The sequence below is a fragment of the Zosterops lateralis genome (genome assembly GCF_965231275.1).
Source record: "Zosterops lateralis genome assembly, chromosome: 5".
Classification (NCBI taxonomy): domain Eukaryota; kingdom Metazoa; phylum Chordata; class Aves; order Passeriformes; family Zosteropidae; genus Zosterops; species Zosterops lateralis.
The window spans coordinates 6,245,022-6,353,772 of NC_139766.1; the positions used below are offsets into that span (position 1 = coordinate 6,245,022).

A 108,751-nucleotide genomic window follows, 5' to 3' on the forward strand; every position below is an offset into this window, starting at 1 on the left:
TAATTACTGATAGAAATCTAGTTCTGTCAAGTTTATTCTCAAGAGCAAATTTTTCTTCTACTATTTAGAAGTCATGAGAAGGGATATAAAGATTTGTTCTTCAAATGGGTGGATCAAAAATAATTTAAGGTACTAATTATATAACTTTATAAGGTGGAAAAACTTTGTCATTCGCCTCTTAGACAGAGGTTGAGATGTAGATATTGGTTGAGAAGTTTTTGTTGTTGTTGTTGTTGTTTGTTTGGTTTTTTTCTTTTTCTATGGGCAGTTCTTTGTGTGTCTTTGTTAAGAAACTTTTGAAGGTGTTTTGGTTTTTTTTATATAAGAAGATGTCAGATTTTCTTGTGGAATATAAGGAGAGATAGTATGAATGACAAGATACTTGCTGCTTGGAAATATTATTGTGGTATATGCAAAATTTTTCTAGTAGTTTCATTTATTTCCCTGCTTGATAAGTTACTATGAATTTTGCAGAAACTGTTTTGGAAGGTTTTTTTCTTAGTTTTCCAGCTGGCTGCAGATAAGACCTGGCTCACAAAACTGGTGGTGTTGATTGTCAAAGGGGGTTCTTATCGAAGTTTCTAAGGAGTATCTAATCTTTCAAACCAATGCATGTCAAATTGAGTGAATGTGTTTGCCTTAGATAGAAATAAATCCTATAGTGTATGTACCTTTCTAAGTTCTCCTAAATAGTGAAGGAAAATCTTCTAGAATAGCAAGAATTCATTGTCTTCCTGCCCTAAGAATAGGCTGAGCAGAGGATTGGCCCAACAGAAACCTTCAATATGATAAAACTCTAACATCAGAAGGGGTAAAAGAAGTTTCTGTTGTTTTTTTGTTGGTTTTTTTTTTTCTCTTCTTTTCACTCTGTATTTTAAGTTATTTTTTTTGCTGAGTAAATTTTTTTCTCTCTTTAAATTTCTTTTTAACCTGTCCCTCAATCCTAGTTACAGTTAAAAGGTGGAAGCTTTCAAAAATTAAATGGTAGCAGAAGTGATTCCTCAGAGAGGAAGATGACACCCTAATTTCAGTAAAATGATCATGCGGAAAAATCACAGTACATGGAATAGCTGAACTAAAGATGCAGTTTTACTCGAAGTGCAGCTATGGCCAGCATAATTAATTGTCAGTTCTAAAAAGGCTTTGCAGCTGGCCTTTGGATTAAAAGACTTTACTGCCTTTTGGTGATGCATGTGTACATATATCTTGGTAAATGGGGATTACCAGTGCCTGTTGAGTGGGAAATACCTGAGGAACAGTGGAGAGAATTACGGTTAAAAAAAAAAAAAAAAAAAGGTCAAAGGCAATTTGTCTGAAAACTAACAAACAAAAAGAATTAACAAGGAAATAGAGGGCAAGACTGGGTTGGCCGCTGTACTTGCCACCAAGAAGATCATATACTCCTGCTGTGGGTAGCAACCCCATAGGCATGGAGGGTGGAGGTATAAGCCATACCAGACCTCTGTTATTCCTTTTTCTGTCACTTCACTCATTCTTTGTCTTTTGCCTTATAGGATATTGGCAAAATCATGCTACAGATACTATTGAAAGTTCTATATGAAAAGACACTGAGGTTCCTTTCTTATTGCACATACCCGTATCGACAGTCACTGTTATAACCCATCCAAATTGGATAATTGGGAAAATATTAAATTGTGGAAAACTTAAGGACCAGTGGTGACTGGTTGGAAAGTAAGTGTCTATAAGAGGAAATAATGGAAGCTAGAAAACAAGGAATATGGCTCAAAGCCAAATGAATTATAAAAAAGAAGAGGTGGGGTTTGTTATATGTGTGTATTATAAAATTGGCTTTTCGCAAGATGTGTGCTATATGATTAATAACATAGTAAGGATATTAAGGATATAAGTTTATTTCTGCTATTGGTAAGACTAGATATAAAGGGAGTAGTTGATGTAGCAGCTGCTTAAACTGTCTGTTTGGTTGGGATAACATCCAGTGAACATGTAAAGAAGACTCTGCTACTGATAACACCAACTATCAGCATCTACCACCCGCAGAAGGCACGGACCAAGGCCCAAGCTGGACACGATAGAAAGGACACAGCCACGAAACACGCATGCTCTAAAAAGGCGGACCCAAGGAGGAACCATGCAGGGCAGTTCCTGGAATATGGATGGAATTTCATATATCGATATAACGAGAAGGGTATTTAACGAGTGTCTCTGAGAAAGCAAGGTGTGGACTTGGCTGAATGCCGAGTCACCCGGCCGGCCGTTTTTGGTTTTTTCTTATCTCCTAATTGTCTTAATTATTTTATTAAACATATTCCTTAAAATTTACTAAAAAGTGAACCTCGTTTTTCACAACATTATTGATGTATTCTGATTTTTTTTTTCCTCTTCAGAAATCTGGCCGGACTGGTTGAAGGATAAGATAAAAATGGCTTCTTAGAGCTCTGAGCGAGAGAAGGTTTATGAGAGAGCTGTGAAAGATTACAGCTGTAAATTGTTAAAAATAAATAAATTGCTAAAAATAGATAACACAGCTATAAAATGTATACTGTGTTACATTCAGACTGAGGGGATTGGAGCATCTCTCTCCTGAGGAAAGGCTGGGAGAGCTGGGGCTGTTCAGCCTCAGGAAAGACACCTGAGGGGGGGATCTCATCAGTGTCGGTCAGTGTCTGAATTTATTTATATACTGTCAGTGCTCGGAGCAGGGACCAGGCTCTGCTCGGAGGTGCCGGGCAGTGGGATAAGAGGGAATGGGCAGAAGCTGCTGCCCAGGAAATTTCCCCTGGAAGTGAGGAATAACTTTAGAGCGCAGTGACGGAGCGCTGGGGCTCATTGCCCGGGGAGGCCGCGGCCTCGCCCTCACCGGAGATTCCAGAGCGGTCTGGTTGCAATCCCGTGCCGCGTGCTCTGGAATGACCCTGCTTAACCAGCGAGGCTGGACCAGACGACCAACTCTTGGTTCCTTCCAACCTGACCCATTCTGTGATTTTTATTTTTGCTTTATCTTATTATTTATTTTACTCTATTCTGTCGCGCCCGGACGGTCCCGGGAGCGCGCGAGCCCTTCCCCGCGCGCCGCCACCGCCTCGCCCCGCCCCGCCCCGCCGGCGTCGCGCGGCCCGTCCCCGCCCTCCCATTGGCCACGCGAGACCCGTCACGCGCGGCCGCCCCCTGGCGGGGCGGGAGCATCCGCGCAGGCGCGGTGCGCGGTGAGGGGGGGCGGAGGCGGCGCCGGCAGGACCCGCGCAAGGCGCCTTCCCGCGGGCCGCGCCGGCCGCCGCTCCGAGCCATGCTGCGGGCGTGCCGCCGAGCGGGGCTCGCCGCGGCCAAGCAGGTGAGCGTTCCCCGGGGGAGCCCCGCGACCCACGCCCGCTGTGACCAGCCCTGTGACCGGCGCGCCCGGGCCAGGCCTGCGGGGAGGGGGGAGCTCCTGTGACCGCGGCTCGGCGCGCGCTGAATGACTCCGCAGGCGCGGGCCGCGATTGGCTGCGCAGCCTTTGACGGGCGGCCGCGGCCGCCAACGGAGGCGGGGGGCGGGCGCTGGTCGGTGGGGTGTACTACCAGTCCCAGCGTGCACCGCGGCAGCACAGCACGGCACGGAATGAGGCACCGCGGCGGGACGCGCTGGGACTCGTAGTCCGTAATGGAGTGCCTCGGCGCCGCGTTGCTCGCTGGGGGCTGTAGTCTCGGCCGCCATGACCATGCCGGGCCCGCAACGCCGCTCTGCCGCGCCCGGCCCAGACCCCGGGACAGCTCCGGGAGCCGCGGGCGTGGCCCGGGGTCGGCGGGCGCTCGGTGGGGACGCGCACGGCCCGCCGGCTCCCCGCGGATGGTGCGTGGATGGGTGGCGGGCGCGCTCCCCGGCGGGGAAGGACGTGACCTTGCCTTCCCCGGCGCGGCCTCCGCGCGGCTCCTCCTGCGGCCGCTGGATCCGGCCGCCCGAAGGGTCGGGGCCGGCGCTCCCCGGGGTGTAGCGTGGGGACACGAGTGGTGACAGTGCTCATGTGTGAGGGGATCCTTCTGCCCGCACGGAGGGACACAGAGTGGACACAACACGCCGTGCCGAGGGCAGAAGTGCCCGTGGGACTCGTGCTGTGTGAATTGGACCTTTACCTCTCCTTATCGGCAGAGATAAGGGCGATGATGTGCTGTGGAGCCTGTTTAAAAGCAGTAAAGCAACTTCAGGAAGCCACAGGGATTTATAGGTGGGGGTGACTCCTTTACCAAGGCCTCAAATTGTATTTCAGCTGCCTGGTAAAAAATTATCTGATTAGACCACTTTTATATCCTGCTTTCTATCCCAGTGTTCATTACCCTCTGTTCACAAGGTTTAGCAAAGGAGAAGCTGTACGTTCTTCCCTCTAAAGCTCCAGCCTTTCCCCTGCAGCAGCTGAGTTTCCTCTGCTGTTCTGTGAGCCTGGAGAGTCCTTGGGTCACCTGATACCCACTGAAAAAAGCCTCTGTGTCTGCCTGGCTGTGGAAAGTTTTCTCTGGAAGTTGAGAAGACAGAAACCAGGCTTTGGCAGATATTTATCACTGGAGGCTATTTGCATGTGCTCAGCCTTTAGCAGAATGTGTCTGGAATGACTGTACAGCTCCAGAACAGCCAGGGTGGTGCCTTGCAGCTGGAAGTTGGTCATCTGGCTATAAATATTTGGTGGAAGAGTCACAGAGTGGTTTGGATTGGAAAGGACCTTAAGGCTTTCTTATTCCAAACCCCCTGCCCTGGGCAGGGACACCTTCCACTATCCCAGGTCGCTCCAAGCCCTGTCCAGCCTGGACTTGGACACTTCCAGGGATGGGGCAGCCACAGTTTCTCTGGGCAACCACCACACCACCCTCACAGGGGAGAATTTATCCCTAAGAGCTGTGCAAACACAGATGCCACAGCAGTTTGTTATCTGTGCTAAAGAGCTCGTGGTGGAGACTGGGAAAACTATTCATTCTTTCCTACTTGTGAGCTCTGTGCCTGGAGCATCACTAAACTTGTAACAAGTAAATTGAAGAGGATCTTCATCACTTTCAGAAATGTTTTCTCCTACATGTGCAGTGCTGCAGAGAGACTTTGCTCTTAGTTGAAGTATTTTTGAAGTTTTCTGTGAAAAGACACAGGGCTTTTAGTAAAAGTGTGTGATATTTGGCAGAAGTCTTGAATGATGAGGAATCTGAGTTCTGTGGTCAGATGTCCTTGTTGTACCTGACCTCTTCCTTAAAGAAGAAGAACTTCTCTGAAATTTCTGGTTTGCTTTTACTGTTTAAGTGCATGAATCCCAGAATTACAGAAATTCTGGATCAGGATGCTCGAGCCTGATGCCAAAGAGAGGCTGAGCTGGAACTGAATGAGCAGAGGATGGTGTGTCCTGCCCATGGTTATTTGAACTTACACATAAAGCATAAACCTGCAAGGCAAATTTAATTTGTTTAATGGTGTTCTGCCATTCCAATTCCTGCCCTGAGCACTGAGCCAGGGTGAGCTCACATGGAAGTCCTTAAATGTCCTTAAATCACTGGGGCTCATAATATTAACCAGAGTGAAGGTGTGATGTGCCCTGCCAAGTGATTCTTGTGGTGATTAAATAGTAGATAATGAATGTAAAATAATAAGTGTTTAGGAAGTTGAGTGAAACAAATGTAGAATTGCTGGAGGAGGAGGAAGAAATAGAAACAGCTGCCCTGCAGTGCCTTTGCTGTGGGCATCCTTGCTGTGTCTGTGCTGCCTCATCCAAAGAATTTTCTGTCTTCTGCAGGACAGAAAGTGGCTTATTTCTGCCTTTTGAAGGGCACAGCAAAGCACACGTGATGTATTTCTCCAAAATTCTTTGAGGCATTATTGCAAATAAATGACAGGGGTCTAAAAATTTGCAAACTACTGGAAATTTTGCGAAGGGGAGATTAGAAATTACCTGCTGGTTTCCAAATTATGGTGGTATAGCAAATATAAGCAATATTATTATGGTGGCCAGAAGAGAGCAATGCTTCTTTAAAATTTGAATTTAAAAAAAATAGTGGTTTTTGGAGGTATTAGTATATTTGGATGAAAAATTGAACTTGGGCTTCTGTTCCTAAAACATGAGTACCTACAGATTTTCATTTGCTGTTCCACTGGCCAGTTGTGGAAATTTGCTGCAGTGTCTTGAAAGATGAGGTTGGTGAGGGCTTGTTTTGGGTTTAATTACTGCTCCCATTGCTCCATGTGTGAGAGTCCCAATGCCAGAGATGGAGGGGCCTGTGTTTTGGTTCCTCTCATCTCAATGAAAAATAAATAGAAATAAGGATTTGCCTAATTCTAGAACAGACCAGCTTGGAGGGGATCTCAAAATATCATCTGGTCCAAAGGGCCTCTGGACTAAAATCAATAATCCCTCCAAAAAGCCCCTCCTGGTGAATAAAGCATAAATGCTGAGCTAAGAGAGGCAGGTTTTCTCCTCTGCTTTGGTGACTCCTGAGCTCAGCCTGATCCCGAGGACAGGAGCTGATGTTTGCTCAGGGTGTAGAGCCAAATGGATCCAGTGCTGTTTGCCATCAGCAGGTGTAAGTTGGGGTTTTAGCCAGCAGGGACAGGGCTGAGCTGGCCCAGAGGGCTGTTGGAAGGGACTGGAAATTCAGTCTGAACTGATGAATAGAAAATCAGGGGTTTTTCCTTTCTCATTTTATTGGATTGAGCTGTGTGCATAATGCTGGATTATTTTGCTCCTCCTGCACTTCATGGTGTAACAGGGACATACTGAGAGTCAGGAGCACTTTCAGAAGTTGGTAACAAAATAATTTGCAAGGCTTTTGTTAGTGAAATTCCCCTTGAAAGGACCGGTGAAGCCTCAGGAAGTGCTCCTGGGGCAGTCAAGTCAGAAAATCAAAAATGTTACAGAATATATTTATTATTTTGTTGCCCTTTTTATCCATCACAATCCAGAAAACCACCCACAGTGAGGGCTCCTGAAGGTCTCAGGGGTAAAAGGAGCATGCTTCCTCTTGCTGTCCATGTGCTCCTGCTACTAATTAAAAATGTTTTGGCTGCCTTTGTGGAAAGAATAAGAATGCAGTGTTCCTGCCCTTTCCTGTCTGTGCTGTTGGACAGGGATAGGACCTAAACCACAAGAGCTGTGCATGTTATTGCCATGTGCAAAAGGACATAGGGAAAATTGTCTTTTGGGGTTATGTTGTAGTGGAGCATCTCCCAGTTTTTTTCTTTTTTAAAGAAAAGTTCCCTCTTGGGCAAAATACCTGAACTGTGGGAAAAGTTCTTTTTGTGCCTTTTGCTTTTGATTTCTCATGAGTCCTGTATTTCCCTGTTAGTAATTCCCATGTGGGGAGAAAAATTCTGAGGCCAAGTGTGTTTTCTTCTGTAGGCTTAGAGTAGCTTAACCAGTCCTTTAGAGAAGATAAAAATCTTGGTAATGTGGATTTTATTGAGTAGAATACAATAAAATCACTCTTCATATACTAATTTAATATATATTAAAATCCAATGTCTGTCTGGAAAGTGTACATGTTATTAATTCTTTTAAAGAAGAGATCTTGGTTTGGAAGCTCAAGGAGAATTGTTTGTATATCTTAAGAATTAAAAATAGTTTTAAGCATTTAAACAGCTGTTGTTGTGTTTTGCTGTGCTCACACTGAGCCGTTCACTGTGTGAGATTGAAGTGCATCTGAAATTAACCCAGTTGTACTGCCCAGCACATAAATCAGTAAAATAAGTGCAGAAAGAAGCTGGGGTAGAGGTTTTTTCATTTTCCAAAGAATTTTTTGACTGCTTAGAAAGCCCTTACCCTGGAAGCCGCACGTGGGAAAGCTCTTGGTGTGTTAACAGAAGAGTCCAACGTCGCTGTCCTAGGGCAGGTCAGAGCTTCCCTACAGCCACACGAGGTTGTGTGGGGTAAATCAGCCCCGTGCTGTGCTGAGGGGGAGATGCCTCACCGTGCTCCCTGCTGACCCTGCCTCTCCTCCCCCTGCAGAACAGTCGGTGTGTGAGAGCCTCGCTCCGTCCGTCGCGCCCCTGCCGCGGATATGCCACCCACCCCGGGGAGTCCGGGTACGTACGGGCAGGGCAGGGTGGGGCTGCTCCTGCAGAGGGATCCTGCTCCGTGGTTTCACCTAGAGCACACTCCTGGGAGTGGGATTTTAGTGTGCAGTAGCTCCTGTTCTCATGGGTGTGTTCCTTGTGTGGTTCAGTCAGATTTAGATGAAGAAAATGAAGGTGATCGATATTTATCGTGGAAGTCGTGGGCTGCCATCCTACCTTTGGTTTGGGTTAGTCACTAACCAGTGTTGTACTGGGGTGAAGGGGATTTAAAGCAGGTTCTGGGTTTGTTGTCAGGTCCTGGTGGTCCACAGCTCTGAGCTGAAGACTCACAAACTGTTTGATGTTTACCATATAATGTGATTGACATCCCTTTCCCTCTCCTTTCCTCCTCAGCGTTTCTGTGGGCAAAGTCATTGGTGCAGGTCTCCTGTTGGTGGGTGGAGGGATAGGTGGCACTGTCCTCTATGCCAGCTATGACAGACAGTTCCGGGAGAATGTGGAAAAGGCCATTCCCTACTCTGACAAACTCTTTGAGATGGCACTTGGCCCTGCACCTTCCAGCACACCAACGCCAAAGAAACCAGTAAGTGTTTCCCATTCACCCCCACACATTCACTTCTCTGGTTTTTAAAGGGAGTGTCTGCACTTAGGTGTCAAATTCTGATTAATTTTGCTTTGTGCTACTAATTTTAAAAGTTCAAGAATTAAGATTCCTTAAATTAAGGTTTAAGAATTACAAACTCAGTTCCTACTTGGTGCTGTGAAAGTGATGCTTGTATGTTTCCCATTACCATCTCATGATTGTGATGTGTGGGTTGGAAAACTTATTTTTATTTACAGTAAAATCATCTAATAGAATCCCAACTGAATAGCTGCTCTTCTTATACTCAGAAATAAAATGAGAAGAGAGAGAGGCAGATGAAAGGTAGGAATTTAACTGCTTTACTGGAGGCTTAGTGTAGTTAGTGGTGTAGCAGAATTACAAAACTTACTCTAAATTAAGTTGTTTTAAAGCAGACTGAGAACATTCTTGAATGAGTAAAGATTTGAATGGTGCGGAGCCAGGCACGAGCATCATGCTTCAAAATCTTGGTGGCACTACCCTGGAGAAAGAAAAATCTGATACTGCCTTTGGCACAACTCTGGAAATTGAAACCTGGTAGTTTCTCTGCTCCTGCATGTGGAGGAAACACTTCCCATTAATCAAGAATACTGAAAATCTGCTCTGGCTGTGGTTTTTTTGAGCTCTCAGAAGCCATTTGACTTTCAGGAAACTCAAAATATTTTAAATTGAATTTTAAGAAAGCTGTTCTTAATGAGTGGGGGAATATCAGTCAACAAAATTTTCTCTCTTCTTGTTTTAGCTACACTTTCTGTTATCATCCAAGCTCTTGGTGCCTCCCAGGCACCAGGGAATTTGGCAAACCAGATTGATCAGCAGAGTTATCACCTCCCCAGTCATGGCTCTAAATCAGATGGTTTTATTTTTACCTTGTGGCTTTCCACAATGGATATTAAGGGATTAATCTCATAAAATGTCACAATATTCTGTGTTTGAGTGTTTATCTGCCTCAACCACCAGCATCTGAAGCCTTTCAAAAGAAATCAGTGAAGCTAAACTTAGGGTTTCTGCATTAAACACACTCAGAAGTGTTTGGATTATTTGGGCCATGAAACTATTTGATTTTAATGAATAAGTTAATAAACTTTATGGTAAAAACTGCCAGAATTCTACCTGCATTTTCGGAGAGGTGAAAACTGTAAAAATTCCTTCTGAATTAAAAATCAAGTCAAGACATTAGATGACTGTTTTCATTTGCACTGTGAAGCTCAGATTTATGCTACAGACACCTGGATATGGAAAAGTTCTTTTCCGTTTAACTGGAATCAGTGAAATCCAAGCTGTTTGAAAAACTGATGATCTTTCTTATTTCTGACTTTTCAAGATACATCAAGGTCCTCTGAAGATCTCATCTGTAGCAGAAGTAATGAAAGAGTCTAAACAGGCTGCATCCAAATCTCAGATAGGCAAACCAGAACCTGCTGCTCCTACAGAGGAAAAAGGAGGTAAATTTATAGAATGTCATGTATAAAGAAGCAAATTACCTAATTTGTATCATATATGTTAGAGTAGATTAAAATTGTCCTTTGAATGGTTGAAGGTAAAGGTTTTAATTCTTTAGAATTAATGTTTTTTCTTTCCAAGTCATAACATTTGCCTAAAATGGCTTTAGCTTTTTTTTTTTTTTCCCTATTTTTTAAATAAATGTATTTTATTTAGAGGACATTTGGAATCTTAAGATAAATAATGACCAGCCTGTGTAGTTTAGATATGAGACTCAGCAGGAACTTCAGGTGCTGGACTCTGAGGCTCTTGCAAGCACAAGACACTTAATTTTGAATAATTGCTGGGCTACTGTAAAGCCAGATGAAATGGAACATGTTCAGAGAGGAGCAGTTGTGATGTCTTTTTATGTTATCACTAATGGCTCTGTGTATGTGTAACTAATATCTTGTTGCTGTTTATCCAGGAAATCATCTTCTGGAAATAATAGCATCCATATAAAATTAATTTGTTCTACAGAGGAAAAAATTAAATCTTTTATCCCAGTTATTACATTATAGCACTTAGCATGGAATGGTTGGGAAGGAAGCTTTAAAACCGTCTCATTTCAAGCCCCTGCCAAGGGCAAGGACACTTTCCACTAGACCCAAAAGGCCCATCCAGCCTGGCCTTGAGCTCTTCCAGGGATGGGGCAGCCACAGCTTCTATGGGCAACCTGGTCCAGTGCATCAACAGCCTCACAATAAAGAATTTCTTCCTAATACCTGATCTAACCCTGCCAGTATGAAGCCCTTCCCCCTTGTCCTGTCACTCCATGCCCTTGTCCGAAGACCATCTTCAGCTCTCATGTAACCCATTGTAGATACTGGAAGGTATTTGAAGGTCTCCCTGGAGCCTTCTCTTCTCCATGCTGAGCACTCCCAGCTCTCTCAGCCTGTCTCCATAGTAGAGGTGCTCCAGCCCTCTGAGCATCTTTATGGACTCCTTTGGACTTGTTCCAACAGATCTATGTCCTTCTAATGTGGGGGGCCCAGAGGTGGATGCAGCACTGCAGATGGGGCCTCACCAGAGCAGAGTTAGAGGAGTGGAATCAACTCCCTTGACCTGCTGCCCACCCTGCTGGGGATCCAGCCAGGACACAGGTGGTTTCTGTGCCTGTGCACATTACAAAGTCATACTGAGCCTCTCATCCACCAGCACCCCAAAGTCCTTCTCCTGGGGGCTGTGTTCTTGATCCATTCTCCCCCCAGCCTGTGTTTGTGCTTGGGCTTGCCCTGACCCTGACTTGGTCTTGTGGAACTTGATGAGGCTCACACAGTCCCACATTTTGAGCCTCTCCAGGCCCCTGTGGATGAATATCCCTTCCCCCCAGAGTGTGACAGAACAGCTCAGCTGGGTGTCATCAGCAAACCTTTTGAGGGTGCATCAACCCCACTGCCCAGGTCACTAACAAACATGTTAAACTGTCCTGGTCCCAACAGTGACCTTGAGGAACACACTTATCACTGCTGTCCACTTGGACATTGAGCCATTGCCCACAACCCTTTGAGTGCCACCATCCAGCCAATGCCTTACCTATGGAGTGATTCATCCATCAGACCCATGTCTCTCCAGTTAGAGATAAGGATGTCATGCAAGGCAGTGGCAAATGCTTTCAGAACTCCAGGGAGTTCTGCCCTTGCTCTGCCCTTATTCAGCAATGCTGCTCCCTCAGTGAAGGTCCTCATCTACTCTGTCATCCTGCTCAGGCAGCCTGTAGGAGACCCCCAGTGTAATGTCACCTATCCCTGCCCTCCCTTTAACCCTGACCCATAAGCTCTTGGTTGGCTCCTCATCCATCCCGAGGCAGAGTTCATGCACTCCAGCTGGTCATTGACAAAGAGGGTGATTGCACTCCTTGTGTCCCCTGCCAGACCTTCCTAAAGAGCCTTCATCCTTCCATTCCAACACTCCAGTCACAGGAAACATCCCACCAAGGCTCCATGAAGTGAGGTTTCCTTTTCCTGGGTCCCCTCTCGCAGCAGCTTTGGTTTAAGCCCCTCCTGACCAGCTCAGCATGGCTGAAGATGCTCTGGGCCGTGGCAGATGGAGCCCACCCATCTCCCAGCTGTACTAACTGGTGTGTTCTGCAACTGTTTAACAGCAGGCAAGGCTGCAGCACAGATCATCTCTGCAACAGGGGTAGCCATGTCGGTGCCAGCTCCGGGGATACAGACTGAAGAAGGTGAAAACAATCATGTGAATGCAATGAAGAAAACTCAGATCCTCTAGTCTCATGTGCATGCATTCTTGCTTCTGTGTTGGTATTTGTCATTGTTTAAAGGTGTGAGTTTCTGTGCCTCCTGCAGAAAACTTCCATCATCTGTTAACAGATTCTTAGCACAGTGAGAGCTGCAGTTGATGCCTGGGACAGGTGTAGGTGTGACCACAAGAGCAAAGCCTGCCTTTGTGCTGAACTGAACTTGCTCATTCCAGTTTGCCTCTGCTCTTGGTGGCTTTGTGATTGCTGTTCAGTGTGCCCAGGGACAAGTGAAGAAACTTTGTTTATTGTTAAACTCAGCAAGAGAGACCAGCCTCGAGATGATGGTCTCTTCCAGATGAGATTAGATTACATTAATTCTTTTAGTTACGAACACATTTCATAGAAAGCATGCCAGGGGTAAGTACATGCTGCAGAGTAACATCAGCATTATTCAGAGGTGACCTGAAGGATTTTGTTGCAGCTTGAGGCAGAGAGTTCTGGGCTCTCTCCTCAGTTCAGATGCAACTTGCTGTTGATCATTAGTTGCTGTTGAGCATTAGTTAGGTCAATTCTCACTCTTAAAGGCATTTTAGGTGTCTGTAGGCAAGGGAATAGAGGATAATTGTGATCCACCACAGCCTTCTCACTCATCCTTTGCTGTTTTGGTTGGGGTCTGTAAGCATGCCAGAGGAGAACTGAAAAAAAGCAAGAATAGAGATTCACTTTAAATTTCAACTTGGTTCTATAAGTGTTTCTCACTTTTTGCTTTGCCTTTGACTTCAGAGTCTTGTGTAATTTTGTAGCTAGACAATGGAAAATCTCCAAATGCATGTGAGGTGTCCATGCTCTTGTCTTTAAGTTGTGAGACTGGCCTTTATAATTATGGATATAAAGACTTTTCAGGTAGTTCCAGCATTGCTTTGAGCAGAAGGCAGATCTACAAAGTGATGCCAACTATAAAAATCAGTTTTGATAAAGTTACTTCTCTACAAATAACCTCTGTACACTAATTTGGACTCTCCACTTTAGCAGTTTGACTCTTTCTTTACTTCTGAATAGGTAAACAACAAGAAGGTTCCCATGCTATCAAAGAACGGCCGCCAGAAGAAGTTGCAGCCCGACTTGCCCAGCAAGACAAAGAGGAGCAAGAGAAGGTGTCAGGTGAGCCCACACTGTCACTGTCACTGCTCCTGTGTATGTTGCACGGGACACAACTGTGGAATTGCATTGGCTTTATAGTCCTGAGCTCCTTACACACCTCTTGGCTCTTGTCCCTGTGTTGAGTTGGCAGAGGAAGTGCTGGTGAAGTTTCTTCCATCACTGAGAATTGAAGAATAATGGAAAATTTGAGGTTGGAATGGACTTCAGGGAAGATAGGAAAATTTACTTCTTTTCTCTTAAGAACCATTAGAACAAGTGAACATAGGATATACCTGCACCCCCCTGCAGTCCCGTGGGAAAGATCTTTCACTGGGTGGTGGTTTGCTGTAGGTGCAGCCTTGCACCTCAATACCTGCTCTAAATGAGGAGAGCATTTTGGTGACCTTGTTCTGTAGGCAGCTGTTTAGTTCCCAACCTGACCAGCTCTTTTAGGTCATAGAAAATAATATAAGAGATGTAGAAGCTGTAAGTTGTCATTTTACTAATTATAGAGTCTTTTCTTTATTGTTTAGTTGACTTAACTTCTTTTCCAGCCCTTGCAGCAACTCTAGAAGGAGCCTTAAACACAACTGCTCGTGTAACCCTTCAGGCTATCACTGCCCAGGAGTCAGCTGTGCAAGCAGTGAATGCCCATTCCCAAATACTGAAGGAGGCCATGGATGATTCTGAGGTAAATTGGACAACTGGGGCCAGTTTTTTCTTTTTCATTGTGTTCAGCAAAACTTCAGTCTGAATTAAAAATAAATTTGGAATCTTTTCTTGCAATGTCTCTACATTTATCACAGTTTTAACTTACCTTTCCATTTGCGAAATGTGATATAGTCAAATAATACAGTGGGTTTTATTCTGAATTTTGTTGTTTTTTTCCCCTAACTCTTCTATGTTCTTTTTGCAAGAAAAAAATTCAAGTTAAGACATTAATAATTTTCACACTGTATTTTAATTAATTTTACTTTAATTCCCAAGACTTTTTTTACCTAGTTAAGGGCATGGTGTCCACTCTGGTAATTCCATTGAACTTATTTCCCTTGCCAACACCCTCTTCGTGGATTATTTATTCCTTGTCAGGAAGTAGGAAGGGGATGTACAAGTGATAACATTTGTGGTGTGCTCATGCTAGGATTTGTGTGGATTTGTCACTGCCCATTCAGTTCTGGAGCAGAGATAAAATTCAGTTGTTAATCAATTAGCAGGGACATGGGCAACCAACCAAGCTCTCAAAACTTAATCTAGTAGTTAGTGAAATAACTGCCTTAAGAGATTGCTTTTAAACTTAATTACTAAGCTTAATTTCAAATCAACCCACTTTAAAGTATTATGGTACTTTAAATATTAAGCTTAAATGCAGTTTTAAAGTATTAAAGTACTTAAATACATGAGATTTACCCACAATACATTGTGCACCATACAGTGGTTCTCATGTAAGCTCTTCTGTGTGAATAAAGGTCTATGGCTCAGGAAAAAAAAACAACATTAAGAATCGACCAAAACAAAACACTGGAAGAGAAACATCACTTGTAAAGCTTCCAGTTGTGCTGTTGAAAAACACAAGAATGGTGCTCAGTTTGAGGGAAATGTTCAGCGACATGTGAATCTTTGCAGGCTTCCACTCTGTGGTAGCTCTGTAGTTCAGTGATTGCAATGACTCTGATGAGGAATTTGTGCTTCCCAGGACGCCGGGGGGAAGAAATCCTCGCAGTGGCGCACGCTGGATGAGGCGCTGAGGGACCGCAGGAGAGCCGTGGATGAAGCTGCCGACGCCCTTCTGAAAGCCAAGTGAGTTGCTTGATTTAAGTCTTGCAGTAATAAGTTACATTGCTCATGTGAGGGCTGGCAAACACCAGATGAGGTTTTGAAGTATGGAGTCACCTGTGTTCATACTGAATTACCTGTTTGTGCCAGATCAGAAATTGGTTTAATACTCATTAGCATGAGCATTTTAATTTGACATGTGCAAACATTGGGTGCCTGTGCACAAAGTGCTCCCTGTGCCAGAGAGTCTGAAACAATCCTGTTCTTTTTAAGAACTTGGTTATCTCCTTAGTACTAGGATAGAGTGCTGGTAAGTTCAAGTTAGACAGAAAAAAAAATTCCACAATCCTTTCAGTATTATTGTTGAATATTTTTTTTTTGTAATAAACCTATTGTAATATTCTTGTCTTTCTGCCTGGAGAAGAGAAGGTTCTGAGGGACCTTCAAGCACCCCAGCACCTAAAGGGGTTACAAGAGAGCTGAGGAGGGACTTGTTACAGGGGCACAACAAGGGGGAATGGCTTCAACTGACAGAGGGCAGATTTGGGTTGGATATTAGAAGAAATTCTTCCCTGTGAGGGTGGTGAGACCTTGGCACAGTTTGCTCAGAGCAACTGTGGCTGCCCCATCCCTGGAAGTGTTCCAGGCCAGGTTGGATGGGGCTCTGAGTGACTTGTTCCACTGGAAGGTGCCTCTGTCCATGGCAGGGGATTGAGAGAGATCTTTAAAATCCCTTCCAACCAAACTGTTTGAGGATGACTCCATGACTGCACTCTGTGTGTTGAGCCAGTTACATCACCAGCTTCTTTCAGTTGTAATGAAAAAACTAAACCTTGCAGCATCCTTTGGCAGTTCCCTGTGTACACAGAATTGCAATTAGATTTTTACTGAGCACATGCTTAAGAAAAACTTGATTTCTGAATGGCAGCACTGCTCATACCCAGTGGTCTGTATGACCTGTGTTGATTTGCCCTGAGTGTGGTCTGCAGGCACTGAAGGAGCAGAAATAAAATGACAAAAAGTATCTCCGAGATGCCCTTGTAATGAGGTTAGAAATAAATTTGGAAACCCTCTGATGCTTCTAAGGCTGACAGGGTAACATCATCCTTGAAGCTGCATGGTTGCGATCACATTATAAACTTCCCTTATCTTTGATGTTGCTGTGCTGACTAAAATTAGTGGGAGGTGTAATTGAGGTTTCATTGTTAAAATAAAGCTAATACAAACCCCACATGCACCAGCTTTCATTCTCTATTGCTCTACTGGATATCTTTGCTTTTATTTATTTTCTTAATTTACTTATTTTAAAGCTTGTTTCTTATTCTAATGAGGTCATTGGAAACCTCCATTGGTTTGAATGGATTTGGAAAAGGAACATTTTTTCACTTTTTCCTTGATTTCCAATTGTGCTAAAGGAAAGCATTTCTTTCCTAATTACAAAAAACCATAATCTATCTTTACAGAGCCCTATAAATTCTCTCCCATCCTCATTAATCTCCACCAGTCGCCATGTCCAAAACACTTCTGCAAGTGTAAGCCATCTATATTAAACATGTTTCCTTGCTGCTGTTATGTGCTGAAAATGTCTGCTGTCTAATTCTAACCTAGTTTGACTAATACTAACTCCTTTCAGTGAACTTCCATCTTCCCTCCAGCTAAATCCTGAGTACTAATTGCAGTATAAATAATTCTCATTTTACATGGAATAGCCACACTGACATCTGTAGGTTTCAGGCTGTGGGAAAAAAAGTAATCCTTAGTCAAAGCATCTTAGAGTTGGTAGATAGGAAGCCCCAGTAGAGTTACCCAGTAGTTCTTCCTGTGAATACCAACAGCATAAAGTAAATTTTCTTTGGTGATAAGCCCTGTATGTGTTACACTTAGCAGCTGCTTCTCTTTCCAGAGAGGAGTTGGAGAGGATGAAGGGCACCATCGAGAAGGCCAAGAAGTCTCAGCTGGCAGGAGCCAAACCTCACATTGTCGCTGCAGAAGAAAATCTCCATCATATGATTGTGGACTTGGACAATGTGGTGAAAAAGGTAAAGCTTCATCAGACTGTTTAGAATTGCCTCTAGAGTAGGGACTCCTTGGCAGCTTGTACAGACCACCCATTCCCAAATCCTCTGCAGGGGGTGAGATATTTTATAGAATCACAGAATATGCTGAGTTGGAAGGGACACATCAGAATCAATGAGTCCAACTCCCGGTCCTGCACGGGACACCCCAAGAATCCCACCCTGTGCCTGAGAGTGTTATCTAAACACTTCTTGAGCTCAGACAGGCTCAGTGCTGTGACCACTTCCAGTGCATTGTGAATTGTAAATCCATCCTCTTGTAGCTGTACTCAGGCTTTGAGCTCATTATATTGCCAGTAATCAGATATGGCAAGATCTTCATGAGAACTTGAACTCTGTCTTGAAAGAGTCTCCAGGTGGCTTGATGGTGCCAGTCCTTTCTGTTGGCAACTTGTAATTCTTCCCACTTGATTCCAAAGTAATTTACCACAGGGCTGGGGAGGAGTTCAAAGTGTGCTAATGACTTAGTGGTAAATCACTTTTCAGTTCAGAAGACTGGGAAAGAAATGTAAAAGTGAAGTTTATCTCCCTTTGCAGGAGAGCTGGTAATTCATCAGGTGTGTTTGGAATGAATTTGGCCTGATAGTGGGAACATCAGAACTCACTGAGGATGGCAGCAATCACAGGCATCACCTACTAGGCCTGTATCTGAGTAGAGAAAAGGAGCTGGAGATGTTTTAAGATATAAACTGAATTCAAGATACTCTTGGTCCTGTCCAGGCTACAGACTGGCTGTGTAGAGTGGGCCTGTGAGGCAAAAGAGATTAGTGATAGTTCCAGCAAATAAATAATGTATAAGAGAGGTTTAATATCACAGGCTGGGTTTTTGTGCTCTCCCAAGTGAGTTTGCCTTGTTTGGGCTGGGGGTTGATATGTGCCAGTATCCCAGGGCTTGGCTTTAAATTATATGTGCCTTCAATTTCAATCCCTGCCTTGAAAAACAAATTAATCTCATCCTTGTTCATCCCAGGTTCAGGCAGCGCAGTCTGAGGCCAAGATCGTGGCTCAGTACCATGAGCTGGTGGCTAAAGCCAGAGAGGAATTCCAGCGGGAGCTCGACAGCATCACCCCCGATGTGAAGCCTGGCTGGAAGGGGATGAGTAAGTCTCCATTGGAGAGGAGTTCCCTCGTGCTTGTTCCACTGTGGTTTGTAGTGCTTGGCCCACTCAGTGTTCAGCATCCCACTTTTCAAATTTTCACAGTATTTGGTTGGTCTGAAGTGAAAGTGATCTCACAACCAAATGAAATAATCTAAAGCAGATGTTCTGAAGAGAATTAGTTCTATCTGTGCTGTATGGGAAGTATCACACAACAGCTCTTGTGTGATAAATCTCATACTGGTTGTATGAACATCTCTTCCCCTCCCTGGTATTTCAGAAAGGGAGCCAGGTCATTCCAGATTTCAGTCAAATCTGTGTCAGTCAATAATCAAATACTTGGTTGACTCTGTGATTTAGAGATATTATAAAACATAGTTGTTACAGGATGATAAAAAACTCCCTGAATTTTTCTACATCATCACTGCAACTGAGAGGTTTCACTGTTCTGCCCACCCCAGAACATTTAATTTCGGAACTAAACTGACACAGTAACACACCTGTAGCAAGAGCCAGTGCTGCACAAAAGCGGTGAACAGTCAGCTCACCCCAGTAATTCCCCCTGCATACTCCTTGCCACAGGTGCCCTTGCTCACCTTAACTGCTTTCATTTTAAAGACAAGCAGAGTTGCAGGAGGTGAATTGTGTGTTCACCATTGATGTGGATGAGCTTCTGCAGGAACTCATGTGTGGTGTGTCCATGGAACAATTACTGTCTGTGGTAGTTCAAAAGATTAATTCCCTAAAAAAGCCAGCTTTCCAGATATTTCCACTCAGAGTTTAACATAAATGTGCTAAGAGATCTTTTCTAGCTGATGTGTTGAGAGGCAGCTGTTAAGGCTTTATTTCTAAGTTACAGATTTTTTTATAGAAGTAATAACTTACATATTTGAAAAAAAATCGTGTCAGTGTTGCCTTAATATTTTTCTTGAAGTATACAATACAGAACTACAACAGATTTTCTTAATGTTACTTTATGCTTTAGGAATGTGGACCCTAGTCTACAAAATAACTTCCCTGGCTAAATGAATACACCAGACCTTTGGAATGGTCAGTTTTCATTTAAAACACAGCCAACCTCACACCCAGTATATGTGGGGAAAACATTTGAAATTAACAAATTGTTTGTGAAGTTTGCTTTTGGGGTGTTATTAGTTCTGAAGAAAAAAAAACTTATTTAGGCTCCCTGGGGATGGAGCTGCCTTTCCTTGCACAGGATATCTTGGGTTTTGTGATCACTACCCTGCTGTGGGAGGAAAGGGAAGCTCCTTGTAGCTTCCATGTGCCCCATTTCTTACTGGTGTGACCTGCTGAAGCACATGGGACAGACAGACTTGTTGGATCCCTGACTCTCACTGCCACTGGGGAATTTGTTTCTTGACAAACTGCTTCTGTTTTGTAAGAACCTAGAAATGTCAGACTAAAAGTTCCAGTGTCTTGTTGCACTTTCCTACTTCAAACTTCTGTTCCTTGCTTTGGCTGAATTCAGGTGTCCATCTGTGGGTTTCCGAGGGTGATTTTAGTGGTTGGAGTGTCTTGGGCTACATCTTGCCTGTAATACAGAGACTTTTATATTCCACATACTGTCCTTCCTGAATTCCTAAGGACTTGGTCTCATGTTTAAGTCACTGTAGATAAACTTAGTTTTCTATTTTACTTTGCATGACCACCTTGCTGTAGTGAATGTGCACTAACTTTTCCAACTTCTTTCTGTTGCAGAGATAACTGACTTAGGTGAGTTACTGTCACTTGTTCTCATCCCTTGAAAGTTACCTCTTCTCTTTGTCCTTTTTTTTATTTTTCTGTGGGGCATGGCTTTAAGTTACAGGCAGTTACCAACAAAGGGTGAAATGTGGCATTCCTAGAACATTTCAGGCTGAGGTATACCTTGGGATCCTTTCCAGTCATTTTGCACACTTGGCTTAGAACACAAACTGATATTTTTTTTAACACTGTTACATCCAACAGCTGAGCTTGGTGCTGCTGGTCAGCTTTCCCACTGGACAATGAGCACCATTGCTCCAAGTCCTCCTGGGCCAGTCCTTTGTCCAGCACTCAACAGCAAGGTGACTGAAGGACTGTGCAATCTTGCTTGCTTTAGACCCTGCAGGAATGCTTTCCCAAGTAGTCCCAGCTTTCCATACAGATGATTTAGCTGGCAGCCAGTGCAAAATGAGCTGCAGCATTTTATAAAGCCCTTCTCAGGTCACCAGATGCTGCAGGGGAAGCTTGGGTCCTCCTCTCTCAGGTACAATGTGGTTGTGAATTGTGCTGCCTTCTGAATAGCCAAACCTGAATAGTACAATCTGGGCTAAGGAATCTGATTAGGAGCAGTTATGTGGAGGACTGTTGAAGAGAAAATGTAATTCTTTCTGTCCCTCACAGTGACATCCCCTGCTGCTCTATGTGCTGGCAGAGGGGAAAATACATGGTGCTGTAAAAACCAAGAAATGACAGAGCTGTCGACAGTCTCTGAGTGTGACATGGATATTGAAGTGTAAATTACAGCTGGGAATAATTTGGAAGAAGCCAAGATAATTTCTGCCCTGGAATGAAAGTAGAGTTCAGAAAGTGGTGTTGGGTGGGCATTAGCACAGGTCAAGGGCTTGAAGTGCTCAGAGACCTTCCCTAGAACAAAATCACTGGTCAGTAACCCCCTGGAGCCCGAGTGCTTGAGTGGGAGGTGGGGGGAGCCCTGCAGAGGTTTCCCTGTGGTCTCCATTCCCTCCCTCATGCCCTGTGTTTCCTTCAGCTGGGCAGTTGTCCACGGACGACCTGAACTCGCTGATCGCGCACGCGCACCGCCGCATCGACCAGCTGAACAAGGAGCTGGCGGAGCAGCGCGTGCGCGAGCAGCAGCACATCGAGACTGCCCTGGAGAAACAGAAACTTGAAGATAAAAGAGCATTTGAGGCAGCTGTGGCCAAAGCGCTGGAGCGTCACAAAAATGAGATTGAACTAGAACAGGAGAAGAAGGTAAAGTGGCCTAAAGCACCTGGTTAAATCTTTGGCTCAAAAAGAAGGTAGAAGAGTTAATGGAAAAGCCCAGAGAGACAATTGGGATGTTCTGGGTAGTGGGAGAATTCTCATGGGTGACCCCCAGGCTAAACATGAAAAGGAGACATAGAGCAAGGAAACTGCTGCAAAGTTAGAATGGTAAAATCATACAGGGAATGACTGTGAAGTTACTAGTCTCCTGTTGGGGACAGGATTATTGGATCAAATCCTAGAATGATTTGGGTTAGAGGGGACCTGCAATATCACCTTGTTCCAACCTCCTGCTGTGGGCAGGGACACCTTCCACTAGACCAGGTTGTTCCAAGCCCCATCCAGCATGATCTTGGGAAGGGGTTGGGCAGCCACTGCCTCTCTGGGCAGTCTGTGCCAGTGCCTCACCACCCTCACTGAGAATAATTTTCATTGTTAGATCTGACCTTGTGTAGCCATTATAGTGCTGCATAGGGAAAAGGTAAAATCTCTTGGTGTAGAAGCTGATTTATAAAGCAGCTTCCAAAAGTGTTTCAATGTTTGATTTGACGTGTGACTTTATTTTTTATATATACTATTTTGATAGCTGCACTTAAGTGCCTACTGAGTAACCAGCAGTTACTCACATGGTGAACTATGAATCTATTCCTTTTAACATCTTCAGGAAAAGGCTCAGCTGTTAAACTGGACCTCTGCAGGTCTTTTAAGATGAAAGGCAGGCTCTGTCAGTGCCACTGCTCTGACATGTATCCTCAGTACTCACTGGTGTGACACTGTGACTGTGTGAGGAGCAGTAGTGGTGCATTACACCCCGTGTGTGTCCAGGTGGAAGAGGTGCGGGAAGTGATGGAGAGCGAAATGCGGACGCAGCTCCGGCGCCAGGCTGCCGCCCACACCGACCACCTCAGAGACGTCCTCAAGATCCAGGAGCAGGATTTGAAGGTGGAATTTGAGCAGGTAAGGGAGAGGAGTCCCCACGGGAATTAAATTTAAACCCTTGCAAAGCACACGTTTCATATGACAAGAGTCCTGAACTATGTTCCAAGGGACAGAAATGGGGGCTGGGGAGGGAAGCAAGCTTGAGGTGATACAGAGTGCCTCAACATGTAGGTTTTATTCAGACTGGTCTGAAAAGCTTTTGCTATAGGTGATAAATTTTTAATACAAGTGCAGTAACTGTTAAATTCACCCCAATAAGGTTTCTTACTGTATATATTGTATTTACTGTATGCATTGGCCCTAACAAGGATAACAGATTTACAGAAATGTGTCTTAAAAATAAAATTATTATTATTAACCAGCTGTTTCTGTTACTTGTATTGCACTGTGTTTCAGAACCTATCAGAGAAGCTCAGTGAACAGGAGATGCAGTTCAGACGCCTTACTCAGGAACAGCTCGACAACTTCACCTTAGATATAAACACTGCATACGCCAGGCTGAAGGGAATTGAGCAAGCAGTTGAGAGTGAGCACTGAATTATCCTTTCTCTAAGGACTAAAACTGTGTTCCCCAAATGCCCCTTGCCCAAATTTGGGTGTCTAAACTCAGGCTTAGACACATAGCTCACACTGCTGGGCACCTAGCAAATCCCAAATGAGCAAGTATGAGGTGGTTCTTCCAAAAGTTGTCTTGTTCTGGCTCTAAACTGCCTGTGGGACAGACTTGCTTTAGAGCACATGCTGAGGGGGCGGCTGCTTTGTAAAGCAGAGGGTGGAGAGGGATGGCTGTTGCTGTTTGTTCTCAAAGCCACCTGTTCCCAGCTGAGAGCCCCTTCTTGGCTTCCCTTGCAGGTCACGCAGTAGCAGAGGAGGAGGCCAGGAAGGCGCATCAGCTGTGGCTTTCCGTGGAAGCGCTCAAATACTGCCTGCGGTCGGGCTCGGGGGACAGTCCCACGGAGCCCCTGGGCAGCGCGGTGAAGGCCATCAGGGCCAGCTGTGCCGACAACGCCTTCACGGAAGCCTTAACGGCAGCGCTGCCGCAGGACGCGCTGACGCGGGGCGTGTACAGCGAGGAGGCCCTCAGGGCGCGCTTCCACACGGTCCAAAAACTGGCAAAACGAGTGGCCATGATCGATGAGACCAGGAACAGCCTGTACCAATACTTCCTGTCCTACCTGCAGTCGCTGCTGGTGTTCCACCCCCGGCAGCTGAAGCCGCCATCCGAGCTCAGCCCCGACGACCTCGACACGTTTAAGTTACTGTCTTACGCTTCCTACTGCATCGAACACGGAGACCTGGAGCTGGCGGCCAAATTTGTCAACCAGTTACGAGGGGAGCCCAGGAGGGTGGCACACGACTGGCTCACGGAAGCGCGGATGACCCTGGAAACCAAACAGATTGTGGATATCTTGACAGCGTACGCCAGTGCTGTGGGGTTGGGAACAACTCAAGTGCAGTGAGCTAGGATTGGAGCTTTGGAGGCAGTTCAGCTGTTCTGGGCCAGAGAGAAATCCCATGGTCTCCTGAGGGTTCAAACAGAGCTGTTGGCAGGGGCTGGAAGCGGTAAATCAAAGCACGGGTACCGTCTTGTTTCCTTGCACTGTATTTAATTTCACCATCTGTTGTATTTTTATTGGTTTTGAGTTGTCCTGACAACCAACTTCAGGAAGCTTCCCTACAATTTGTGTAAGAATTAATGTTTCCCCATCTTACCAAGTGGGCTTGTGATCCAACCAAAATAATGTTTGTAACCTGCCATTAATCATTTGCCACTTTGTCAGCTGAATAAAAACAAGACTTCAACCACTTTTTCCTGCTGTTTAAGTCTCCTGTTTAAACATCAGCTACAGCTGGGCAGTACAAAGCTCAGTCTTCCTCCATGACCTGAAGAGCTGAAACTCTAATTTACTTCTTTCAAGAAAGCCAGAATTCACTGATGTGATTTATTAATGTACAGCATTCTAAAAAATGAACCCATCTTTGAGTACAGGATATGTTCCAAATTGGTGTCAGAGCACATCCTGTCCTGGATTTCTGCCCTGGTAGGTTTCTTGTCACAGCTGCTCTGCTGTAGTTCTAGACCACCAGGTATTTCTACCAGAAAGACAAACTTTGGTTCAACCAGTTTTTGCTCAAGGATTATTAGAATACAGCCAGCTTAATGTCAGCCATTTATTAGAGACAGTCTCCAGCTGTACAAAGTGTTATTTAACATCTACACTTCAACACCTGTCCCAAACCACCAAAAAGATGAGGAATAACACCACAGGTGCTGAGTATTGCATTACTTCAGTGTTTATATCCAGAGTAAACTTGATATTTAAGTAGTTCAGCAAAGTCAGATGGAAAGGAATTACATTTGGTGCAGGGTCAAGTGGCAGGAGGCCCACAAGAAGTCTTGCTCAAGCTGTGAAGTCTTGTGCCTGCCTGAGCAGCCTCCAGGGTGCACAGCACCCCTCTCCCTGCAGCCCTCCACCCTCAGTGATGATGGTTATCAGGAGCCAGCTCTTGCAGGAGTGCTGGGGAGGAGACCTGGGGTAGCCCACGCTGTGTTCCACGTTACCAAGAAGATTTAACAGCTTCCAGCTGGCACATGGGGACGGTGTCTTGCCAAACAGGTCTCGTATCAGAACACCCCGAGTGTTCATCAGATGCTGCAGCACCTCTCAGAAGCCATTCCTTCAATGATCCCACTCCTTCCAAAGCCTCCTGGTATCATGGCAACCGTTGCTCCCAGTTTTCCCAAGAAGAAGGCAAGAGGGACAGCTACTCACGGTCACTGTCACTACTGTCGCTGTCACTGTCGCTGCTGTCACCATCGCACTTGATACTCTCCAGTGCCTTCCTGTGGTGTCAAACAGATCATCAGTCATCAGTCACCTGTTGTGACTTCTGCTCGAAAAGTGAGATCCCAAAACACAAGGAAAACACAGAGAACATTATGGGCTGCCTAACGCCTACTGTCCTCAAGGACAAGCACGCCCAGCATCTGGTGGAACATCCTCTTGAAAAAGGCAACTCTTTCAGTTCCCCTGAAAGTGCTCAGCTGGCTGTCAGGGGTGCTGGCCTTTTGTATTTATTCCCTTGGAGCACACCTGGCTCCAAACTGGTCCCTCAAGCCCTGATCACCATCTGAAGCATCTGGGATCATCTGGACTTGGTTGGAGCAGTGCAGTGAGAGGTGACCACAAGCCTCAGAAGCTGGCAGCCACATGCAGGGCCATCCTGTACCACCCCCCCTGCTTTTACTGGGCTGCAGTGGTGTCTTCTGGCAGCCAGACCCAGATAGGAAAAGATTCCAGGAAAGAAAGGTGATACCAGGACTGAGCAGTGCATAAGGCTAACCCCACCATGGGAAATTCCCTCCCCTCCTAGGTGGGATGGATACAGCATGGAATGAAAAACCGAGGGGCCATTTCCATCCTGGAGTTAACATACCAGGACATCATTCTGAAGCCAGTTGTCTGCTCCCTTGTCAGAGAAGCCTTCCCAAAGGCACTGCTCCTCCATGACCCTGTCTACTGTCCCCCTTCAGCAATAACATGAATTAATTCCAACTTACTTCTGTGTTTCAGAGAGTTCAAATTCCTTCTCCGTTCTACTTTTCAGCCTTTGAGATGACAGAAGCCCAAGGGATGCTGCCAGCTTTACCAGCTTAATTGCCTCATCTGGGCAATTGGTTTGCTTAGCACAGTTCAAGAACTCATCCATCACCTTCTCTCTGCAAAGGCAAAGGGTGACTGTTCTCAGGGTTACAGGAGAGGTGCCCATTAATTTACAGCCCGTGCTTTAGAGAGGGAGAGAAGGTGACATTTTCAGATCAAACAGTCCATCTCTGCTCCTGCCAGGAACTTCACCTCTGGTACAGAGGGAAGGCTGTGTGCTAAGTTTGGGAACTCCTGTCCCAGCAGAAGAGAGCAGGCACTGAGTACCACTAGCTGTGTAGCTTTTGGTACCACACACCCTTATGGTGTTCACTGGGGCAAGCCTGAACTTTATTTAAAAAAAACTCCACACCCGAACAAAACCCATTACTATTCCTTACAAGTTGTGTTCTACTTCAAACAATTCTCTCCTCTAGAATCCCTTAGGTGTAGCCTAACAGGGAACCACCTAAGATTTAGCATTTGATTTGATAAACTTGTCTTCAGGAATCCAGGCACCTCTGAAACGCCTATGCTTGATTAAGAGCATACTGGAATATTTCTGAACATGCGGGAAATGGGATGTTTGGGAGTCCTGCTCAGACTGATTTGCACTGCTGAGCACTGCTCTCCATGGCCCAGAGCTTCAGAGACCAACCGCTTCACTCCCTCCCACTTGGCACTTCCAACATGTTTTGAGACAGAAAACCCTTGGAATCTTGCCACTGGATAAATGAACAGCCATTCTCACAGGGGCAGACACACATTCATGTTCTGGAAGTAAATGGATCACTATTGTCAGTTACAACTGGAGGTTGGACTACCTGACCTTTTAAAGTCCCTTTCACACCAAACTATTCCTTCATCCCATAACAGAAATTCAGGATCTCAGCCAAAGGGGAGACTCAGTAACTGAAGAACCTAAAAATACTTACGTGGGAATCCTGTTGATTTTCTGGAAACACTCCATCAGTTTCCTATTCAAAAGACAACAAAATAATAATTAAATAACCCCAATAACAGGAACAGACAGATATTCAACCTCTTGAAGGACCCTCCACTGAAACACAGGTAAACTCAAATTCAGGAAAAAATCTTCCCCATGGATCCCCATGCTGTATCCTTGCAAATGCAATCTGTACCAGCTAACTTCACTGATTAGTTTAACACAAAGTATCTTAAACTCTGCTGAAAATGCTAAGTGTAGCTAGTAGCCATTTTCCTTTAAGATACTACATATTTGTAGTATTTTAAAATACTCTCTTGTTGCTACTTCTTTGTTTCAAATGAATCACTGTACATGGAACATCTGTATTTAACAGAAAATATCTCAGACCTTAAATCCAGAAGGTAGATATTTTAACCTGTATTTCAAGTTCAGAGCATGTAGGACAGTAAATTCTGGCTATTAGAGTTCTAAAACCAGCTTATTTAGAGTTTTAATTAGGGCTGCTGCTAATTAAAAAATAAACTAATTATTCTCTTTATCAGTTTGAATTCCAAAGAGTTCTAAAAATCAGAAAATGGTGAGTTGTGGGCACTCAGCAGTGCTCAGGGAGTGGCTGTCAGACCACACCTTGCCATTAACACCTGTACAAAGCTCTACACCAGAAACTACATTAGTTTCTAAACTATTTTTAAGACAAACAACTGTAACTTGGTGTCAAGAAGAAACAATAACAAAGGAAAAAAAAACCTATCACATTCCCTGCAGGCTTTATCTCCTCCCTTTGTCTGCACTGGCATTCCAAGGCATCGACTAAGCCTTGATTTGCAGTGCCAGCAAGGCCAGAGCTCAGAGAGCTCACACGTACCAGGCATCCTGGGTCCTCCCAGCCCTGGAAAACAGCACCACGACATGGCCCAGAGCACTCCCTGTCCACTCCAACGGGACCTGCCCCTGCCCAGCAGGCTCATGGACAGCTTGGATTTCTTCAGCACACTTGGCAAACGCCAGCTGAATCTGTGAAAACATTGTGCTATGAAGAACAAAACCTCTGAAATTAACAGAAGCTTTGCAGTGCAATTTCTCCTGCAGCTCCTATAGGCTTGCTCTGTATATGATTTAAATTTGTGAATTCACAGTTGTCACCTCTGGGGCGCAAATCTGTCACTTCTGTCAGGACAACTGTCCCCACTAGGCAAGCTCCAAGGTGGCCTTGCAGGGACAGCTGTATCTGCCTTCAACACCCTTCAGCTTGAGAAAGCAATTACTGCAACAAAATCCTTGGCAAAATTCCCTGAATTCTGCCATGTGCTTCCCAGAGATGTGGCTGGTTGGGCTGCATTACTTCTCCAAACCCTGGTAAGAAGGGATCCTGCTCTGTTAATTTGAGGTGTCTTTATAGTTGAAGACAATCTAAAGGATTTAGCAGGCCTGGATAAGCTCACATGGATCTGGAAATCTGCAGTGGCAGATGGAACTGGATCTCTAGGACTGACCAGGGATACAGCATTTACCAACAGTGGGGAGACACCTCTACTCTCTACTGAGCTTGTGTGCTGGTTTTGGCTGGGATTAAAATTAAATTTCTTCAGAGTTTCTTCTTTCTTTCTATGGGGCTGTGTTTTATATTTAAGATGGAAAGTGTGCTGATAACACAGGGATATTTTTATTATTGCTGGGCAGTGCCTAAAGAGCATTAAGGCTCCCCCACCAGGGAGTGGGCTGGGGGTGCACAAGGTGTGTGGGACAACAAGGAACTGGGAGGAGACACCTCTAAGACAGCTGACCCTAAATGACCCAAGGAATATTTCAGAGCACAGGATGTCATCTCAGCAGATAAACCTGGAGAAAGGAGGAATGGGGGATCCATTTGCAGTGATGGTGTTTGACTTCCCAAGTAACTGTTACAATATGAGCTTTCCAAGAGCCTGGCTTTCCTAGGGATGGCTGAACACCTGCCTGTGATGGAAATGGTAACTGAGCTTGAGTTTTGTACTTTTACTGTCCCAGTTCCCTCCACCATCTCACAGGGGAGGAGTGAGTAAGCAGCTGTGTGGGGGCTCAGCTGTTCATGGGCATTATCAGCTTTCTTACCTCACTGGGGTGCTGGTCCCTGCTCATCAAAGACAAGATCTCTTCCAACAGGTCGTGTCTCCTGCTAAACCCCATCTGTTTTACATCTGTTTAGAGAGAGGCAGTAGTTGGTAGGTGTGACTAGTACCCCTGTTCTCAAATCCTGGCAATATGGTCAGCACAATTTAACAAGGCAGAGCCATTCTCTGTGACTGAGCAGGTCACATTGAGTTCCCCAAAACATGAATTAATCTGATTTCTTCTTCCCTTCCCTGCTGGTCTCAAGATTTCTGGGTGACAGCCCAACTACTCCCCTTGATAATGGCCTTCAAAATCCCCAGCACTGACCATCCTGGTGGTGGTGATGACCCTGTCACAGCAGGGAGGGAACAACACAACACACAGAGCTGTAACTCTCTGTAACATCAATTACAGACCTCAGGGGGAACACGGACCTGAACTGCTGCTGGGCAGTGAGTGAGGCCCAAGCTCCCACAGCCAGAACCCTCCACCACTGGCTGCTCAAGATTAAGGAGTGACTCATTTTTATTTTTTGGGGGCCAGATTAAATCTTAACCAAGGATCTGCAGAGGGTCCAGGTGATTTGATACCACAGGCAAGACTGCACCTTATCACAGCTACTTCAAGCAATGGGAAGTTTCTAAACTAGCTCCACCTTTGCACTGCTCCTGGCATTTGTCAGACAAACTGCCTATGAAGCCACGTGGCCATCACTGACCTTCCCAGACTGAAGGGATCACTTCCAACTGGTTGGCTGCATCCAGTGCTTGAAGGAGGTCCAATATATTTTTAGGAGTCGGATAGAAGAGCTGATGAAGGAAGAGAGTCATTTCAGTCACCTGTGACTGTTCCATTTCTCCATGCAAAAGCTCTGCAGCTCTTACCCTGGTACACACTTACCGAAGGTGACATTTCTTTGTACCACTTCAACACCACCTCAATTTGCTCCATCATGCACAACAACGAAAAGAATCTTGACCTAGAGAGGAAAAAAGATTCTAATTTAGTGATTAGATCAAGCAAACCATACAGAAGTACCAGCAAATGATGGTGTGCTAATCAGATTTGTATTGCAAATCAAGGAAAATTTACTCATTGTAACACTCCATGCAATCAGAAAAGCAGAATTGTTTCTTACAACAGCTTAATGCTGACACTACACTATTGGCAGAACTCGTTAGACCACTGTGTTTTAAAATATATTAAAAAAAAAGGCAATCTTCCTGCCTAATGCCAGTTTTAAGGTACCTGACTGTCTCAAATACACCTTTTGGATATAAGAACTGAACTAAATTAACTTTGTTACTTGTGCAAGTTCACAAGACAAGCCTGAGTCCTTGACACAATGCACTGACTAGGAAAACATCCCTACACAAGGAGATTATGCTGTTTTGTTGTTACCTCCAAAGCTCCCATCCTGGGTACACAACAGAATGGTAGAAGCCACAACTGGTTGTTCTAGTTGTTGGATGGGTGTTGAGATAAACCAAAGCCCCAAGACACTTGATTTCAGTTCAAAGGCCACAGACTGAAAATAAATCCTAAGCAATCACTGCTCTTATGAAGAATCTAATTCCCAAACTGGACATACAATAACCAGCTGGTGTTCAGTGTCTGAATCCTAATTTGTATTGAACCTGACAACAACATACAAGATGCTGAATATGACCTCCACTTCACTCACCAATAGATGTTTAACCGCTCCACATCCAAGAATTTCCAGTTGTCTCCCTTCTCCAGTGCCCTATTTACCTGATAGGCAAGCTTGATGTCCTTAAGATCACAGCACTGCAACAAACCAGATTTGAAAGCTGTTACCAAATGTAGCTCACAAGATTCACCGAGGCACATGCACATATCACAGGCATGTGAATTACCAGTTAGGGAGGAGTCAAGCAAAGAACTTCAGAATTATGGCAGAAAGTTACAGGTGGTGATAAGCACAGATGAAAATGGGAGATATTGAAATCTAAACCTTGTATGACAGGATGTAAACTCACAGGTAATTCTCCAACAGCTGGAGGGGCTCAAAGGAATTCTGATGGCAAGGAAGAGGCACTTACCACTTGCATGGCGGTGGTAAAAAAGCTGGCTGAAAGGGAGCAAACAAGAGTCTGTTAACTTCAAGCTTCCAAGGACACATAAAACAGCTCATTAACCCACCCTCCCAGGGGATAGATGAGGTATGCTCAATTAGAAACCCAATCTGTAGCTCAGTTTGACAATATAGCAGAGCTCTTCACTTTCTTCAGTCTTTAGTGTGGCCTAAATTGGGTGGGGTATTTTATACACTTTTAGCAACAACTTAGAGCACAGAAAGAAACAGTTTAACACACCTAACAGGACAGAAGCTAAGGAAGGAGGGGTACAACATTCTGTTTCCAGGAATCTTTCCAAAGACGAAAAGAAAGCTGATAAAGAGTGGCTTTCAACACTTCATTAACACCACGTTGACAAGAGGCTTTTCTTTGCCAAACCTATCTTCAGATGGAAGCTGCATCTGCTTCCAAACTTACATATGAACTTCCCAGGGCAAAGCTGTGTACATACAAATGGCAGAGCAAGCCAATGACCCATGGGAGTTGAGGACATACCTCTCCTACAGACTCACACTCCAGTTTCCCAGGAAGTTTCACTTAATGAAGTTTTCTGAACAGGATTAGGAAGAACTGAAATAGGAAAACTCACACTACACCTACAACAAAAACCTGCCATTCACTTGATGTGCATCATTTTATAAACTGCTCCTCCTTAAACTGATCTTGTAAATAACCCCAGGATTTTTCATCACATGGACTTAAAAGGCTCATTCACACAAGCTACACATCTACTTCCACACAGAAGCCAGTGCAGCAATGCACAGCACAATTCCCAGCACTGGAACTTGCCCTTCTTTGTCTCCAGAAATATCAGAAGGGACCGAGAGAAGCAACCTGCATGCATTTATCCTAGCCAAGTAAAACTACCTGACATTCACGGGTACCTTTTCACCCAAGCCTGAATTCCTTACCATCATCAGGGTCCTGGGCGGTGAAACTTCGCTTTTCAACCTCATTTAACACTTCAGAAATTATGTCTGATGATGGAGCATCAACTGTGGGACAAAGAGACAACATTACATTTCAGTTGTACCAAGCATTTCCTTAGTGAAGAGCATCAGTCTGCAAATACAATATGAAATTGGGAACAAGCAACATTATTTTAAACAAATGTAGTTTCCATGGTGCTCCACACCAGCCGCAATTTAATTTGCTCTAAAATTTGCCCTGCTATTGCCAGATTTCCACAGGACAGCAGGGCAGATTGAGAAAGACAGAAGTGCTTTCTAGCAAGGAACCAAACAGGCCTGGAAGTTTGTCTGTTAGAAAGCTGCACTGGAAAAAGCAAAGCATTTCATAAACAAACAAAAATTTAAAAGAGGGAAAACAAAAAACCAAAACAAACTCCCAAACCCCAGAACCAAACCCTGAGAGACTCCAGAGCAATTCCTTTACATTTCTTAAAACACAAGGACTGCAGTTATGGCTACTCTGCCTATTCTCTTCCTATAGCCATAAGTCTGTGGGCATGGGATCTTAAACAGTTGTGTTCCTGCCCTCTAACATAGCTGTTTTTCATGACAGCTCTAATGCACAGAACTGTTGCAGGAAAACAAACTCCCTGTGAGTAGCACAGTATGAAATCACACTGTGGTCAGATCCAGTCTCCACAGGGCCTGAGTAGCATTTGCTCCCTGTATGAGGTTAGCCTCTTGTTTTCCCCCCAGCAGAATCAGGCAGCAGAGGGACCACCAAGATCACACCCATAAAAGGTTGTCTTTCAATCCATAAGTGAACTGCCTTCACCCATCCCATGTGGAAAGCATCAGAGCAGCTGCTGCACGAGGCACATTCCTGGCCAAGCCGACAGCGCACGTACCGCCTTTGTAATAAACGGAGAGGAGATGATCGTAGGATGCCAGGCTGGGCTCTGGAAAGCAAAATCATTCAGTTACTGCTCCATTCCTGGCTGAGCTTTGTGCCACAGCTCTAGTTCACAGTCTGCTCCTCTCCAGTCAGGCAGCATGCACAAATTTACTGTAGTATCTCTCCTTGCCCACCCTAATGCTGGATCAGACCTCACATACACACGCCTGGGAGAGGTGATACCCAACAATGGACCACCAGTTGGAGCATCCTACATCTATGGGGGAGCAGCCAAGCTTCCCTGCTTTAAATTAAAAAATACTTCATAGCTAGTTTCCCTTCTGCTCATTAATGTAATTTTTAGCCTATAAAAAAAGCATATTACTGGGGCAAAGCAAACCCCACAAGACAACAAATCAATTATGCAGATACTCTCTGTTTCTGCTAGACTTATTTGGAAGAAAAATCATCATCTAGATCAAAAGTTTTTTTTTTTTTCTGTAGAGATGTAGATCTATAGATCTGAACTGGTTTGGGTGGCTTGTGAAGTGTATCTCCCCTGGAATCAGGGAATCACCACCATATTGTGTAGTGCTGAACTCCTATGTCAACTGTTCTGTTCTGAATATCATAATCACTGGAATATCATAATCACTGCATATAAAAAATACTCTGGTTTTCTTACCTATATCAAGTGCTTCCATTTCCTTCAATACCAACAAAGACATAGTTCTGCCCACACTACCACATCTTCTCAGACTCTTCAGTACAGAATTAAAAGTTAGGAGAGTTGGTTGCACTTTCTGTTGAGCCATGTGAGTCAGGAAGTCCTTAAAACAAAACACCAAATCCTTAGTGCTTCACATGTTATGGATCACAATTCAGCTTTCAGGTGGGTTAGATTACATTTCCTCAACCTAATCCTCCCCACCCCCTTCAAGTGAACAACTCTGCTTTAACTGATTATTTATTGAGTACTGTCTAATTTTAATGACCAAAACCCAAGGCTACATTACATCAGAATAAATCTTGGACAATTGTCTGTAGAATGTAAGGGAAAAATTTTATAGTTACATAATGCTTTTCCTTACTGATGTGTCATTAAAACTCAAAATTCCATTTCTGTCACAACACTATGAATTAAAATTCAGAATTTTTATCTAAAAATCTTAATTTATTTTATCTCCCAGCAGTACTTTCCCCAGCTTTTCTGTCCAAGCAGTTCCTGGATCAGGTACGTTCTCACAAGGCAAATCACTCTGCAAAGGTAAAGTTGGATTTTTCTCATTTGCCACTTCTCCACAGTTACCTTTTCTATTTAAACTACTGTACTTCCTTTACAGGAAAGATTAGTATCTGGGGACAAAGTTCTTGCTTTTGGTCCTCCAACAACTGCAAAATTTTATTAATAAGGCAGGCTCTTATTAGTAAAAGAGCCCAGACTCTTCCCACTTCCCATCTCTTCTCCTCTCTCCTCCTTACCTTGGCTAATTCCCATCTTTCTACGAACCTGTCCCTTAGATATGGGACAGCTCTGATCAGGGCATTGAAGGTGTGCACATCAGCTGGAAAATGTAAGATAACCCATGTTAAATGACATTTTATAGCCTACAGGAAACAGTTTGTTCTAGCATGGCTCAGTTTCTGGCAAAGTCTCACGCAAACCTGTTCCCAGTGAGCCAGCCACACGCCAGCTGCACTGGAATTCCCGGTCTGCATTCAGCTCCCATGATCCAGCTGAGGTCCGTACCCCTGCGCCAATCATCACTGCCATGAACAAACACTCCTGTGCCCAACAGGAGACCACAAAATGAAACCAGGACACACTCACCCTTGTGCCTTTCATTCAGCAAGTCTATGTACATGTCATAGGCCTTAAAATAAGCCCCATGCTGCAAAAACAAAAATAAACCATCTCTGACTATGTGAGACCTCACAAGCTGAAAAAACCCCCCAGCACTGAAGAATTAACTTTACCTTCACCATCCCACAGATCATGGTGCAATAGGAGTGTGCATTTTTCTCTGGCATGATCTTAAATATCCTCTCAGCATGGTTGTTCTCCCTAGAAGCAATGAGCAAGATAAATGTTAAAGAACCAAATAAAATATACCCTTAGGAGAAGGATTCAATATGCAGAACAAAATAAGGGCTGTACCCCAAAGACTGACATTCACATATCACTCTTGTGATACTTCAAACTGGTCTACAATCACCTACCAGATTTCCATGAACACTTTAAAAGGTCAGCAAACACAGATTTATTTAACAAGTAACACCTGTGAGTGCTGCTAAAAGACTTAGGTCTGTTCTGTAACAACAAGTGCACAATCCATGGAATATGGGAATATAGGCAACATTTTCTGTACCTCCATCTGGGGCCAGATGACTGTGAACCTCTTTGAAACGGTCTCTTTGGAGCTTTCTGTTCTGAAGCATTCACCTGGAGAGATTTTTGCAAAAATAAGTTTCTAAGAGTTAAATTATGATTAACATCAAATTACATGATTTGCTAACAAAACTGAAGTTCAGCAGCATGGACCAAAAGTGTTTTTTAATGGGTTATACTAGGATAATTTCTATCATAATATTCAGGAAGCAATAAATAGATTGAAAATAATGTTTATGTTATTAAACTTATTAACAGCTTTAAAATACTGCTGCTACTAGGTCAGTAATGGATTTTTACAACAGAAGTATCTCCTGGGAATGTTGACTCTGCATCTGATCCACCTCATGGCATCTTCCATGCAGACATACAAAAATCTTGATGTCACCTTGATATACTCCCACTACGTATGAAATAAATAAATAAAGATCAACAAGTTTTCCATACCTCTGGTTCTTCCAGACCCTCTTTTTCTTCCTGCTCTTTTTCAGGACTGGGTTCACTATCTCCATAGAAGCATAACAAATCTAGAAGGCTGTTTGTGGTCTCCAGAGATACAGGGGTACCTTTAGAAAATGAGAATTTATGACAGTCAGGGAAAATAAAGAGCTCACCACTCAACAGAAAGATATCAGAGGTATCAGAAAACCTCTGAACACCACTTTGCTTTCTTCACACAAAGACATCCTCTAGGAAGTCCCAAACCCTGCTGTGATACCAGTAATGCCACAAACCTACTCATCACAGGAGACCACTGAACTAGAGTATGTTTTTCTACTGAAGCCACTGCAAGGGTAGAGTTTTCCTGACCAAGTAGGAGGAGGAAGTGACAGCTGGCAGTCAGAATTGTGCAGCAGCACAAGCAAACACAGCATTTGAAATTTCTAGTGCTCTTTATAACTCTTCCTAGGATACACCCTGCTGTGAAGAACACTTTGCGTGTTTCACTTTCTATGAAACAGATTCAAAACCAACAAAAGTATTTTATCTGCTTCCTGTTCAAGAAATTGTTTGTTTTCCTTATCACTTAAGTGACAGGTGAGACAAGCAGCGGCTAAGATTCTCCAGTAATTCTAGAGAACCACTTCACCAGACCACAGGCAGTTGTGAAAGAAGCAACAAAGTTACGAAACTGTCTGCAGAGCCTGGGTCAGCTACTGAAGTATTTTTGGCACAATTTAAGTAGAGCTCCCTCACAGAAGCTGGCAGGGGACCACATACCTGCCTGTAGAAGCTGATCAAACATGTCCACAGACTGTTTCACCATTCTGAGGTGGATTCGCTCCCTCAGAGCCTCCTCACTCACTCCTTCAGTCCGAGGTGTGAGAGACTCGGGCATCAGGCACTAAAAGCAAACAGTGGAAGTCAGCGATAAGCTCAAACCTCCTCTGGATATCCTCACTTCACCCAACACACTGCCTGCAGCCCAACAACACAGTCCTTTTGGTGATGAAGGACCACACACATCCTCATCCCTCACTTTTGTGCCAGGAAGCAGCATCTGAACAACACTGCTTTTCTTACTTTTATCTTATGTTTATTTTTATCAAGAACCTGCTATGATACTGAACTCTCAAGGAAAAATGTCCACTACAAAAACATAATGGAAATAACAGTACTGTGTGCAAAACAGTTGTTGAAAAGTTATCCTTTTATCTTATTTTTGGACAGTTGATTTCACTGACAAAGCACAACTACAATGAAAAGAAAAAGCAGAAAACTTACTGGTACATTGGGCTCTGCAAAGGTTTTGTCAAAATACTGAGGAAAGTTCTTTATGATGTATTTTGCAGCATTTCTCCCAGACTCCTTTGACAATGAATACAGACGCTGCACAGAAGTGAGACAGAACGAGACGGAAAAATACACAAATTACAAGGCTGAAAATTAGGAGAAACATCTTCTTTAACAATGGACATTCTGATGGGATCAAATTAAACTCATGTGTAATTTTCAACTTACTAGAATCACAGGGACAACATTCCAGATAAAATTCTGGTACTCATGCCAGTATAAAAATGTCTATTCTTTAAATGCCATTGTATTCTACTTTCATGTTACTTAGTTGAGGGACACAGTTCAGACATCTGAAACACTGCACTACTACCTCAAGCTCAAAAACATCTCTCATTTTAGAGAGAAGAAAAAATTGTGAAAGCAATCTGCTACTTCATTTTCTTTTGTAATCAAAACCAGGCTTCAATTAGGTAAGAGTATTCATAGCCTAGAAAAAGGTAGGAGGGAAGCTATCAAGGATGTGAAAGGAAATACCTACAGAATTAACTGAATTTCTTGGCATCAGGAAAGGGTCATCCTGGAACATGTAATGAGCAGCAGTAGGATCCTGTAGAAATAAGAGGCAGCATTGTAAAGTTTATAGTTATGTGCACAGGCACAACACAATGCCTCATGGAATTTAAGGCACAATGAATTCTTCCATCATAACCACTCCAAATGTACATTTTACAAAGTTCCTCTTGTTCAAAAAGGCTTAGCCTGTTTGGAAATAGTTTAAGAAAGTATTTCCATTACACACACAGGCTAACATGGTGACAAAGAAGGATCCTTCCTATAACATATCAAAGAGCAAGTGCCCTGCAAAGCAAGTAGGACCCCAAATGTAACAGTCTTGGGAAGCTGATGGGCCTTGGAAAGTTTTGATGCATTTCCCAGAACTCAAGATAGATGGGATTTTAGAACAGCATCACAGCATCTCCAGGTTTTGCCCAGCAAGAGCAGACACTCATTGCAGTTTTTAAAGCCTTTCTGGACTGAGACTGGGAAGGATATTCTGGACTGGGAAGCTGAACTGTTGAAGGAATTTGCTCCCTGTGTTAGTGAAAGCCTTACCAAAGCACTGCAGCTTTCTCTGGTAACTGCAGCTCTCTCTTAGCACATGAATGAGGCTTTAAGGACACAGCAAAACACCCTGAGGCAAAGGGAAAACCCTAATGCGAAAGTCCCATCTCTCATTTATGACCAAAGTAGAAATTAAAGGCCTCCTGAGCACAAGGGGCTCATCTCCATGACCCACAGGACCACTCACCCTGTTCACAGTGGAAGCCAAGGTCTGGAGCACTGCGAGCTTATCCCTAAGCACAAAGGAGTTTGGTTAATACTCAGCTGCAGACTTTGAATGCTGTGCATAACATTGTTTGGAGAACAAGCACAGGATTATCCCAACACACAAGGATTTTCAGTCCTAGGAAATAATGTTTTTGCTGCACTAAGAAAACAACACTTTTCACAAAGAAAGAGAAAATTTAAAAATGGTCTCGATTCTTAAACAGAAAAAAAAAAAAGATTTTGAGGAAAACCAGAAGAGCACCTGTGTTTTCAGCTATTACTCCTGTCCTTATAATACATTATCAAAGGAAGATGAGAGGGAAAAGACACAGAAATAATTCCTTGGAATGCTGCTTCTAGAGCATCTCTGAGGGATAAATATATTAAGTCGCTCTACATGTCTTTGCAAAACAACAACAACAACAACAAAAAAACATCCAAAAAAACAAAACAAAAAAAAAAAAAACCCACCAAAAACAAAACAAAACAAAACAAAACAAAACAAAAAAAAAAAAAAAAAACCCACAAAAAAACCAACCAAACAACAAAAAAAAAAAACCACCACCAAAAAACCCCACCAAAACCAGCTGTCTCAGGATTCCTGTGCCTTAAGACTTAAGTTGTGTCAAGTGAAAAAGGAAAGGCTAGTGAAGTGTTTAGGTGAAGGTGGCCTTACTCCTTACTTTAGGTTTACATGCTGAGACCATTTAACCATACGCTTATTTTTTGCTGTACAGTCATGCAATTCCAAGTTAAGTGCTCCCAACAAAATAGGTTTTGTTCAACTGTGTGATTTCTAAGCAGGATTTATTTAGTCAGCTATCAATGATCAAGTTCTGTTTTGCTGGAAGAAACACATTCACATGCAAACAGACAAATGAACTTGGTTTTTACAGATCTTTAGCAAATGTCATCTTTTACAAAGAAATAAAACCATGCTTAAAAATGCAGTTGTTGTGTTTTTAAAAGAAATATCAGGAATACAGTGTACATAATCTGCAAAGAGTAAGAATCAAGAACATTCACAGAGCTCCAAATCAGCAGGAAAACCAAAAGTGGGACACTGCTTCAAGGATTACAGGAACCTCAACTTTCTTTTTCAGACTTGGTGGACAGACTACATTTTGCTGTCTAACTCCGATTTTTTTTCCAAGTGAAGATTCCAAAAGTAAACACTCACCACGTTTTCCTTCGGGGGAGCACAATTTCTTCTTGAGTTACTGTGAGAAACAATATTAAAACGGTCATTAGAAACAAATAGATGCCCAAAGAAAATTCTGACCCCATAAGTTGTAGGAGCAAGGTGGGGGTCAATCCTTTTCCCAAATAACAAGTGATAGGACAAGTGCAAATGGCCTCAAGTTGCACCAGGTGAAGTTTAGGTCAATTATTAGGAAAAAATTTCTTCACTGAAAGGCTTGTCAAGCACTGAACAGGGGAGTGGTGGAGTCACCATCCCTGGAGGGACTTAAGACATGTTGATGTGGCACTTGGGGACGTGGTTTAGAGGTGTCTTGGCAGTGTTAGGCTAAGAGCTGGACTCCACTAACTCAGAGGTCCTTTCCAAGCCAAGCAATTCTATGACTCTATAAAAATTGATAAGTTAAACTGATCCAGCTGAAAGTATCAAAAGAAAGATTTTAAAACCCCAGTCCAATGTAGGTTCATGGAACTGCACAACTCAGTTCATGCTCTTGGAGCGTGGAGCTGATTGGTGATGAGGGAAGGAATCAAGTTAATCCATGAAATTTATGCACAATGAAGACTGGGAGAAAGAAAATCTGACAGGAGAGTGTTTACACATCATCTTTATCTCCTGACACATTGTGCTGTTTGGAGATTAAAAAACATAAGCAAAGAACCAGTAATGAAGACATCTTACCTTGTGGATTGTCCACAGTCTTCCCAAGAGCAGCACTACTCGAAGAGCTCCTATAAAACAACCAGGGGTTTGAATTTATGGCAGTCACATTAATACAGCAAAAGTAGAATAGTGAAATTCTATACTGCAGGTCAGAATTAACTGAAATATTAGCGGGAACTGGAGTGCTTTAGAGTAACTGGCAACATTGCACTGTTACTAATTCCAAATTATTACCACAAACCTTATATTTGATGCTTCTCTTAAGGCCCTCATTTCAAGAGACAAGAGGTTATATGTGAAAAACTGAACTACAAAAAAAAATTGTGATGACTTAATATTGAGAAATAACATTTTTAAAGTAGCTTTCGTGAACTAATGCATCTTAGAAAGAAAATCATGGACATAAACCAGAAAAGACACTTTATGCTTTGCAGACAGGATCACGCTGAAAACAGCACTTTACAAAAAATACTTTAGAGAGGAGTAGTGTTCACAGGAGGAGATAAATCCCAAGTAATGAGGCAGGTGAATCAGCCCTGGTGAGTCCCAGATGCCAAGGTGTCTCTATAGAGGTGGAGAAGCTCCTCACAAAACCACAGCTGCAGCACACAGACACATGGGCTCACTTTGCTGAGTATCACAAAAGACACTGCTTCAAGTCTTTCTCATCACTGCTCACATTTTACTGCTTTTAACACAAACTAAGGCTGACAGTAAAATACTTTTACTCGTTTTGCTCATGAAGCAACCTAACAGTAAAGTCTTACTGCAACTCTGGCCTTCAGTGCCTCCACACTGACCTTGACTCTAAGGGAGAGGCTGTTAAGGAGCAGTCACAGCTCTGTGCTTTACCTTGGCACTGCACAATTCCAGCTGCTCCTGGGAAGTCTCATACACTGATTAAGTATGATTCTGCCATCCCAAAAATGAGCAATGATTACCCAGTGAAGAGGGACTTTTTCATTTGAGACAGTCCCTAAACAAAACCATTGCATAGAATCATGGAACATTAAGGTCTTGGAAAGGCCCTTTAAGATCTTGTTCCACCTCTGCTGCCACGGGCGGGGGCACCTTCCACTAGACCAGGTTGTTCCAAGCCCCATCCAATCTGCCCTCGAACGCTGACTGAGGGTTGAAGCAACCACAACTTTGATGACCAACCTGTGACAGTGTCTCACCAGCCCTACAATAAAAAATTTCCTCCCAATATCTAATCTAACCGTCTCCTTTTTCGATCTGTACTCATTATTCCTTGTTACTCCTATCACCACAATTCCTTAGGAAAGGTCCCTCTCTGGCTCCCCTCGGATATTGGAAGACAATTATGGGGTCTCCATGAAGAATTCCCTTCTCCAGCCTGAACAGCCCCAGCTTCCTCAGCCTTCATAGCGGAAGTGCCTATCTCCTTTTCCGTGAGACTCAGCTCTAGGAATCGCTAAACGCTTAAACTCGCTCCACGGGAGGTTCTGAGCAGCCAAAAACCAGGAAAGATCCCGGGGAAAGGCATCCAAAAGCAGATAAAAGCCTAAGAAAAGGAGCTCCCTCCAGCCACCCCACCTCGACCACGCCGAGCCACCGCACAGCGCACTGCGCCTGCGCGGCCTTTCCCGCCTCACTCCCCACAGACCCAGCACTGCCCGTCCGTGGGTTCCTCCAGTGCCACCGCCACACACGGCCCTTCCCTCCCTCGGCCCCTCACCGGTAGCTCTCCCGCCCGCCCGTGAGGCGGCACGGCCGGCCCAGCCACAGCGCCCGCTGCCAGCAACCGGCCCCGACCCGCCGCGCCGCCGCCATGCTGCTCTCGCACGCCGCCCTCTGGGAAGGCGGACGGCACCACTCCTCCAGCGGGGGGGAGGCCGGCACCGCCCCTCCGCGCCGGTGGTACCGCCCGGCCCCGCCCCCCCGCAGCCCGGACCGCGTGGTGCCGCCCGTGGCGCGGCGCTTCCAGCGGGAGAGCGGGAGCAGCTGTCGGCCGGGAAAGAGGTGCTCGTTCGCCATGAAGCCGCCCAAAGTGGTGCCGTGGCGGCGGCTGGTTGGGGTGTCCTTCGGAATGTACACGGCCGAGGAGATCAGGTGAGGCTCCATGTGTGCGCGTCTAGAGCTGTGCGGGTGCTGCTGGGCACTACGAGTCCCAGCGTGCCCCGCGGTAGGGCGCCGCGGAGCTGCGGAGGACTGTGGCGCGGGGCATGCTGGGACATGTGGTCCGGCTGGGCCGTGGCCCAGCTGCCGGGATGGCGGCAGTCGAGCTTTATACAGTCTCGCACCGCTCGAGGGGACACACTGACAAAATTACGTGATTTCTTAGTAAATTGGGTAGAGATGTAAAATAAATCTTTGCTGCGATATGAATGATTTTGCTCATTGTATCACGAAATCAATGACACACACGTCCCCATTGCATTCACAAAATGCTCTCAGAAAGATGTTTTCATCAATTGAGGAGATCACACAGGTACTAAATGCCCGTGCTAGTTGTACCATTCAAATATCAAGCGTATCAAGTCGCTGTTTACTGCCGTTAATTTTTTACTCTTTCCACTCCAGGAAGCTGAGTGTGAAGCCCATAACAAACCCTCAGTACCTGGACAACGTGGGGAACCCGGCCGTGAACGGGCTCTATGACCTGGCCCTGGGCCCTCCGGACTCCAAAGAAGTGTGTGCCACCTGCATGCAGAACTTCAGCAACTGCCCCGGACACTTTGGCCATATAGAGCTGCCCCTGACCGTCTACAACCCCCTGTTCTTCGATGTATGTACACTTAATTATTGCTGCTGGGAGGGGTGGTGGTGCCTGAGCTCTCATGTAGTTGCAGTCCTTGAAAATAGTAAAGGTGCCAAGATCTGTTTTCTCTTTTACGTGTAATAACAGTAAATGTAATAGAAAAGCTTTGTTGTGCCATCATAATTAAATATAAATAGACCTTTTGAAAAATATGCACTTGGTTGTAACTATTGCTTTACTCAATATTGAGGAGGTGAGGAGGGAATATTCATCCTAAAGTATGTGATTGACTGTAGGATGTTGTGCTTTATTTAAATGAATGGCACAATAAGAATTATAATTTCCTTTAAACAACAACTGCACATGAACAGCTGTCTACTCTTCCAGTTTTTAACAAACCTGAGCTGGGATGAATTTTCCTCCTGAGGTGCTGATCTCACCATTTACAGTAGCTGTCTTTTGCAAAGGCTACTAATTGAGAGTCAAAACCTCACTTTCAAGTGACCAAAGTTAGATGAGGTACCCACTTCTAGCCTTGTTCCAGCTTCAAGTCCAATAACTGTATTAACCAAGGATTAATAAAACCCACTGATAATTTCCCAGACCTTGAGGAGAATGTAATTATGTGAAAGATCTTCATTTCACTAGTGTGGAAGTTTGGGTTCCACCCTCTGTGGGATGAGTGGTCAGCAGCTGTGGTCAGAGTGCTGTGCAAGAGCAGCCTTGGTCCCAGAGCTGCTGTAGATGCCACAGACATTTCATGTATCTGTTATGTAGACAGCCTGCAGAGAGTTCATCTACAGATCATGCTTTGCATATGAGCTTGGTTGAAATAAATTTTTCTTCAAGAAAATTCTTTATCCTTAAAATTAACTGTTAGTCTAATTTCCCAGTTATAGTAACATTTTCTTTAAGTTCAAACAATTGTATTTACTTGCTTACAAATGCAAGCCAGTACATCTGCCAAGATAACCTTTTCTTCCCCCTTTCTTTCCAGAAATTATACCTTCTGATCCGAGGGTCTTGTTTGAATTGCCACATGCTGACGTGTCCTCGAGCTGTGGTTCACTTGCTGCTAAGTCAGCTGAAGGTGCTGGAGAAAGGGTTGCTTCATGCTGTCCATGAGCTTGAAATCATTCTGAACAGGGCAAGTACTGTGTGCAAGGCTCCATCCCTTTTGGAGTGCATGGCCTCATAACTATAAGGCTCTCTGCCAATTTCTTTTATTCTGTCCCTTTTTAGTTTGTGGAGCAATGTGCAGATGCAACAGGCTCAGAAATTGAAGAAGAGTTAAATCGCCACGTTCAGGAAATGTTACAGAGCTCTCAAATAAGAGATCGGTGTTCAAATGTAAGTACAGGCAGTGATCCTCCAGAGATCTTGGGCTTTGTCCTCTTAAAATAGCAATGTGCAGAGCAAAGCCTGTCTTTGACTCTGTAGGTGCTGGATTTTGTCCATTTCTGACTGTTCTTATGTTTAGAGGGCTTTTTGAGAGAAATGTGTGAAATTAAACTTAAAAAGGATTTTATTTCCTGTTAGTACAACTGTTGAGTTTCTGGAAAATAGGGAAGAAATATCTGTGTAGGGAAATGTTTTGATGGTGTAAATACCACATTAAAATCTGACGCTGCTGTCAATACACCACCTGCAGATGTTGATACTTCTCTGTGTGATGCTCTGGCTGTTTTGAGCTACAGAAGACATTTTGAGAGCTCATGCATCCAGCAAACTTGCAGAATTAATTATAGTGGTACTTTTAGGAAGACTCGTGTAATTGAATTCTAATTTCCATTTAAGTGTAGCTTAATGTATATGGTTAGTAAGGGCAAATGAGTGAAGAAGATATTTAAAAATCTAAGATCATTGAGCAGATTTGTTTATAAGCCAAGTTTAGTTTCTTCATCACTTGTTTAAAAACTAAGCTTAAGCACTTGGTAAATCATACATTCATGAGCAGTGAAGAGAAGCGATTTTTGTCACTTTTCTACCTTGTTAAGTCATTGTTAGTGAAAAGCTTTAAATTCCAGTAGTGACTTGAAAAATAAAGACTTTATGGAATAAATTGGAAAAGGAAAGTGGAGAGCACTCAGGGATGTATGTCTCCAGCAGATGGTAAAATGAAGAAAGAGCACTATAGATCAAGGCATGAATTAACAAGTTCATGGATGTGTGTGCATTGATACTAATAATGTTCGTGTTGATAGTTCATGTTAATTGTGTAATCTTTCATGAATTCTTCACATAACATGTTTTAATTTATTTTTATGGTATAGATTATTTTTAAGTTGTTTTTTTTTTGTTGTTGTTTTTTTTTTTAACCAGGTCAAAAATGTGTGTGAGTGTAGAAATAAACTGATATCACAGTTCTGGAAAGCACATATGGGTTCAAAGAAATGCCCAAACTGCAAGTAAGTTTAACTACATGAGGAAGCTGTTTTCTAATTAAATGCTTTATTTATGATAACCTTTATCTGCCTGTCCTGTTTGGTGTTTTTTTTTTTACTTTTAAGATCCAGGAGATCACTGGTGCGAAAGGAGCACAACAGCAAACTGACAGTAACCTATCCTTCTACAGTGTACCATAAGTCAGGAGAGGAAACCATTCTGGATGAAATAGCAGGTGAAATATTTGTCTTCTGCTCATATATTTGGACTTTTCCCCTGCATTTAAGGGGCACAGATTCTTAGCAGTGACTGTGCACTTAAAACTCATTTATAAAAAATACTGATTTTAAGTAAACCAGTAAGCTCAGGAGTCAGAGGGAACCCAAATCCATTAAATTTCTGTTTGGCAGCTTCAAATGCCTGTGTCAGGAAAAGAAGTACAACAGTATAATCTGTGTCAACTTTAGGGTGGTTTTGGGGCACTTCATTTTTGGCAGGTTGTTGATTTTCTGCTGGATTTTTTAAACAGCAACTACAGATAAGAGTAATTAGGAGGAAGATGACCAACTTCAGAAAGAAAATCACAAAATTCTAACTCTTTTAAATAATTTCCTTTTAAAGAATAAAAGACAAAAAAAGAAAGTAGGTGGCACTTTCGAGGATTAATTAACCTATTGTTTGAATCAATTTAAACCTCCTTTTTCTTCTTGTATCCTTGATCCTTTGCACAATGGGAAGAATTGAGGCAGACATTTGTGTGTGTTATTTAGCCTTTAGGAAAGGTTTCCATAGAGAGTTTATTTTGTTTGCTACTCTGTGATTTAAATACTAGATTAAATCTCTGGAGCTGTGGCTGAAGAAGCAAAATGGGAAGTACTCTATATTCTGAACTGGGATGGATCACATAGGTACATTGTGCATAGCCTGTGTATGGTTAAGTCTCAAAAGAGTATTTTTAACCTTGGCATTGATGCATTTCTGGTTGAGGGATGGAAAGGTTTTCTAGGTGAATGGAGAATTGAACTTCGATTGTGCAAAAATCTGCATTTCTGGACCTAAGCAAGAAGAAGAATAGGAAACTGTCTGAGGTCATGGGAGAATTGCTTTTCATCAAGTTGTGGAAATTGAGATCTAAAATCTCTGGCCTTGTTTTGAAAATAATTGATCTTTTTACTTTTCAGTAGCAAAACTATGTGTTTTCCTTCCTCTTCAAAGCAGAGGAAGCCCAGACTCTCACTTATAAAATGGATGAATTGCTGGCTGGTGTTATTGTCTCCTTCAGTTGAGTATTTCATGAGAACCTTGATACCTCAGTGGTAGCACCTGAACCCCACTGAAAGATTCCCCAGCTGCAGGCTGACTCTTGATTTGTGTTTTGGTCAGGGGATGAGATCATTTGAAGAAAGGTTCCAGTTCACTAAAAGTCAAGAAAAGCATAAACTTTAGATGTAGAGTGGAGTCTTGTTTCTGTTAGTTATATCTGTATTCACTAGTCACAGAAATGGTTTCTTTTCTACTTAATTTCATATTTCCAAAGCAAAGATTTAAATAATAATTTTGATGTAGACGTCAGCCAGTATATTTTGTATGTATTTCCATTCCTTCTCTGAGCTGGAAGCACCACTGTAAGCAAAAAAAAAAACAAAAAAAAACCAAACCAAACCAAAAAACCCTTTCAGAGTAATATCTTGAGAATTCTTTTTAAATAAATATTTTATTTTATTTTTTACTTTTCAGGTTTTGATGAAAGCCAGTTAGGGAAGAGAGGATACCTGACACCAATGACTGCCAAGGAGTACATCCTGGCTCTGTGGAAGAATGAAGGTAATGGTTGTGAAGAGCAACATTACTTTGTTTTCTGTACCATTTAGTAGACAAATCTGCAAATCTTCAAATATGAACTCCTTGTCAAATGTTTGCCTTCTGCCTTAAGGGCTCTTGGATGTAAAATGGGTTTTGTGACAGCAGGACTGGCAGCCAGTGAATGCAGAGACCTGGATTCAATTCACACTTTGATCAGTTATTCTCAAATTATGGCTCCCCACAAACCACAACTGTTGTTTGCAGAGCAGAGTGGTTTACCTGTGGTGCTGCACCCCACAGTTACGCTGGTTAAAGACTGAGAATGGATTTATCAGCCTCTTTTTTGAGTTGCCTCTACTGTGAATCTGTCTGCAGTTGCCTGGAGAAACCAAAGCAGTTTCGTGAATCAGTCACAGTCAGTAGCTGGAAACTTTATTCCTCCTGTTTTGCTTTCTCCTTTTGCTATAATCTATATTTCTATATTATATCTATCTATTATATTTATCTACATTATTTTTCGACTCTATATAGAGTTGTTTCTAAAGTACCACATATGTGACAAAAAAAGGGGCAATTCTTTCTAACCTGTGTCTGAATATTTTTATTTTAAACAAGCTCAGTAGTCAGGCTTAACTTAGCAGATTCTTTTGACTTGGTTGAACAAGTGTATCTGGGGGTTTGGATTCCCAAACAAGAGCAATGAGAATGAGTTTATATTACTTTTGTGTCTTTTTTTAGGTTTCTTTCTGCGTTATCTCTTCCCTGGGATGGATCCCCATGAGAGTTCAGGATTCAGCCCAGACTTATTTTTTTTAGATCTCCTTGTGGTTCCACCTTCAAGGTAAAATTTATCCTCCCAAAATTTTGTAGAAATCACAGGGTTTAGTGCATCCTTTGCAAGACTTGGAGATCCAAACTCTTATAATACAGACGCTGGTCTGCTTAAGTGTCAGTGGAGTGTTTAAATAATAGAAATTGCACTAGTGGTTGATAATAAGTTCTATTGTAACTGCAAGTGAATTCCTTAGAAGACTGAAATACTAATTATGGAAAAAATGTATTTTAGTATGAGTATTTAAAATGATTATAGAATATTATAACTGCACAGTACTGACAGAATTTCTTGTACGGAATCATTCCTCTTTTATGACTGTCTCAGTAGAATATATGAATTTTTAAATGCCCACTGTTAGTTTGGATTATTCTCCATGTGCTGAAGATTTAGCTGAGAATGTTTGAGGTTTATCATGCTGCTTTTGAGAGGCTTTGATCTTGTGAAGTAATTTTGATTTTGTGTAGGTATCGCCCTGTAAACCGCGTTGGAGATCGCCTGTTCACGAACGGGCAGACCGTGAACTTGCAGGCTGTGATGAAAGATGCCCAAGTGATACGGAAGCTCTTGGTTTTCATGGCCAAAGAACAGTGTCAGCCAATAAAAATTACAGAAGAAATTCAAACAGTAAGAGTTGCTGGTTATCTTATTCTTTGCTTTCTTGGATGTTTGGGTTGAATTCAGGAAAGCTCCTGTTTAAACTGTTCCCGTAACAGTTTTTGCCTGAGCTGTTGGAATATCTGCTGATGGAGATGTTCTATACCTTGTTTGGTTTTTTCCCTCTGCTCTTTTCTACCTAGTGCAAAGGGAAAAAAACATTTTGCTCAGATTCTCTTAGCCATGGGTTCACAATAAAGCTTTGCCAGCATCTCATCACATGAAAAGAGAGAGGGAAAAGCCACTTCAGCTTCTCAGCCTATTGAGGCAGTTGTTACTGTGTTTATTTTCTGACAGTTGATGTCTAAGGAGGACCCAAAACTTCACAAATCACATAATTAGTAACAATACTTGTCTGCTTCTGACAGTTCACATAGTTGTATGGTGTAAATAATAATGTATGTCAGCTTCCCTCATTCCGTACTTCCTCATCAGTTGTATCATTGAGGGGTCTTTGACATTGGACTTAGTTTCAGGGGAACTTGATTTACATCTGCAGAGTAAAACATTTTGGAAACATTGTTAGTTATTCAGAATGTAGCCACTAGGTGGAGATCTGTTCTTAAAACATTTGACAGGAGGTCAATGTGTTTTGGATGTGACTGGTTTAGTGGCTTTTAGACTGAAAACAAAGTCATGTAAGTGATAAAAACTTGGATTTACATTATTTTTATCTAAGAATAGGATTTTCTAGTTACAGTGATTCCTAACATGGACTGACTACCATGCAAAATAATGGTGAATGTTTCTTTTGTTATATTTAATTCTGTAATTAATTCTATAGCTTCAGCCTATTAATTAGAAGATATTTTTTGTTATGTCCAAGTTTCTAATTTCTGTTTCTGTAGGAGGCAGGAGGGGATAGTGAACCTCTGGACCGTTCTGTACTGACAACGATTCCAGGGCAGAGCATTGCAGATAAGCTGTACAACGCTTGGATACGTCTCCAGAGCCATGTCAACATCGTGTTTGATAGTGACATGGACAAGCTGATAACAGAAAAATACCCTGGCATTCGTCAGGTGGGTAGCAGGTGGAGTCTTAATTAAAAAAGAGAAGCTGATAGACTAAGAAAAGAGTGAACTATTTGTGGTTAGTACATGGGCATTTTCATGACAGTCATCATTGCAAGAATCCATTTTAGGTTTTAATTGTTACCCTCTGTTTTCACAGCTGTTGGAGAAGAAGGAGGGGCTGTTCCGCAAGCACATGATGGGGAAGCGTGTGGATTTTGCCGCTCGATCCGTCATCTGCCCCGACATGTACATTGGGACCAACGAGATTGGCATCCCTATGGTGAGCACAAATAAGGACTGTGTCTTCCTGGTGCAGCTCAGGACTGAACTGCACTGCTGGCACTTTGGTAACAAGTTTAAACAAGTTTAAAATCTAGAGGGTTTCTGACTTATCTGAGCTCTTTCCTGCCCAGTGTTTATAAGGAGGGAGCACTGAAGAGCGGGAAATTCTTCCTGTTACAAAATGAGAACACCACATCTGAGAAAGAGGATTAAAACAAAAAAGAAAAAGTTGTACTTGCTTTGTGGGATTAGGAATTGGTGCAAACTTCAAAAGTAGATCCTGTTCCTCTTGTGGTCTTTGCACAAGGTATTTTTGAGGTATTGCAACCTTAAGGAGAAGGCCATGATACTGTCACCAACTTCATTCATCCTTCTTAAGGATTTTTAATTTCATAGAGATGACACCAAGCCTGAATTTGAGCTTTTCATTATATTATCTTTGCAGAAAATAGTGTACCTGGTGATAATGTGCTTTTTCTCTGTATATGTTGGCTTAAGAATCTAAATCCAAGCTTGCTTTCTTTAGTTGCTAATTGAGTTTCACACTGCAGTAGAAAATTGTAAAAAGGACATTGTTTATATTCACATGATAGAGGATTTTAAAATAGAAGTGTATTTATTTGACATTAAGGTAGAGGAGGAGATGCATTCAAGAGCTTAAATCCATTTATGTTTGCATAGTATGAATTAACTTTTGACACCGTTTTATCAGTACCCTTTACAGCTCAAAGCCAAAATTGAGCAACGTGTTTTTTCCTCTTCTCTTTTCCCCCCTGTCCAGGTATTTGCCACCAAACTGACTTACCCTCAGCCAGTCACCCCCTGGAATGTGAAGGAGCTGAGGCAGGCTGTCATCAATGGCCCCAGGGTGCACCCCGGGGCCTCCATGGTCATTAACGAGGACGGGTCCCGCACGGTGCTGAGCGCCACCAGCCTGACCCAGCGCGAGGCCATCGCCAAGCAGCTCCTCACCCCCTCCTCAGGGGCACCCCAGACAGGCCTGAAGATTGTGAGTATGGGCAGAGCCCTCCTCCAAACAAAAACAAAAACATTTTCAAATTCTAAACCCCATTTTTCCATCCTTTACTTTCTCATAATACAGAGTGTGTGGCATTCATCATGCCATGATGCAGAGTATTCTTAGTGGTGGCCTTGGCATTGCTGGCTTAGCAGTTGGGCTCCATGATCTTTTCCAACTTGATTGATTCTATGTCAGTTGTTTCTCATCTGTGCTACAGCTTAATCAACCTTTGAAACTTCTTAACTGTATCTCCATCCCTTGCAAGAGTTGAAAACGTGCTATTTAGCTACTAGGGCAAACGTATTTGTGCTTTCACATTGTTGTGTATTACCCTGTCTCTCATAAAGGCTTAGCAGAGATAGGAAATTTAAGTCTGAGTATTTCTGTGATGTCAGTTCTTTCAGAACCCAAGTTAAACATATCAGTATTTAGATTGTACAAACAACTTACCATACTCTTGTTGATAAGCACTTAAGGGGATATTTGGATGTTATTAACAGAAAAATTAGAATGAGACTGTTCTGAGAGACTCTGTTGTAGATAAGGATATATTGTGTTGTACTCAAAGATGAAATGAAGATATTCCTGGCCTCTGCTTCAGCTAATGGGTCATATTAATACCTTAGTCTAGGGTGTCCAGGACTGAGTGTATTGTGGGAGGTATCAATTCAGCCCAGTGGGCTTTGGATGAAGAGCTGGTTGATTTGATCACTGTGGTTTGGTGCAGAGCAGAGGGCATTCAGGGCCAAGCAGTCTTGATCCTCTCTGAGTTCTGCACAGAACACCAACACCAGAAAGAAGATGTTTTGGACCTGTGCGTATTTAAAGATAAACTAGTCCTTCCTGAGGACTAATCGCTGCAGCAATTGCAGTTGTTGCAGTTGTAGGCAACAACCACATCTCTGTGGCAGGTGTGTCGGCACATTAAGAACGGGGACGTGCTGCTGCTGAACCGCCAGCCCACCCTGCACAGACCCTCCATCCAGGCCCACCGGGCGCGGATCCTGCCCGGGGAGAAGGTGCTGAGGCTGCACTATGCCAACTGCAAAGCTTACAACGCCGACTTCGACGGCGACGAGATGAATGCCCACTTCCCTCAGAGCGAGCTGGGCAGGGCAGAGGCCTACACCTTAGCCATCACTGATGAGCAGTACCTGGTGCCAAAGGCAAGTAAAACTGGACTTTTTTATTTATTTCTAAAAATAAATTAGTTTCTAGATGCAATCGCATTCATTTATTTTGTCTAATGATAAATGAGATAATTTTTAATAAATCTGTTCACTTGCTTCTGAGGTTTATTTCTGTGTTCTTTCTCCACTTGTGGTTCTGTTCCTCTAAACAAGGCCCAGCACATCCAAACAATCTTGTTCCTTTGATTGTCAGTGTCCAGAAGAGATTCAGTAGAGGGTTGTGTTGTGATGAGTTCTTTACAAATTTCTTAAGTACTTTTATCCAGGGGGAATAATTTTGGGAGCTGAAGGCCCACGACTTACTAACCTCCCTACCACCACTTTTTTGTTACCTCTTTAGGATGGGAAGCCACTTCCTGGCTTGATCCAGGACCACATGATTTCTGGAGTCAGCATGACAATCCGGGGCTGCTTCTTCACCAGAGAGCAGTACATGGAGCTTGTGTACCGAGGGCTGACAGACAAAAAAGGGAGAATTAAAACCTTTCCTCCTGCCATTATGAAGCCACAGCGATTATGGACAGGAAAGCAGGTAGTTTATAATTTACTGGATTAAAGAATGCCAGTGGTTTCTAAGTAAGCAGAATGCTAGTGCTAAAACCAGTGCTGCTAAGGGCATTTGGAAGGCAAGATCCCATCAACACCATGTAGGTTTTGGTGTGTGTTTCTGAGCTGTAAAACCCAACAGACAGCTTTTTTTTTTTTTTTTAATTTTAATATATCTAATTATTTAAAAAACCTTTGCAGTTTTATACTTCTAGATACTTATGTGTCTCAGCTTACTGATCCTTCAGAGGGTAGAGTAACAGGAGGATATTCCTGCCTGTGAGCTTTCCAAGCTTTCAAAACTTTGCTGTCAGTGGAAAGAATACATGCAGCATGTTGCTTTTCTCATCCATGACAGATTTTTTTGTGTTGAAAAGCAATTATACAGAAAAAAATAATTCCTTCCACTCGTCCTGCTTCTTTATAGGTTGTTTCCACATTGTTAATAAACATCATTCCAGACAACTATGCTCCACTGAATTTGACTGGGAAAGCAAAAATTGGTGGGAAAGCCTGGGTAAAGGGACCTGCCAAAGGATGTCTGAATCTTGATTCAATGTGTGAATCTCAGGTATGCAACAACTCTGGGGGTTGGGCTGGGCTGTGTTGTACTAAAATTGTGTGTGCAGTAAAGGAATGGGAAGGGAACAAGGCAGATGACAAAGTTAGAAGCAGATATTTGGCAGCAGTTACTTCCAGAAGTGGGTGATGGAAGTATGGGTCTGGGAGTCAGGAAAAATTCTCTGTGGTCCTTTGTTCGACCTTGTGTCTTCATTGTCGGACTTTAGGGGTGGAAAAATGCAGGTGGTGTTGGAAGTTTCATTTCTGCTATAAATTCTGAAAGTATAGATAATCTGACCACATTTAACCATTCACCAATATGTAAGCCTTTTAAACTTAAACTGATTTTCACACAGATTACACAGAAAAACCCATAGAGGTCATAGTAAAATTAAAATTTCTGCTTTCCTGATTCAAAGCTGTGTTTTATTTTTCAGGTTATTATCAGAGATGGGGAATTACTGTGTGGAGTCTTGGACAAAGCTCACTTTGGCAGCTCTGCCTATGGGCTGGTGCATTGCTGCTATGAGATCTATGGGGGTGGCACCAGTGGGAAGGTGCTGACGTGCCTGGGGCGCCTCTTCACTGCTTACCTGCAGCTCTACAGGGGATTCACCATGGGTGAGTGCCTGCAGCACCTCCTCAGGTGTAAAACCAGATGTGGCTGGGCATAATACATGCAAATTATGTTAATAAAAGTCTGCAAGACTGCCCTTGATCTTGTATTTTTTGTTGGTGCATAGCTGGCCTTCTAAGTATAAACACAAGGTACATGTATGTTGAGTATGTCCAACAATCTCTCTTTTCTGTCCTGCCTAGCCAAAGTGTACACAGTTAATATGTCCTGTGTTGAAATTTTGTTTATATCAAAACCTTGTGTTTTGCTTGTCTGAAAAGTAATTATTTTATAGAAAGCAGAACAGCTGACAAAGCAGGATGAAAGAACTCTAAGGGCTTGGTGATCAAGCCTTGCACTTCACATTTTACTGTAAAACTTTTGGTAAATGTGTTTGAAAAGCTTTCATTACGGGTTTTCAAACTCATACAGGAGTTATGGAGACACAGTCAGCTATTAGCAGTACTGAGGGACCAGCAGACTGCTGTGAGCCAGGGAAAAGGGAGAGATGTCTTTTGGAGTGATTACTGTAAGACACAGGACTCCTGAGAGCCAGGGTGCAAAAACAAGTTAAGAAAAGATAACAAGCCTAGGACCACTAGGCAGTTAAAACATCAGAAGAGAAGTGAGACTGGAGCAGGAGTTTGGGATTTGATGTTTTGACACAGCCATTTTAGTGACCATTTTAGTGTCTGTGGCAGGACTCCTTACAAATAGCTCACAGGAGTTCAGGTTCCAGTGTTTAATCTGTTCCCTGGTCCTGTCATATCAAGGATCTGTATTTTTAATTTATCTTTTTTAAAAAAGCTAAGAAATGCCAGATTATGAAAAGTTCAGCTAATAGGAAGTTTGATGTGAATGGAAGAAAAAAAGCAGTTTGATGTGGCTGGTCCGTAAAGCATTAGTTTGTGCAAGTGCACCAATTAAGATTTTTTAGAGACTTCTTAAATTTGGGAGTTGATTTTGCACTCTTACTGCTTAGTTGATGTTGTGGGTGGTGGTTTTTTTTTTTTTTTTTTTTTTTTTTTTTTTTTTTTTTTTTTAAATCGCTTACAACTTCTCCATCCAAAAGCTACTCAGATTTTTTCTTCTTGTCAAACTGCAGACCCTGAGTCTAACCATCATTATAACTTTGTGACTTTTCTTCCCAGCTCTTCACTCAAAATCCCTGTCACCAAATGTGGTTCCTTCCTTGATTTTTTTTTCAGTTTAAACCATTGTATTCTGTCTCTCCTCTTTAATAGGGATTGAAGATATTTTGGTTAAACCTGAAGCAGACCACAAAAGAAAAAAAATCATTGAAAGGTCAAGGCAGAGTGGTATTGAAGTAAGTCTGTTTTGCAGATTTATTTTTTCTTCCATAATGCAAAATTTTTGAAATAGTGCCTTGTTCAATCCTGCTTAACACCTAAAACTTCCTATATTTTACTTTCAGGCTGTTAGAGCTGCTCTTAATTTGCCAGAAACAGCATCATGTGAGGAGGTCCAAGGGAAGTGGCAGGATGCCCATCTCTGCAAAGACCAGAGGGATTTTAACATGGTTGATATGAAGTTCAAGGAGGAAGTAAACAAATACAACAATGAAGTCAACAAGGTTGGCATCGAGGCATCTGTGCATACTAATCTTGTTTAGCTTTCTTACTGAGTTAATTAATGTGGATGAGCAGTGCCGGACTCTTCTGGGGGCTGAAGCTTTCCATCTGTCCCCAGCATGAGGGGGACATACCTCTCCTCCTCACCCTTGTCCTCCCTGAGTGAGAAGATGGCTTAATATTGAAGATGCTTTTGAAATTATAAATATGAATGTTTGTGAATACTCATTGTTTCACTTTGTTAAAGCCTTCCACAGGAATTTCTTGAGTTTATTGTTTTATTAATAACATTTGGTTTTGTTCTCTTTGCTCCCCCACAACTCTGTAGGTTTGCATGCCCCTTGGTCTCCACAGGAGCTTTCCAGAGAACAATTTGCAGTTGATGGTACAGTCAGGAGCCAAAGGATCCACTGTAAACACAATGCAGGTAATGACTGCCAGAATATGCTTAGAGCTACGTGTGCTGATGTGTTGTGTCCTACAATATCAGCTGTTGGGAAGCTCTTGTGGGGATATCTGATACCAGAGCAAGGTTTTCATTCTGGACTTTGGCATGGAAAATGTTAGAAGAATGTAATAAAGACCTCAGTGGGTGATGGAAGAGAGTCAGTGTTTATTATAACCTATTTTTGAATCTCTCAGTAGATGAGGATTTACTGAAATAGCAGACCTGCTTTTGAGAAGGAATGCCGCAGTTTATACAAACAACCCTACTGTAGGAGAAATAACTTCTCCTGGCCTCTATTGGAGACTGACCCTCTCCTTCTTCAACTTCTGAATAGCAACAACATAATCTTTGGTTTTGGTAGAAGTGGCAAGGATACATTTTCATTTCACCATTTGCAACACAAACACTAACAAGAGAGACTCTATAAAAATGCCATCTAAAATGGAGAGAATGACCACAGCTCAATAGAGAGAGCATTTTGGGTTGAGGTTTTTGTTCTGCTTTTAGTACACTGCTGAGAGGTGGTGAGGGTAATGTAGGGCCCTAAAAAATATTTACAGTATTTTTAGTTTCACCTCTCTGTGTTAAAGTGAGATTTTGAGGTAATGTTGAGGATGAGTCAGGGTACTGGAATAACTTTAGAAAACCAGGTGATATCTCCATGCCTTTTGTGCCTTTAAGCAGCTAGAACACTTCCATGAACAAGTCCACATTGAGCTACAGAGCCTTTACTGAACATTTGACATTTTTAAACTGTATTTTTCAAGAAAAAATACTAACGTTATGCAAAAAGTTGGATGGAAAAGTGATGTTTCCTTTTTTTTCTGTCCACATTTAGATTTCTTGTTTGCTGGGCCAGATTGAGCTGGAAGGCCGAAGACCCCCACTGATGGCATCTGGCAAATCACTGCCATGTTTCCAGCCTTATGATTTTTCCCCTAGCTCAGGAGGATTTGTGACTGGCAGATTTCTCACTGGGATCAGACCTTCTGTAAGTTTAAGATTGCTTGTGTTGATACTGAAGCTTATTTAAGTCTTGGTATTTTAATAGAGAGTATCTGCAATTGTAGATAAATGGATTTTGTTCACCCTGGTTTCATATGAAGCTTCTGAGGGAGAACATAAATTGCCAGTGTTGATGCACTTATTAGCAGGATGCTGATGGTGTTGTGCTTGTGTTTAGGAATTCTTCTTTCACTGCATGGCAGGCAGGGAAGGTCTTGTGGATACAGCTGTCAAAACCAGCCGTTCTGGGTACCTGCAAAGGTAAGAGGCCTGGGTTAGAATTGGAGCCTTTATAAAGTCCTTTTGTTGGTTGGTTGATTTTTCTCTTTTTCCTGAGAGAGTTCTGTAGATTGTAAGTGCCGGTATTGCTTAGATTAACTTCACTGTATTTGATTTTTACAAAAAAGGCTGAATGCTGAATGTTTGTTTTAAGTACAGTTTTCTAGAGATCTAGATCAATATTATAATTTCAAACTTACCGCTGGCATATAACAGCAGCAGCTTCTTTTGCAGAAATCTTTTTTTCTGGTACAAATATAGATAGGTGCGCAAGTTCTAGTTTTTCTTGGCCACGTTGAGTGGCTTTTGTCTTTACTCAAGCAACACCTCCAGTATATATAGAAGAAAATGGAACTTTTTAATTGTTTCAGAGGGTAGTGATGAGTTCTAAAGGAGGGATGCCCCTTTCTTTCAGAAAACTGTTAGTGTGACAGCAGAAATGGAGAGTAATTTACTGCTTCATTTTAAGTCAGATCAGTCCAAGGAAGCTGGCGGGAGCAACATGCTTGAAATCTTTGCAAATTAAACATTTCACATGAGTGATGTGTCTATAGGAATTTGGCTTCTGGAATTCCTGATCAGCCCTTAAGTACATTTAAGATGTTGAAAACAGTGGGTTTTGTGTTAGAGTTGTGTTGTTCTTGTTGCTCTGTAGCCTCTTAACATTTTTGTTTTCTGTTTTTTTCCCCCCCATTTTTTTTCCCTCTGGAATAGGTGTATCATAAAACATTTGGAAGGACTGGTAGTTCAGTATGACCTGACTGTACGAGACAGCGATGGCAGCGTGGTGCAGTTTCTGTATGGAGAAGATGGGCTTGATATCCCTAAAACTCAGTTCTTACAACCTGAGCAGTTTCCTTTCATTGCAGAAAACTATGAGGTAAAACACCTAAATTTTAAGTATTTATTAGGGGTGACGGGGAGACTGAAACACATGTTAAACATCTGGAATATCTGTCAGGGATCCAGTGGCAACACTTGTTTGTCTCAGTTACTTTCAGACTAATGTACAATTTTATTTGCCATTGTATTCAAAATATGGAAGCAATCTGAAGTCTGCAGCGTGATTTAGGCAGTCTCAATTTCAGCAGAGCACCAAGCACTGTCTGTTCTAACTCTGCACTTGAATTCAACAAAGATGACCTCACTTTTCTGTCTGTCAAGTTTGATTAACTTCCTTTTACCAGTATCACCACTGCTTATTATACGGTGGTGATAATAACAGAGTTATAAGGAGTTTTGTCTCAGTTGGGTTGAAAACCAAATTTGAAAATTGTTTTGCAGCAGTGACAGCAGATGACCTTTTCAGTTTGCTTTGCCTTTTCTGGTACAGTGAGGACAGAGAGAAGAATAACCACACAAATTACTTCCTTACAGGTAATCCAGAAGACAAACCATCTGGATGAAGCTTTAGCAAGGATGGAGTCTCACCAAGCTAATCAGCAGTTCAAAGCCATCAAAAAGTGGAGAGCCAGACACCAAAACTCTGTGCAAAGAGAAGGAGGCTTTCTGTTGTTTTCCCAAAAGAAATTGGCAAGTGTGAAAGCACAGCTTCCAGGAGGTGAAATAAAGAATGGAAGAGATCCTGCTACTTTACAGGTAACACAGCAGCAGTTGAACTGACTAAACCCTTCAAAAGAAGTTACAGAATTCAGTATATTTTTTTTTAATTGCTCTGTGTATCCCAAAATGTTTCACAGTCTAACTAAACAAGTTGCCTTTTAAAGGAATCATGTCAGCTATGTGGATGATAAGCTGAGATTTATTAAAGTCTGTGGGCCCTAGTGCTAGGGAAGGGGCTAAAAACTGAGATAAATATGTTGTTAGAAAACAAGTCATTTTAGTTAGTGGTTTGAGGGGATTGTTTCTATTTATTGGTGGATTTTTTTTTTTTTCATGTACACAGAGTAAATCTCCCTTGCATGGACAGCTGTCTGCTAGCTGGATGAGAACTTGTTTGAATACCAAAGATCAGAGGGCTGAGCCAGCCCTGCCTAGTTTTTCCAAAAAATACTCTTGCTTAAGCCTCTTGTCCATCATGGCATTGGTGTCTATGACATGGCTTCTAATGAAGATGGTGTGTATTTTGTGGACACAAAATGCAGACAGGTCCTGCTTCACAGCCTTGCTGTCACAAGGAATTTATCCTGCTGGAACCTGGGCAGTGAGCATGAAACTCCAGGCTGAAGGTGTTGAGAGATGACTCTGTGAGCTTGTCTGCAAAAGCTGTTTCTCCTACAGAGAAATGAACCTTTTCAGAGGTTCATTTATTGAGCTATGCTGAATTTATGTTGCTCTTGACACTTCTCGATAATAAGCTCCTTTTTCAATCCAGCTATGGGCAGGTGAGGTGAGAGAGTCAGCTATAAGCAAAAGTTTAAGTGAATTGAGGGTGTTCACTCCCAGTTAAAGTCATTCTTTGAGGCCATGTTTCACTGATTTCTGAAGTAATTCTGTGGATACATAAATTAGGGTGTTTTTAGGCACGTAAAGAATCTCGAAATCATTTGGCTTCAAAAGTGTTAAATATCAGAAAAAGGAGAACACTGAATTTTTAGCTGAGCTGTTTGCTGTGTTGTGTACACCCTTAATTCTGCACAGGTTATCATTTCCTCCTTCACTGCTGCTTGATTGCTTGTGGTCTTACTGTGGATAAACCAGCCAGTTTAAAAACCTCTTCTCGTTTTCAGTTGTTGAAGATGTGGTATGAGCTCGATGAGAAGAAACAGAGGAAGTATCTGAAGAAGACAACTAAGTGTCCTGACCCAAGCCTTGGGGTGTGGCGCCCAGATACTTATTTTGCATCTGTTTCAGAAACGTTTGAAAATGGAGTTGAAGGCTACATCAATAAATGGGAATCTGAGAGCAGCCAGAGTTACATGCACCCAGAACTTTCTTCTGATAGGTAAAAACCTCTGAGAGTCTTCTTCTTTGCACTGAGCCAAAACACCTTTTTGGAGGATATTCTACTGAAACTGAAAAGTCTTTACCAAGCTTTGTGCTGTTGTGACCTTTATAAAACTAAACAGTGGGTTTCAGAATAGTTCTTGAAAGCCAAACGTGCTTAGTGTGCAATGGAGAGGCTCTGGTTTTCTGTTCCTTCCAAACCTGAATTTCCCATGCTGCAGAGGGCTTTAGCAAAGCCTCTCTGGAACAACAGCAATGTATTGCTGTCCCCGTATATATAAAATAATGCTTCATAGTGATCTTGAAAAACTAAGTATGCTCTTGATGCATCTTGGAGTTAGCAAGGCAGTTAGGAAGCACAAGTGGGAGTAAATGGACTCTCTTTTGACATTCTGGGAGTTGGCAGCAGAAATAAAATACAATTTGGCCAGGGCCCCAGTTCTGTGTTAATGGGCTGTGTTTGTCAGATCAGATGGGGATAGAGAGTTTTACAGTTTCTAGAGTGTATTTATCTGTAAGCTACTAGAAGAAATTGTCTCAAAGATGTAACTTTATTGAACTGAGCAACGATTCATCATTTTCTGAGTTTTTTATTTTGTATGTTGAGCTAATTCTCTCATTTCCTGTCTCCAGATTAAAGGATCTGTTGTATTTAAAGTGGCAGCGTTCTCTTTGTGACCCAGGAGAAGCTGTGGGGCTTCTCGCTGCTCAGAGTATTGGGGAGCCTTCAACACAGATGACTCTGAACACCTTTCACTTTGCTGGCAGAGGTGAAATGAATGTCACATTGGGTATTCCAAGGTGAGAAAGCTGTGTCCTCAATGGGCCCTTTATTTTAGGTACTTAGGTATACAGTTGTGCTAGGTGCACTAGCAGGTTTATGTGTGAATATTGAAGGTGAACAGTCCTTCAATGCACTTGTAAATTTTGCCTGTTCAGAACTATTTTAATGTTTTACAATTTTCCAGTTATTTCGGTTTGTTTTCCAGATACTAAATACCTGTGAAGGCCCCTTACTGTAATCTGATATACAGCAAATCATCAATTTATTTGGAGTAATGTGGGTCCTGACCTGGCCTCATGTGGAAGTGTGGGATGCCTTAGGTGGGAGGGGAAGAACATACAAGGAAGCATCTATCATCCACCTGTAGGAAACTGACCTCATTAGTCCTTCAGTTCTTGGAACAATTTATTATCATCTATTCTCTTCTCATACCTGGGGGAATAACCCAGTTGAGGCAGTGGGGGTGCTGTTGTGCTGTGCCTGGTGGGGAATCAGAGCAAAGAAAAGGAGCAGTGCAGTGTAACCACAGCTCTTGGTTCACACAGCTTTGGTGGGACTGCCAGTTGCTGCACTCTGCCTGATGAGATGACCTAGAGAATAACTTGATTTGCATAGTGCTTCTGTGGCTTAATTTGAATGATTGTTCTTTGTTTAAAGGTTAAGGGAAATACTGATGGTGGCCAGCTCAAACATTAAAACACCCATGATGAGTGTTCCTGTGTTCAACACCAAGAAGGCTCTCAAAAAAGTGAAACAGCTTAAGAAACAGCTCACAAGAGTGTGCTTAGCTGAGGTGAGCCTCCTTTTCAGTGCATCCTTTGAGAGTCAGCAGAACAAACTCTCCTCTTGGGGCTCATCAGTAGTTTGCTGTGCCGTAGTCTTTGGCTTTTTCTCAAGCACATTTTTGTCAGTCTGCAGAATTGGAGCGATTCTGTTTTGTCTTTGAGACAAGCTAATTTGTGTGTGATTAACATAGTTAGAGCCCAGATAGAGACCTTTCTATCTGTCCCTCACCCCTTCCTAATCTCACACAAATGGCTGGGCTCAGTAGAAGCAAAACATGTGTCTCTGTGGAGATTCAATACACTATGATGGGTAGTTCTGTGTTCCCTCTCTTCCTGGGAGTGCACCCTTGTGCTCTCCTACATGCCCTCCCTTCTTCTGTTTTACTCTTGTGAGTTCAAAGCAGCAAAGATCAGGCTAAGGCCTAGTTGTGCTGGAATGCTGTCCTGGTCCATGAGCATTGTCAGTAAAAGGAAGCTGTTGGCCCCATGAGGAGGGCTAATCTCTTGTGAAGGAGTTGGGGCTGTTCTTCCAGTATTGTCTGAGTTAATTGTTGGGAAGAGTTTAAGCCAAAAAGCACAGTAGGGTCCAGTCCTTTTGCCCAGGAGCAACGCTTCCAGAAAAGTTTGCCAGTAATTCTTGTGTAATTCTGTTTTCCTATGGAAAGCACTGGAACTGCAGGAAGTAAATGAAATGTCTTCATCAAAGGAGTAACATTCCTACTTGGGAATGTTTTGCAGGTCTTGCAGAAAGTGGACATCGAGGAATCCCTGCATGTGAAGCACAAGCTGAACAAGCACCTCCTCTACAAAATCAAATTCCATTTCTTGCCACATGAATATTACCAAGAGGAAAAGTGCGTGAAGCCCAGGCAGATATTGCACTTCATGGAAACAAGGTGGGTTTGCTTTCAGTTACTTTAATATTTGCTCTTCTTTTGCCTTTTTATGGGCTTTGCATGTGGTTGATTACAGCTGGTGGGGCTTTTAGAGCAACAATTCCAGCAGATATGCAGAAAAAAATTACATAGTTGCTTTTATGTACTGAATAAAATTGGCAATTTTATTATTTGAGTCCAGTAATGAACTATCTCTTCTGAAGGTCAATTTGATGCACAGATTTTGTATCCAAATTAGTGTATAATTTTATGCTTTATATGCATGGGGACATCTGTGACAGTAACAGAGCTCACATCAACCTCTTGATTCCTAAATGAATGAGAAAAGGCTGAGAAAAATTATTTGCATTATCCTAGAAGTACTTCTGCATCCAGCAGGGAATAATGTCCCATTGTGAACTGACTGGCTTGTTAACCAAAATAAATAAAATTTTCGACAACTTCGGATTTTCTGTGTCACTGCTGAACTTTGACATTCTGAGTTGCTTCTTCTGTCAGGTTCTTTAAAGTTCTTCTGGAAGCAATTAAAAGGAAGACTACAAAGATGGCATCTTTTAATGAAGTCACCACTCGCAAGACAACTCGGAAGGATTTAGATGATGACCAAAACAAGGTACAGAAAAACATCACCTGAAAAACACCTCACTTCCTTTCACTGTTATTGAGAACCAGAATTGGAAAGGTGTAGCATCTTTCAGTGTACATAAAACGTGTGAATACTAAATTACTACTTAAATATGTCATACATAAACTGTCTCGTACATCTCTACATTTCACTGTTGCATTCTCATAAAATCAACAAGGAAATTAAAGTTTTTATGTATTAAATCTTGATTTGCGCAACACTGTACTCTGAAAATGCCTGTTCATTTTAGCTTCTCTGAGACAAAAGCATATCATTCTGCTTGCTCACAAATCAGTGTCCTGTTGGAGCAGTGGTTGTCAAAACTTTGGGGATGGTCCTTTGTTCATTGAAATGCTTTTGCATGTTCCTTCTGCCACTCCTGTCCTATCAAGGACTGTCAAAGCAGAGTGACAGCTTATCCATCTTGTAGACATTCATATTGTTAAATGTTGAAGTTTATCAGGAGTGTGAGTTCATTTCTTTATAGTAATGGACGTATAGAAATTAACTTTTCTGTAAAGGTAGAACATTTAGAGGTTGTTAAATTCCAGATGTTTGGCTGAAGCCTTTTTGATGTTGTTGATACTTCCTAGCAGTCAGCCTGATTATCTGTCTGTCATGAATTTTTAGGCACTGAATAGTCTGGAAGCTGTAGCAGAGGAAGAAGAGAACATTGTTGATGCAGAACCTGACGAAGGAGATGGTGATGCTACAGAGACAAAACGGAGGAAGAACCAGGAAGAAGAGGTAATGACTTTATAGGTGCTCAGCACTGCTCTTTAATTCCCTATTTCTTCTGTGTTTGACTTGGGAAGGAAAACTTCCACTGAAACAAAATGCTGGAGAAAACCAAACCCCACTTGAGAGGAGATAGGAAAGTGTCGGCTTTGAGCTGAAGCGTTTTCATTTGGTGAAAGCTTTCCTGAAGCCTGTCCTGAAGCCTGGTTCTTCAGGCATTTGGGTGGATGTGTCTGGTGTCTGGCAATCAGGCCATCTGTGCTGAAGTTCACCTTAACTTTATCTTTTGTTAATTTCATGCCAATTTCTAAAACTTTACTGTGGTTCTTAAAAAATAGCCTCCCTGCATGTTCCTCTGTGTTCGGTACTTCATAATTAGATTTTAAAAGATGGAGTGCTGTAATTTCAGCAAGGGGATGGGGTAAATGAAAATCCTGAGAGAATCCCATCATCAGAGTTGGATTATGGGAAGAAATTGGGCTTTTTGAAGGAGAGAAAACGAAATTCTGCTACAGTCCAAACATCCTGTAGCATCCTGGACTGTGCTGAGAAATAATGGTAAGACTATAAAGAAATAAAAGACTGAATCTGTTGTATTATTTTCTTTACAACAAAATCGCGTTTTCTTTGTGCGCTGTTGGGGCAAGATCCTTGCAACTCAGCAGTGAAACATTCCAGAATTAAACTGTTCATGGTGTCCTGTGTCTCTGTACAGGCTCTGGCTCAGATAAACACAATGTTTATTTCTTTGCAGGTTGATTATGAGAGCGAAGAGGAGAACGGGGAAGAAAACGTTAAAGAGAATGCAGAAGATGAAGAGGCTGAATCTGAAAAAGAAGAAGAGACTCCTGGTGCTGAAGAGGATCAGAACAGAGCAGAGGGTGAAGATTCTCAGCGTCTTTCCTTTGTGTCTCAGAGTAAAAAAGGGAAAGATCGATTGCTTCAGTCAGCAGCGGTGCGAGTGAGCGCTGTTGTGGAGAGCCACCCATCCATACAGGATTACACATTTGACACGGAAAATGAGCTTTGGTGTGAGGTAAGGTGGAACATCTGTGGGTGGTTGCACAGTGGTTGCATGTAGCTCCCACAAAAAATGGATCTTTTTCAGTGTAGTGCTGCTGTCTTGTCTCAGCAATCCCGTATGAATACAGAAAGTGGCACTACAAATGTATTTTTGGTGTCATTTTTAGTAATTTTCCATTTTCAGAACACCTCATGTAACTTTTTCTAAAAACAGCTTTTTGACAGGTTTATTGTGTTTTAGTCTTGTAGTGTATGATGGTCTGCTGTGTGGCCCTTCATGAATAAAAGCGATGGCTGGACTGTTGGAAAAATGTAGACATCTTAAAAAACAAATAAAAACCTCAATAAGCATTTACCTGTCCCACTCCAAAAAAAATTAAAGCCATCCCCAAAAGCTGTCCTTAAAAGTTCAGAGACCTTGAAAGCAGTGTGGGTGAATGATCCTGGGATGGGGAGTTTGATTCAGCTCTAATTCCAGTTAGACATTTACGTTCTCTAAAACACAACTAGGGTAATTCCACTTGTCTGCTTTTTGCCTGAAGTGTGCTGGTAATTGAGCCTGGTGTTCAAGCCTCCTTGCACTATGTTGGTTTATTTTCCCATTAGGTTTCCTTGGCATTGCCACTGACCAAGGTGTACTTCGACCTCTCCTCCCTGCTGGGGTCCCTGGCACGCAGCACGGTGATCCACGAGGTGAAGGGCATCACACGCTGCCTGCTGAATGAAAGCACCAACAAGGAGGGACAGAAGGAATTTGTTCTCCAGACAGAAGGGATAAACCTGGCAGAGCTCTTCAGATACTCTGATGTGTGTAATCTATTTCTAATCCCAGACTTCAATGATCTTTTGTGTTCTGGGGGAGACGGTGGATGATGGATGTCATTTCAATTTCGCAGGGGTGATGTGTAGCCTTTTCAGCTCTTGAACTATCTTCCTCCTCCTTTTATCCCCAGATGTGTTCAGAGCTCAGCAGAGCCTTTTCTCAAGGGCAACTTGCAAATAAGTGTTTGTGCAGCAGCCAGGGTCTAATGACAGATGATTTCACACCATTCTTCTCTCTCATGTCTCTGTAAATGTTACTTGAGGGAGTTCTTCCATCCCAATGAATTGCAGTACTTGGAGATGAATAGTTCTGTTATTCCATCTAGCCCATAGCTCTCCAAATACAGGATTGTTTTAAGCTGCATCTTCTCTTTTACTAAAAGTTCTGGCTGTCTGAGACACACTGGGCATTGCATTGTGTTGTCTGGAAGACTTTAATATGCTTTGATAGTGTATTTTGCTAGCTTGCTTTTTGTGATTTCAGTTAATTTTCTCCTGTGGTGAATTTTAACTCCAATGCTCCTAGTCATGTATTTAATGTTACTTAACATAAATCCTCAGAATCATTTTTGTCTGTGTGTGACTCTGAGCTGCTGCCTACTTGTTCTGTTACTGTTGGTGCTGCTTAAGCTCATGAAAAATGGAGGAAAAAATCTATCTTAGCTTAAGTTATTTAAAAATACAGAGCAGCTATTGTCTTGACTTTTATCTCTGTTTTTTCTGCTTTCAGATTTTGGACCTGAACAGACTTTATTGCAATGATATCCATGCCATGGCTAAGAATTACGGAATTGAATCAGCCCTGAGGGTGATTATAAAGGAAATAAAAGATGTATTTGCTGTATATGGTAGGATTTCTTTGTATTTTTATAGTCTGTAATACCATTAAGATAGGAAAATGCACCCACATGCTTTCAGCTATGATTTTGCATGATCTTTTCATTTATGTGCCTTTTTTTAGGTTGCAGGTTTTCATTGTTTTAATGATTTTAGAGTCTTCTGTAAAGGCCTTGTTAGTTAATTATTAGGTTTCTTTTCATCAGTAGCAAATAGGTGAGGTTGAATTTATTCCCCCTTCACAGAGTTCTTCCATTCTGGTATATTTTTTGCAAGCTGCAAGTTTCAGACCAATTAATTATTAATGTCTGAGGAAGCCAACTTTTAGACTTGTACAGAGGCCCTGAGAGTAGGATCAATCTTGCCTCACTTTGCCGTTTTAATGATGGGAATCTAGGCTCCCGAGTTTTTACATCTTTCCTAAAATAGCTGCACTGTATTGTCTGAATGTTCCTCTCTCAGATAGATGATTCAGAGAGCCCATCCTGGGGAGGTTGCATGACTTCTCAGGCACTCACTCACTGGAGTGGAGTCTTGCTATGAAATAAACCATTGAAAATAGGGAAGATTAATACAGTGGGAATTTTAGCAAGCAGTTACAGATTTGCCAGCTGGCAGCCCAGAATGGTCTGACCTTAAAGTTGTGCAAGAACTGCTCAGTAAATGTTGACAGAGCAGTTAATGACCCCCATTACACTGAGTCCACAAGTGTTATTTAGGAATTAGTGCATTTTTTTTTAGCCTGAGCAGGTTTTTTTGTGAATGCCTGATGTCATGCACAGAGGACATCAGAACCTTTCTGTCTCTGGGGCCCAGCTAATCCAGGCCACCAGGTGAGGGGCAAGAGCTCTGTCCCTCCCAGATGGATGGATGTCTGGTCCCCCTTCTGTGGAAACAAGGATGGTGCAGACATTTGCTGACTTTATGTAGAGAAACTCTGCTGCCTTACAGCATTCTTACAGCAGTTTCCCATTCTTTGCATTTCAATTTGGAGAGACACTGTTTTGTATTAGAGTGAGGTCTGCCTCTCTTGGATATTCGAGGGGAGCAGTTAAGCCAGAGACAAACTGCCAGAAGAATGTTAATAGAGATGTTCTCCAAGCTGGGGGGATTCAAGGGGTTTGGTTTTAGACCTGATTTATTTAAAAAGCCCCACAGACTTAGCCATTGAATGCTCTGATGATTGGTCTTTTTTGTGTTTTAAGGAATTGTGGTAGACCCTCGACACCTTTCCCTTGTGGCAGATTACATGTGCTTTGAAGGGATTTATAAACCACTGAATCGCATTGGAATTCAGTCCAACTCCTCCCCTCTGCAGCAGATGACGTTTGAAACCAGCTACAAATTCTTGAAGGAAGCAACAATGATGGGTAAATGGTTTAGTTTGAGATCTCTTGCTGCAGCATTTCACATATGCTTGGGTTTTGTTGTAATTCTCCAGTATTTTGAGTAATGCATAATTGCATTAGAAAAAACACCAGAGGCAGAAACTTTAATTAAGCCCTCACATAGGAGAATGTTCCAGATGTTTTTAGTAAAATTCTGTCAGCTTAAATAAAGCCAGCTCCCACATGTAATTTGTGGGGTCTGTGACTACTTTCTGTAAGAATTAGATAGGCATTTTTACAACAAACCTTGAGGCTGCTAAGATTTGTTATAGCAAAGCTTTATAACAGACTACTAAATCTGCCTTTTTCTATCTCTGCTATTAAAATTGTCTTCTCTGCTTTGTTTCTGTGCCTATGTTATAACTTCCATATCTTTTCCAGCCCTGCTACTCAGCATTTTATTTTAGAGCAGACCTCCTGGCTGCTACTTTGATTTAGCACTTTATCTTTTCTTTTTTTCCCTGAAATGCAGACAGAGGGGTCAGACTCATTTGTCTAATGGTAGGTTTCTGGTGCCATTTGAGATTCCCAGGAGTATCCTTCTGCCTTCTAGTTGCCTCTCTGGAAGGTGTAGAGATCACATGGCTGTGTGGATCATTTAGGATGTTTGGAGCAGCACTAGCCATCTACATTTAAGGCCTTCTATCAAAAAAACCTTGTGCTTTAGGCCTACCGTTTGAAAGCTTCTATGAGCTCAGCCTTTGGACACTAATTACATCTCCCTTTTGCAAATAAACTTGGTTTCTGTTATTTGCCAGTCAGCTGCTTGCTTTGCAGATAACTGCTCTGCTGTGTCTTTCCAACATGATTTCTTCAGCTCCTGTCTTAAACTGCCTTGCACAGGTGTCAGAGATACTTCTATCAATGAATTCATTTTTGCAAATGCTGTTTTATACCTTTTCTAGGAAGAAAGATAGGGTTTTAATTAATAGCGTTGGTTATGATTGAGTTTAATTAATCTGAAAATTGTGGAGGAAAAGGGTAAATCCAGGGTGAAATTAAAGAGAAAAGTATGTTTCTCACTCAGTTTTACCCACTGGATTTATGTTGTATCACATACTGACTTAGAAATGAAATCACAGGAGGTTTTTGCCAAATGAAATGTAATGTATGGATAATATTATGAATAAAGACATTCAGTACATGCTGACAGAAGGACAGGGTGGCTTGGCAGGAACTGCACTGATTACAAGCAGAGGGAGTTAATGATTTCACCACGCTGGAAATCAAAGTCATAATGGGGATTGCAGCAGCCTGGATCTAATTTGCTTTAATGTAACTGATAACTTGACTGTACAGTTGAAGAGACACTGTGAGGATGCCTGGGGCTGGTGCCCTGAGCAGTGGGAGGGGGAGGTTTGTGAGGACGTGCACAGCTGAGGTGAGCAGGGCTGTTGCAGCACAGGCTGCTCAGCAGAGCTCCTTGTGTGGGAGCAAACTGCATCATCAGTGAGATCCCCTGGGCTGTGTGCTCAGAGAATGACCCTTTGTTGACATCACATGGGCAAACAGGGCAGCATGACTGTCCTGTTTAAGGATCTAACAAAGGGGCTTTTTTTTCTTCAGCTGACACACATTTAGGAGCAGCTATTTAATTATCCAGCTGTGGCTGAGATCAGAGCAGTGAGTACATGCCATTTACAGTGCTGTGTATGCTCCTCTGCATGTTGGGAAGTTGAGTACATTTTGCTCAGTAGAATAAAGATAACCAAACTTAGCAGAAGTTTAACAATTTTATTTCCTATTTCTTGCTGCTCTAATGATAAACTATCAGCTTGCTGTAGTTAGGATGAATGAAAAATGGCCTGAGTGCTTACAAAAACAGTGGAAGCAAAACAATCCCAGCCAGACATGTCATCTGGAGTGCTTCCAAATTTCTGTGACACTATTTCACTACAGTGAGTAACCACAAAATCAGAGGAATTCATGGAATGTCTCTCCAGTGAAAAGTTCTCTTTGTATCTAGTCAGAAGGGTTTAAAATACACATCAAAGGGATTCACACTAACAAACGAAAAAGGCAGCAGTGACAAGGGAATATTTCTGGGTTTGCCTCACATGTATTTTTTAATGATCTATTTAGTCATCAGAATGCATTCACTGGAAGGTCAAATCTGTGTTCTCTTAAAATTCAGACTGTTTAGTCTTTCTGTGTGGAATCAGGAGATTTTAGTAAGGTGTGGCCTAATTATTTGCTTGGACCAAAGATGGGGATGAGAAAATATTTGTTATAGGAGGGGTAGGAAGAGTTCTGGACTCTTAACTCCCAGAAATTCCAATTCAGTGTGAACAGCAGGTGTGAACCTTTCTGAACCTGGAGATGCTCAACCAGATGGCTTCTTGCACATAAACCAAAATGGTTTCTTTTCAGCACTGACCTTGGAGAAACCTTTGGGAACCTCCTGATAGGATTTTGTCTGAATTCTGTTGCAGGTGCCCACGACGAGCTGCGATCCCCTTCGGCCTGCCTGGTGGTTGGAAAAGTTGTCAAAGGAGGGACTGGTTTGTTTGACCTCAAGCAGCCCCTGACATAAGAGTTCTGGTGGTAACTTAAGGATCTGATTGAAATGCTCATCATGGGAGCTGCATGTGCTCTCCAGCCACGCAGTGAGGGCACATGCTGTGTCTCCAGACATCTGTCCTGTGCCTGTAGGTTCCTTTATCTGGATACCCAATGAGCCTTTTCTGTTTAATGAGTATAAGAGCTATCTTTTGATCCAAAGAAACACTTCTTTAGTGTTCATCAATGTAAAAAATGAGGTTATTTGTTTACATAGAAAACAATAAAATGCAGGAGTCAGTCTGGGTCTCAGGCAACAGTTCTGGCAGGCAGAAGTGAAAGCAGAATCTGTTTATTCTGTCTGACTTCTGTGGGGCAGAATCCCATCAGGGTGGGTAGTGCCAGTTGCCATGTGGTCATTATCATGACAGATCTCCAGTGCTGGAAATAGCATTCCAGACTGGCAGGTGTAGCTGGCACTGCTGTGCTGAACCTCAACACTGTATTGGAGCATCTGTGCTCGAGGCATTTCCTCTTCTTTTGCTGCACTTGGGTGCACTGACACGAGCTTGTATAAAGTTTAGAAGATGCATTTTCCTATTCTGCTGCTTCATTTATTAAGAAGAATGTGTCTGTGGCACATTGTTAAATTTCTTTTAGCTGAAGAGTGGAATTCAGAGTTTTCACAGTTTCTATAGGCATTTTCCAATGCTCTTTTAAGTTTGGATAGAAGAGATCTCACACAGTGAGAGACTGGACTTTTGCTAAATATTTATTCCTTAAGTGCCAACATGAGCTGCTGTAGGAGTGACTATGCAAAAGACTCCTGTAAGAATTACCAAAACAGAGATTGTAATCTTTTTTTGCTTAAATATTCTGGATTAAAGAGAATATTTAATAAAAGAAATTGCAAAGAAACATTCTGAATGCCCTATTATGTGGTTGTGTTACCAGGGGGAGTTCACTTTTGACTCTTGATGGCTGTTAAAATCATGTGGTCCAGAGTTGTTTCCACTCCTCAGAAATCAGACTCATTTATATATTCTATTTTAATCAGGATGCACTGCACACAAGTAGTTAAAGCTATTTGGGAGGTTGCTCACTGCCATCCAGGCAGGTTTTCTAGCAGCTCTCAGTGCCTGGTTATTCTCACTGGTACCTCTGCACCAGTGGGAGTGCCAGAGCAGAGAGGGCTGCTTCCAGTGGGGCTGCACTGGAGGGGATTAGATCAGATGGTGGGAGATGTTGATTTTAGGTTTGTGAAAGAGTCTCTGTGGAGTCTCTTGATTGACTCTGCTCTGCCTCAGCCCCTTAGAATTGTCACATGTCCTGCCAATGGCACTGAAGCTTAACAAATGCATTAACTCAGCAGGTGTCCAGTTTCACTTGGCAAATCTCTGTAAAAGATTTCCCTGTGTCTTTCTCCAGTCTTAGCACCTGCTTTGTAGTTGTCAAAAACATGTCATTCAGAAAGAATCATGAGAGACTCAGTTGGGTACAGTGTAGCAAACAGGTGGGAAAGAACATTGTAAAAAAGGCTTTTACTTCCAGGTCACATCTGTACTGGTACAGACAGTTTGTTGAGGGATCCCCAAGATGTTTTGGTAGTCCTGAAGTGAAGAGCATCTGTGCTACATTTCCTATCTGGAGATGTGGCATCCCTTGGTGCTCAAAAGAGTTTGCTCTAATTAACTCATTGATTCAAATTAAGTGGTTAGTCAGTGCTGCTCCCAGTAACACTGATGATTCTTTAGCTAGAGCCATTTGGAAAATGGGCTCAGGCTGTGGCAGGATGATCCAACTTTCCCTTTCAACGCTGAGTTGTCTTTAAAATATTGGCATGGACCAGGATCCAAAACCTGATTCTGATTGTACTGAAAGAATTGGCACTGTAGGAAAGTCTCAAACACAATATCATAGATAGAAAAAGGAAGCAGGTGGCTGTCCCTCTCTGTGGACAAAAGTGATAGGGGAGAAATACGACCTCAGATGAGAGGCCTTATGTCCAAGGCTGGAGAAAGGTACATATTTTGGCATATAAATGGGTTTTTTTAAATGTACTGTGAAGGAGAAGCAGCTGATGTATAATTGCTTTTAATCTGGTGTGAGCAGGTTGGCTTGGGGATCATCTAAACTGCCTTTTCTGAGAAACGAATTTCCATTTGCTTAGAATTCATGTGTGTGCAGGAAACAGCTAGAAAAAAGTCCTGCTTCATGTGGTTAGAAAGCTTTACTTTCTTTTCACATCCCATGAGCCTCTGTGCATCTAGATCTTTTATTTTAAAGTGTCTCTTTTCCTCCTTGCACTCACTGCTCTCACTGTATGGTGCTTTATGAGGAAGTGTGAGCTACCTACCCCCAAACAGAGTGTGGAAAAAGGCTGCAGTAATGGGTGGAGCTCCTGCTGCTTTATGATTATTTGCAACAGACAAATGAGAGTCACTTTTGGCATAAAGGACCCCAAAGAGTGAGCAGTAGATGTGATTTTGTAGAGAGGAGGAGATGATGATTGAAAGGCCAGAAGAAGGGAACTATCCCTTCTCTTAGCTGTCTGCTGCACTTCAGGGTGCCAGGATATCCCAGTGATGTGAAAACACGGGAGGAATGAGAGAAGAAAAAGTAACTTCCAATTTTTCTCCCTTTCTTTAAGACTATTAATAATAGTGATTGATCTGTCTGGAAAACTAAAGGGTATAAGCTGAATGTGCTCTCCAGGGATGGGCTGGTGAGTGTATGAAAATATGAAAGCTGGGGAAGTGGATGTTTGAAAGCCATAATTAGGAGAACTGGAAGTTCCTTCAGCTAGAAAGAGGAAGCAGTGATCCTCATCTGGTCCTGTGTGATTTGGCAAGCAAGGAATAAGTTGTGAGTTCTATCCTGCTTGTACAGATGTGCTTGTGTGTCCCATGCAGACAGGCTGAGAGAGGTGGGACTGTTAGTCTGTAGAGGAGGTAGCTTGGGGAGATCTTATAACAGCCTTCCAGTACTTAACAGGGGGTATAAATAAAGGAGAATTATGTTTTACATGGACAAACAGAGATGGGATAAGAGGACACAGTTTTAAACTAAGAGAGCTTTACATTAAATGTAAGGGAGAAATTCCCTGTGAAGGTGGTGAGGCACTGGACCAGGCTGTCGAGAGAAGCTGTGGCTGCCCTATCCCTGGAAATGCTCAAGGCCAGGCTGGATGGGGCTCTGAACAGCTTGGTCTAGGGGAAGGTGTCCCTGCCCATGGCAAAGGGTTGGAATGACATGAGTTTGAGGGATCCTTCCAACCCAAATAATTCTGTGGTTCACACCCACTTGCTGATACAGATTTGTTTCCTTTAAGATAGAGATAACAAATGTTTTTAGTGTGTTGGTAACAGTGAATCACCTATTTGCTAAGGATTTGGAATGCCAGCTATGTTGAAGTCCAATAAATCATAATAGAAGGCTTGTTTTTCTCAGTAAGTGATTAAAAAAAATCCCAAATTGGGCAATGAGAATGGGTACAAATAGGAATTAGTTCTTCTCAAAAGCAAAGCTAAATACTAGAAGACAGGGAGTAGAAAAGTTTGTTTTCCCAGGTCACTGGTTCCTATGTTGCTGTGCTTGCCTAGGTCAGTAACCAGGCAGTGGCTCCCAGACATATTTAATCACTCAGAGCCTTTCTGGACAAACTTGAAGCTTGCCAGTAAGTGCTGAAATCTGGATGCAACCTCGTGTGCTGAGGAATTTGGCAATTGGGAGAGTGTGTGGCACCTCAGGGACACTTCCCACAAGGTCAGATTGTGGTGACCAGGCCATGCCCCAGGACATGGTTGGTGGTGGGTGGAAGAAGCCAAAACAAAAACCTTTCTCTGGGATTAGGTCAGATGGGAGAACTTGTGAGGACTGCCTATAAGTGCTGAGATCCAAAAAGTGTTTTGAAGGTTTTGGTGCTGGATGTGGCAGTCTTGATCTTTGGGGTGGATGTGAAGGGGTGAAGATGAGTGTGAGTGCTGTGGGGTGGGGCAGAATGAGCTCTGCTCCCCATAACTTCCTGCATGGCAACCAACTCCCTCAGCCAGAGGGGAACAGCCGGAACTTTGTGTCTCGTCAGTTCCTGCTTTGCCTTGCTGTTTTATACAGCGTGGAGGATGCTTCACCCTGAAGACCTCTGAGTTTTGCTTTGTTTTGTGGATAATACAATTGAAAGAGGGCAGAGGTGAGTTCTTTGACAGTGCACCCAAGGAAGAGGCAGTGACCCATGTCTGGCTGTGCCCATGAGCCCTGGCAGTGACTGAGGACACAGGAGCCCTGCTCTGGGGTCTCTGCAGTGCCTTGAGGGGCTTCAAACCTCCCTCGTGAATGCACTTACCACCTGTACAGCAAAATTTAAATTTTCTTGCTCCAAAACTCCTTGCTGCTGCTGCTGGAAATAACACACTGTTCACAGGGACTAGGGCAGAAGGAGGTCAGCTCCATTCCCAGAGGAAGAGGGGAAGCTAGGGTTTTCTTGGAAGACCAGAGGAACCTTTCTCGTGTTTGTGCAGCCTCATCCAGAAGGGTGGAGAGAAATCCTGCCTCAAAACAATATTGCAGTTAGGTCTTTTCCAAGATTTAAGGCATTTTCTTGTGATGAGAAAGACAGAAGGCTGTTAAGTCCTCAGGGAAAAGAGGATTATGAGGCCCTGTGAGCACTGTAACTCCCCTGTGAGGCAACCCCCCAGCTCCTTCAGCATTGCCTTTCTATATTAATTCTGATTTACAGTGCAATATAGGTTTGATGAGACCTGAAGATGATCCCATTAGAAACTGAACACCAGTACCCAATTACTGAATACCCAATCCTGGATGCTGAACTGGAGACTCACAGGGGTGCAATGGGGTGCTTAGAGGGCTGTAGGGTGGGAAATGAAGGCACCTATGGAGCCCTGCTGGCTGCAAGGTCAAAGGGCAGCTAAGCAGCTTTTTTCAGAATGCAAAATTGATCAGGGAGGCATCATTAGAGCATCCTTCATGGAGGCCTGCACTGCTGAGCTGAGCTGTCAGCCATCCCCACAGTCTGTTCCTGCTCCTGTTACAGTAGGTGCCACACAGCCAGGATTAAGCAAGCAGCTCATTAATGATGTTTTACAGTTTCCTGGCTTAGATCCCTCGGCAGAGCTGACTGTCCAAACTGCCCTGGAAGAGTTCTAGGTCTGATCACAGAGGTGGAGAGGATGTAGAGCTGTTCCTGTTTTCCTAGGTGCAGCATGCCCTGCCAGCATTGGGAAGATAAATTATCTCCCTCCATGGAGCTGCTTTGAGTCTGGTGGGGCTTATGGCTTGGTCTGTAGTAACACTGCTGCTGTTGTTTGGGTTTTGGAGCTCTGCCTGGTACTACAGACAGAATAACGAGTGATCAAGGAGTAACAGTGGAACAGTAATGCAAACTGCAATAAATACAGGGATGCATTATTAATGGGACGTTAAACCAAAAGGGCAAGTAGAGCAAATTGTATGCTGGCAGTACAACAGCTCTGCAGAAAAATCCCAGGGCTGTCCCTTGGAAAAAAAATAAAATAAAATACTCTCTGCAACATTTTGATGCAGGGTTCTTCTGCTTTCTGTTATACTGTATTTGTTTTGCTGGAAGCCTGCCTTATTTCTGGAAGATGCAGAATTTGAGATGCATTTTAGCCCCAGTAACCTCCCGAGTGTAAATAGTGCTACAAACCAGGGCAGTGCCCTCAGGCTGCCACAGAAGTCAAATGGGACTTAATGGATCTTTAATTTTGGGTTAAGCTACAGAAGTGGATTTTACAGGAGTGAAAAGACAGCAAAGTCTGAATTACTGCTTTTGCAAAGCTCAGGAGTTTGAGGCTGGACACAAACTGGTACCAAGAGGGGCAGCAGCAGGAAGGGCCCATTTCATCCCCTCTTTACATAAACACTGGGGACAAATTTATCTAATTTTGCAGTAACTGAAGTTCAGGCAGAAGCTTTTGGATTTCCCTCGTGTTTTGGGGCTGGTCCTGAGCTCTGGGGAGGAAAGAGCTGCTGAAACAGTTCTTTTAAGGTGCTGGTGCTTTGTCACCTCCACCCACCATGTGCAGATCTGCTCAGTTATCTCTGGTACAGCCAGATCACAACAAACTCATCTTCCTCCATTAGAGGCTGAGATCATGCCCATGGATGTGCTCCAGCTGAACAGGCCAGCAGCAACTGGATTACACAAAGCACGTGATGGAAGCACAGAGGATTTACCCCTTTACCTTCACCATGGGGCTCTCATTGACCCAACTCTTTGCCATCACGTGGCTTCAGAACTCCCTGTTGGCCCCTTGAAGCCAAGTCCTCCCCAGGTAGTGCTTTTACAGTTTCTCTCAGCATTACCTTCCACTTGCAGAGGTTTCATAAGTGTGGCTTTGGCTTGCACAAACAGCTCAGATATGGAAATAGGAATAACAGTTCTTTACTAGGAATATTTAAAAAAAAAATGTTTTTAAATGTAGTAGTACAAAAAAACCCAAACAAGCAAACAAACAAACAAAAAATCCTAGAAACACGGAGTTAGAACACAACCTGACACCCTGTTGGTCAGGGTGTTGGGAGCAGTCCAATCAAGTCCTCCTAGAATGACAGATGTGGTTCTGCTGGGGTAGAGATAAACCTGTAGAAGGGTCCAGTGGTGGCAAGGAGGGCCCGGTCTTCCTCTGGGAATCCAGTGCAAACAGGCTGTGCTGGTGTTCTGACTCTCAGGTTTTATCCAGGGGGGAATGCTGGGCTCCTCCCCCTGGGTGGAGCATCTCCCCATGGGATGATGTAATTGTATCAGCCCTGCAGTGAGCCTCGATGGCTCATGAACAGCAGAGATCCCCTGGAGGGAGGATGGGTGGTGGAAGAGATAAAGAACACTGCCCCACCTGGTTTTAACAGCTGGGCTGTTAACAGAAGGCACCTGCCCCCTCCCCCTGGAGTGATGAGGAGTGGGTTGTACAAGAGATAAAGAAAACACTTCCCCAAGTAGTTTCAACAGATGGCAAATAGAATACCCGCTTTTGGTTACATATTGCAACCCAAGATGTTTATTAATAGTGAAATTTGTCCCTCCCTTTGTGTCAAATTCAAGGAACTGAAATTATTTTGACTTTTTTTTTTTCTCTTTCCTCCCAACACCTGTCATACTAAACTGTTTTCATACTAAGCTTTTTATGAGAATGAGTCTGCTCATTCATTTTGGGGATGAAAAGGGAGACCTGCATGGAGAGTGAATGACTGATGGCACATGCACCTAGTCAGGCCATGGACTGTAAAGCCAGGCTGGGATTCATCCATTGCAGCTAATCCCAACATTACAGCCCTGGGGCTGTGCCACGGGGATCTGTGTTTCCCAGAACCCCTCTGACTGTGACTCTAAGTTGCCAGCTGGGCTTAATTCCACATAGTCCTACAAAGCCACGTGAGGCAAATATTTTTTTCCTCCTGGGATTCATGGGTATTCTTTTAAAGGAAATGTCTAGAATGAATCATAGAATCATTTAGGTTGGAAAAGACCTCCAAGATCATTGAGTGCAACCTTTGACCTTCTCTATTTTTTCTCAGCTTAAACTGATGACTCCTGTGGTGGTAACAGTCATGAATTTATGTCATGTGGTGTTGGGGGAATTCTCTCAGAGTTTTAATTCCTTGAAAACATTTGGGATTTTTTCTGGGGGGAAGAATTTTTGTAGTGTGATGGTTACCATTAAAGACTTCACCATAAAAACTCAGATCATTAAAGGCAGAAAACAAAGTAAATTCAAAAGAACTTTAAGAAATACTATTGTATGAGGTAGCCTCAGAATATGAGTATCTGGGATCATTATTAATAATAAGAAGCAAATACCTCATTTAATTAGTAGTAAAGACCTTGGAAGACTGAAAAGGACACAGGTGAATGAACAGAAGAACTAACGATCTGAGTTTCTTACAAGCAAATCAGAAAACCTATTTTCAATGGAAAGATGGAAATCCAGATACCATAGGCTTTCAAAACACAGAAATTCAAACCATCAAGTGGGTTTGTAGCCATGGGTATATCAAAGATAGACTGTGTCCTGAGCCACTTTTGTGGCAAACAACCTCCTGCTATCAGTTTTGATAAAGAGGTTTTGCAACCCATTGCCTTCCTAAGCCACCCCACTCTGTCCACTGCTCTTCCAGCTTGGTGGGAGCTGCCAGGAAGGTGCCTTTCCCACGTGAGGATTATTTTTTTTCCTGCTTAGAAAATCTGCTGCTAAAGATGTGAATGGCAAATGCTGGCTCATCCTGGTGAAGAAAGTCAATGTCCACCCTGTCCAAAGTCTCCTGCACTTGCTGGTTGGGCCTGGCTCCACCCAGCCTTCAAAAAGTGCCAGGCCTTTGTACCCAGTGTGAGGTGAGAGAGTTAATTATTACTTTCTAGAACAGAATGTGAGACCCAAGGTGAGGTTTTATTGTCTGGGATAAATCAATACATGGAAATTTACTTGGGTAACATCAGAGAGGGCTGGTTGTCAAAACAAGTCTCCACAGCATTGGCCAGAGAGGGGGCAGCAAAGGCTGGAGGACTCCAGCTGAGATGTCCTGAAGTCCCAATGACCCTCAGTCCTGCTACATCTGCACCTTCTTTAGTGTCCCCCTTGAAACATTTCTGGCTGCATCCTCATCCTTCCCACCACCTCTCAGCAGGTTACCCATGACTAAGGCATCACCCTCAATGGTGCCCATCTCCCTTTTCTGGGCTGTGAGTCAACACATGCTGAGGGTATCACAGATGTGCAGCTGATTCACCTGCTGCTGATTTGGCTCTCACTGCTTTTCATTAATTAAACCCCCAAACCTCCACTCCTTTGTCAGAGCTGTCTGAAATCACCTTCTAGGCCTAAAACATTCCCGGGCTGGGGACAGGACAGGGCTTGCAGAGTGTGTTTTTGAACACAAATCAAGCTTAAAAAAAAAAAGATTTGCTACTGGTTTAATCCAGGGCTTAAATGCCTGTGCTGAGTGCACAGCATGGGTGGTACTCAGAGGGAGGAGAAAGGGGAAGGTGAAGGGCAGGAGAGTACTTTTCAAAAGGGCTTTCTGCTCCCACTTCCTCACTGCTGGTCTGGATCCTGATACAAGCAGCTGTGTTAACCTTTGTACTTATAATTTAATATATATATTAAAGTTATTTATACATATATATGTATATTATTCAACAATATTCTTTTGGTTGTGCCTTAGGCAGGATTTCACCCTGCTAAAGTCAGCTGCAGTGAGCAGGGGGTTGATCAGAGCCAGCCCAAATCCACCACTTTGCTTTGCAAGCAGTGTGTGCCAGCTGAGCAGAACAAAGGTCAGGAAGGCAGCAGAGCTGCTGCTTCTCTTCCCCTCTGTGGAGGTGTGTGCAGGACAGCAGTGCCCCAGTGCTGGTCACACCCTCACAGTGGCTGTGAGATGTCCCCACATGGGGCAGGCTTCCTTGGAGAGGGGCTCCACAGTCCTCAATTAAAACCTACTCTGTTGGGAAAGATGGGACAGGAAGGGCTTGCGGATATGATTGCCTGGTAAGAAATACTGGAGATGCAAAACCTGTGAGTGAAATAGGAATGAAAGCCAGCTTTTAATATGTAGGCATGGCAGGCAGGAAGACGGTGATTAGCTGGAGTCAGGTTGAAAGACAGAAACAAAAGGACCCCAGTATGCAGCCCCTCTCCACCCTGCCAAGGCATCAGGGAAAAAGGAGATAAGAAAAGTAGTCTTTAGAGTTTAGAATATATAGGATGACATGGTAATATAGTAGTTCCCATAGGCTGCATGCAAAATTTGTAGGTTTTGTAGCTTGAGCCAGTTGATCACTGTAAATTAGAATATTCAACACAAAAGGAGATATGATGTATCATAATAAGGTGCTCGCTCTCTTACTGCTTTCTCGCTCTTATCTCTCTTACCCTTTTTAGCTTTTTTACCTCCCTTACCTCATACTCTCTCTTTTCTCCCTCATTGGGGCTTTGCTTCAGCCCAGGCTAGTGGCTGAAGGCCAGGCCCTTTTTACCCACGACCCTTGCAATAAAACCACATGTTTCTAGAATATCTCAGGTCTGCAGAGTTCCTTCTCCCTACTGTCCACGGATGCTCCTACACTACTCCTTCCCAGCATAGCTCATGAAAAAGAATCCCAGAATAATGGAAAGGTTTGGGTTGGAAGGGACTGTTAAAGGTTACCTACTACAACCCCCACAATAACCAGGGACATTCTTAACTACATCAGGTTGCTCAGAGCCCTGTCTCACCTGGCCTTGAATGTTTCCAAGGATAGGGCACCCACCACCTTTCTTGGAAACCTATGCCAGGGTTTTACCACCTTCATTGTAAAAAAACTTCTTTATATCTAATGCAAATTGACCCTCTTTTAGTTTAAAAATATTTACATTACCCCTTGTCCTATCAATGGGGACACTGCCAGTAGCCAACATTCAATTAAATATTGTATGCAAAGCTGACAGCAAATTACAAATGAGCAGACAGAATTCGAAGCTCTTCTCACTTCTCAGGACCAGTCCCTAATTGCACAGAGCCAGCACTTCGCTTCCCCTTCCTATTCTAACCTGTTTACCTGCCCTCCATCATGCTGTGCTCCCACATGTTTTGCTCCAGGCAGCAGGTAGGAGAGATAGGGAGCAGTTGAGAATTTCTCCAGGGAATTTTATGGTTGGATTCTGCCAGGTGCCAGCTCTGAAGCATCAGGCAGTTTGCACTCAGGCTTAAGAATATAGTGAGGACAATGATGGGCCATTTGTACTGCACCATGCTATTTTTAAAAGCCCTGCCCCTAAGCTGAGATACAACCCCCTCGTTATGGATCTTAGAAGAGACACAAACTGTCGTCTCATGGATCCTTCCTCTTTTTAAAATAAATTCTTTTAAAATTCTCAATGTGGTCCCTTTTTGTTAGCAAAAGCAAAACAGGTTATCTCCAAACCATGGTCTAAATGTATGTATGTGTGTATATATATGTACATCGATATAAATATTTTTTGATGCATCACTTCAACTTTTCATGAAAGATTGAGATGCAAATAATATTCCTGAGGAAATCAGAATAGAGGCATTGGATCCAGCAATCCAGCTTTAAACAAACTGCAGCTCTGAGCATGCATATATATACAAATAAGTCTTCCCAGTAATGAAGAAGTTAATCACAGTGATTTCTTAGCAGAGCAATAACTCTATACAAATAATCTTGAAATTTGCCTGAACACCTGTCAGCTCAATTGTTTTGATGCTGTGTGCAACAAGACAGTTTATTCATGATGCCTTTGCAAGGCTGGGAATGAGCAGTTGTGAAGCACCTGAGACTGATGTCCTCGTGGCACTGCACATGTGGATGCCTTTAAATCCAGTTTGACTAAGGGGCAAAGGAGAAATTTCCTTGGAGACACTAATGCTGTGGCTTTTCTGGCTCTGCTAAGGATGGAAAACCAGAGCTTTGCATTGGAAAAGAGACATGTGAGTGATGGAAAGCTATGGAAAATGTGATTCATGATGAGGTTTAAATGTTGCAGCTGGAAAGTTTGGCTCGGGGTGGAGAACAAGTTAATCCAACCACCAAGAGAGGAGAGATAAAAACCACACAGAGTATTTTCCCCAAACACTTATTTGGCTGAGAATTCAAAAACACCAGTTCTGGGTGTCTTAGTTTGGGAAGACAGGTGTCTGCCAGGGAAAGCTGGAGCTTCCCTTGGAATGGAGAATGTAAACATTATCCCTCAAAATTATTATTATTTTGCAATTAAGGGGCTTTCAGGCAAATATATTGGAAAAGGAATAACAGTTCTTTACTAGGAATATTAAAAATAAACATGTAGTAGTATATAAAAAGAAAAACAAACAAACAAGAAGAAAAACACTAACAGAGTCAGAATATGACCTGACACCCTGTTGGTCAGGGTGTTGGGAGCAGTCCAATCAAGTCCTCTTGGAATGACAGATGTGGTCCTGCTGGGGTAGAGATGATCCTGTAGAAGGGTCCAGTGGTGGCAAGATGGGTCTGATCTTCCTCTGGGAATCCAGTGCAAACAGGCTGTGCTGGTGTTCTGACTCTCAGGTTTTATCCAGGGGGGAATGCTGGGCTCCTCCCCCTGGGTGGAGCATCTCCCCATGGGATGATGGAATTGTATCAGCCCTGCAGTGAGCCTCGATGGCCCATGAACAGCAGATATCCCCTGGAGGGAGGATGGGTGGTGGAAGAGATAAAGAACACTGCCCCACCTGGTTTTAACAGCTGGGCCATTAACAGAAGGCACCTGCCCCCTCCCTCCTGGAGTTATGAGGAATGGGTCATACAAGAGATAAAGAAAACACTTCCCCAAGTGGTTTCAACAGATGGCAAATAGAATAAATATTTTTGGTTACATATTGCAACCCAAGACACTGGGTTAATGTTTAATTATTGACTAGCTAGAAATAAAGGCTATTTCTCTGGTATATCTGCATTCTATGGAGAAACACACACTTGAAAAATGATGCAAAATTTGACCTGGGATATTCTGGCTTCCCTCCCCAATTCCAGATTTGATCTCTCACTTCCCCTGCAGCTCATTCATACTTTGGCCCGTGTCAGGTGTATGATTTCCCCAGCTCCCATTCCTTTCCCACGTGGACTTTATTACAGCTGCTGAGCACGTGCAACTCGATCCTTGCCCTTTGAACATCCTCTGCCCCAGCAGCTGCACCAGGGCTCTCACTCACTCACTCCAGACTTTGCTTTTGGAGGATGTTGGCAGGAAACAGCTTTAACTGCATAAAAGAAAACCATTTCACACTCAGCAACCATTAAACCAAGGAAATTCTTGCCACAAGATCTGTCAGTGACGAAAATTCTGAAGGGATTTAAGAAGAGAGTAGGCCAGTTAATAGAGGGGCTCCCAGGAGCTCTGGGGCTCCCAGGCCTGGTCACCTCAGCCTCTGCTCCAGGAAATCCTTCCACCACTTATGGCCAAGGTTTGGGAAATAATAACAGAGAAAGGATTGCCCTCTCCCTGCCCTGTTTTTTAGTGGTGCTGTTGGAAAGTTATACTGGGTTATGGACATTTTTGACCAGACCCAGTGTGGGTATTTTTCTGGGGTTGCCAGATGAAACCCTGTGCCTAAGGCGGTTGTGTGTGGCTGTTTGAAGCTGTGGTGAGGAGACATCAGGCCAATCTTATGGTGGCATTTTACAATTGTTTGATACTAGCACAGTTAACTGGTTCAGGGCAGTATCATTTCTACCAATACACACAAACAAGAGCTTCCATTTTATAACACTACTTATCTGCACAACAGTGGTGTCAGGGAGCTGCTCCTGCCACACCCTAGCCAAGCCAAATGCAGCACCTGTGCCTTGCACCACCACAAAAACCCCAAATCTTTTAAGTTGAGGGGTTGCTTCAATATTTTGTTTATCTTTTTTTAGTCTTTGGCCATTGATGCTGACAGTGTTGAAACACAGGGAACTGTATCTTTGCTCAGTGGTTTTGCTTCCCAAGTTGCTTCAGCACTGGGGGAAGATGAGCTTTCAGAAGGACATCTCTGTGCCTTGTTGTCAACAACATCATGTGTTGCCTTGGTCTCCCTTTCTGTTTCTGGGGAACGTGACCATGTTACAGGCCCTTGTAGCCAGCCATGGGTTTTCCTGGTTTTCTGAGCCTGCCACCTGATGACCACTCTGATTTTGCCCTGCCCCAGGGTTCAGTGCAGCCTGTTACTTCACAGACTTCCTTGTCCAGACTGCTGGGTTGGGAGACAAGAGCCCCAGACTTTGTGCCCAGTGGTCCTCACAGCTTCTCCTTTCCATCACCTTCATCTTTTTTTGGCAGGTTTAGCTATTCAGAAATGCCATCGTTAATCCTGGCTTGAGAAGGTGGAACAAATGGTCTCTCCCACTCCTTCAGTTTGAAGTATTATTCTTCCCATTTAGATTTCATGGTTGGGGTGCTGGGTTATCCCTTGCAGTGGAGAGCTGAGTTTAGAGTAAGCACTATGTGATGGTCCTCCCTACCTCTGGATCCAGCAGCATCCAGTGCAGTGCAGGTGATTCTGGAAGTGCTTTCCTCTATATCCCCTTCTTTAAAGACCATAAGGCTGCTTTAGGCTTCAGGTCTGACCCTCATCAACTAACTGTGCCATCAGGCTGTTGGCAGTGTACAAAGCAGAGTAGTTCTTGCTTGAACAAGTGTCCCAGTGGAGCCAGGTAAGAGCTGTGCAGAGTTACAGGCTGCTGCTAAGGCTGCTGGCAACACCTCTAGCAAGCCTCCTCTCAGAAACAAGGAGTCCAAACTCAGCCAGGCTGGAGTCTGAAGCACCATGGTGGAAAAAGCTGTTTTCAAATTCAGCTCATTAAATTCGCAGCACACATGTATGCTTCAGCACAGCTGGGCTTAATTAAACCATAAACTTGGACTGTCTGATAACTGGCCACAAAAAATGATCAATTGATGACTGACTGAATTATTGTGCTCTTTCATCCTATGTAGACTCAGATCTACATTAACTAAACCAGTCAATGTAACTTTTCTAAATTGATTTTAAATTTACCTAATTAAAGCTGTAAGAGTACATAATGGAGACGTACTTAACCCAATTTAACCCTTCCTTAAATCAATTACACTAGAATTCAGTAATTTGCAGGCAGAAGCTAAAACAATTTAAGAAAGACTTGGGACAGGTTTAAAACCTTTGTAGTGTAGGTACACTGAAGACTTCAGAGGAATGGGGAACATGCTGGTACAAACTACCCATGGCTATAGCTGCAAGTATCACCTGAGCTTCCCATCTGAGTTAGTTCAGATTCAGCTCACCCTATTTCTTCTGCTGCTCTTTCCTTACCATTAAAGTGGTCTTTAGCACTTTAATGAAGGGCTTGCTTTTCTCTTCTCCCTGAAAGGAGAGAAGGAATGAAGGTATGCCAACTTTTTTATCATTTTAAGCAATGCTGCCATCTCTGACTAGTAATTGGTGTTGTTAAAGATAGTCGGTAAAGTCAAAATTGTCATTACATGGCGGTGAGCGGGCTGGATAGGAGAGTGCCCTCCAAACCACCAAGATGTCATTAATTAGGGTTTAAAAGGTACATTTGCTGAGGGATGCAATCTGAGTTACAGGAGATTAGGTTGAAAGGGTGGGGAAATCCTTGTTGTGTTCTTCTACTCCTTGTTGTGTTCCTCTACTCCTCCGGAAGTGGCAACTTCCCTCCTTGTTCCTTTGACGAACTGAACTCTTCTCCAACTGGTCCAACCACTTCCAGTTCCCTCCTGGCCTCTTTCTAGCCAAGTATCAACACTCTCTTCCAGAAATCAGGAAGCGAAACATAAACCCAAATGAGCAAGAGAAGTAGAAAAGCAAACAAGAATTTACTAAGAAGCCAAGCATGTGGAGATAAAGCCCCAGGAGAAATAAAAGCATGGGGAGGAAATAAAAGAGTGGGGAGGAGATGGGAATAGCCACTGGGCCACTCCACATGGACACCAAACAGACAAGTATCTGCTGCTGCTCTGGGCAGGAAAGCACCTGGGCAGAAACCACAGCCAGCACAAGCCTGCAGACCATGGCCATGGTGATGAACCAGTGCTATGGCAAGCAGAGCATTTCCAGGTGCTGAGAGAAAACATCATCCTTGTGAAACCACGTGGAAAGAGGTCACCTGGGAGACACCACTAAGGGAAGGTAAGAGTCAGCAGAGCCTTTTACAGATCCAGTACTCTTGGGGAGATGAGGATACGTGTCCGTTCGTGCTGTCATCAGAGGCAGTGCCTGGTCACTGTGCAGTCAGCTGAACAAGGTCCTGCTACAGAGCAAACAGGTTCTGGTGAAGAATTTTTGTTCATGAACAAAGGGAACTGAGGGACAAGAAGGTGGCAGTGACAAGAGGGTGGCAGTGGCACTGATAGTCCCAGAAATGCTACCTGGGAAAGGGAGATTTAAGGAGCAAGGTGGTTGCTGCAAGTCTGGTTGCTCAATACACCTGGCTGACAGGCAAAGCATGGAAGGAGAAAGTAAACACTTTCTGCTTCACCTGCATGTTGCATCCATTGTACAGTGTGACACACCAAGCAGGCTGAAGGCCAACAGAAGGCACATCCAAAAAGCTGCTGGAAGCAGGGCCAGGCACGCACAGTGGTTTGAGCAGAGCAGAGCCAGGTGCACTGTGCAGGCTGGGAAGCTGCATGATTAATGTAGGAGACACTCACATGGCAGTCAAACCAGAGGGATGCTGCCAAGCTCTGAGAAGAAAGTAAATCATGTTAGGAAGATGAGGTTTTTTTGTTCCAGTTGTGTACTGAAATCTCCTCATACATTCTTCCAGTGCCTGCAGGGACAAAAAGTAGCTGTAGATGAATCAAAATTGAACATCAGAGAACTACCTGTGCTCTACCTGGCAAGCCTGAACAATGTAAACTCTATCCTTAAAAATAACACTTATTTCTGAATTATTTTTATTACCATAGAAGCCACAATAATTACTGAGGGACAACTGCATTTCACAAGGAGCACCACTGACCCTAGGGATGCCACATCTTGCCCTCAAAATGGGGAACAGAGAAGGATCTGGCCACCTGTATGCAGAGCATCAGGTAAAAGCAAGTGTAAAACAATGATATGATTGTTGGCATTAGATGACAAACTGGACTCCCAGCTAAGTCTTGTTGTTGTAAGTATTTTTGGCAGTGTCATTTTAAGCAGACAGCCTGAGGAGCAAGGCACTCGTTTGTCTCAATTTGCTACAGGATGGCTGGAAAAATGTCACTTAAAGGGACATGTGCAATACCATTTTTAGTGTGGTACTGATTATAAAGGGTCATAAAATTTTTAAGCTTTGGTTTTTTTGGTGTTTTTTTTTTTTTTCTTAGATGACCTTTGTTTAATGAAAACTAATGACAGATTTACTGCAAAACAAATTGTAGTCATTAGAAGTCAAAAAGAAAATGGAGTTATTGCTCTCAGGTGCTAAAACAAGATCTATACCTACAGGCATCATCTTTATCCAGCCCTTCTGGGGGCTTATGAAGCTGGTGCTGAGAAGTTTTCATGGTTTGAGACTTCTGGGACTTTATTGGGAGTTCTCTTTGTCCCAGCTTCATCCCCAGTGAAGGATAAGATGACACAAGCAATTTCAAACCGTGTCATTTGCAAAGACAGGAAGCACCAAGGGTGCTTACATTGAATTAGATTATATCTTCACCAGACCTTTTATAAGAGTTTTTGCTGTATTAAAACTCCACTATTTCTGGTAGGGGTAAGTAAAGGTGGCTGGTAAGTAAACTGAGCTCTGTCTTCTTGCCACTAATTAAACAGTAGCAATATTGATTGAAAGCAAGCCAGATACCTCAGTTTCCAAGAGAGTTATCCACTTTACTCTTCATATCTTTCACCAGAAGCAAAAAACACCTTCCTCGGCTCAGGTAAGTTATCAGCATGATATATATATATACATATATATATATATATGAGTATAGTTACTAGAGAATGCAATTACTTTATCAGAGATATTTATAACTCTGATCTAATTTAAATAGCCATATTCTATGGCTCTTCTGTGTGGTTGGCAAACCAGTGACTCCCTATGATCTCAGATTAATTTTTACATCTCTGCTTGCTGCTGAAGAAAAGCTGTGATGAGGTGACTCACTGGCACACTCATGCATGAGACATCAGAAACATCATGTTTTTCATCTCCAGTTCTGCAGATCCCTGTAATGACTAGTTAAATGAGCTTTTCTCCCCCCCCACCAGGTTTTCTTTTCCACTCTTTTCTCCAAGAGTTGAAGTCTTTTAACTCTGAGAGTTGAAGACTCTAGTCTTTTAATTCTCTTCAACCTTGCTCAAGGCTTAAGACAAAGTCTGTGTATCTGCTTGCCCTGACCTTGGTTATCTGAAATTTGATGCTGGTTTCACTTGAGGTATATCTGACCCAGTGTCCAGGCCTCCCACAGTGATGTGGATATTTGAGCCAGGCATTCTGGGCTTCTTTTGGCAGCAGCCAAGAGAAATAGGCATGTTTAAGGTGGGATTGACTCTCCTTCATGTAGCAAGGTCTGCAGCAGGGTGATAAGACCCCACACTACTATTAGGATCTCCAAAATCATATGTGTTCCATCAAACATCTCCTAAAATCAAGGGGACATTTGCAATGAATTTTATAATGTCTTTTCGTTACTAGCTATGGCAGACATGTTTGTCAGCATAGTCACAGCCAGTGCAATCTGCTGGGGGACAGCAAATGCTCTGGGAATGTGTCCCACCAATATTTCACGCAAAATAAGTCACAGAAAACATCTTTTCGTTTAAAGACTGAGCCTGGCTCAGCCTGGTCTATGGCCACAGTTGTGGTGAATGTCTTTATTGCTTGCTGTTCGTTATGGAACAGAAAATTAGGATAAAAAGCAATTCTGGATTTCCCCCAAAGCTACTTCACCCTTGTGCTTATTAATGCATTGCTTTCTCTCTAATGCTTTTAAACTAGTAAACTTCAGAACAGTAAGTACTTAATAGTGACATAATTGCACTTCCATTTGGGGAGGGAAATAAACTATAATGATGTCAGGATGTTTATATGAAAATATTTGTGGCTTTTCCTGGCAGGATGCCTCTGCAAAAGAAAACCTCATGCAAACAAGAAAAGTTCATACCCCTAATTAAAGCAGTAATAATCTTTACAAAGGATTATAACACCAAAGGCCAGGCTAACATCCCTGAAATCCTACTGACAAAGCTTGCTGCCTGTTGCCTTGCATTCAGCTGTGCCAGAAAAGCTCCTGACAAGTGAACTGGAAGCACTTTCAGAGGCACAACCCCAGTGTCATTCAGCCTCTCCAGTGCCTGTTGCCTTAGCTCTGCTCTGCTTGAAGTGTTAAACACCACCCTAGGCCTACAAAACAAATTCTTTATAAAAACTAACTTTAGGCTTAGAAAGGGCTCACTGGTCTCTAATCAGAGGAAAGAAAAGAGTCTGTAAAAGGGCATTTTAGCAACCAGGATCTCTTCTGCATTAATATTTCCCACACGTTTTGGGAAGGCTTCTCTTTCTGCTACCATTCTCAGCAAACAGATTCCTGGCCAGTTAAAGTCTCAGCTCAAAATAAAAAGGGCTTGAGTTGACCTCGGGTTGCATCTCAGAGAAGGAAATTTCTTGGCTCAGCTCAGATTGCCACGGAAGGAAGCGCTGTGGGCACTGTTGGAGAGATGGGAATTGCTGTTTGGATGGAAGGGGTGATGGGCAAAAAGGGAATACAGCAGGGCAACAGCAATGCTGGTGGAGGGGTTAATACTGCAGCACTGCTGGGGGGAAGGGTAAAGCCAGGAAAAGCCCTGGTGTCTCTCTCACTTGGTGCTATGATGCAGGGCAGGGATGGGCAGATCTTGGGGTACATTCCAAGAGATTCTGTGACATCTTTCAGGATCTGCAAGCCAGAGAGCTCTCAGTAAAGCAAGGCAATGTGAACTGCTGCCACATTCACCTGTTCCAGAGTACATCGGTCCACCCTAAGTATTCCCCATGTTCCCATAGAACTGGTGTCCTGTAGTTGTCAGCTCATGGAGATTACATGTGCTACTACGCAAGGCTTAAAAACAATATTCAAGAGAAGTGAGTGACAGCTTTTTTCTGATAACAAACAATGCAAAACCAACAAAATGTGTTTCTGCTTGTGTTTTAAAACACAGCACGCTTCCTACAAATTATTTTGATAGTTTCTCACTCAGGTCACCCTGGAAAGCAAAGACTAAACCTGCAGTATTTTCTCTTGTTCTGGCCACAGAGCTGTATTTGTATTGCTGCTTCACTGAGGCAGCATCTAAATGCCCAGGACCTCACAGCCTTTAGCCATGATCTCTCAGCAACAAACCTTGCAGCAAAGAGTGCTCAAAAACAACACACATTCCAAAGATGTTTTTTTCTTTTTTAACAGAAATAAAAAAAAAAAAAAGGGAAACTAAAATAGAAAGAATAGACAATGCAAATTTAAGTCAAAGTAAAAACATACAGAAGGAACATCCAAAGCATGGAGAAGGTCCAAAGAATCTTCCAAGCCATCCTGCAACTGAGTTTTCAGGTTACATGCTTTTGCAAGAAGAATTCTTCATAAATCTATTACAGCACCAAAACCACATAAACCTGCTCCTCCTTCTGAAATGCCACATCTTAAGCAAGTCATTGGCAGCAGTGAGAAGGGTAAAACTGGCATGTGTTGGCTCAAAGCACTTGGTTATGAACTGGCCTGCCAGCCCAGCTGGCAAACAACACTCCTCTCAGCTTTCAGTGCTGATCTATCCTGGCACAGGCACAACTCTGGCACAACTTCAGCATTATTAGTGAGCGGGCATGAGTTAACGTTTGTACATTTCTATGGAGAGCAGATTAATTTCTGCTCTCAGGATAAGACATCTTCCACATGCAGGAAGTGTTGGTGGCCTCACTGCAGTGGAGAGGATGGCAGGTGAGTCCACCCTCTAAAGGGGGATCCTAGAAGCACTGCTGAGCCCCCAGCTCTAAATGCACACCTTGCCTCCTTACTCTGTATTTTTAGGGCAAGACATGGGCACCCAATGGTCCTTGCTGTAACATCTCCCCAGATTTACAGAGAAAAAGTGGATGGACATTCTTTTCCCCAGAGCTGTTGAACCAAAATAATCTGATTTAACAATGACTTGGAGTGGCCTGTCTTGATAACTACTGCTCAAAAGCTAACCTGAGCCTGAGAATGGCGGAAAAGAAAGAAATAATGAAGAAGATGGTTTGGACCTGTGCAGAAGATGATCTGGTCATGCCTGATCTACACATCTGACCACATGATGGCAGACAGGGAGATCCCAGACCACGCTGCCCTTGCTGGGCTTGGCACAGGTCGGGGAATGCAGACATTTGCTGGGGCAAGTCTTTGAGAAAATAGCCTTGTTTCTGGAGAAGAGGGATCACTTATGGGATTTCTATGGTCGGCATATGAGAAGTGCCCAGTGCTGCACCAATAACCCCATGCTCTCAGAGCTTGAGTCATTCTCCTCTGGACACCAGAGAGGAGGCTCACATCTCCACAGTATGAATAGGACTGTTCTGATTTATCCCTCACACAAGTCTCCATTTTGCCTGTTTTTTTTCAAGTTTTTGCCTGTTCTTTTAATTGTTTTGTCCTGCTCTGATTCCTATTATGGCACAGTAAAACCATGTGCTGTGCAGAGCATGCTATATTTAATTTGTTATGCAGTTCAGAGAAGTAAAAGAAACTCTTCAATAACAGACCCTCGACAGATCCTGAAAACCCTGCATAAACTCTTGATACAGCCAGGCACTTTTTATTCACAACATAACACAAAGCAGGACCCTGTCTGCCTGTGGCACATTGTCAAAATACGCTCTTCATGCTTTCTGCAGCTGAGAAAAGCCTTGATGGGTTCTGGTAATTGCACTTGCATCTGTCAGGCAATGCTAAATCAGCTCTTCCCTCCTCCTCATTACTCCTTTCGCCTTACAGAAAGCAGAGAAAATGCAACGTGTCAACAAAAACAGACATGTTTGGGTGTGTTTGGTTGGTTAGAGGTCAATGGTTACCCTTCAGTGACTCACATAAGCAAAATTCCCCTTCTTCCCAAAGCAAAGACACAGACTTGATCTCAGGACATCTCCTGGGACCTGCCCTGCAGATGTACCTGCAGTTCAGCAGTTGTAGTATTGCTGCCCAGTTATGCTATATATATATATATATATATATATATATATAAAATACATTATATATGTTATGCCCAGAGTTAACTTAGAGTTAACTTAGACTTTATGTTACATAAAAACACTTTTGAGAGAGCATGAACTAATGCAATCAACAGCTTGCATATCTGCTCAGTTTTCCAGATCTTACCACTGAAAAGAAACCCTTCCAGCCCTGAAGCAGCGCTAGTAAAGCACTTTCCTTGATTTATTAAAAAAACTATGGACATTGATCTAATACCAATATCCAACTATGACGGACAAAGACTCTCTAACAGTTTAAAGTTAGAAAGTGTATGTTTATTACGACGCCGGGCAGCGTGTGGGATAGCTCCCAGAAACACACGCGCAATTTACAGATCATCACAGGGTCTTTTATGTACAGAAGTATTGAATACACAAACTACAAATGCATATTCATAGCTCTGATACCTCCCATTCCCCGCTTCGTATGGTAATTAGCCCAAAAAGCCACCAAGCATGCGTAGTTTGTTCTTTGAAATGGGTCGGTGGTCTTTTTAATGGGGTGGGGTCCCAAAATGATGAAGTAAGATTGTCTTCCTCAGCTCTGACTTTTTAACCTTTAGTGTTCGTGACAGCTAAATCCTGTTTTTCCCAGGACTGTTTGATTTATGATTGTATTGTATTCATGGGGTCTATTGATTATTCAGGATGCAGAAGCCCTAGTTTGACAGTTCCTCTGATTGATCGGTTCCTTCCAAGGATTATCAGTTCTTTCAGTCTGGCTTCTGTTAGCAAAAGGGAAGTTCTAGCTACATTATCTCAGCACTATCTATTTTGACTACAATCTTTAATTCTTCTAAATCTATGCCTCATTTTCCCCACTTCTCCTTTTAAAGTGAGTAAATTCTTTTACTCAAAAGTGTTTTCCTCATCAATCCAATCTGTACAGCTAGTGTCTCTTAAGACCAAGCCATACGCTTTTGATAATGAGGTTAAGGCTGCTATTCGTCGTAGCATCCTCCAATTCCAAACAAGCATAGCAACAGATAAAACTAGACTTATACTAACTAGAATAAGCAACACAACTATAGGGTGGAGTAAGGCATTTAGTATACCAGTTGCTGTTGGAGACCACCCAAAAAGCACATCCCACCAGTGATGAGACAAATGTTCCTCAAGCCTCTTAAATACTCCTTTGATGGTTTCTGTGTCATGGTGAATTGTAATTAATGTCTTTCTTCCCTCTTCCTTAATTTCTTTTAAGATTTCTTTCAATCTGGGATGTTTCATCAATTGAGCGACTAAAGTCAAATTCATTCCTATGGGTACAGGCAGTATATTCTGCACAGTAGTTAGGTTAGCTTTTATATATTGATGTGATATTACAGGTGCTTGATAGGAAAAATCACATCCCTTAATTCTGACAAAATTGCAAATACACAAATTGAATTTGGTCTCATTTATAATTTGGTTGTCTATTTTTATGATGCGGCATGCTGTCCTTAGACAGACACAACCTTGCCCTGTATACACCAGTGAAGTTTTCTGTTTGACTGGATGCATTTCAAAGTGACAGATATTCTGGTCTGTATCCAAGCAAGTGTCTTTGTCACCTTCTAATGTCCCTTCACATATGTATCCTAGCTGTCTTTTCGCAGTACAGGACTCTAGATTAACAGTTTGCCATTTTCCTTCAATTTCTCGTGCCCACACCCGGTGTTCAGAAGGGTATAATACAGTTCCCTCATGATTTAATCCTAAGGGGACTATTGGATGTATTAGGTCCACTGAGGCATCATGTATAGTTAAAACAAAGGCTGTCGCTACACTAGTCACAGGGTTATAAGTGAAATTGACCATCACCCACCAAGACTGGAGTTCCCTCTCCATATCAGAGGCATTATCCCAAACAATTTTGCGAATCTCAGCCGGAAATGTTCCCTCTCCGCCTTCCCTGATAACTGTGGCAGCTATTGATTGCATCCACAATTGTGCCTGAGTACATCCTAGAGCCAGAGAAATGTTTTCACTAGCTGTACCTAGTGCATTAATTATTACCTCATGATCTTGCTCTTCTGTGTTTTCCCATTCTGGTAGTATTTGGGTCAATTTCCAATGATTGTTACCCAATGCAAGTAGAGAGGATTGCAAAGGTTGTTGTAGTTGGACTAGATCATTCCTTACTGAGGCTAATTTATTCATCAGTACCTCTGAATCTATTGTATTTAGTACTCCCAACCCTGTTCCTAACACCCCAGTGAGATCTCTCTTACTTCTAAAATTAGGAGGCATACTTTTTTGGAGCCAAGTGGTCCAGTCCATAAAGGGGTTTTTGAGAAATGGAGCACATTCTGGACGAATGTGAGAAGCATTTACCTGTACTCCCATTTCTACTCGTTTTAAAGACCACTTTGGGTTAATTATCAGCTTCTGAACTCCTGTCTTTTTAATAGCATATGGCCCAATTTTGGTAATTACAGGAGTTATGTGTTCCTCTACTTTTCGGATAGATGGTACCTGGGGGATCACGACCTTTCTTGGCACTGGTGGAATCATCTTGGTCTGGTCCTTATGGAGCTCAGTACATACTTGAGTAATGTTAAAGTTGATGTCATACCCTCTTATTGCACACCCCTCTATTTTGAGTCTAAATTGAGGACATTTACTCAAGCATTTGTCACAGCATTCAGGACTAATCCGGATGGGTCTCATGGGCGGGTGGTAAGCCTCATGGAACCCATCCTGTACGAATGCATACTTACACCCCCAAACATTTCTTCCTTCCCATAAGCTTGCATTCGTAACTCTTAGCATCTTATTCAAAGCCTTACGAGAGTAAGCATCATAAGCTTTTCCTTGACATCTGTTTATCTCAGTTACATTGTACCTACGTGGTATTGCACTGACCCTTGCTATAGTTATTGCTGCAATAATTACAACTTTTCACATAATGTCCATAATAATTATTAGTCCTTCTATTTGTGGTTCCGAGTGAGCTTCAGTTTCAGTTCGTCATCACCTGGTGTGATCTTCCAGATTCCTTCTGGGGCTTTCTTCACTCGGGAGTGATGGATCCAGGCCTTTTGTTCTTTAATCTTGATTGCAGTGAAGGTGGTGAGAAGCACTTGGAATGGTCCTTCCCACTGTGGTTTCAAGGTTTTTTCTGCAAAAGACTTAACATATACATAATCCCTAGGTTGTATATCATGTACTGGCCCATCTAATTCCCTGTTTTGAGCTCCAGCCACATATTTCTCAATTTCTCTAAGTTGTCTATTTAGGGCCACCATATACTTGTGTAGGATTTCCTCCCCTACTTGCATGGGTGCTGTTCCATCTTGAACTGCATACGGCCTTCTATACAATATTTCAAAAGGACTTAGTTTTTCTTTTGCCCTTGGTTTTGTCCGAATTCGTAATAATGCCAATGGGAGAGCCTGGGGCCAGGGCAAATTAACTTCTTGTCCCAACCTCACAATTTGTAATTTAATCAAGTGGTTCATTTTTTTCACTTGGCCACTAGATTGTGGGTGGTATGGAGTATGTAATTCTCAATCTATTCTCAGGTGGGTACTTATTTGTTGTACAATTTTTGAAACAAAGTGTGGCCCTCTATCTGAGGATATGGTGGCTGGAACTCCAAACCTCGGTATTATTTCTTGCAACAGTGCTTTGGTCACTTCTCGGGCCTTAGCTGTCTTGGCAGGAAATGCTTCTGGCCATCCTGAAAAGGTATCAGTTAACACCAATAGGTAACGATATTTTCCCTTCCTGGGCAGCTCTGTAAAATTAATTTGTCATTGTTGCCCAGGCCTACAGCCTTTTCCAATTTGTCCCATTTTTGGCTTTGGGGTATTTTTGGGATTAGTCCGGAGGCAAAGACTACACTGACGGGTTACCTGTATTACTGTACCTCGTAATTTTCTAGCCATAATTTTTTCTTTCAAATAACTATACAAGGCATCTATTCTCTAGTGTGTTTTCTCATGTTCCCTTTGCACTAATGGCCATAACAAATAGGAGGGTACTACAAGTTTCTTTTCTTCTGTCACAGTTTACTTTTCCTGATTATAATTTGCTTTTTCTGTTTTAATAAGTTTCTTATCCTTCTTATTGTATACTGGTTTACCTTCAATTGAAATTTTTCCATCTGGGATAAGTGCTGCCTCAATTGTCTCATTGGGCACCTCACCTTTAGCTGCGTCTTTTGCCTCTCTGTCCGCCAGCATGTTCCCTTCCTCTAATTCAGAACTCACTTTTTGGTGCGATCTGATGTGCATGATTGCTACTCTCTCAGGTAGCTGCACAGCATCTAGCAGCTTTAGGATTTCTTGTGAGTGTTTAATGCTTTTCCCATGTGAATTTAATAGTCTTCTCTCTTTCCAAATGGCTCCGTGTGCATGGACTACCCCAAACGCATATCTTGAATCCGTATAGATGTTAATTTTTTTGCCTTTTGCTAGCTCCAAGGCTCGGATCAAGGCGATGATTTCAGCCTTCTGTGCAGAGGTGTTGGTGGGCAATGGTCCGGACTCTATTACCTCCCTGCTGGTGGTAACTGCATACCCCGCATGCCTCTTTCCACTGACAACGTAGCTACTTCCATCGGTAAACCAGGTCTCAGTATCTTCAATAGGAGTGTCCTTCAGGTCCGGTCGACTGGAGTAGGTGGCTTCAATGGTCTCCAGGCAATCGTGGATCACTGATTCTCCCATACTCCCGCTGAGGAAGGAAGCTGGGTTCACAATGTTAGTTACCACAATCTCAACATCATCTTGTTCTACCAGTATAGCTTGGTACTTTAGGAATCTTTGTGGGGAGAGCCAATGCCCCCCTTTTGCTTCAAGGACTGCAGACACCGTATGGGACACCAGCACAGTCATCTTCTGGCCTAGGGTGAACTTGCGTGCTTCCTGGATATTCACAGCCACTGCTGCAACAGCTCTGAGGCATCCTGGCCATCCTTTAGCAGCTGTGTCTAGTTGTTTGGAAAGATAGGCCACTGCCCTCCGATATGGGCCAAGGTTCTGTGCCAATATTCCCAAGGCGATTCCTTGCTTTTCGTGAGAGAACAAGAAGAATGGTTTGCTCACATCTGGAAGTCCTAAAGCTGGAGCTGACATGAGGGCTTGCTTTAGCTGGTCAAAGGCTCGAGTAGCTTCCTTTGTCCACTGAAGTTCTTTAATTCCATCCATGATCAAGGCATATAGAGGTTTAACAAGCAATCCATAATTATAAATCCACAGTCTACACCAACCCGTCATGCCCAAAAAGGTTCTAAGTTCTTTCACTGTTTGAGGCTTTGGAGTCTGGCATATCGCCTCTTTGCGGTCCTGCCCCAGAGTCCTTTGTCCAGCACTCACTTCATAACCCAGGTAAATGACTGTTTGCCTCACCAGCTGGGCTTTCTTTTGGGATACTCGATACCCCTGTAGGCCCAAGAAGTTTAGGAGGCTTACCGTCCAGTCCACACATGTTGCTTGGGTCTGTGTGGCTATCAGCAGGTCATCTATGTACTGGAGTAGCTGTCCTTCTCCTGGTGGGGGTTCCCAAGATTCCAAATCCTTTGCAAGCTGTTCCCCAAATATGGTGGGGGAGTTCTTGTAACCTTGGGGAAGAACGCACCATGTGAGCTGAGTCCTTCGTCCAGTTTTGGGGTTTTCCCACTCAAATGCGAAAATTTTCTGGCTGGCTTCATGGAGAGGGAGGCAAAAGAAGGCATCCTTCAAATCTAAAACGGTAAACCAGGTTAACTCAGGTGTTAAGCGAGTCAGCAGTGTATAAGGATTGGCAACTACTGGGTACAGATCTTCAGTTATTTTGTTGACAGCTCTTAAGTCCTGTACTAGCCTGTATGACCCGTCAGGCTTCTTCACTGGCAAGATAGGAGTGTTGAAATCAGACTGACACTCCCTCAATAGTCCTATCTCCAAAAAATGTTCAATAATTGGACTAATCCCTTTCCTATCTTCTTTTTTTAGGGGATATTGTTTAACCCTTACTGGCTGTCCTCCTTCCTTAAGTTTGATCTGTACTGGTAGTGCATTCTTTGCCCGGCCTGGTATGTCAGAGGCCCACACTCCCGGAAACACCTGATCTATTATTTTACTGAAAGTTTCTTTATTTGCAACTTCGATTTCCTTGGTTATCATCATTAAACTTAATAGTTCTACATATTGTTGATCTTTTACCTCCAAAATAATTTTCCCATTCTTAAATATTATTTTTGCTTCCAGCTGCTCTAGCAGATCTCTGCCCAAAAGTGCAGATGGAGCATTAGGCATATATAAAAATCGATGGATTCCCCATTGTTTCCCCAATTTAAACTTCAATGGTTTGCAAAAGTAAGCCCTCTCAGGTTGGCCAGTCGCTCCTCTTACCATAACATAGTCATTGGTTACAGGTATTAGGGCCTTATTCAGCACTGAAAATGTTGCCCCTGTATCTATTAAGAATTTCACCTCCTTTTCTCTGTCCCCTAGTTTGACTATAACCAGAGGGTCCCCTAGGGTGGGGCCCTCCGGTCCTCCTCAGTCTTCTTTGACATGAGCAATCATCTTTTCCCCTTTTTGACCGCCTTTTCTGTGTTCATCACCCTTTCTTAATTCTGGGCACTGGTTCTTCCAGTGCCCAGTTTTCCTGCAGAAGGCACACTGGTTCTTTCCCAGTCGGGATGGTCCCTGTTTCGGTGGACCATGTCCATGTTTTCCTTTTTCCCTCTCTTTTGCTTCTGCTACTAATTTCTTCATCCCTTGTTTATATCCTTCTTCCCGATTACTAAAAACTCTCCAGGCCTCATCCAGTAAAGCTTCTAGATTCCGGCTGTCTGGACCCCGGATCTTCTGGAGTTTCCGCCTGATGTCTCCTGTAGACTGTCCTAAAAATAAATTTATTAATTGCTGTGTTCCTTCGTTAGATTCAGGATCCAGGGTGGTGTGTCGGCGCATTGCGTCTCGCAGGTGATCTAGAAATTCAGAAGGTGTTTGGGAGGGGCCTTGTTTGACAGCATATAGGGCTGACCAATTTATGGTTTTGGGGATGGCTCTTTCTAGCCCTTTTACTATCAATTCCTGGTATCTCCTTAACCGTCCCAGCTCCTCATCCTCATTAGGATCCCAGCCTGGGTCCTGCAGGGGAAATACATCTTTGACATCTTCCTGTGTTGTTCTACAATCATCCTCGGCTAGATCCTTAGCTACTTTCAGAACTAATTGTTTTTCAGTTTCTGTTAAGGCATCAAGCAGCAATTGGAGATCTGCCCAATCTGGTAAATGCTGCTTGATTATAAACTTCATTTTCTTAGCAACCCCTATTGGATCACTTCGATAGCCCTTAGCACTCTTTTCCCAAATCTCTAAGTCAATTGAGGAAAAGGGGACCTTAATCAATTTTGTCTCTCCCTCAGAGGTCATTACTTGTCTTAGAGGTGCTTGTATGACTCCTCTGATTTGTTTTCGGGTTCTTGATGCTATAGGCCCTTGTGGGGAAAGTTTGGGAGCTGACGGGGAAGGTTCAGGTTCATCCCACTCACCGTCACTACTAGGTAATGGTGGATATAGTTTAGTTGCTGTGGAAGATGAAGTGGGGGAGGTTGGAGTCAATAGTGGTCCTGAATCTGCATTTTCCACCACCCTCCTCCTTTCCTGTGTTTTTGGGGGTGGTTTAAGTATGTCTGCTGTCTCTCGTTCCAAAGCCTCTACTTGGTATACCTTGTCGGGATGTGTGCACCTCTGATTTATCGAGCAGGTGCTGCAACAACGTTTTGGTTTCCCTTTAGTAGCTTTATTGTCTTTTTCAAGGGCCAATACTAAAGGATCAGATGGTGGTCTCATTCCACAATCCCTTTGCCACTCAGGGTGATTTCGGAGGCTGAAAAACATATCTGCATAAGTCACCTCTGACCACTTTTGTTCCCGCCGCAGGAAAAGCATTAACTGTAATAGTGTCTCATAGTCAAGTGTACCATTTGCTGGCCACTTCACTCCCTCATCAAGTTTATATAATGGCCACCACTGTGTACATAACTTAACCAGCTCTCTCTTGGTTTCTGCACCATCATAGCCCGCCAGCTCTTTCCAGTGTGTTAAAATGCACCCCAAAGGGCTCCCTTTAGGGACCTCTTTACTCTCATTTGCCCCCATGATTAGAGATTTTTTTTTTTTTTTTTTTTTTTTTTTTTTTTTTTTTAACCAGAAAAAAGGAAAAAAAACAAACAAACAACAACAAAAAAAATTTTAGCTTGTTCCTTAAAACAAGGCCCGAAGCACCAGCTGTTGAAGAAGAATTTATGTTTACCTAAAAAGGAAAAATTCTTTTTATTTAAAAGCAAAACCCCATACAATTGCTTAGACACTTAATCCAAGTTACTGGTTATTAATTTTTAGGGTTTCCGAAATTCCGTTTCTCGGCAGGGGAACTCTTTGAACCAGCTCTTCAATTTTTGTGCCTTCTATTTTTAAAACAAAAAGTTAGCAATATGTATTCTTTAAAACAAGGCTCGAAGCACCAGCTGTTGAAGAAAGAATTTGTGTTTACATAAAAAAGGAAAAATTCTTTTTATTTAAAAGAAAAACCCACGCGATTACCCAGACATATAATTCAAATTACTGGTTATTAATTTTTAGGGTTTCTGAAATTCCATCCCTGGGCAGGGGAACTCTTTGAACCAGCTTTCCAATTCTTGTGCTTGAAACAAAAAGTTAACAATTGAAGAAAATTTGCAATCAACTTCTTATACACTGTCCCCCTTCACCAAAACCTGTTTATGGGATAGCAATTTTTTTTTGGCTCACAAAACAATGGGTTCAAAAACACTCCACAAATTTTTTGCACTGAGGAAAAAGCGGGGGGTTTCTCGGTCAGGCAGTTTTGGCTCTTTTTATAATTAAAACTGTATTCCACAAACAAACAATAGTTAAAACAAACACATCAGGCTTTTCAGAATTTCAAAGATACAGCCGGAGGTGACAAATCCCGGCTCCCTGCCGGTTACCGGGACAACCCAGATTCCTGCCTGATCACTGTGATATGTCACAAAAACCACCCAAAACTTTTTTTTTTTTTTTTTTTTTTTTTTTTTTTTTCTTATAAACAACAAACAGCCTATTCACCCACAGATGTTTTTCTATTGAACAGCACACTGATTAAAATCACACTATCAGTTATGCGGTCAGAAATTACAGCGCTCTCCGTGACACCCTCCAGTCACGGCCCAAGCACATCCCCCCTGAATTCTTCTGCTTTTCAGCAGAGATATCCTTCCGCAGATCGGCGGGGGTTTTAAAATCTCTTAAAAACAAAAACACTTACAACACAAACTTAAAAACAAAAACACTTACAACACAAACTTTCACAATTCACACACATACGGTCACTCAATCACAAAGAAAACCCAAACAGACACGAATACACACACATCCAGCGTTCGCGACCGCAACTCAAAACGGGACCCTGTTCACCTTAAAAATTCAGGCTAGCCTCTCAGATTATGAATCACCAAAGTGCACCTTTAAACTACAAGCCAAATTGGAACCAATACAATAGCTCTGTGCTGCCGCTGCTTTCCCCCTTGAATGCAGCCTACAGTGACCAGCGTTACCTGGACAAACCAAAGATGGAGCTACTACGCTCCCGACATCAATAGCTCTGTGCTGCCGCTGCTTTCCTCCTTGAATGCAGCCCACAGGTGACCAGCTTTACCTGGACAAACCAAAGATGGAGCCACTACGCTCCCAATACCAGCAGCTCTGTGCTGCCGCTGCTTTCCCTCCCTGGAATGCAGCCAACAAGTGACCAGCTCTACCTGGACAAACCAAACATGGAGCCACTACGCCCCCAATACAGCATCTCTATGCTGCTGCTGCTTTCCTCCCCTGGAATGCAGCCAACAAGTGACCAGCTCTACCTGGAACACAACAACACAACAACAATACTCCTCGGAGATTCCAAAACCCAGGCCTCTGCTTTGCATAAGACGTCTCTTATGACTTATAAGCCGCCTCTATTCAAAGGTACCTTCATTCAATACATTTTTTTTAAACATACCTTTTGTCCGTAGTTCCAGGAGGTTCCGGTCTTTCCCCGGGTGGACGGTAAGGTCTGAGGAGTCCTCACCCCGAAAACTTCCGGGTGGGCGCCCTGAGGGGTCCTAGACCCCACCGGCCCCACGGCCAGAAAGAGCAGTTCTCCTGCCTGGCTCGCCAAAATGATTTATTAAAAAACTATGGACATTGATCTAATACCAATATCCAACTATGACGGACAAAGACTCTCTAACAGTTTAAAGTTAGAAAGTGTATGTTTATTACGACGCCGGGCAGCGTGTGGGATAGCTCCCAGAAACACACGCGCAATTTACAGATCATCACAGGGTCTTTTATGTACAGAAGTATTGAATACACAAACTACAAATGCATATTCATAGCTCTGATACCTCCCATTCCCCGCTTCGTATGGTAATTAGCCCAAAAAGCCACCAAGCATGCGTAGTTTGTTCTTTGAAATGGGTCGGTGGTCTTTTTAATGGGGTGGGGTCCCAAAATGATGAAGTAAGATTGTCTTCCTCAGCTCTGACTTTTTAACCTTTAGTGTTCGTAACAGCTAAATCCTGTTTTTCCCAGGACTGTTTGATTTATGATTGTATTGTATTCATGGGGTCTATTGATTATTCAGGATGCAGAAGCCCTAGTTTGACAGTTCCTCTGATTGATCGGTTCCTTCCAAGGATTATCAGTTCTTTCAGTCTGGCTTCTGTTAGCAAAAGGGAAGTTCTAGCTACATTATCTCAGCACTATCTATTTTGACTACAATCTTTAATTCTTCTAAATCTATGCCTCATCCTCTTCTACAACAGCTTTACATCCACATCAGTGTGACAGTGTTTGTGCAGGGCAGCTGTAGTCTCAGTGCAGGGCTCTATTTTATCTATTCACTCTCTGTGGCAGCTTAGCTGTACTCACAGCAAGTTGCCATTCTGCTCCTCTCACTAAGGAAGTATCTTTTGCCCTCTGGCTCATCTGGAACACAGCTCAGGCAGCAGCAGTGCTCTTGGAGGCTGCCAAGAGAAAAGGACAGGAGGTTTCCTTCAATCACAGCCTCGTTAGACTCTTCCTTTTCACTGGTCCAACCACTGCAGATCTGGTTTACCTCAAGCGAAGCTGCTGTGAAGATTAGAGTGTTGATTTTCACACCAGTGCTGTTCAGCTGTTCACAGCAGCCTGAATCAGCAAGGACACTGGTTCTGCCTTGCAAAGTTGGTACCCCAGGCTGGCTGTGTTTTATGTGTTTGAGCATGGACACGAATGAACACAGGCTTGCCACGACTTAGCTGCAAGATACTAACCTATGGCATTTAAATGTTCACAGGAAAGGATGAAGGTGAAAGAAAGGGATTGCTTGGGAGATCTGATTGCAGCCCTCCTGTGAGGAGGTCATTGAAAAGAAGGAGGCTCCTCCTGGGGTCTCTGGGGGGAGGATGAAGAAACAATGGGCATCAGTTAAAACACAAGAGATTCTGATCAGATACAAGGAAAAGCTTTTTTACTGTGATCAACAGTCAAGCAGCGGGGCAGCTTGCCCGGGGAAGTTGTGCAAACTCTGCCCTTGGATATTTTCAAGTCCCAGCTGGATAAGATCTTGAGTAACTTGGTCTGACCTCAGAACCAACCCTGCTTTAAGGAGTTTGGAGAAGAGACCTCCTGAAATCCATTCTAACCCAAATTACCATATGCTTCTAATGTGTGCCATTTCATTGCAGATTAGCTTATCTACAAAATGGTAGACAACATGCCATGAACGTTTGCTTAACTGATAAAGAATGGCACAAAGCGGAGTGTGGTCTGTGGTGTGTACATACTTCCTATTCAACGATTCCCTTTTTAGTTCCCTGCTTCACATATACCAAAGGTTACAGAGGATGAATAAGCAAACAGGGTGATCAAAACCACAGTGTTGAAATCTAAACCAGCAAGTCTTAAGTGTTTACACTTCACTCTGAAGAAATCTACCCATTTGCCTAAACCAAATTCAGGAATAAACTGACAAACTGTATCAGTGATTTTCATTGCATTATAAAGATAACTGCTGCAGAAACTGCACAGAAATTAGTAATGTTCTAGAACAAGAAAGCTAAAATTCTCTTAAATACAAAAGAAAGCTTGCTAAACAAATCTACAGACTGTTCTTTTTACTTGATGTTTTAGATTGATCCAGTTTTCTATTTTAATGTGGATATTTCCAGGAAGGGCTGAGGCAAGGGAGAAAGAAGAGGAAAAAGGAAGCTAGATAAGTCTTTTTGCCTCAGGCTCCTATGATTGTATTTAATATTTCTGGAAGTGGCAGAGCACAGACAGTCTTGTGGTCATGGTACACTACCTGGCCAGCTAAGCCACAGAGGAGGAGCTGTGACAACTTCCCAAAGTTATTTGTCACAGTGGGCTGGATGCTTCTCTCCTCACAGACTGCTTCACTCCATATGCTCCTCTCTTATAGTACTTAGAAAAACTCTTAGACATCTACAGTCTCATAAAACGATTTGAGGTTATACTTGCTCTCTGTTACTAATGCTTTGTGGCATTAGGTAATTGCTTAATTGAGCATTTAGAAAAGCATTAATACATTTTTCTCTGCAAATGCATTATTAATATATACATTACAATCTCCGCTGTTAAGGCTTTGTACAATTATTAATAGACTTAAAACACTGAACTGCATGAAAATATTTTCTGCTAGGAAAAAGAAACTCAAAAGGACACAAATCATACCTGGTCTACCATCATTATAAATTAAGTATTTGTATTGATAACTCTACACTCCAACAGTCCTAAGCCTCTCTGCACCAGTTGAAATGGCAAGTATGAATATTTCTATTCTGTTTCACATTAATTCACAAACCCAACTTAGATGGTTGAAGAATAACAAAATGCTTTGCATCCACCCCCTCAGACCACTGACTTCTCCACTGTACAATATATTTTTTCTCCAGAGCAGCACACTACCTATAACAACACTCCTTCCATGAAGGTTGTATTTAGTTTAGAATCCAACTTGCATTCTCCCAGAAATGAGAAAGGCACTACACCTACAAGTGACAACTTGTTTTTAATGCTTCTGGGAAGAACACATTAAAATTTTTAATGAGATTTTTTTTCTCAAAATAGTAGGCAGTGCCAAAAATCCATGTGGGCTTAAATATAGTACTAAAAGCAGGGAATACAATGTAAAGCAAAACAAAAAGGCAGTGTGAAAACCCTATGCAATTACTTAATGACCAGAAATAGTTTGGGGAGATTACAACAGCTGGATGATCTGGGATTGAGAGGTAAAAATAATCCTAAATCTATATAAACTGATATTGGGTTGACTGAAAGCTCCACCCAGCCCAGCAGTTTCAGACAGAGGTGGATAAGATGTGAGTAGGAAGACAGAAAGAACTGGGAAAGCACATTCTGTACTTCCCCAAAACGTCTTTCCAGTTCCAGCAACTTACTGGAGTCAAGAACTTGCTGGGTTAGATCAAGAGCCTGATGATTTTCCAGTTGCTTTTTAAGCCCATGCAAAGTTTTGGTACCCACTATATCCTGAGGCAAAGACTTCTGGCTTAACTGTAGACTAAATGAAGCACTATCTCCTCTTGCTTGTTTTGAACCTTCTAAGTTCTCCACTCATTTGCTGTAACTCATTTCTTGTGTCTGATAAGTCAGTGAACAGTCTGGATTTCTGGTTCTTATTTGGATCTCTGAAGATTTTACACAGACTTTGATATTATCTCCTCTTCCCTGCAGACTGGAGAAACCCAGCTGAGTCAACCATGATCTCTTTTGAAGCCCTCTCGATATTTCTGATAATTTTATTGATTTTTATTTAATCTATTCCAGTTCTACCATACTATTTTCGAACTAGAGCTGCACAGGCAATTAAAGATGCAGGTGCAAACAGGATTGATACAATGGCACTTTTTATTTCTATTTCACTCTTAAAAATTTTAACAATAATCTTAACAGTTCTCAATTTCCATTTTGGTCACTGCTGAGCCCTAAGCTGATGTTCTCATAGAACCACCTTTCACAACCTCAAGGTCTTTTTTCTCACTGGTAAAAATCAACTCAAAGTGCCTTGTATAAATGTGAAATTCAGATTTTTTTTTCTCATATGTCAGCCTTTCATATTTACCAGATTTAATTTCATCTGCCATTTTGCCACCGACTCTATTAGTAACATAAAATCATTCAGGTTTTCTCCATTTGCCCTACCCTGAATAGCTCCATTATCAGCAATACATTTTGTAAATCACTACTGACATCCATTTCCATCAGTTATTTGTCCAAGCTTCATATCCATTAGTAGCCTTTGTTTTTGTTACTTCTTTTGGGGAGGAATATTATTGGATTTCTTTTGGAAACCATCATAGACACTTAATTGAATCTTTGTGGTTCATGAACTTGTTGACTTCTTCAAAGAAAGCTTTCCTGAAACAGTAATTTGCTTTTAAAAAACATTATAACTAAAACCCATAATGACTTTCCCTAATGTGTCATCTATTCTATGCGGCCACTAAGTTTTTTCTGTTCTTCAGCATAATTTCTACTTATTTGTCTATCAAGGAGATTGGGCTTCCAGGTCTACACTTTCCACAATCTTCTCCAAAATTCTTTAAAAAATCTGGTGTCACATAAGCAACTCTTCAGACCCCTCTGACACTGAGGTAACTTTAAGTGAGAAGTCAGAGACAGCAGTTAGTACCTGAACCACTTTGTCTCTGAGCTGCTTGACAACTCATGGTTGAACACCATCTGGTCTCAGCAGTTGGCTGCTGCTCACTTGTTAATGTGTTCCTTCATCTTTTATACTTGCACTGTAATCCAAGACATGTTTTTTTAATTATTCCCCTTAAAGAAGCTTCCCATTATTGGAGTTTACCCATGCTCATCTATCCCATTCACAAATGCAAAAATAAATTCAGTTTTTCTTTCATGGCTGTATCTTCTCCAGATGTTCATTCTGTATATGAAACAATCTATTTGCCTTACAGAGCTGTCAAACTCCAGCAGGCTCCCTGATTTGTTCTAGGAAAGACTTGTTATTATTTCTTATAACTTTTGCAAGCTGACCCTGAAACTTCCTTCTGTATCCTTCTCACAATTTTGTCCTTACCCTGTCTGAAGTTAAACATCCTTTCTTTTACCCCCTTTTAATAAAAGGTGTGTCTTGTTTTATATTGCTCCTCTGCTTTTGAAAAGAAAGCAGAATACTATTGATTTTCTTTGTAGTGGTGCTACAAGGACGTTGAAACCAAGGATGCTACAGTTCCTGCTACAGCATGGGTCTTTGTCAAGAATATGTCTTTAGGCCAAGGAATTGCTTCTCCTCTTCTGGCTTCCCAACGAGCAGACACAAATACTTTCTAAAATGTTAGCTCTGCCCCTACCCCCTCCTGTGACATTTATCCAACTTAATTTGAGTAATTGAAATCACTTATGATGGTGTTTTCTGCCTCTCAGGCTCTGATCTCCCTGCCTTGTTAGCAGGACTAGTGATGCACTCCTAATACTGATTTTTTCCTATTTATTTCTGGGACTTCAATCCACTGAGACCTTATCTTATTTATTGGACAAAATTGGAGACTAATTGGAGAATCCTCTAAGCTTTCTTTAAAATACAGCATCGTTCATCCACTGTCATGCTTCGTCCTGCCTCAAAAATATGACACATATCAAAACTGATTTTTCACTTTTCCTATCAGCTTTCAAAACACAAATATAATGCATCTTTGCTGCATCTTTGCTGCATCTCTGCTGCAGCTGCTTGCAAAGCCTGGCTGCCTCCTGGCCAAAGCCCAACATGACAGGCCCTGGACACTTTGTGTGTGCCTGGCTGCACAGTCAGGGTCATTATTTACATCTGGCCTCATCTGAAAGTCCAAACTAAAGAACAGTTGCTTGCGGTTACAGAGGAGTACTAAAGATAAGAGCTAATCCTCATTTATGCCAACAGCTGAAATAACAGAGCAGGGAATATTTTGTTTCTAATTTGTGTATGTTCTCTCTTGAATCATACCAAAAGTGGTCAAGGATCTGCCCCGACTACAACTGAAACCATCAAACAGCTGACAGAACAGAGAAGCAATATCTCACCCACTGTAGGAAACAAGAGGTGTAGTTTAACAGTAATGGTGAAGAAGTGACCATTATAAGGATAGAAAACATATCTGTGTTTATCTTGTATAAAACTTGAAAGCACCTAAACCATCCTGCTCCAGGACACGCACTCATCCAACCTTTGCAGTGAGGGAACATATATACACCAGTCAGAAAATGATGGTTGCTTTCAGATCTCCTTCCTCAGTTCTTCTCCCTGGATTATAACACTCCTTTTTAAGTGAGAGTGGCACCTCAGAGACAGTTTTAGCCCCTCTTTTTTGAGGGCAAGCTTTTCCCCTGTCTCTCCTGCCACGGCCTCTGCAGTGTCTTATGCACTGCACTACCAGCACTAATAATTAACAGCTGCTGTGCCTGGAATCGCTGCTTGTTTTGCATCAATCAGGGAACAATTTGTAGCTACCATAGCAATAAGTCAGATACGAAAAAAAAAAAAAAAAAAATTCCTAGCATCACACAGACT

General features: G+C 42.7%; 3 protein-coding genes and 1 long non-coding RNA gene across 7 annotated transcripts; 2 read left to right on the forward strand and 2 right to left on the reverse strand.

Annotated features, from left to right (window-relative positions):
- Positions 1-215: 215 nt before the first annotated feature.
- LOC310909278 lies at positions 216-2,997 on the reverse strand. The gene is made up of 2 exons (XR_014590054.1): positions 2,840-2,997; positions 216-2,460 (listed from the first exon to the last, which is right to left on the reverse strand). It is a non-coding gene; the product is annotated as an uncharacterized lncRNA (long non-coding RNA).
- A 210-nt stretch (positions 2,998-3,207) lies between these two features.
- IMMT (inner membrane mitochondrial protein) lies at positions 3,208-24,123 on the forward strand. 4 transcript variants are annotated; one of them, XM_083860923.1, is made up of 15 exons: positions 3,208-3,310; positions 7,929-8,005; positions 8,390-8,579; positions 9,943-10,063; positions 12,205-12,285; positions 13,363-13,464; positions 13,998-14,134; positions 15,137-15,240; positions 17,120-17,255; positions 18,262-18,391; positions 20,108-20,122; positions 21,141-21,364; positions 22,202-22,333; positions 22,712-22,841; positions 23,168-24,123. In XM_083860923.1, the coding sequence occupies exons 1-15, from the start codon at positions 3,266-3,268 to the stop codon at positions 23,773-23,775; spliced, it is 2,232 nt and encodes a 743-aa protein (XP_083717049.1). In that variant the 5' UTR covers positions 3,208-3,265; the 3' UTR covers positions 23,776-24,123. The 4 variants fall into 4 exon arrangements, with proteins under 4 accessions (XP_083717049.1, XP_083717046.1, XP_083717048.1 ...); XM_083860920.1 differs by lacking the exon at positions 20,108-20,122 and having other exon boundaries at positions 3,248-3,310; XM_083860921.1 differs by lacking the exon at positions 12,205-12,285 and having other exon boundaries at positions 3,249-3,310.
- Positions 24,124-24,454: 331 nt separating this feature from the next.
- Positions 24,455-42,221, reverse strand: PTCD3 (pentatricopeptide repeat domain 3; the record flags this gene model as incomplete). The annotated part of the gene is made up of 24 exons (XM_083862356.1): positions 24,455-25,160; positions 25,878-26,036; positions 26,895-26,936; positions 27,774-27,922; positions 29,000-29,085; positions 29,718-29,808; positions 29,900-29,978; positions 30,684-30,787; positions 31,063-31,091; positions 32,010-32,093; positions 32,918-32,968; positions 33,590-33,734; positions 34,387-34,469; positions 34,736-34,796; positions 34,882-34,969; positions 35,274-35,347; positions 35,741-35,859; positions 36,515-36,638; positions 37,019-37,123; positions 37,569-37,637; positions 38,340-38,385; positions 39,540-39,579; positions 40,242-40,291; positions 41,923-42,221. The coding sequence occupies 24 exons, from the start codon at positions 42,219-42,221 to the stop codon at positions 25,082-25,084; spliced, it is 2,256 nt and encodes a 751-aa protein (XP_083718482.1). The 3' UTR covers positions 24,455-25,081.
- Positions 42,148-71,387, forward strand: POLR1A (RNA polymerase I subunit A). Its single transcript, XM_083861717.1, has 34 exons — positions 42,148-42,296; positions 42,768-42,972; positions 43,943-44,092; positions 44,188-44,295; positions 45,268-45,353; positions 45,456-45,565; positions 47,068-47,154; positions 47,872-47,974; positions 48,433-48,592; positions 49,471-49,644; positions 49,796-49,918; positions 50,702-50,929; positions 51,853-52,107; positions 52,472-52,663; positions 53,105-53,248; positions 53,676-53,859; positions 55,099-55,181; positions 55,290-55,448; positions 55,775-55,873; positions 56,733-56,885; positions 57,078-57,160; positions 57,893-58,058; positions 58,556-58,777; positions 59,869-60,083; positions 60,719-60,886; positions 61,527-61,662; positions 62,393-62,550; positions 63,049-63,163; positions 63,806-63,922; positions 64,668-64,949; positions 65,543-65,743; positions 66,489-66,606; positions 67,801-67,965; positions 70,416-71,387. Exons 1-34 carry the CDS (start codon positions 42,220-42,222, stop codon positions 70,514-70,516), a joined length of 5,127 nt encoding a protein of 1,708 aa, XP_083717843.1. The 5' UTR covers positions 42,148-42,219; the 3' UTR covers positions 70,517-71,387.
- The last annotated feature ends 37,364 nt before the right edge of the window (positions 71,388-108,751 follow it).

What these genes read in the sequence shown, in the direction of transcription:
- IMMT (XM_083860923.1), top strand. Translation starts at nt 3,266, where the DNA reads ATGCTGCGGGCGTGCCGCCGAGCGGGGCTCGCCGCGGCCAAGCAG. An exon ending in AGGCCATGGATGATTCTGAG is followed by an intron (nt 14,135 to 15,136) that starts GTAAATTGGACA and finishes TGTGCTTCCCAG; the next exon opens with GACGCCGGGGGGAAGAAATC. An exon ending in AATTGAGCAAGCAGTTGAGA is followed by an intron (nt 22,842 to 23,167) that starts GTGAGCACTGAA and finishes CTTCCCTTGCAG; the next exon opens with GTCACGCAGTAGCAGAGGAG.
- POLR1A (XM_083861717.1), top strand. Translation starts at nt 42,220, where the DNA reads ATGAAGCCGCCCAAAGTGGTGCCGTGGCGGCGGCTGGTTGGGGTGTCC. An exon ending in TAAGAGATCGGTGTTCAAAT is followed by an intron (nt 44,296 to 45,267) that starts GTAAGTACAGGC and finishes TTTTTTAACCAG; the next exon opens with GTCAAAAATGTGTGTGAGTG. An exon ending in GATTATGGACAGGAAAGCAG is followed by an intron (nt 52,664 to 53,104) that starts GTAGTTTATAAT and finishes GCTTCTTTATAG; the next exon opens with GTTGTTTCCACATTGTTAAT.